The sequence below is a fragment of the Blennius ocellaris genome, assembly GCF_963422515.1.
Source record: "Blennius ocellaris genome assembly, chromosome: 2".
Taxonomy (NCBI): domain Eukaryota; kingdom Metazoa; phylum Chordata; class Actinopteri; order Blenniiformes; family Blenniidae; genus Blennius; species Blennius ocellaris.
Window position 1 is genome coordinate 2231741 of NC_137651.1, and position 136913 is coordinate 2368653.

Consider the following 136913-nt stretch of genomic DNA (forward strand, 5'->3'; position numbering starts at 1 on the left):
GTCTTTTATGGTTTGTGTTTTTATGACTATTTATGTACAGCATTTGGTGTTAGCGTGTTGATAATGTATGAGGTAAAACTTTCTAATCTCATCTAGTGTTAAGATCAACACACGTTAAAAATGCTATCAGTCTTGTAACGTTCACATTGTCTAAATTGTTTTTCTTCTCACTTAAATGCTTCATCCAATTTTCATCACATGCAATGAAACTGCACTAAAAACCAAAAAGCTGCAGTCCAAACAACTCATCTGTATATTATAACCAGACTTCAGAGCGCTGATTTTTCACATATCAGGTAAAATCTGAAAAAAAACGTTGCTTGTGCAGATGAGAGTGAAGAAAATGATTAGTCAACTGCACTGATTGCATGAAGCGTATCACAAACAAACCAAAAACCTCAAAACGCAACTCAATGGAGAAAAATGAAAGAGGAGAAAGCGGACATCCCGATGAGTTGAAAATATTACAACGATAAAATATCTAAAACACTCACTGCTTTTAGAGTAAAATGGTACAATGAGAAATACTCAGGACCATCACTACTGCTCTGAGGTGAGAGAATTATTATCCAGACAGCAGAGCGTCTTCATGACAATGAAAACCAAGTTGAATATTGACAGTTTCGCAAATAGGTTAAACTCTTTAGAGCGAATAACTTATAAACAATGGCTAAACGATAACTTCTGAAATATTTCATTCTCATAAACTGTGATTTTCATGCACAAATATTGCTTAAAATATAGGACACGGTGAGAAAGACAGTGAGAGAGTCATGCCAGACGCCAGCAGCTCCTCCACATCCAGCTGTGTGTGGACATGTTGCCTGCAGTGTATTTTCTGAAGAAGTCTTCAGTCTGGGATATTCGGTTTTTAAGCTGTATTTAAACAACAATCTTAAGATTATTTCATAAAGTCACAGATCGATTGCTGTTTGGCTGCTGGCCGAGTGCTGATAAGTGTTGTGAGCACTCACCAGGTGAAAACTTCCTTCGGGTCAAATGCTCTGATCCTCCTCAGAAGACCTCCGGTTTGATTCCCCTGACTCATGCTGCCAGACTCTGAATCTCCGGGCTGTTTGGTATCCATCGCCTCTTGTTGATGATGGAGGAGCCCGACCAGAGGTTTAACTGTGAGAAGCTTGAAGCTCCTTGACTTTCATGGTGTTTGGAGCTGAATGATTAACTGCCTCAGGGGGCAAAGGTTGGTCTTATCTGTTTCCATATAAAGGGCAGAAGACTGCTGGCAGCACGTGAAGACAAGAGGTGAGAAAGACATCTACTTTTAAATTAATCACAATACTCTCCTTTGTTTACTGATCTGATGGGATAACCTGTGTTGATGGAAGCAGACCTGCAAGTGAAATAAATACATTACCTGTAACATCGAGTATCATTAAAGTGTAATGTAATTCTATTATATTGTATTTCCACTTGTAAACCTTTACAGAGGGGCCACGTGGTAGTGTAGTCATCACTCTCTTGTGTCACAGTGAGAACAACAGGCTTTTCTGTCTGGTTTGCATGTTCTCTCTCACATTATTATTTACAAGGTTAATCTCTCAGATTAAAACCAGTGCACGTCTTCCTACAGAAACTATAACCCACCATCAATTACTGAATTTTTTTCCTTTCCTTTCATGTTATGTGTCACAATATCTTGCCATCTATATTTTTATTTATTTAGTTCCTTATTCCTTGTATGGGTATATGTACTGCAGTTTTGTGTGAATTATGGGTGGGGCTTTTGTTGCTGTGTTGTTTCCTTAATGACTGAAAAATTAATAAATTAATTTGTGTATATATATATATATATATATATATATATATATATATATATATACACACACACACACACACACAGTATAATACTGTATTATAATGAATAGATACATTATAATATATTTGATTTCATACGTTGTTTTTTTTTTTAATAATCTCAGAAAGTAAACGGAAGAAACCTAATTTACTAATCTAAAGTAGGTTTAGGAAACAGCATTAGCTTTTATTTTAAGTTATTTCATTATTGTGACGTTGTTACACTTTGAACAGTCAGCGCGCAGCCTGACCGTCACGTCACGTGACGTTACCTCGCGCCGAGCCGGCTGCAGCACCTGTCTCGCGAGACTCCGCGAGGCGATAAGTTGAAGAAATATGGCGACGTCTAATTTGTTAAAGGTAAGCAACGCCGGAATGGATCGCGTTTCACGCGTTTGTGCGCGCACTTCCACACTTCGTGCGCACAGATTTCCAGTGCTCGTGCAGATTCGCGGTGCCTGCGTGACGGCGGAGCCGCACGTGCTGTATGTCCGCTCGAAAATGTGGAAGAGCTGCGCCTGAAGTCTCACTGCTCCCCGCTGTCGCTGTAGAAGTCCGCTGTTATGTCGGAATCTGTTCCCCCGGTCATTTATCCCCCCCCCCCCCCCCCCAGTCCTCAAACAGACCTCCGACCGACCCGGCTCAGTTCGTGCGAACCGAGCAGCCCCGCCCTCTCCGAGGTCCGTAACCCGGTTAGAACCGCACCGACCGGGAGACCTGGTAGCGGAGCGGGGGGGGGGTCCACGGTTTTCGGGGGTGAGGGGGGTGGGGGTGAAACTTTAACGGGAGATATAAACGTAAGTGCGTGGCTAACGTGCTAACACCGCCTCTGTGGTTCCGCTTCCAGCCGGTAAACCGGGTCCAGTCAGGACGGACCGGTCGGTTCCACCCAAGCCCCGGTAAACATGTCAACAAGCATACGAATAACATCCTAACATCCTGAGCAACATCCCGGGGGGGGGGGGGTGTTCAATTTCTTAAGTATTTAAATGTCTTCCTTGAAAGGTTAAAGGTCAAAGGTCACCGTATTGTCAACCTCGGGAGACCGGTATGCGTGTAACAGAAAAACGAAAGACACTCGTGGAGTTTTAAGAAGAAATCCTCACCAAGTCAAACAAGTTGTACACTGCAGGACAAACATTCACACCCACAAGAGATTTAAAGCCCCCCCCCCCACCCACACACACACACACACACACAGGGTGAACATGCAAACTCCAGGCAGAAAGTCTAATAAAAACTTGTGTCAATGTGTAATTTAAAGCTTTGAAAGTGGATTTAGCAGTAGCCCTGCCATAATACCCAGTTCATAATCTTTAATATGTTTCTGCTGTCTATTATCCCCCCCCTCCAGAACAAGGGGTCCCTGCAGTTTGAGGACAAGTGGGATCTGATGCGGCCCATCGTACTCAAGCTGCTGAGACAGGAGGCCGTCACCAAGCAGCAGTGGTTCGACTTGTTCTCGTAAGAGATGCTGTTTTGCTCTGCTCCGCCCCGCTGCTGTGAGAGCAGTCGCCGTGTATATTTTGAGCGCCGTTCAGCCGGCGCGTCGGCTCACGGCCTGCCGCGCTTAGTGCTTTTCAGTTGAACACGCATGCAGGGCCCCGTCGGTACCAACAGGTGCTGTAATTCACATAATCCCAACACAATGTCACACATGTGCACAGAGGCCTGTTTTAGTGTGCATCCCACTCAGAAGCAGAGATGCGGGAGTGCGTTTCTTTTTACAGCAGACGCAGCCTGATGTACGACCACCTCTCATCACGAAAACCACACCTCTTTGAGAGTTTTGAGGAGAAAAGTATAGATGAGCAACACAAATAGTTGACAAACACCAAAATATTGAAACACCTTTAGATTCTGCTACTGTAAAGTTCCAGTGACACGAGAGGTCGGGCCGGTCCGTCTCCACAGTAACCTCCCCGTGGCCGCAGGGATCCACCCAATTCAAGACTCCTTGCTTATTTTAAGCTTTCAAAGAGTTTGCTCGAATTAACTTTGCAGATGAAGAATATCACATAATTGTATCTGTTGCCTGGCAACAGCAAGACGTACCAGCAGGACACTCTGAAGTCTAGCTGTGTGCTGTGGCAGCAAGTCTGCAGAGAGAAGGGATCCAGTGACTGCATACATGCAGTTGGACTGGATCCCTGCAGGTGGACTGGATCCATGCAGGTGGACTGGATCCCTGCAGGTGGACTGGATCCCTGCAGGTGGACTGGATCCATGCAGGTGGACAGGATCCCTGCAGGTGGACTGGATCCATGTAGGTGGACTGGACCCCGGCAGGTGGACTGGATCCCTGCAGGTGGACTGGATCCATGCAGGTGGACTGGACTCCTGCAGGTGGACTGGATCCCTGCAGGTGGACTGGATCCATGTAGGTGGACTGGATCCATGCAGGTGGACTGGATCCATGTAGGTGGACTGGATCCATGCAGGTGGACTGGACCCCGGCAGGTGGACTGGATCCATGCAGGTGGACTGGACTCCTGCAGGTGGACTGGATCCATGCAGGTGGACTGGATCCCTGCAGGTGGACTGGACTCCTGCAGGTGGACTGGATCCATGTAGGTGGACTGGACTCCTACAGATGGACTGGATCCCTGCAGGTGGACTGGATCCATGTAGGTGGACTGGACCCCGGCAGGTGGACTGGATCCATGCAGGTGGACTGGACCCCGGCAGGTGGACTGGATCCATGCAGGTGGACTGGACTCCTACAGGTGGACTGGATCCCTGCAGGTGGACTGGATCCCTGCAGGTGGACTGGATCCATGTAGGTGGACTGGACCCCGGCAGGTGGACTGGATCCATGCAGGTGGACTGGACCCCGGCAGGTGGACTGGATCCATGCAGGTGGACTGGACTCCTACAGGTGGACTGGATCCCTGCAGGTGGACTGGATCCCTGCAGGTGGACTGGATCCCTGCAGGTGGACTGGACCCCGGCAGGTGGACTGGACCCATGCAGGTGGACTGGACCCATGCAGGTGGACTGGATCCCTGCAGGTGGACTGGACTCCTGCAGGTGGACTGGATCCATGTAGGTGGACTGGACTCCTACAGATGGACTGGATCCCTGCAGGTGGACTGGATCCATGTAGGTGGACTGGACCCCGGCAGGTGGACTGGATCCATGCAGGTGGACTGGACTCCTACAGGTGGACTGGATCCCTGCAGGTGGACTGGATCCCTGCAGGTGGACTGGACCCCGGCAGGTGGACTGGACCCATGCAGGTGGACTGGACCCATGCAGGTGGACTGGACCCATGCAGGTGGACTGGATCCCTGCAGGTGGACTGGATCCCTGCAGGTGGACTGGACCCATGCAGGTGGACTGGATCCCTGCAGCTGGACTGGATCCCTGCAGACAGAAACCAGATCCATGCTCCTTCCCGTCTTTGTCACTTTATGTTGTCTGATACAGAATTCAGTGTTTATTATTTACTGTAAGCTTTATGAAGTATGAGATCTGCCTAGCCCAGGATTGTATTTTACGACACTACTACTTTCCTTTCTGCTTCCTGCTACAGCGACGTCCACGCTGTGTGTCTGTGGGATGACAAAGGGCCTGCCAAAATTCACCAAGCACTTAAAGAGGACATCCTCGACTTCATCAAACAAGCACAAGCTGTAAGTTACATTCTGGATGAGAGTTTGTTTTTTGTTGCTGTTGCTTTGTGGCGTTGCTTCAGCTTCTCCAGCTTCTTCTTACAGTCCAAAAACATGTGATTTGAGCGTGTTGGTGCCTCTAAATTGGCTGTGAGAGTGTGTTTGAGGGGGAGTTGGTCCTGTGTTGAGTCGACCACCTTCGCTGGTTGTACCCAGTGTCTCCACCTCCACCTTATTCATTCTAGGACCAATCATTTAGTGTTTGGGATGTTAACAGCTAACTGTTTTCAGATTCAGATTCACTTTATTAATCCCTTGGGATGACTCCCTCAGGGAAATTCGAGTTCCAGCAGCTTTAGCAGGACAGGAACAGCACACAGAGAGCAAAGAATAAGAAATAAATAAAATAGGATAAGTCTAATAAAATAAAATAATATAAGATAAATAATTATGTACAATATTATGTAGACTCTTCGCTAACCTTAACTAAGTAGAAATAGCAAAAGAATAAGAACTCCAAATAAAATATAAAGTGACAGGTGACATTAAAAATGACTGTGATTACAGTCAGGTTTATGAGTTGAGTAGCGTATCCCACAAAACTGTGAAAAAAATTTCCCATATAAAGAAAATGGGAGGGGAACCTCATCAAGGGGATCGTCGTCTGTTGCTATGGAGACACTCCCCGCTGAGCTCTTCACGCTGTGACGTTGTGATCTGACAGGCTAGTTAGCATCGATAGCAGCCTAAGACTGGCACTTTAATTAACCAGACCCTCCACATCAGTCGCAGGTCTACTATTTGACAGAGAGACGTAAGAAGAGACAAGAAATCCTAAGGAAAGACCGACACAAGTAACTTTTTCACGCCGTCATTCATACCGACAGGATAATTAGAGGCGTCACTTAACTTCAGGCCTGGAGAACACTCATACATCCTCAGGGAGAACAGGACATGTCAATTACCCGGACCTGGGGCATATGATGACGATCGGCTTAATAGTTTTAAATGACTTTTTTTTTTTTTTTTTCTGTGTGTGATTCAACGAGTAGCGAAATAACACAAAGCGATCGACGTGGTCAGGACCTCACAGATAAGAGGTCGACATTAACGCCACACTGACACGGAGATTAGCTTTCCTCCAGGTATCTCCTTGGACTTTGACAGACACGTTGGGCTTTTGATGCAGGAAAGAAATCAAGGCGTTTTGTCAAGTGAGGCTTTTTTTTTTTTAAATCCGCGTTATCGTCTCCTCTGTTTGCATCTCGCGCCTCTGGCAGCGGGTGCTGAGCCACCAGGACGACACGGCGCTGCTGAAAGCCTACATCGTGGAGTGGAGGAAGTTCTTCACACAGTGCGACATCCTGCCCAAACCCTTCTGCCAGCTGGAGATCACACTCATGGGCAAACAAGGCAGCAACAAGAAGACCAACGTGGAGGACAGCATCGTACGCAAGGTGAGAGGCCAATGTCCAAATCTGTTGGATCCCCCGTGAGGGCAACGTCTGTGGAGAACTGCTTTATTTTGAAAAGTCTGTCAGATGGAGACGTGGGTGAGAAGGTGACTGTTTCTTTAAAAAAAAAAAAAAAATTTTATTTTTTTTTTTACATATATAGGCTGCACTTGTCTATAAGCCACAGGAGTCCGCGTCGAATTTCATTGCGGGGATCATGTTTTTTGTTGTTGTTTTTTACAACATGGCTGCCGTGGTGGGTCGGCGGACAGGAGAGGGAGAAACACAGTTGATTAAGTATTTTATTTTATCGGTTGTTTGCTGATTGTGATTCTGTGGAGGGAGATTTTCCTCTAAGGAGCACGATTGGTCAGAGTTACGTGATTCGCCTGAACGCATCACCCAGGGCGTGGGATGTTTACACAGAAATGGCAGAACGACTGATCTGAAGAATGTCGTGAGTGCGTTTGTTTTGCTGCTAATTGAACCGGACCAATGAGAACAGTTTCATTGGTCCACTGTGGCCTGTTCTGCAATTTCATTGCTTGCTAACGTCCAAAATCCATAAATTCGCTGCGTCATTGTTTAAGCCGCAGGGTGAAAAAAAATGAGCTGTTTATAGTCTGGAAAATCCGACGGTTCTTCTCAGACTTCACAGTCACAGAGATTGGAGTGTAACTTTATGTTTGACATTTGTTGACGTGTGTTTTTTTTGTTTCTCATTTAGCTGATGTTGGACACGTGGAACGAGTCCATCTTCTCCAACATCAAGGGCCGCCTGCAGGACAGCGCCATGAAGCTGGTGCACGCCGAGCGGCTCGGGGAGGCCTTCGACTCGCAGCTCGTCATCGGCGTGCGAGAGTCGTACGGTGAGGAAGACCACAGCCTCGCTATACCACGCAGCATCATTATAACGGGCACCTGAAGAATGATTATGCATTATGCATTATCGTACATGATCTTAAATGTACATTTCATATAGGTTTGTGTCCAGGGTTTGTACTATTTGGACAAGATTACATTTTTAAATGAAAGAAATGTGAACCTTCGTCCGCGTACCTCCAGGACAGAGGGGTTCAACTTGTGACCTACAGGCCAAAACCGGCCCCGTCAGAGGCTCTGAGCCAGTCTGCAGGATGAGCCGTGGACATTGTAAAAATAACTGCTGTCTTTCGTTGGTCCTCTGGGGTGAGATTAGCAGATTTACCACAGCACGGATGAACAAAGGCTTTTTATTTAGTAAAGCTGTGTGGATCTGTCACATTCAGGTTTATATGAGGTTTTCATTTATTTTCTTTCCCTGTAGTGTTCTATAATCTATCTTAAGTGACATATGCAATATATATGACATGTATTAAGCGGGATGTGTTGTGTTCAGTGTGCTAAACTGTTGTATGACACCCCGACACCAGAGGGCGCTGGCGTGCCGCCACACTTTTGGGTGAAAAGTTGCGTTTGTCTCCCGCCAGTGAACCTTTGCTCGAACCCCGAAGACAAGCTGCAGATCTACAGGGATAACTTTGAGAAGGCCTACCTGGACTCCACCGAGAGGTTTTACAGAACACAAGCGCCGTCGTACCTGCAGCAGAACGGCGTCCAGAACTACATGAAATACGTACGTCTCCATGACACTGCTGTCTTTGATGATGTGGACGGTCTCCGGTTGGAAGCCGGGTTTGGGGGCCTTCCTCCGTGTGCGTGTGTGTGTGTGCGTGCACTCCAAATTGGTTTGATCTATCATCATGATGATGAACATGAAAAAGGCCTCCACCCAAATGTGTAGTTTTAATTTGTAGTGAGAAGCCTTGTGATTTGTGTGTATCGTCTTGTTTTTACGGTGTTTTGCCTTGTTTTTAATTCAATTCAACTCAACTTTATTTATAAAGAGCCAAATACAACAGTAGTTTCTTGTCGCTTTTAACATAGAAAAGCCCAACATATCCACATGAGCAAGCAGGTTTATTTACGACTGTGGAAAGGAAAAACTCCCCCAACAGGGAGAAACCTTTGCAGAAACCAGAGTCAGAGGTGGAGGAATTCTGCTGACCGGTTGGGGTGAAAGGATGGAGGAGAGGAGAGGAGAGGAAAGACAGAGAGATAGTCTGGGAGGGGTGGTGTGTGGAATCTTGTTTTTAGTTTGTGAAGTCTTATTTTCAGTGTGTTTAACCTTATTTTAGTGTGTCTGGCCTTGTTTTTAGTGTGTGTGTGTGATCTTATTAATGTGTGAATTCTTGTTTTCAGTGTGTCGTCTTGCTCTTTTTTTGCGTACAACCTAATTTTGGTGTGTGGTCTTGTTTTCAGTGTGTCGAGCCTTGTATTAGTGTGTGGGATCTTGTTTTTAGCTTATCCACTCTTGCTTTGAGTGTGTGTAGTCTTGATTTCAATGTGTACTCTTGTTTTTAGTGTGTCTAGCCTAATTTGACTGTGCTTTGCCTTGTTTTTAGTGCCTGTAATCTGTGTATCTATGTGTGTGTGTGTGTGTGTGTATTTTTCTGCAGGCGGATGCAAAGCTGAGAGAAGAGGAGAAGAGAGCTCTTCGATATCTAGAAACACGTCGTGAATGTAACTCCGTTCAAGCTGTAAGTCACTTGTACTAAATAAAATCATTTAATTTTTTTATGCACTTCTACTTTGTGGAATGAAAGTATATAAAATATAGTGTGAAAGCAGCATGGATAGAACCGACTTTGATGATCTTTTGAGATTTATATTGATATTTTGCACCTTGATTATGTTTTATAACAACACAAACCTTGGAGAGTTCCTTTGTGACGTTTGTTTCTAATCTGAAACGCAAAGAAAACCCCCAATTTTTTTCCCCCCCGTTTGATAGAAGGTTCCTCCTGAAACGTGTCTGACTGTGTTTCCGTCTCCCTCACAGCTGATGGAGTGCTGCGTCAACGCCCTGGTGACCTCCTTCAAAGAGACCATCATCGCTGAATGTCCCGGAATGATCAAACGCAACGAGACAGACAGTCAGCACCTCTTTCTTTCTTCTCCTCTTCCTCTGCTTCAGCTTTTCTCGCCTCTTTGGCCAATTCAGCCTCATCAAACAAGACTGTTATCCAACAGTGATGATTGTCTGGAGCGGAGTAAAGTAAAAAAAAACATTTCCTGGGATCGCGTCTGTGAATTGCCGCCCCTTGAGACACTCGTTTTTGCAAACGTTGCACTCTGCTGTTTTAACGTTTCTCTTCTCCTTCGGCGTAAAATGATTCCATGCGGCAGACATGACTACAGCTCTGCAGGCTTCTGCTCACGTGACAGAAACACAGGCGCATGGTAACCTTGGCGACAGCTCGTCCGTGTTACAGCATGTCGCGCAAAGTGATGTTGAGGATGTATGAGATAGTTTGGGGCTTATGGATCGGATCAGATGGGTTGTAATAACAAAATCCGACACCCGATCCAGTTGTTTTGGCCTGGATCAGACCAGACCACCCCGAGTTTGGCTTCACGTTTCTTCTGGCCGTAGAGTCTGTAAACAATCTTCTGTTTCCCTGTTTGAATGGCCGTTCTGAGTCATTGTCCTTCTGGAGCAGGGCTGCACCTCATGTTCTCGTTGATGGACAAAGTTCCCAGCGGGATCGAGCCCATGCTGAAAAACCTGGAGGAACACATCGTCAGTGGAGGACTGGCCGACATGGTGGCTGCTGCAGAGACCATCACTACTGTACGTACACACACACACACACACACACACACAAGCGCGCTCTTTTTGAACCCATAAGAACGAGAAGAAAATTCAGCAGTGACGTCAGCCAGCTGCTGCAATAAAGGCTTTTTCTGCAGGACTGTTCATACCCCTCACAGCAGGCCACGCCCCCTCACAGCAGGCCACGCCCCCTCACAGCAGCCACAATCTCTGTGAAGTGGCTTTTTAACTTTTCAACTGCACAGTTTATTTCTGTCCTCCTGTGGCTGTCAGAGATTAATTTCTCTGAACCGTTTCAGTAATCAAAGAGAGAGATTTTGTCGGAGCCGCCATGTTGGTCTGGTTTTAACTGCAGGAGCTGACCGCATTGAGTGATGCCTTCAGGTGCAACACGACAAGACATTAACGAGCTCCGGCGCTCTTGTAGTAATGATATTAGAAGCTAAATATGATTAAAATATGACTGATAGTGATTAGCGAGCTGGAACACGTATGTGCAGCACACGTCAGTGCGGAGGTTTGGGCTTGGTCGGCACTGACCAAACTAATTGGTTCGGCCAGAAAAAGCTCGCCGAAGGAAATGGTGTCATTTTGTCTGGCAGCACTCGGCACTGCCAAACTTCCTTCCTGTCCTTGTGGAGTATGAATTGGCCTTAACTGTGTCTCTGATCCACCAGGATTCTGAGAAGTACGTGGAGCAGCTGTTGACTCTGTTTAACCGCTTCAGTAAGCTGGCGAAGGAGGCCTTCCAGGACGACCCTCGCTTCCTCACAGCCAGAGATAAGGTCTGTGTTCTACCACTTGTTTTACAGAGAAGTAGAAGTGCCGATGTCGGCGCCTTCGACACACCGACTTCCACATTAACCGTGCGCTCTGGTACAGTGGAGGAATTTCTCCAGGGTCCAGATCATTTCGCTCGCAGATGTTTTGGATCAGATGTATTAGCTTCTGTTTTATGTGAGTTCAGAAGCAGAAAATGACGACTCATCCAGGCTTCTGTGTCTTTAAGACGAGCTTCGAGTTCAACAAGGTGGTCAATATCGTCTGGTTTCATACATATAAAGATTTGTGTCATCTGCATAGCAATGGAAGTTAATAGAGTGTTTCCTGACAATATCCCCTACAGGTAGTGTGTATAAAGTATAGGTTTTAATACAGAACCCTGTGGAATCCTGTGTTTAACTTTAGTCTGAGGTGAGGAGCCATTAACATGAACAAAGTGGAACCTGTCTGATAAATATGATCGAAACCAGTTTATTGCTGTACCTTTAATCGTGAGTAAATGTTCCTGTCTCTGTAATAAGAAGCTATGATCAATAGTATCAATGCATCACTGAGATCGAACAGGACAGAACAGTGACCAGCTCATTAGTAACTTCCACCAGGGTGTCTCTGTGCAATGATGTGCTCTTAAACCTTACTTGAAATTAGTCAAATAGGTCATTTTTATACAAATGTTCTCTTGCGATAACTTTCTAAGACATATATATCTTGTAGTGTGTTTCTCTTCCTTTAAAAAGTTGATATAACCATCAATACTGAACATAACGGTTTCAAGTATTTCAATTGGTGTCAAATGACACAAATATGTTAAAGCTTCATCTGCAGGTATTTATTTATCCTTCCTAAATGTTACTTTAATTTGTGTAATCTATTACAATTCCCTCATCACTTCCAAAAGTGTCAGATTCATCAGCCCGTTCATAAGAACGTCTGATTTCCCTCCACAGGCCTACAAAGCTGTTGTCAATGATGCTACGATCTTCAAACTGGAGCTTCCATTGAAGCAGAAAGGGTGAGTGAGCAGTCTGTAAGGGGGCTTTTCCACTGGAAAGAACCAGGGGCGAGTTCTGGTCCAGGGCCAGACTTAGCACTAGTTCTTTGTCTTTCCTCTGCCAGAGCTCCGGCCTATCAGGGGTTAAACTGGTGCTAAGAGCTCCTGAGCTGTCCTGTCAGCTGCATTGGATATATAATTTAGATCATCTAGAAGCAGTTTTCCATTGTTGTTTTTCTTAACACTTTTCATCGTATCATCATTGTAACTAACTTCACTTCCAGGTCTTGTTTCGCGTTATGACCGCAGGCTGAGCCTGCGTGAGGCTGTGCTGTGTTGTGTTGAAACGTCCCATTATTATTTTCTAACCCACAGAACTTTATACTTTCCATTATAAACGGCTGTAGAGCTGCCTTGTATCATTCTACACCTCCATTCCTCCTGATGTTGAAGCATTTGATTCAGCCCCGTCCAGAAATAAAGTGAAAGGAGCAGAAATTCACTATGTAATGCTCACATGTTGAAAAATAAGCCCCAAGCTCATTATTATTATTATTATTATTATTATTATTATTATTATTATTACGCTTTTCAACAAGACGGACGTGAAAAAAGTCCAATAGAGCGACGAGGAGACTCAATGTTTTCTGTCTCTTTGGTCTGAATGTGAGGTTCAGGACAGACTAGATGGACCAAACTGATGAATACAGTCCGTCTCCTTGTAGCTGTATGAGCGCTGCATTGGGGAAATCAGTGACGCATCACTTTTTGGAGTGACGCAGCGACGTGGCCCTCACTTGGCTCCGTTAACGGTGGAAAAAGAACCGGTTCTTTGCCGGAGCTCATTTAAGAACCTGGTTCTTTCTGGTGGAAAAGCCCTACGTGTGAGGAAGGCGCCACGGTGTGGTTGTGTCTACATTGAATGTCTTGTGTTTTCATCTCCATCCAGCGTGGGCATGAAGACTCAGCCGGAGTCCAAGTGTCCCGAGCTGCTGGCGAACTACTGCGACATGTTGCTGAGGAAAACTCCGCTGAGCAAGAAACTCACGTCGGAGGAAATCGAGCTGAAACTCAAAGAAGTGGTGAGCGTGTCGGGGAGTTTCCCCTCTTCGGTTCCCCCGTCCTCCCGTCCTCCTCTCACCCCCGTGTCCCCCCCCCCCCCCCCTCCCACAGCTCCTGGTGTTAAAGTACGTCCAGAACAAAGACGTGTTCATGCGGTACCACAAAGCTCACCTCACCAGGCGTCTGATTCTGGACATCTCAGCCGACAGCGAGATCGAGGAGAACATGGTGGAGTGGCTCAGAGTGAGTGACGTCTGTCCCCGTCACATCCTGAGACACGGCACCACAACAAAACAACTGGGAAATGTAACATCGTCTGTGTGTGATTGTGTAGGAAGTAGGAATGCCTGCTGATTACGTCAACAAGCTGGCCAGGATGTTCCAGGACATCAAGGTGTCGGAGGACCTCAATCAGGTCTTCAAGGAGATGCACAAACACAACAAGCTGGCACTGCCAGGTACAGCACACGCAAAAATATGCAAACACACACAGAAAAAAACTATATACGTACAAAACACACAGAATAACACAATCACACACAACTCCATTGTACACAGAAAAACACTAGTACACTAAAAATAAAGCCTGAAGAAACCGCGTGAAAGCATGCTATTTGCCTTTAATTTTTCATATTTCATTTTTATAATGTCATTATTATTGAACAACATCCCGGAAAATAAGAAGAAGTAGTAAAACGATGTGAAAAACAAGTTTAAGGATTGAATATTTTAAACTAAATCTGTGTTCATCTTCTTAAAAATTGGGGGTGGTGTTGGTTGAAGTATTGACTCGTGAATGAAGCACAGCATCTGAAACGCAGCAGCTTCTCACACATTCATTCGCAGGCCATTTGATCGCGCACCCCCCCCCCCCCCCCTCGTTCTCTCGCCCCGCAGCGGACAGTGTCAACATTAAGATCCTGAACGCCGGCGCCTGGTCGCGGAGCAGTGAGAAGGTGTTTGTCTCTCTGCCCACGGAGCTGGAGGACCTGATCCCCGAGGTGGAGGACTTCTACAAGAGGAACCACAGCGGACGCAAACTCCACTGGCATCACCTCATGTCCAACGGCATCGTGAGTCGGCGGCGGCGGCGGGGGGGGCGGGGTCAAAGGCCGTCGGGAGCGACGGTTCCTCGCCTGACGTCCACTAACAACCCACATGGAAAGAACCTATATGAGGATATATGCACATATATGAAACCTATATGCACATATATGCTGCATATATGCACATATATGACTATATATGCAGCATATAGGCACATATGTGCTGCATCTATGCATATATATGCCACATCTAGGCAAAATTGAGGTGCATATATGTGAATATACAGGCCATATAGGCCCACATGGAAATGGAAATTGGCCGTTTTCCTATATGTTATGTACATATATGTGCATATATGTACATATACGTACATATATGTATGTGCATATATGTACATAAAATATAGGAAACTGGCCAATTTTATATATGTCACATATATTCAAAACCTATATTACAACATATATGTTTATATAGGTTCTTTCCATGTGGGAACCGTCAAGACTTTTCTGAAACGAAAAAGGCGTTTTCACTTGAAACGTCGCGGTGTGAACGGGGCCCGGCATGCCAGTACTTCCTGTTGGTCTCATCTCCTCCCTCGCTCCTCCCTCGCTCCTCCCTCGCTCCTCCCTCGCTCCTCCCTCAGATCACGTTCAAGAACGAGGTGGGGCAGTTCGACCTGGAGGTGACCACGTTCCAGCTGGCCGTGCTGTTCGCCTGGAACCAGAGACCCAGAGAGCGGATCAGCTTCGAGAACCTCAAGCTGGCCACAGAGCTTCCTGACGCCGAGCTGCGCCGGACTCTCTGGGTCAGACCACACACACACACATTCACGTACACACACACACACACACACACACACACACACACACACACACACACACACACACACACACACACACACACACTATCTGGACTCACCCTGCCCCCCCCCCCCCAGTCTCTAGTGGCTTTCCCCAAGCTGAAGAGGCAGGTGTTGTCCTACGACCCCCACGTCAGCACGCCCAAAGACTTCACCGACAGCACGCTGTTCTACGTCAACCAGGAGTTCTCACTCATGTAGGTTACGTCTTTTTTTTCTTTTTCTTTTTTTTTTTTCTTTTTTTTTTTTTTTTAGGAAATCCAACATGTTCTTTTGTTTGATTCACAAGATTCATCCTGGCCAGGATTCTGATTGGCCGCTGGATCAAGTGTGACGGCCGACAGACTTAGAAAACTGAGATGTGTCTGCGTGTTGATTCTCCTCCCAGCAAAAACTCCAAAGTCCAGAAGCGTGGGAAGATCAATCTGATTGGTCGGCTGCAGCTGACCACCGAGCGAATGAGAGAGGAGGAGAACGAGGGAATCGTCCAGCTCAGAATACTCAGGACTCAGGTACCAAAACTCTGGCTTGGTCTTTCAAAGTGTCCGATAACAGATCAAAGTCACTGCGATCTGAAGACGCGAGCAGCGCTCAGTGAAAAGCTCGTATCAGGAAAACCAGCAGGGGCTTTCTGTCCGGCTCGCAGATTCTGTTGAGCCGTGAAGGAAAGTCTCCACCGCGTTGATGCTTCTCGCCTCCTCTGAACACTTTTGTAAACATAACTGAAGATAAAAATACCAAAGAAATCAGCTCAACTGAGGTATATTTGCTGCTGGTGTAATCCCATGTATGCAGCAAAGTGGAAAGACACAGAAAAAACCATAAATAATATTCCAATACAAACTCTGATTGGAGATAGAGAACAATACAATAAGCTGAAAAATGAAATGGACCCGATAACAAGCTTCACACTGGATATATGGTACAAAGTTATTAAAAAATTCAAACTACAAAAAGGTATTAATACTTTTAAATGGATCGCATATGACACCAGTTTCAAACCTGCTCAACGGGAGCTGGGATTTAAACAATGGCTATCAAAAGGAATCACAACATGGAAAGTTTTAGAAAAGGAGGGGAAATTTAAGAGTTTTGAAGAGATGAAGGATGAATTTTGCCTTGACAGATGTGACAATATTTACAAGCGCGAGAATACTACAGTAAAGAAATCAGGGGAGCTCCTTCCATGGATGAGAGCACAATGATCAAAATGATAAACGTAGCATATAAAGGAAAGTTGATGAGACTCATATCCAAATTCTACCATTCACTTCTAGAGAATACTAAGAACTCAACAGAACACATAAAAACTAAATGGGAAACAGAATTGACTACTGAAATATCAAGTAATGACTGGCAGCATATGTGGAAGAACCACCAAACAACCACCTGTTCTCAGAAATGGAGGGAGTTCTCATGGAAAAACCTGATCCCTTTTTTTATTACCCCTAGGGTTAAAAGTAAATATCTAAAGCAGCCTCTTCCATGTTGGAGAAACTGCGGATCAGTAAATGTTAATCATAGCCATATATTCTGGAAGTGTTCAAAAATAAGTGAGTATTGGAAAATAATAAACACAGAAATAATAAACATTTTGGGCTATAAGATACCGTTGGATGTCAATATACTGTACCTGTGCAATTTTTCAGTTGAGTCTGTACACTGTAAAGATAAGTACCTGTTGAACATTTTAACAGTGGCTTGTAAAAAAACTATAGCAAGGAAGTGGTACCATGGATCCAGACTGTAGAGCAGATCCAGTTAATGGAAAATTTGACTCATGCTGAGATTACAAAGATCCCAGTTTGAGGAGAAATGGGAGAAATGGACAATATATAAGAACAGCGACAATGTAAATGCAACTGAGTGAGAAGAGACATGTTGACAAAGACACTTGTGACCCTGTGAGTTTTGAAATCTTTTCCCCTGTAATTTAATTTAATTATATATATATATTTTTTTTTTTTTAATTTCTTGTTGTATTTGCTTTGATATGTTTGTTCTTGTGTTCTGCAATTGTTCAAAAATTAAATAAAAAGAAAGTAAAAAAAAAAAAAAAAAAAATACCAAAGAAAGTAGAGAGCCTCTTCAGCTCTCTACTTTCTTACATTCTCTACGTAGAATGTGCAATAAAAAGCTGACTCTGTTTCTCTCCTGTGGAAGTAAAACTGTGCCATCAGATTCTGAATTCGAATTTGTAACTCTGAATTTTTTTTACCATCGAAATCAGACTTTGAATTTTAAAAGCTGTCCAATTTCAAGTACGTATCTTTTTTTGCTTCTGATTTTTTTTCCAACCTCTAAAAATATTCAGTGTGTAAAAATTCAATGTGTCTAAAAATTCAGCTGCAAAAAAAATTCAACCGCAAAAAAAATTCAGCTGCAAAACAGCCAGAATTTTTCGCAGCTGAATTTGTTTTTGCGGCTGAATTTTTTTTTGCAGCTGAATTTTTTTTGCGGTCGAATTTTTTTTACAGCTGAATTTTTACACACTGAATATTTTTAGATGTTGGAAAAAAAATCAGAGTTACAACTGCGAATTCAGAATCGGATGCCACAGTTTTACTGCCACACTCTCCCTTCAGACTTGGGATCGCGGTGTAAGATTGGTGTAATTCCACTCTTGTGCACTAGTGACTTCTTGTCTCTGAGCTTCAGAGTTTCTCTGAAGGCCCGTCGCTCCTTTTGGCTGCAGCGTCTTCCGAGCAACTCACCGCAGTTCTTTTATCCCAACGCATTTGAAGGCTTAATAATCGTTACACACACTGTTTCTTCGTCTTCGTCCAGGAGGCGATAATCCAAATCATGAAGATGAGGAAGCGAATCAGCAACGCCCAGCTGCAGACGGAGCTGGTGGAGATCCTAAAGAACATGTTCCTGCCTCAGAAGAAGATGATCAAGGAGCAAATCGAGTGGCTCATCGAGCACAAGTACATCAAGAGGGACGACGCGGACATCAACACCTTCATCTACATGGCCTAGGCCACGAGGAAGGAGCGAGGTTCATGAGGAATTTTTGTACAAGAGGCCTGCAACCGGCGCTTTAAATACCTGCGGGAGGAGACGCACATGGAGGGACTGTCTGCGCTAACAGAGACACAGACGAAGAGCAATGGAGGCGGCCGGAGGAAACGGCGTGGGTTTTATTTGTGTTTGTGAAACGCAGGTGTGTGTTCTGGGGTCGGTGTCAGGCTGTCTTGTGTGTGTGAGTGTGTGTGTGTGTGTGTGTGTGTGTGTGTGTGTGTGTGTGTGTGTGTGTGTGTGTGCGTGCGCTGCCCTCTACTGTCCGACGGGAGGAAACGCACCGCAGGACGCACCAACGGCTCAGAAGAAGCGAAACAACACAAAACATTGAGACATAATTCAAGTAGATACTTCCTGCCTTACTTTGCTCAGCAATGGGCCGCAGACGAGGCGGCGGAGGGTCAGGAGCTGACATCAAGTCCTTCGCTTTCACCCGACGCCACGGCTCCCCTCCTGTCCTGCGTCGGGCCTTTCTTCATGCTTCGAACAAGGAATGCAAAAAAAAAAAAAAAAGAAAGAGGAGTGTAAAGCTGCCATGGAGGAGGAGTGGACACGGGGAGAGACCAGTTCAAACTACCGAGGAGTATTTTGCCAAATGTGTGTGTGTGTGTACGTGCGTGTGTGAGCGGTGGCGTGTAGCCGAGCGTTTGAAAAAAGTGTGTGTGTGTGTGCACTTTTAAACAGCATGCTGCTCTATGATAATTTTTTTTAAACATCACACTAAGTGATTGTGTGTGAATCAGTGCGGGAGGCGGTGCGTTCGATTCCCCTCGTCCACGCGTGTGTATGTGTGTGATGATCTGTTGCCACACTGTAAACTATTTATTTTTCCGAGTAAAAAAAAAAAAACACACCGTTCAGACTTTGTGTGACATTAAAGAGACACGTGACGCAGAAGGCTGTGACTTGGTATCGAAGCTTTTCCCCGCTCAGCCCAGATCACGTGTGTTTGGAGAGCTTCGGCCTTCCCGGCTCGTCGCTTTTAAACACAGTCAGTTAAAAACGAAACGGCGTTCGATTCGTTTTAAAGCACCGGCTCGCCGCCAGCGCGTGACCCCACGTTCACCTCGGGTCGGAGGAACGACTTGCCCTCTCGTCCCGGTCGGCGGTTTGACCTTTGACCTCTGAAGGTTGCGCCGTCAAGACGCCAGCGGCCCACGTCTGGTTTTAGGGGAATCTAAAGTATTCACGCGCACGCCGGAGCCAAACATCTCTTGCGGGAAAATACTTGGCGACGATAAACGACCTGCACGCGTTCCTCCCTCACGGTGTTTTCCACGCTGCACCTGCAGACGCCTTTGGCTTTGCTGGATGTCTTTTGTTTCCGCAGCTCGGCTGCAGCCATCGTTTCATCCACGAACCATAACGATATGCAGGGAAACGGATCCACTGGAGCAGTCGACGTGTCGGAGCCTCTTCTTAGTGGTTCAGATTTGGCTTCGACACAATCCTTCCTGTTGAAAAGCTCTTCTTTTTTTTTTAACTCTGTTTTTCAAGTTATCCTCCTCAGTTATTGGATTTTTTTTAAACTGAATGTGCTAAAGACAAAGAGCCCGAAGAAAAGAAAACAACACGATTGACTCTTCACTCGGTCCTCAGCATTAAAGTCTTCGCACTCTGCAGTTTTCTCGCCAGTCGTCATGGACGTGTCACCGTTTTCTAACATGCCACATGAAGCGCACGTCGCCTTAAACACGTTTGATCGACACTGAGGCTTTTCCCGCTTTGAGGCTGTCTTAATTAGAATTCCACATTGAAAATAAAAACAGAATAAGTCTTGATATCGGCTCCGGGAGGCAGATCCATGCTTTGTGCGGCTTCACTGTAATGGTTTGGCGTCTCTGTGTGAGATCTTCATTAGACGTGCCTCGTCTTAAAAACCATGAAACCACAGAGTTACCTGACCGCTGACATGAAATCACAATAAAAAAAATGAATAAATCAAGAGTCAAAATACTAATTAGATTATTAAAACCCAATTTTATGCTGGTGTCGGTGTAGTGGAGGTGGAAATGGATCAAATAAATGTAACAGCAGCTGCAAAATAGATTTAATAGTCCGACAGATTTTAAAGAAAAAAGCCATTAACTGGGAAATGTATTCTATTTATAGCCTATGGATCTGGATCTGAACACCCATCTACATTAGATTACTCTAACTTTTAATGTCCTTCAACCTTTGTCTGTTTTTCACACGACGCAGTGATAATCTGTAAACTATTCCAACACTATCATGTTTGTTTGTTGTTGTTTTTTTAACTCATGTTTCTTGGTTCTTTTTGAGGATTTCAAGCTATTTCAAACAGATTGGATGTTTTATTCTGTTAAAAAAAAAAAAAAAAAAAGCATAGAGAATCTTGGATCGTTTGCTGCAGGTGCACAGATTGTCCTCATCAACCACAGCAACAAATACTAAGAAAACTCAACTTTCAGTATTAAATAGATGTTACGGATTGTTTGGTGAATTCTGAATGACTGTAAAACTTCACTTTGTTGCTGCTGCTGAGAAGTTTGTATTTAATCGCGAGTCCTGCTTGTTGAGAAGAAGACGCTGCTGAGTCCAAAGCTGATCATGAAGTGTCGCTACAGACCATCATGTGAGCCATGAGGGGAGAAATCAGACATCAGTGAATGTGTGGGCTTGGATTTAGTTTTTATATTTATTCTGTATTTATGAAAATCTTGTCTTTTTTTTTTTGGTCCCATTTTTTGGGAAACATGTTTTCTTGCTGTGTTTTCACAGCTACATCTAATCCCGTGGACTGTGTATTTTAATCTGAAGGCAAGAATGAATTCACTCATCACGTTCAACCTGCATTTTTTGTTTGTGACCATTGTTTTTTTTTGTTTTTGTATTTTGTGTCACTACCTGACCAGAATATTAAGAAGAATCTGATTTCTTTGCAAACAAAGAAAACCAAGTTTTGTTGTGGCGGTCAGCTCTGAATGCAGGGAGGCTTTTGTTCTGACGTACCTGAGATGAGACCGACTCCCCGGGCCGGTCGCATTATGCAGTTTTCTTCTCTATGCACAGGCCTGATTCAGTATTTTGCAGATGACTCCTGGTTGTTTTTGGGGGTTTTTTGTTTGGGTTTTTTTTGGTGGAGGATGATGACGAGTTCCAGTAAATTCAGACATTTTGAATGTCAGTACTTTGTTCTTTCTTTGTGTGATCAACGGCTTATTTAACAGCTTTAATTTGGTGAGCCACACTCCTTTGGTGTTCACCAATGAAATAAAGTTAATGCTGAATAACGACTTGATGTTAGGCTCTTATTTGTGTGTTTCTGTTTAGTTTTTTGCAGAGAACTCTACACTCTTATCTATTCAGACTTACAAATTGACTGTAATTTATGCTTTTTCGGCTGTGGAAGGAAACCAGAGGAAGAACAAGGAACCCAAACCTGCACTCGAACCAGGGATAATTTCACAATGGGACATAAGTGCTAACCACTACTCCACTCTCATTACTCGCCTGAAAAATGTAACAACTGTATTGACTTTGTGCTTTATTAACTTCATATATCCCCAATATATATATATATATATATATATATATATATATATATATATATATATATATATATATATATATATATATATAAATCCTGTCTCCAGTCACCACAGATGGATCAGCATGTTTTGAGCTGGGAGTTGAAGGCTTTGCTCACAGGGACCCTCGTTGGTGACGTGTGGCCATGGGAATCAACCTGGTGAACATTTGGCTTGCCTCTGTGACTTTTAGGCCACCACTGCACTAACTGTTGTATCATGCTGTTTAAAAAAAAAAAAAAAAAATCAAAAACATAAGTATACATCCTTGTACTGTATCCTTACCTGCTCAGAGAGAACATGCAAACTCAGCTCAGGAAATCATCTAAGCCTGAAATTCGATTGAGGATGTTCCCAAGCTTGCAAATTGAACTTGACTTGTGGGGTTTGTATACATATTTAAAATGTGACTATATCAGGTGATACAATGATAATTTTGGTCTAAAATAGTTATTAATAAGAGTATCTTGTTCAAGTAGACAATTGTAGTACTCGTGCCTAAAAACAGATAAATAAGGACTTGAGTTCGTAATTGTTCCGTTTTTTCTAAATTATTTTCCAGTGTTTTCTTCTTGTGGTTGAACGTCATTGAAATCAACATGCGAGTTACAAAACAAACCAATGTTTCTTTAACAGAGATTCCACGTTCCCTATTCTTCTATTTGAGAGGGGGGGTACGATTATTATCTTTTTAATTACATTTCTTTACATTCCAAAATAAATATGTACGACATTTACGTTCAATGCTGTATAATTTCAGAGGGCCGGGTTGTTAAAGCCTGTCGATTAAAACATTTTACCGACACGCACACACCTTTATAAAATAATCCACCCCTCCACTCGCTGTGATGGTACCGTCCACTCTCACAGAAACACCGGTATCAAAGCTGCTTCAGTCTGCCACTGACAACCGTAAGTGTTTTGGTAACGATAAATGGCTTTAATAATTCATTTTTCACTCATAGTTGAAAGCGACAAGCTGTAAATAAGTACTTTGATGGCACCTAAGTTTATTCAAAGTGTTGGCGTGATCCGCGCGTGCACCAATTACCGACTGCGAGCCTGTTAGCCGTCCCGCTAACCCGCGAGCTAGCATGCAAAGTATTTGATTTTGTTGTTCTAAAAGAACAAACGTAACCACGAAAAGATTCAAATCTTTAATATCTGTGTTTTATACTGTATTGCAAGTTGGGGATGGAGGTTAAACGCGAGACGAAGGGCCGATACGTGATTTCTGTCATCCCGGGGCCGTTATAACCGCTTAGCGTAGCTAACACCAGCGAGAGAGTCGCGTCACGTTTATAATGTGTTCTTCAAAGTGAGCTCGTTTTAGTGTCGTTAATCACCACGTTTGAGCAAAAGGTGTGTTCCTCGAGTGAGCGGCGAAGGAATCGCTCGAATAACATAACATCCACCTGATCACCGTGTTTACTCGTCAATCGGAGAAGTCAACGCCAGGAAAGCGGTTCTGTACGTCACGTGTAACTTCTCCACCAGCAGGGACGTGTGGGACCAGGGTTCTCTGGAAGCAGGGGGTCTGTGGAACCAGGTTTCTCTAAGACCAAGGGGTCTGTGGAACCAGGGATGTCTGGGACCAGGGGACTGTGAAACAGGGTTCTGGGACTCGGGGGGGTCCTCGGGGACTAAGGGGTGTCTGAACGCAGGAGTTTCTTAAATATTGGCCTCGGGACGCAATAGTTTTTGGGTGCAGGGGTTCTCTAGGACCAGGACCTCTGGGCACAGGGGTATCTGAATCCAGAGTGTCCGGGATCAGGATGAAAACACACACACACACACACACACACACGTCACTCTGTGCTCGGCTCCTCGGTGTTGGCTGGCAGGTCCCAGCTGTGCCTCCTCCAACATGGCCGCTCGTTTGATGTGTGAAGCATCTGCAGGGGAAAACGCTGACATTGGAGGGAATTCTGAGTCATTATGAATTTTCAGTGTTACGCCACAGCTCTCTGGCGCAGAAGCTTTCAAACTTTCCCCAAGAGCTCTGTGTCTCATTCTCCTTCTGGATTATTCTTTTCTTTGTGTGCATTTTGGTAAATTTGTCTCTTATACCTCTTGTGTCTTTAGTTGGAATTAGAATAATCTAATTTGGGATGGCTGTTGTGACGTTCCTCAGGATTATGATCGACCCATGTGTTTGTAGAAGTTTTGTATTATTGTCCTGGTTTGTGTGTTTACAGGAGCAACCTGTGTGGTCTGTTACACATAAACACTGTCACCGACACACTGGACAAGCTTGTAAGTACATGAGGGATAGATAATTCTAACGATTGGTAAATGATGGGCGATGATATTGACTTGTGACTTTGTTCCAGCACCGCCTAGATTTGAATGGACCGGGCAGCCGAAAGAATCCAGGTATGAGCCTCCACATGTTGGCTGGTCTGATTATGAAGATGGAAATCATGAATCTGTGCTGACTGATTCTCCTGTGTGTGTAGCCCAGCTAATGAAGGGGAGTAAACCTGCAGCAATGCCACAGAAGAAGAAGAGGAAGCAAACCGAAGCAGGCGATCATGAGCACAGCTGTAAAATTCCAAAGTAAGCCCAGCAGACGTTTAATAAACGGGGAAAACGGGGGCGGGGTTTCCATAATGAGCAGCATTCAGTCCAGATTCTTCTGCTGATCGACTGAAGTTCCAGCGTCTCTCTGTGGGGGGTGGGGGGGGGCATGGGCCACAGATTCCAGCTTCTCACTTTCCTCTTCAGCCAGTGTGTTGAGGAAATGTCTGGAGGCGCACATGGGTGTTAAGGTTGCAGTTGAGTTGCGATTTAAGCAGGTTAAGCACATGTTGGACCAGGCAGACCGTTTCTCTGTGTGGATGTCAATGTCGCAGTATAATCCCATATTGCAGGACTGTGATCACTGTGACTGTTTGTGGTGTCACATGAAGTGAAGCTGTGTTGACTTTAGTTTCTTCGCCCATAAAAAACAAGTGCTTCTATATAGAGCAGGGGTGTCAAACATGCGGCCCGGGGGCCAGAACCGGCCCACCAGACGATCTAATCCGGCCCGCCATGTGATTTTTGAAGTGTGGAGCATAAATATGAAAAGTGACAGAGGCTGATCTAAAAACACTTAGATTGGCAAAAATGACATTCAAAACCGCCCTTGGTCAGAACTTGACCCCCGACATTAATGCGTCTGTGGAGGTCACATAACGCAACGCCTTTCACAATAAAACGAGTCCAATTTATGTGAAGTGATACTTTAGACACGGAAACTCAAAACAATTTCCAGATGATGACAAATTGTTTTAACCCTGAATAAAAATATGATATCCAGATTCAGGTGACTGAGGGTTTTTTGGTGGGTTTTTTGCAAATATAATATCTGATTTCCTTTAATATGTATATTTCAGAATAGACTGGCAAATTCTTGCAGTTACAAAAGAAGGAAAGACTTTGCATTTGTCCATATCTGCAGTTTAACATGTTCTGTTTGACTTGTTGGGCCTCCAGAGGTCAGATCAGGTTGATGTGGCCCCTCAACTAAAATCAGTTTGACACCCCTGATATAGAGGCACTAATGGAGCTGATGTTTATCAATCAATGTTTGAATCCCGGCAGATCAACGATCAATTCCCTCAACGCAGAACAAAATCCAAGAATACTCTCCCATATTTTAGTTCTACTGAGTGGGCCGAACCAGTGAGATGGAGCCAAAATAACATTTAAATTTCAACTCTGAAGCTTTTCCTTGTTGTGGTGCAGAGTGTCATGGAAATATCCACGTAGTTTCACAGAAGCAAATGACTATGACAGAAAATGACTCCGGTCTCAACATAAAGCCAATTTTTAATGAAACCTTCAGTGCAAAATAAAGTAAAATGTCCAAGAAACGTCTCCTAGAGCTGTTGCATTATGGGTGTTCTCACCAACTCACCCTGACAGAAAGGCTTCAAAGCTAATGCTAGCCGGCTAGCTTTCATGGCAGCGCCTCCTCTCTGTCTGCTACTCTTGAGAAATTTCTTTTAAAATAAAAAAAAAAAAAAAAAAATCAATGTTTTCTTTAAGATTTGTCCAATTTTCTTGGTTTGTTGGCCGGATGCAGCCTCTTATGTACCCACAGGCTTTAACTTTCACCCCTGATCTGGACTAAACTTATAACTCTGGTAAGTGGGAGCAGATTTCTTTATTGAGATGAGCGTCTCTGTGTGGTTTTAGAGGGGTTTTTTAATATGAAGCCCGAGTGTCTGTTCTTCTAAAGAAGCAGCTAAATATCCAAAAGTCTGCCTTGGCTGTGGTTGCTCATTGCTCCAGTGGATATTTCTAACATGCAACCTTGTTTTCATGTTTGAGATAAATGTGCTAAGAGCCTGTTATCTCAGGGGGGGTGAGATTAAAAAATGCTAATATCCTTTTTCTATGGATACACTTTAGAGTTCTCTATGTCTTCTGTTTCCCCTCCACTGCTTCATAGCTGTACTCCCTCTGGCTCTTTGTTCTGTGCTGCAGCCTCACTCGACCTCAGGTCCGCGGCGGAAAGCCGGTGGTCCTCGCCAAGCCGTTCTCGGTGAAGAAGTGCCTGGCCTGGTTCCAGCAGTATGCCGACTCTGACAACATGGTGGGACCCGAGGCCATGGAGAAGTTGTGTGAAGACATCGGAGTGGAGCCGGAGAACGTGAGTCGTCGCCCGTCCCCCTCCCACATTCACTGATGTCTGCTGATTGAAATGTCCACCTCTGAACCTCCGCCTCAGATCATCATGCTGGTTTTAGCCTGGCACCTGGAAGCAGCCAACATGGGATTCTTCACAAAGGACGAGTGGCTCAGGGGAATGACGGCACTTCAGTAAGCAAACGTCTCCCCGTACGCCTTTGTGCCAGAGTTGAAGCTCCTGTCGGGAATAACCTCTGTCCCTCGTCGTCCTTGCAGGTGTGACTGCATGGAGAGGTTAAAGAGCAAACTAGATTTCCTGCACGGCGAGCTCAGCGACTCTGCAGCCTTCAAAAACATCTACAGATACGCTTTCGATTTTGCCAGAGTGAGTTTCCTACCGTCTCTTTAACAAGATCTGATAGTTTGGGTGTATTCATTAAAAATGTGTCTGTGCATCCCACAAATGCAATTTCTTTACTAACGTGGCTTCATGTAGAAACGCAGCGAACAGACTTGCTCTGAAAACTCGAATAGCTTCGTGACAAATCTGGTAGCCTTTGGATTGAGCTCCGGTCACTTCCTGTTCGCAGGATAAACACCAGAGGAGTTTAGACATGGACACCGCCAAGTCCATGTTATCTCTGCTGCTGGCGAGGTCATGGCCCCTGTTCCCCGTCTTCCACCAGTTCCTGGAGGTAAATCTACGTCGACTGTCAGGAGGAACTCCTGAGCATGGCGGTTTAATTTGACCCGGTCATCAGAACACTGCTCCTCATCCCCTCCTGCTGTCTCCTCCCTCTCGCCCCGCAGCAGTCCAAGTACAAAGGCCTGAATAAGGACCAGTGGTACAACGTCCTGGAGTTCAGCCGGACCATAAACGCAGACCTTAGTAACTACGATGAAGACGGAGCTTGTGAGTGAATCTCTTTGGTTTTGCAGCAGCATCAGACGACAACAGTTCTCTTTGATTCTGAAAAAGCACATTTTGAAAACTCCTTCCAAAGTGAAACTTTGTGAAAAGTCTCTGACTCAATGTAGACAGCAGGAAGACTGCTACTGTGCACACAAACCACGGCCATAGTAACGAGTATCGTCTTTTCCGGACTATTGAGCGCACCGGAATATAAGCTGCACCTGCAAAATTTAAAAAGAAAAAAAAAAAAAGTACACATATAAGCTGCACTTGAGTATAAGCTGCAGGTGTCAACTTAGTCGCAGGGCAGGAATTTCACTGTGGGAGTACGGGAAGAAGATTCCTCAGCCATGGAGTCCAGCAGGGAGGCTTTACGTGATGCACCTGAACGCATCACTCTCGGCCGTCAGCTGCTGGAGTTCCAGACCACAGAAAGCAGCACCAGGCGAGCTCGCCAAGAGCAGAAATATCACTTTTAGGGCAGATTTAGGAGAAGCAGAGGCACTCAAAACAGCATGTGGAAGTAGGATCCGGCTGCATGAAGCCCGTTTACCTTTAAAAATCCATAAATTAGCCGCGTCATTGTATAAGCCTCAGGGTTCAAAGCTTGTGTATACAGTAGTGGCTTCTCACGGGAGCCGTGCACTTGCTCAGTCGGAGAAGAATCAGGACAATGTTTCCTCTGCGGTGCCATGAATTTCAATCCAGATTCTCCTGGGACTTGGTAGTTTTATTTTGGCAGTCATCGTAATAACAATCCAACTTGGTGGTATGTCAGCATACTCCCATTGCTTTTTATTTAGTTTCTTTATTGAAGAGCACATATTTTACAGCTTTTCACCATTTACATTTTGGTCTTGATGCAAAGTAAAAATGTGTGAGGGCTAGTATATGCCTGTTTTTGTTCAGTCTTTTGGTAAGGTCACCCGTTTTAAAGCAAATCATCTCTGAACCATCTTTCAACTCCTCCCTTATCTTTTCTGGTGTCAAGAAAAACACTGTCTGACAGCCACAGATAAATAGTTGGGACCTTCTTTAGAGATGGGGGGACTGGTCAAATATTGCAATAATAACCTTTACATTTACACTTCAAAGTTTTTATTTGTTCTGGTCACAGTGTCTGGAATGAAACTGTCTATATTTTTACAAGATCAAACATTTATTACTGAAAATGATTACAATCTCAACATAGTCGATTTTAATGAAACATTCTGGTACAAAATACAATGAAATCTAAAAAAAACTCAAACTAGTATAAATCCTCTATAAGCTCCTTTCTTGATTGGTTTAGGTTCACGGACCTGATGTTCTCTGCTGTGAAGGCAAAGTGAAACTAACGGAGAGGAGCTTCACAGAGCGGCACTGCGCTGCAGGAGGCGGCGATAATTCACATCTCAAAACTAATGTCCTGACACCACAACGTCTGAATAGTCCAATAGTCGGTATTTTGGCCGTTTTAGTGTCGCTCAGCTTGAAATTTTCCTTGAAAACCAGTCCGTTGTCCTCGTCAGGCAGGTTGTCCTCACTAAGGTGTGTTAACAGTTAACTATGTGTCCGTTGTCCTTTTTTTTTTTAACTTTCAATCAGAAAACCTTTGACAAAGGGCCAAAGGTGAAGTAAACAGTTCTGCGACATGGCGAGCAGCGCATAAATCACGCGACACTAACGAACCAATAATGAAATTAGTTGACACTTTTAACAATCACATTTTATCCATTCGTTGTTGCAGCCCTATACGTTACGCGAGCTACGCAATGTGCATGACGACGACATTGGCCGGCGCAGCCAGCAGGACACGTGCGCCCGAGTGGCACAAACACCGGAAAGTCTGACTACGTTTCAGGAGACGGGACGACGACAATCGATAGGGTTGCGCCAAATATTGTTGTGAAAGGACCGTTTCTAGTATTGACGTTGTTAATGTTTATGGTCTATAGTTCTCTGTGTTTATGCTTCACGACAAAAACAAACGGTGACCTCCGGTGGCCCGGGATGAAAACAACATAATTTTGAGCATTTCTGCCGTTGCCGTGGAAATGCCAAACTTTTCTGAGACAAACACAAAAAGGTGTTTTCACTTGAAACACCGTGAAAACGGGACGATGCGACTAATCAACCTTGCGTTCCAGCTCTTTGTTGTTAGCCAGACATTTGGCTCCAAGAAGAGAAAATAATGGCGCTTTTCCACTCGCTCCTACTCTGCCTTACTCCACTGGACTCTACTCAGCCCTGCACATTTTTCCATTACAATGTAGTATGACGGCGGCGTTGGCGGAGTCGTCTGACGTTCCACCCGTCTTGTGCAAGTAATCTCCCCCAATGTGAGGAGTGAACGTGCGCTGGAAAGATCGTACTTCACTGTCCGGTGTTTCGGCTGCACTGGTGCCCCTGTTAACTGGTTCTTCTGCCACCAGCCGCTAGCAGCAGCCGACGTTAAAATAAGACAAACAAACGGTATGAAACTTGAATGGAAATGCGGTTAAACAGCGTTCACCAGGACGGCTACGGGTTTTGGTCTGGTTTTTTTTACCACCTGTTGTGACGAGGGGACACTGGAGGTCACCAGTTAACAGGGACACCAGTTAATCCACAACACTGTGGCTCAGAGACACCCCCCCCCCCCCCACCCAATCTGACTCATCTGTGTCGTGATGCGTGACCTCTTCTCTCACTCTGCTTTCAGGGCCGGTGCTGCTAGACGAGTTTGTGGAATGGCAGAAAAGGTGGTCGTCATAGCAACCGAGCGGAAAGACCCACAGGAAAGAAAAGTCTGTCATTTCAGGGGTAGAGGGAGAACATGCACTTCCAGATTTCACAAACGCACAAACACGGACTCAAGCTCCCCCGCAAGGGACCCTGGTCCCCCGCCGAGGTCGTCCTGCACCTCCGCAGGCGAGACTCGCCCTGGTTCACTGGGGGACAAAGTGTCGGCGAGAAGAGCTGTGGAATCTCCCTTCTTGAGAATTGTTTTTTTTTCCCATTTTGTGTCTTGTTTATAGATGTTTTCTCAATAAATATAAGTAAACACCTCAATCAAGTTTGGCTCGTCTCGATTCTTCAAGCTTCATACGTGAAATGGCCGCTCACTCCACGAATCAACGTCCCTTTTCCAAATGTGGCACCATTTTTAAAGTGAACTAAACCCGGTTTTAATCGGTAACGCGGAAGCTTTTTGACGCCATGGAGAAATAAACCTCTGCTCGCCACAGTGCGGCTTGTCAGATGTCCATGCGGAAGCGAGGCGTCTCCTCGCCGTCGCCCCTGGCGTCCAGGGGAGACGCCGTGGCCGCGGCCATGATGGCGTTGAGGCGCGTGAGCGAGACGGAGCGCAGCGTGAGCCTGGGGGTGGGGCCAGGGGCCTCGGCGGGGGGGTCCGGGAGGTGTCCGTACCGCCGCCCGTCCTCGTCGTACTGGTAGAGGCGGATGACGCGGCGGCGGGCCGGGCCGGGCGCAGGCGGCGAGGTGTCTTCGTCTCCTTCAGACGACTGATCGCACTCTCTGCCGCCGTGCGCTCCTCTTTCTTCATCACCCTCCTCATCCTCACTGGTTTCCTCCTCTCTTTCCTTTGCTTCATCTACTGCGTGACTGAACCTGCTCGTCTCGTCTTCATCACTTTCCTCCCTGCTCCCTCCATCTTCCTCCTCCCTGCTCCCTCCATCTTCCTCCTCCCTGCTCCCTCCATCTTCCTCCTCCCTGCTCCCTCCATCTTCCTCCTCCCTGTGCTCCTCCGTTTCACTTTGACTCCCTCCATCCTCTCCCAATAAATGGAAACTGCTTGCCTCACTCTCCTCCTCACCCTCCTCACTCGCTTCCTCTTTCCTCCCCTCCTCACTTCCTCCCTTCTCTCTCTCCTCCGTCCTGACCTGGTCGCACCCCTCCAGGTAGGCGGCGGTCTCTCTCCCCCCGTCCCGTCTGTAGCAGAAGCTCCTCTGCGGTTTGGCGGGAGGCGACGTGGAGTCGCCCGGTCCCACCTGCTCCATCTCGAAGGCCTGGCCCTTGTCCGTGGATGGCGCCGTTACCGAGGTGACCTCGGATCCGTGGCCTGCGGCGTCGGGTTGGCGCCCCCGTTGCTGTGGCGACCGCAGCCACTTGGCGACGGCCGCTAAACACCTGAGAGGAAACGGCAGAGTTGGTCACGGAACACTGGAGGTGCTGAGGATTGCTGAAGGGGTCAGATGAACGGAGTCAATGCAGCCTGGATTTCCCGACTCTGCCTCTCTGTCCTGTGACAGAGCGCTGACCTGTCCAGGATCAAAGACCTGTCCAGGATCAAAGACCTGTCCAGGATCAAAGACCTGCCTTCACCCGCAGTCGGAGGGCTCTGTGCATCAGGTACCTTAAGTTGGGTGAAGTGATTCAGAAAGGATGGTTGAGGAAGTACCTGAGGACAAGAGTCCTGGCCAGAGCTCCGGCACTGACGCCCACCACGAATGCCAGCAGCACCGACGCCGACATAGCGGCAGCAAACTGCCCGTCTGATACTCCCGCCGTCCCTCCGTCTCCAGACTGGACCTCTGGCCCGTCGTCGGGCTCCTCCTGAGGAGGCCCGTCCTGGGACTCATCCTCAGGCCCGACCTGAGGAGGCCTGGCCTTGGGCCTTTCCTCAGGCGGGACCTCTGACCTGAGCTCAGTCCAACCCTGAGTCCCGTCTTCAGGTTCCTCCTCGGTGAGCCCGACCTTGGGCCCGTCCTCTGGAGACCTGACCTCCCGTCTGACCCTGAAGGCTGCGACGTGGAGCTGGTACTGCCACAGTGTAGTTCCCTCTGGGCGCCACAGGAGGCAGTAGTACAGGCCGCTGTGGAGGGCGCTGGTGTTGGAGATCACCAGACTCCCGTCACGGCCCAAGGAGACGGGGTCCAGGCTGCTGTGGGGGTCCCTCAGGTGGTGGTAGCCAAACGGGCTGTGCCAGAACAGAACCATGCCTGATGGAGAGGGGAACAGCACCTCAGCAGGTGAACTGCTGATTGCTTTCATTGTGTTTCCAATTTCTTTTTTTTATTGGTATATAATATATTGGAAGATTAATGTAGTTGATCCACCTTCCCCATCTTTTCAAAAACACATCTTGTTGCAGTTTTATGGCAATTGTAATTCTTCCCATATTAAAAAAAACATCATATATTATATCAATCCACTTGTCCATGTTGGTTTTTCTGGTTTCAACCACTTTCTTGTAAAGACCTTCCTGCTTGCTGCACTAAGTATATGAAATGGAGAAATAAACTCAAATGGAAAGTCTGTCATAGATATGCTGTGAATAATTTTGTAAACCTCCAGACATAAAGGCCAAAATACTGTACAGGACCACAGTATGTGGAAATGATTTGCCTCTTGGCCTCTGCACTGCCTCCAGCATGCAGATGAGGTGGTGTAATGTCTTTATTTGCTTTATTTGTGTTATAATAAAAATTTCATGAGGCTTTTCCAGCAAAACTCTCTCCACAGTCTTGAATTTGACATTTTCAGTTGAATTCTACATAATTGTTCCCAGTCCTCTGCAGTCAGCACCAACTTTTCTTCCCACTCCCATTTCTGTTTAACATTCAATGAGCTCCATTTCTTTTGTTTGAGGCCCCGATAAAGTTTTGAGATGTTCTTTTTTTTTTTTTTTAGTTTAGGCCCAAAGTATAAGCTTCTATAAACACTTTTAGTACAATATTGTCCCGTTGGTGTTGCGTAACTTTCTTTTTAATTTGCTCAATATAATGACCAGCCTGTAGAAATCTAAAGAAATCCTCTTTATTTAAATTGTATTCTCTCTCTGAGCACTCTTCTGGGTGCAGGCGGGACGTCCCTCACCTGCCCTCTGTCTGTCTCCACACCGTAAAGTCAGCTGCTCCTGAAGATGACCCCTGACCCTGCCGGCCGGCTTCACCGTCAGACCTGCGACCGCCGGCGTCGCCGAGGCAACCAGCAGAGCTGTGAACGTTAACCAGCCCGGTAACATTTTAAACCTGCCGGAGGAAACGACCGTCAGTAAAGTTTTTTATGGGGGACATGCTGGTAGCAGTAAACGCCTGCAGTCGGGTGACGGTTGAGTGTTGGAAGTAAAATCATTTTATCATGTTTTCGTATGAAATGTTGTATTCCAGCTCATATTTAAAAGAAAAAAACAAAAAACGAAGGAGAGGTATCTCGCTCTCTAAAAATATATGCTGCTCCTCTCTTGGTGGATCTTTAAAAGTTTGTGATTTTATTTTAAAAAAGCATGGCGGGACGTGTGTTGTTCTTGTTCTTCACCGTCGCCTGCACTTCCACCCTGGCAGCAGTGGAAGAGTCACGTCGTCGTTTCACCTCCACCACATGACATGAAGCTCCACCACCAAGGACTTGTCACAAAACTCACTACGCTGTCAATCTATTCATATTCCAATAGAAGAAATGTTCTGCGATTCAGAATACGACGTCAGCTGGAGTCACTGGGGAAGAGAATCTGAGTTCTGCTGGATGTGAGGTAAAGACACCGGACTGACGGAGATAAAGAGGATCGATCATGATTATTTTACCTTGGTGTGGTGGAGGCAGTGGCGCTCTCCTCTCCTCTCCTCTCCTCCGTCAGCTCCTCCGGCAGAGAGTAAAGTGCAGCTCCTCACATGACTCTGGAGGTCTTCTCATCTCGTGGCGTTAAAGATTAATAACCGCCACAGTTGTTTGGCTCTGCTTTATTTTTGTACTCGGGTTAGAGACGTGACACATTAATCCTCATAATCTTTCCTTTCTTTTTCTTTCTTTCTCTTCTGCCTTTCTCCTCTCCTTTCTTTCCCTCCATTGTTTTCCCCCCCATCTTTCCCTTCATTCGTTCATTTTGTTGTCAACATTCTTTCTCTCCTTTCTTTTCCTTCGTTCCTTCTTTCCCACACCTGAACATATATCCTAACCCTCCATAAAAATTCATGCTATTGCCACAACCTTTACGCCCCTCGTGTTTTAACTGTGAGGATCAGAATTCTATATATTTTTTAACTCTGCAGTGGCTCTGATCCAGGAGGGATGAACTGACCAAACAGTGAAACTTCTGCACCTGAGCCACATACGAAACATCATAAAAAATTATTTAATCTCACATTTTCGTGATTATTATAGAAATCATCTGTATCCTCAATTGTTTACCTTTTTACACTTTATATGTTTATATTATGTTTATCTATCCATCAATGTTTTGTAGTGTTATAAGATTATAATTTGCAGGTGTTCATGACGTCATTTATTCCTGTAATTACCAGCAATATCCACCAGAGGGCAGTGCTCTTCAACCTGCATGAGAGCTAAACTTCACCTCTTGTTAGAAAAAAACACTTTCCAAGAATCAGCATATTTATAAAAGGACCCTATTGAAACTGTAAATATTATTATTATTATTGTTGTTGTTGTTATATTTTCTTAACCATGATAAAATCGTTTTTTAAGGGCCTAAACATACATAACTTTTTGCGACATTTTGCATGCTCATCATCGGGCACGGCGAAAAATGTGATCATTTGGAAAAATCACATATTGTGATTGGGAAAATGGCTCAAAAGTGTCACCTGGAAAATGTAGAAAATTCCGCCCGACTGGCCCTCTGACCATCAGCCAGAGCGCCACCTGCTGGAAACAGGAAGTGGAGTGTCCACGCTCAGCTCAGGCTCAAACTTGACATGTTGCTCGAGGGCCCATGTGCTCTGCTCTGTGTGGGTCACTGTGGAGGGTGGAGGAGACCCCCCACTGCCACGCTGCAGACGTTGGGACTGTGGGCAGTGGGCTGGGAACCTGAAGGGCACCCGGAGGGGACAGTGGGTTGAGTTCCGGGTGCGGACCCCCGGCGTGGAGCCAGACGTGCCATACTCACCCGGGCGGGTGCCCCGGCAACCAGGCCCGCCCCTCCCTACACGCAGACACGCGCTGTGTGTAGGGCCCCGCGATCCATGGGGGGCCCCCATTTTGCGCAAGTGAATTGAATTTCCCTCGGGATCAATAAAGTATCATCATAATCTGCAAATGCGCAAAGGATGCGCGTGCATTTTGCCGAGAGGCGCGTAGAACACCGCCACCAAGTCAGCCTGAGGCAGGAGAGAGAGAGGAAAAAAGAGACGAAAGCGCGAAGCGTCACCATCTGACCAATCAGCAGTCAGATGGGCTGGCAGGCAGTTGTTTCCAGGTAGAGAGAAGAGAGAGAGAGAGAGAGAGAGAGAGAGAGAGAGAGAGAGAGATAGAGAGATGGCTTCCAAACGTCAATACAATAATAATAGTAATAATAATATTATTATTATGTTATTGGAAGGGGGCCCCCAAAATTGGGGGCCCCCCACTTGGCCAGGGGCGGCCCTGCCGTCAACCACTGGGACAACCCGTGGCGGGGGAGAATTTTATTTTAAATTTCTCACTTGGCTCTGTTGACAATGGAAAAACAACGGGTGCTTTGGCGGTGCTCAGTTAACTAGCGCCTGGTTCTTTTGAGCCCCGTTTCCACCGCACAAAAAGTACAGGAATGAACTAGGATAGTCCTTCAAGGTTCGGATTTCCACAGCAAGAATTTGGTATTTTCCGGTTAACCCTTCTGTTGGGGTCATCAGGACCATAGAACGGCTCTGGTTCTGCTGGTTGGTCAGTGATTTACTACACACCCTCAACATTTCAATATGTGGGCTGAATGAATGAATCCTCTGTTGTTAACATGCACCAGTTGTTTTTTTTTCCTTTTTTATTTGCTGTGCAACTTTCACATTGGTCCCCAAAGAGCAGACGTGAGGCAGGGACGGAGACCGAGGGTACGTCCGAACTGTCCCTCCTCACTCTTTATCTATGGACTTTCCCTAACCCCGGAAGTGTTTTGTGTAGCGGCCATGATAAGAACCACTGATGCTTCCTTTAGAGCCTCCTTTAGCATAGGAGACACTGATGCTTCCTTTAGAGCCTCCTTTAGCATAGGAGACACTGATGCTTCCTTTAGAGCCTCCTTTAGCATAGGAGACACTGATGCTTCCTTTAGAGCCTCCTTTAGCCTAGGAAAGACTGATGCTTCCTTTATCAAAGGAGGTGAGCTCATGCAGCCCCACAACATTTAAAGGGACCCGCTGTCGCGGCCCGATTCATTAATGGAACATTTAATTAATTATTTTATGGTGTATTCATTTAATTTTGGCACATTTAGGCAAAGAAATTATTTAGTGAAATAATCATATAAGTCTTTTACATAAAATTAATTGGTATTTTAAATAATTAATGATATTTAATTACGCATTTATATATTTAATTCCAATTCTAATTAATTAATGACACATTTAATTATTTTTAATGATTTAATGACATATTTTATATATTTAATTCCAATGCTGCCTTCAAGGACTGTAGGAAAATACCTATGCTCAGTAGAAACGTAAATCCTTAGAGAGCCTCATCATGAAAAGTATTGACATGCAAAAGGTTTGCTCGATGTTCTCAGGATACGGACATGCACTAGAACGGGCTCTCTGTGGAGCGGATCCCCTCGCCAATGCCACATTTGTTTGCGGGAAAGAGTTATAAAGCGGGGGCACGACGATAAACCAATACCGGAGTCAATCTGCGCTCACGCAGGCGTTTTCTAGATACTAAACCTAAATATTATCCACGAGCTCTGGATGATCACAGACGCTGATCTCCTTTTTTTCTGGGTATCAGCTATGGTGAAGGTAAAAATTCAGGAATAGGGTAAGATGTAGTTAGTTAAAAGAGTGAAATGTTAATGTAAATGTAATCACGGATTGTCCGAGCAGATATTGAACGCCTCATCTGATCTGCCCCAGGAGGGTTAAACACGGGCAGTTTCTTCTTCACTCTCTTCAGGGTTGGAGCCCCTCCCTGATGCCCCTGCCTCCTCCTGCCTCCTCCAGTCTGCCTCCCTGCCTTCGTTCGGGGTCGTAAAGTAGCTGAATAGATCTTAAAAGCCCCAAACACCGAGCAGCAGCAGCGGGGAACCCGGAGAAATCCTCCCGGGAGAAGAGCGCTTCTCGCGGCGTGGAGCATCAGGGAGCGGCCCGTTAACCGGTGCAGGTAAATGAGTTAATATCTGCTTGAAACTGGGGAAAAAAACAACGAAATAAAACGGCTTCTGGGCGTGTTTCTGTTAAGGACTGATTAAACACCATCATTTTTTTCTGACTTTCAGCTCATGTGTTTGATCACAGAAACGTGTTTGGCGAGAAAACGCAACGTGAGCAAACCAAAACGGAAAAGTTCAATACCACGAAACTGTATTTGATCTCGTCTGAGGTTTTATCTCAAGATTAAAAAAAAAAACTAAACGAAAACTGAAACTTTCGTCTTTTAAAGTCACGCTTACGTTTTGTTTACACAAATCCACTTCCGGTAGCTGCTTTCAAAATAAAACACCCCCGCGAGTATCCAAGGATCGTCATTTCTATCCATTCAAATTATTTTTAATCTTAACAAGGCGTTTAATTATGTGATCTGTATTTATTTTACACCCGTTTTGTTCCGACAGTAACTTGAATTATTATTCCACAGAGCAGTAAATGATATTCACGTTTCAAATCGATTTGCTTTATTAACGCTGCCAATTTATCTGTAGGATTTTCCTCTTTTTGGATTAAGAAAGGTAAATATATTCTGGTAGCTGAGGCTGGAAGGTGTTTGTTATTTAGTGCAGTGATTCCCGGCCATGGAGGGTCACGAATCCATCTTGATATAAAAAGCTATATCATTTTTTATGTTTTAAAAGGAGGCGAGAAAGCATTAAATTCATTTATGTCATTAAACTGTTAAGATTAAGCTTTTCAAGGTTTCAGTTTGGCCTCAGCTTGTTCTGCTTCCACACAAACTGAATAATTCTCAGAGCGGCCTGGTGTACCTTCAGCCACGTGTCTTCAAGAATTGGAATAATTTACATTTTATTGGCTAAAGAACAAAAATAAAACATCTTTCAACTTCCGAGTTGCAAGATATTCCTGTTCAAAATGCGAATGCAACTCAAGTCCATTGGGCAGGTTATTGGACGTGGAGCTGGAAGTGGTCTGTGTTGAGATGTAAAAATGCACTAAAGAGATCGTTGGTTCTTTGGTTCATTGTCCCATTACTGTAATTCAAAGTCGAGAGTTTGACAGCGTTGTAATTAATTCACGTTTCTTCTCTCAATCGGACTTAAATGTGCCATTATGTGCACGAATGTAGGGCGTGCCGAATTGGAAAAGTTGTCAGATCGTCTGGTTGAAAGCAGTGACTTCCTGTTTTCTGGTGTCATTGTTTGTGACTTCACACATTTTGCAAAGAAACGTAGAGTCGAGTAGAGAGCTTTATTCCTCCCAGGGGGGAAACAGACTTACAACAGCTCAAGGTAAAAGGTGCAGAACTGATAAAACTATGGAATTGAAATATGTAAACATATGTAGGAGCAAAAAAGAGCACAAAAAATAGAATATATAAAAACAATCCAGTAAAAGAAAAATCCTCTAAAAATAGAGTACATTGCCAGGCTTGGTATACACACAGTGTAGTTGGGTAAAGGGCAGTACTCAGTGCAGGTGTAACGGTGCATGTAGGACATTTACAGTGAAACGTGGGAGCTGTCGAAGAAATTCTTCTGAGCCAAAAAGTGAGGCGGGAGGAGCGTTGGAAACAGATCCGTACCAACGTGTCCACAAACGCATTCAGGGCGTGTTATTGCGACATCTGTTTGTCAGCCTGTCACATGTGTGTGTGTGTGTGTGTGTGTGTGTGGTTCCCAACATGAAACCACACCCATGTTTGGTTGGTGTTTCAGCCTCAGGACTAATGGAGCGGCAGGAGATCTGAGGGAGCGTCTGCAGACTGATCAGCTCCTGACTGATGCAAACAGGTCTGCAGACGGCTCTCATGACCTCGGCTGCTCCTTCAGTTAAATAAGAAAGCTATATTTATCTGATCACGTTCTCCAGGAAGTGCCAGTCGTCTCCACAGTTCCCTCACTTGATTCATTACTGATCACTGATCACATGGTTCCATTTTGCAGCGGAATTGAATAACTCTTGTCTGTTGTTATCAGGGAAATGTAACTCCATCTGTACTTTGTTTGACGCGGGGATGTCTCGCATAAGGCCCACACGATGCTTTCATTTGGCCAAACCACCAAATAAATGGTAATAAATTAGATGAAAACGTTAATTAAAATTTTTTTTTTTTAAACAAGTTTCTTTGTTTCTTTGGGAATTTGTAAAAACACCCATAATGCAACACCTTGTAACCCAAGAAGGTTTCATTTAAAATTGGCTTCATGTTGGGATTGTCATTTTCTATAACAACTTTCAGTTGTTTTTTTTTTTTTTAGCAAAAATGCAGAGCTTGTCGTCACGTAGCTTCTGCAACACAACACAACAAAAACCTGACAGTTTAACTTTGAAGGTTATTACGGCTTTTATTTTCCGGTCCAACCCACTGAGGATGCAGGTGAGCTGCATGTCGCCCCTGAACAATAAAGTATGACAGCCCTGATTTAACCAAACGCATGATTGTGTGTGCTGACACACAAACTTATGAACCACCCCCCCCTCCCCCCCCCCCCCCCCCCCCAACCACAATGAGTCATTTCCTAGTCATGCTGGTTGTTGCAACTCCGTCTACTCACTCAGAAACTGCAGCAGGAACAGCTCTTAATGTGAAATGTTGTTGAACACATCCCACAATGTTGTCCTCTCAGATTAAAGTGCGCTGATGTCATTTCCCCGCTCTGCGGCTTCATCTCTGCTCGCCGTCTTTAAGTGACACTGATGTTGTTAATGTGGAGCGTCTCCATGGCAACCCGGGTCTGGAGCGCTGGACTCGGTGTTGATCGGGTCTGGTCTGCGGTTCTCTCACCTCAGCTTCGTCAGACACGACGTAGAAAACCATCGCTAGTGATGTTTGTCCAGTCGCCTCTCCTGTGCTGCGAAACGTAGAATGAGGTTTCGGTGTAGATGAATATATTGTTGCTGCAGCAGCAGTAAATACACATTACATAACTGACCCAGTCACTGTAACTTGAACCCCAATCCATGAAAGTGAGCAAGCTTTTTCCTGACCCACATTCACCATTTCAGGAAAGAACTGAGTCTATAAAATGAACCTAAACAGCATTTCAACAAACACACCACCTCTACCACTGGACCCACTTACTGATGTTGCATATTCAGGATGAAGAAGGATGTTCTTCAGAAAGTTTGTGAACTTTATCCGATCGGGGAAATTGACAAATATTCTTTTTTTATATAGTCTTTATTAATTTTTCAGATTTAGAACAGTGGGGAGAAAAAGCAACAACAATAACAAAAACCACCCCGAACATGACGGAACACTGCAGCACACATACATATACAAGTACTACAAAAGGAATAAGGAACTGGATAAGCTGATCTAAAATTAAAGACGACGGTTGGTAATTATAGGTGAGGTATAGTTTCTAAAAGGATTCCATATCCTCCAGCATTTATCTGGTTTATGGTTTAAGTCATGAGTGAGTTTTTCAAGTTGAGAAGTCTGTGATAACCACATGTCGACTGCAGGGACCTGGGGAGTCGACCACATTATTCTAGCTCAAAACAGAAGGATTGTTAAACATTTAGTGTCGTCATCCAAGAGATTATGGTTGAAAAGACAGAAAGAGGGAGAGGACAATCTCCTGAAGCTCTTTCAAAGAAGTCTGGATGTGATCACATGACCAAAACAAGTGAATCCAAGTACCTTCGTGTATTCTACATCTATACCAGAGACTGGAGGTGCCAGGGAACGTTCTATGGAAGCAGACAAGTGTGTATTGAATGCAGAGAAACTCCAGATCCTGCTCCCAGAGTCACAGCCGGAGGAATCGGAGTAGATTAGAGAAACATAGATCTTGGAAAGCAATTCTCTGAGAGGTGACATTAACTAGTTTAAGCCTGTAAATGAATAAAGTTATTTTTGGAATTTTCGTTTGAGAAGAATACTCTTTTATTTGAACTCAAAATGAACGTGTCGGCGTGAACCTCCGGTCTGTGTGTTCAGGAGCGATGGCGGTTCCCTACGAGGGCCAGTCTTTCTCCGCCCTGAGGCGGCAGTGCCGGATGGACGGCCGTCTCTTTGAGGACCCCCTGTTCCCCCCGACCGACCAGTCTCTCTTCTACCAGAGCAATCGGATCGGCCGGGTCACCTGGAAAAGACCCAAGGTGAGACCAAAAGAAAGGCTTCAAAGTCTTATTGATTATGTTTTATACCAGGGTTTTTTTTTTTTTTTTACTTGTATTTTAGTTTGGGGACTGGATTATTTTAAAAGTCTATAGAAGTGGAGTCCTGCTTGGGGCATTGTGTGTTGACATCTGTATGATGTGATTTGACCACCACTGTCCTCAAAGGGTCAAGACACTATGTATCACTACAGTTAATGGAGGAGGAGGAGGAGGAGGAGGAGGAGGAGGAGGAGGAGGAGGAGGAGGAGGAGATGAAGCTTCAAGTAACCTTAAGTAATGTTTAGGAACTTTAAGTAACTTTAAAGTAGCTTCAAGTAACCTTAAGTAACTTTAACTAACCTTAAGTAACCTTAAGTAACTTTAAAGTAGCTTCAAGTAACCTTAAGTAACTTTAACTAACCTTAAGTAACCTTAAGTAACTTTAAAGTAGCTTCAAGTAACCTTAAGTAACTTTAACTAACCTTAAGTAACCTTAAGTAACTTTAAAGTAGCTTCAAGTAACCTTAAGTAACTTTAACTAACCTTAAGTAACCTTAAGTAACTTTAAAGTAGCTTCAAGTAACCTTAAGTAATCTTAAGTAATGTTTAGTAACTTTAAGAAACCTTAAGTAACTTTAAAGTAGCCTCAAGTAACCTTAAGTAATGTTTAGTAACCTTAAGTAACCTCACATAACTTTAAAGTTGCAGCGTGTTTACAAACAAGATCATGGAGGAGGAGGAGGAGGAGGAGGAGATGAAGCTTCAAGTAACCTTAAGTAATGTTTAGGAACCTTAAGTAACTTTAAAGTAGCTTCAAGTAACCTTAAGTATTTTTAAGTAATGTTTAGTAACTTTAAGCAACCTTAAGTAACTTTAAAGTAGCTTCAAGTAACCTTAAGTAATGTTTAGTAACTTTAAGTAACCTTAAGTAATTGTATCTTAGCAGAGAAAGAGACGAGATGTTTCAGAGCCTGGAAAGAGGACTTTCAGCTGCAGGGAGCAGCTCTTTGTGTTTCCCATGTGGTTAGCGAGGAGGACGTTCAGTGTGGTTGTTTGCTGTGGAGTGTGTACTAATCACGGAGGCTCCTGGATGTTAAAGCCCCGAATGCATAATGTCAAATCAAGTCGATCCATCAGTCGTCTGGCTGATATGATCTCCATTGAAGCCGGTGTGTCGAGTTCAATCAGTCATGAAGTGATCCCTGGACCTTGTGTGCATAAAGATGGGCGGGGCAGTGAAAGATTATCAGCCCTCTTGCTCAAGCAGTCCGGGGCAGTAAATCATCATCTAATATCAAATAACTTCACTAGATCTTGTTCTCGCGACCATCGTCCGCCAACAGAACCGGAACAATAAACTGAAGTAAGAAACGAAAGTCGACGCCCCTCAATGGCCGCACAGGCCCCAAATGACAAGGTACAGATCCTGGAGCGCACGGCTGCACATGTAGAACCAAAATATACAGTCTGTACGTCTGTCTGACCACGAAAAAACCCCGTGTGGTTCTCCTTTCTGATCCTCTGGGTCTTTAAATACTCTCACATACATCAGCAGCCCTGAAACCTGGATTATTACAGGCCTGCAGGCTGGATGCTGGGCCAGCCGTCATACTGCCTTTAATTAGTGTGTGTGTGTGTGTGTGTGTGTGTGTTCACTTTATCACACACTGACTGACAGCTCAAGTATCTGCATGTCAACGTCTTAACAGGCTTCATGTGTTTCTACCGTTTCACCCGAATCGCCTCGTTGAACGAACACCGACACGACGACAGGAAATCAATACTCGTTCACAAACCGCCGACACAAGAAAGGTGAAGTTGGAGGGTCTCGTCAAACAGTTTCCTCGTGACTGGATGCTCCGTTTTGAAGTAATTGTCGGTTTGTTTTCCATCACGAGGGGTTAAATGTCTCCGTGTTCGTTGCGAGGAGCAGCGTAAACATTTCACCGCCACCCAGTCCATGATATCGATCCACCAGAGAGCTTCCAGCTTCCTGTTTAATCATTTAACCTCTCAGACTGTCAACGACTGACAGTGAAGGGATGTTATAATCCTGAGTCCAGGTTTTAAGCCGGCCCTCATGCAAATGACTGTGAAATCTCAGCTTTGTTTGGAGGAAACAATCTGTGGATTTTAATGAAACATTTGGCCACATGGAGCTGAAGCTCAAGGTAGAGTTCATGGACTTCATGGAAAATGTCTTCCTGTGGGCTCGACGGGACTCCCTGGCCGGCCTTGTGCTCTAAATGATGTTTCAAATAGATGACTCACAGCAGTCAATAACAATAATCAATGAGTATTGTTGTTTTCCCGTCCATCGCTCAGTTGCTTCCATTTCACTTGAACGTCATGATCCTGTTTGTAAACATGCTGCAATGAAGGTAAACATCAAGCACGTCCATGTTTACTGTCATTTGAGTCACGCCGTCGTCACCAAGTCTCCTTCCTGCAGTGTGTGTGTGTGTGTGTGTGTGTGTGTGTGTGTGTGTGTGTGTGTGTGTGTGTGTGTGTGTGTGTGTGTGTGTGAGAAAGAAGAATAGTAAAGTTACTTAAGGTACTCAAAGATACTAAAAGTTACTTCAATGTTACTTGAAGCTACTTTAAAGTTATGTGAGGTTACTTAAGGTTACTAAACATTACTTAAAATTACTTAAGGTTCAAATTAATTAAGTTTACTTGAAGCTACTTTAAAGTTATTTAAAATTACTAAACATTACTTAAAATTACTTAAGGTTACTTGAAGCTACTTTAAAGTTACTTAAAGTTACTAAACATTACTTAAAATGACTTAAGGTTACTTGAAGCTACTTTAAAGTTACTTAAAGTTCCTAAACATTACTTAAAGTTACTTGAAGCTACTTTAAAGTTACTTAAGGTTACTTAAAGTTACTAAACATTACTTAAGGTTACTTGAAGATACTTTAAAGTTATTTAAGGTTACTTAAAGTTACTAAACATTACTTAAAATTACTTAAGGTTACTTGAAGATACATTAAAGTTTCTTAAGGTTACTTAAAGTTACTAAACATTACTTAAGATTACTTCAGGTTACTTGAAGCTCCTTCTCCTCCTCCTCCTCCTCCTCCTCCTCCTCCTCCTCCTCCTCCTCCTCCTCCTCCTCCTCCTCCTCAGTAAACTCACCTCCATAAAGGAATGGAGGCAGTTCACTAGGTCTGTTTAGATTCTATAGAATGCCCCCTGCCCCCTCCAATCTGTGTTTTGTTCTTAAAATAAAGACCTTTATTTGTTGTTTCCAACAAATCCAAACAAACAAAGATAAACCATTGTTTCTGAAGGCCACTTCACTCATTCTGGCTTTTGTATTATTGTTTGAAAGTCTTCTAATCCCATGTCGTCGTCCCCCCCCCACACCCCCCCCCACCCACAGACAGTCTTTGATCTCTTGATTGCGAAGTGTTTTGTGAGATTTTCTGAAAACAAAATGGTGAGAGGACGAGGTCGGGAGCACGGTGACTGTGATGCGCTCGTCCTTGCAGGAGTTGAGCAGTAACCCTCGCCTGTTCGTGGACGGCCTCAGTGCCCACGACCTTCACCAGGGCCAGGTGGGGAACTGCTGGTTCGTGGCCGCCTGCTCCAGCCTGGCGTCCCGGGAAGCTCTGTGGCAGAAGGTGAGTCCAAACCAGTTCTCCACACCAGTGTTTTTCAACCACTGTGCCGCGGCACACTGGTGTTTCCGTGAGATCTGGTCAGGTGTGCCGTGGGAAATGATCCAATTTCACATTTTTTATAAAAAAACATTTGTGTGCAGAGTAATCATGTATAAATACTGTGGCGAGCGCCGTGGAAGAATTGCTCTGAGTCGAGATTCTTTTCAGCCAGCTGATCACCAGAGGCTTTTATTTTGACATAAACACACCAAACCTTCATAACAGGATGACACTCCACACAACACACGTCTGGTTGCACACCAACATCCAACAAACCAAACTAGACGAAATAATGAACTATCTGAACCGAGGAACAAAAACACAACACAAGCACAAATCAACACACAACAACCCCAACAATAACCCTCAATAACCTCCGGCAACACATAACCTGAACTCCCATCATGCCCTGCAGCAACCAACTCCGTGATGCTACAATACTCTTCACCACTAGAGGGCAGCACAGAACTTTGCCGTTGAAATAGAAACTGACAGACGTCAGTCTGGTTAATCTCCACCTCCTGCTACCATCTTGTATCAAAGTACTGTGTCAGTGACAGTGAGGGAGAAGTTTTTGAAAAGGAAGAATGTGAACCAGGATCTCAGCTCTTCATCCATCAGGTCCAGGTTTCACACTGAGGGAGTCACTATTAAAAAAAGAAATTGGGAAATACTTTTTTTCTGTATTTATTTGATTCCTGTTGATAAAACTTTGATAAGAAAGACTTTATATTGTTAATAGAGGCTGCAGTTTCACATTTTAACATTTTCGGGTGGTGGTGTGCCTCCACATTTTTCCAAACAAAAAAGTGTGCCTTGGCTCAAAAAGGTTGAAAAACACTGATCTACATGACAAGGAACAACAATTAATGTGAGTGAACGGCATAGGATATCTGAAAGAAAACCACACACACACCTCCAGAGTATGAGAGGGAACGCGAAGGGAGAACATTGAACTGAAGGTCCAAATAGGATCAATCCAGGGAATTCTGCTTGTGCAAACCACTTTTTCACACCATATTGACACTTTACATAAAAAAAAAAAAAAAAAAAAAAAAATCGATTTATTCATTATTTCACAGACTTAATGATGTACGGATGAACTGATAATGACAATAATTCTGCCTCTGGGGATGGTCATTCTCCGTGGATTTCTATTTTAATTTGATCATTTTTGTGAAACGTCTCAATCCGTTGAAAACCCTCGAGACCGAGTGAGGTACCGGCATTTTATTGCTCTCGTCGGGGATAAAGTTAGAGTAGCGTGGAATCGTTTGGAACCTAAATGTTCAGTTATGTGCTTTTAAATAAGTACCAACTGGTCTCACAATTTATCACATGTCACAATGTAGTATTTAATAGTCCGCAGTGCATTAGAATTCACCAGTCAAGGTCCTTTTTTTCCCCTAAATGTTTCAAGCGGAGGCCCTCTGATAGTGAGGTGGCTTCTTTCTTCACATGCTACGCATCTTTGGAAAAGGGGGGTGCTCTTCTATTGAGAACTATACGGTATTATAGGAGTATGGACTCTTCATCAATTAGACTCGTACTGTTGAGAAACAGCTGTGAACTCACCAGCTGTTTATGGTGTGAAGAAGTTTGGCCTCAATGAGGAAAGATGGTGGCTTATTTCAACCCTTCATGACGGGACTGTCCAGCAGTTCATCTGATATGGAAGATGTATTCCAGGTCTTATGTTGTCCTTGTACAAAGTATCGCTAAAATAGGTTCAGACCTGCTTAAAAACCTTCAGCTTCAATGTTTGTTGACTGGACCCGTGATGAAGTCACATCTTTTATCCACAAGAGAGCGCCGTTCGCCTTATATATGTTGTTTTTCTTTAACGCGTTTGGCCTGAAGTCTGCCGGGATCAGCTCCAGACTCTCACGACTCCGAGAGGAAGAGGAGGTGTGAGTGTGTGTGTGTGTGTGTGTGTGTGTTCCCTTGAGCTCCATGCTCTTCCTCCAGCGCAGCCTCGTCCTTCCCGTCGGGTCTCGGCGGTGCCCTGCGGCTCACTTTTCCACCGGCTGGAGGGAAACTGGAGTCTGTTTCGGGAGCCGGAGCCTCTGTGGAGCAGCCAGTTGTCCTGACGCTCTTCCAAGGTCACAAAAAAAAACAAAAAACACCAAAAAGGCAGCCTTGAAAGCACCTTTTAAATCCACGGCCGAGACAAACCACAGCTCCACGGCCACGGCGGTGACTCCTGGCAGTGGAGAGCTGCTGGGTTGAATAGTCACTATATAGACATGTAGACAAAATAATAAAAGAAGTGTCACTTCGCTCTCAACTGGGAAAGTGACTATTAACTCATCTGAGCTGCATCTTATTCTGACAAGCCGCCTTTTCACCTGGTTGAGGCATTTACATCCCTCAATACATGAATGAAAAATTCAAGCAGATCCTTAATGAGAAATGTCCAATTTAAAAGACGTACAAGCAAGAAGTGTTTGAAACTAAAGTGTGGTTGTTGTCAGTAAACTGCTTTTTCCAAGTATTTTATCATGATGAAATGACCCATAGGGGAGTTTTTATGTTGACGTTTCGATCTGTTTCTAGGCTTCTCAGATTTTGGTCTTTTATAAGCGGCGGATTCTTCCAGCAGTTGGCGCTCTTGCCAAGCAGTGGGAAGGTTGTGGGTTCAAATACCGACGGCTCCTTTCTATGGCGAGTTTGCATGTTCCCCCCGTGGGTTTTCCTTCATGAACTCCCGTTTCCTGCCACAGTCCAAAAACATGCATGTGAGGTTGATCTCTGATGGTAAGTTCCCTCTGGATACGACTGTGTGTTTCTCGGGTGATGGACAAACACACACAGTATTCATATGATAACGCCGATACGACTCGTCAGCAGTGAGACCACGGGCGGCTTTAATGGACGTCATTGATCGCCGTTTGCTGTCAGGTCAGCAGTCATGCAAATGTCAATGTCTCATCCTCTACTCACCGTGAGCGTTTTCCTCTCGCCGTCACTCCCAAAAGCAACACAACCGCACGTAAAGAAACCCGACAGTCAGCGACAGTAACAACTCAAGAGCAACAAGCCAAGAATCATTGGAGACATTTTCACGACACTCAGCTGATCAGACGACATCACTTTTATTTACAAGAGGAATCGTTTCATGGCCTTCATTTAGTTATTTACTTATTTTTATTTATTTGTTTATTTCCGCAGTACACATTCTGCTCAAAAGGAGTGGGCTGAAGCAAGGAGCTTTTGAGCGCCTACCCCCAAATTCAGTGCAATAAAAAGTACATTTTACACTGATATAAAAGGAACAAAACATCAACAAAAGAGAACTTGCTACATTTCAAATGACTATATCAACACGGACCAAATTTACAACACATACACATACACATGCACATATAAGTTGATCCTACTTCTCATACTAGTTCCTCTTAAAAACTATAAAAAGAAAAATCATAATTTAAAGGGGTCATATTATCCAGTTCTTCAACACTTTCACATGAGTCTCATTGGTCCAAAAACATTCTATTTAAAGTTTATTATCCCAAATCCAGCTTTTCCTTGATTTTCCTCCATTAGAATATTGGATCATAGGAGCTACATTCAGAATCTGCTGTGTCCGTGTGAGCTGGACTGGCTCCGCCCACACATGACCATCTATGGGAAGAGGAGGAAGTACTTCCTCTCGTGGCGCCATGTGCCAGAGCAGAGCTGCCAAATTGTGGGAGGAGTCAAAGGGGAGGAGCCTACCTTGATTGTGATTGGCTAAACCCCCGATGACACTATAGAGGGTTTGATTTCTGATTGGCTGCTTTTTAAAAAACACTTTTTAAAACCTGGAACAAGAAATGACACACTTTCTTCTCTTCTGTGGCGTCGTTCCAGGTATGGGGACGACTAGTACTGTTGGAAAACCTTTAGAAAGTGAATTTTGCATAATATGAGCCCTTTAAGTCATTGACAATCGTTCAATGTTATTATGTAAGAGAGAAACTTTGAGCTGAGCAATATTTTTGCAATAGCAAGACTTTTCTGAAGCTGATTTTCAGTGTGTATGGGAGCGAGTTGAGTTGCGTACGGAGAGTTTCAGGTGTTGGAGGTCAATCGCTTTAAGCCGATGTTCTTCGTTTAAAAGGACCTGCAGGGTTTTTTTCTGCTCTAGCGTGCTTTTTTTTTTTTTTTTTGGGAGGTCAAAGAGATGCGAGGGCGTTCTAACGGGACTCTACTGGTGGAATAAACAACAGGTCATTTCCCCGGCGTGAACTCCACCGAGCAGCTGAGGTTCGCCGCCTCCGCTCCGTCTTTACAGGCCAGCAGGAAGTACATGACCTTCCGCACTTTGGCCAGCTCCGCAATCCTCTCCCCGAACTCCTGCATGTCCGCCTCCAGGAACTTCAGCGGCAGCTCGTCCGGGTCGTCGGCGTTCCGCCAGAAGGTGCCGATGGGCTCCAGCAGCTGGCGGGTCATCAGGTGGGTGAGGTCGGGCGTCCACAGCTGGCAGATGCCGGTGACGGTGACGCGGCCGCGGCCGGACAGGGAGAAGTGCCAGCGGGAGAAGCCCAGCTCCTGGGTGGGGAAGTCCAGCCGGTACACGGCCTCGTAGGGGAGGAGGAGGCGCTCGCCGTCCTGGCGCTTCTGGCCCGACTTCTGCAGAGACGACACCCGGAGACGCATCATCTGCGGAACACGGGACGAGACGTGGGATCAGAAATGTCCTGAAACAAATGGACTTTTAAGGGAAATCCCTAAAATGTCGACCGAGAGATCACATTGTTTTATCAAATGACGAGAACCGTGTGGAAACTGCTTCTTCTTCTTCTTCTTCTTCTTCAGTCATTTCAAGATGTGTTGTTGGAAGCTGAGGAGCTCTGGTGGAAGACAAGTCCGTTTCACCCTCCTCTTCAACACTCACATTGATCAGCTCATATGTTTCTCAAACCATCGGCAAAAAGAAACTCAAGAGCCTGACGGATCCAAACCAACGCAACAGTTTTTATTTTAACGACCCACTCGATGGCAAACTGACTGAAAAGGTTCTAGACTCGTGTCTCTGCGCTGCACACTGCTTCAAACTCTTCATCATTTAACACTCAGATGCGATCTGTCTTTCATTTGAACAAAAATATCTCTTTTGTTTTGTAATTATTTGCATTTTAATTGCATCTGAGTGTTTTTTTGAGCCAAGAAGCGCCTTTTTCGTCTATTTCAATAAACAGATTGAACAGATTTTGGTGGACGAACCAACAAATAGATGTTTCCATATTTAGCATCTTGCTGCCGCTACTGGTTTTGCATTGAGCTGATCCCAAACACTTGAATTAAGTCGGTGATTTGTACATTCTTTGTTTCACATTTTGCACAGAATTAGAATTATTAGAATGAACAAAAAGCTCTCGGATTTCAGACACGGCATCTGTCCGTCTTCCATCCTCCAGACCAGAGGTCTGCAACCTGCAGCTTCTCCGTGAAGCTTTCAGAATACGTCATGGAAATAAAAACTGTGGGTTCATCTTTGTTCGGTTTGCATTCCACCCCGTTTCTCGTCTCCAGGATAAAAACAGCTATAAATAGGGTCAGACAACCAGAATAGCTGGATTTCTTAAAAATGGAAGGGAAATAGATAAAAAAAAAATAGTCTGTCAAAATAGAAATATTATAATTGCTTGTACAGCTCTTTATTTTTCTTCAGGAAAATAAAAAAGAAACAAAAAGGAGAAAAGAAAAAAAAACAAATTGAAAAAATTATGAGAATAAGAAAACTCCAACAATCGGAGGCAGGCAGCAGCTGTAAACAGATAAATGATTAAGGCGGGAAAAGCTAAAAATCTATTAAAAATGTTTTTTTGTTGGTTTTTTTTGTCTTAATTCTAGATAATTTCCCTCTTTTGTGGCACCAGACAAATTTTATTTGGTGTAAAACCCCGAAAAACTACTCCTACTGTTGAATCCATTCTGGAGGTGGTGGATCTGAGCCCCATCATTGGCAGAGCCGACCCATTGATGCAAACTGACGATCACTCAAATCAACACACGTCCAGAAAAGTTTGTCCACGAAAGCCAATAAGAGCCACGCATCTAGAGGATTCCACTGAGCACTCATTTAAAGTGTTTTGACGGAGAAAAACATCAGTTTATCAGTCATTAACTGCTTTTTCCTACCATATATTTCAGTACGATGTGCACAAACCCCCCCCCAGGTTGTATGTTTGTTCATCCAGCTGCCTTTTCTCTCTGTGGGCGAGTCGCTGTCATTTGAGAAGCCTCACCTCAGTCAGCGCCACGTCTTCTTTAAACTCCAGCCGCAGAGTGTCGGAGGGAGATTTGTCCATGTCTGCCAGAGCCGGTCGGAGCGGAGAGGCTGGAGGCTGCTGTGAGGACGGATGCTGGAAGAGGTGGAGATCTCTCTCTCTCTGCCTCCCTCTCTCCTCCATCCATCCATCCCCCCCCCTCCTCACTGTTTCCATCACAGTGTACCAGCCCCGGCCCACGGGGCGGTTTGTTGAGGACACATTGATTTGGCAGAGTGAACGAGGGGGGGGGGGATCAATACAAACCGCTAATTATTCCCAGACTTTCATTCACATTTGTTGGTCGTTGTCTCTCGGGCTTCGTGTCGCCGACATCACGTCTCCCGTGACATTTCTCACACAATCTCTGCGTTCGTTCAGGCTCCCCCGGAGGGGAAAACAGCTCGTTGCTCGCGGAGAGAATTAACGTTCCCGTTCCTCTGGAGGTGTGAACGGCGTCTCTCTCTGCCCGCCGTCTTAGCTTGTGGGAGTGGAAAAAAAAACAAAAAACCAAGAAAAAGGTTTGAGATGGCTGAATATTAAATTGGGACTCGTTGGAGGATGTTTGAACGGCGTTGAGCAGGCGGGTGATGTGTGAGGGCGCTAGGCAACAGAAGGCACCGATGACGTGGGAGCGGGAACTCTGGGAGTTTCCCGAGGGCTTCTGGGAGCCGGGCTCGTCTCACCTCACTGGATCACTCACTTATTTTTTTTCTTTTTTTTTTGCCGGCCGCCTCAGCGAGGCCTGTGTTTGTGTTACGTCAGTGCCAGTGCGTTCGTCTGCTGGGAGCCTGACACAGGATGTGGACACATGACATTCCCCTGTCGAAAACTTTGTAAAGCCTCCGTTGCTTCTGTTAATTATAGACGGTGAAGGTTAATTAAGGGGAAACAAGTGGAGATGATGGCATCTTGAGCAGGACTGGTACAATAGTGCCATAATAACGTTTAAATTTGAACTACAAAGTTTTTCCTTTGTTGTGGTGCAGAGTAAACATGACGGAAATGACAACAATCTCAACATAAAGCCAATTTTAATGAAAACTTCTGGTGCAAAATACAGTGAAAGGTCCAGGAAATGTCTCCCATTGGTGTTGCATTATGGGTGTTTTTACAACCCCCCCCCCGACAGAAAGTTATTCGACACTAGTTTGACAGTAACGGGATTCTAATCTTTCATGGCAGCATCACTGACATCTCAGCTCGGGTCTCGGCGTCCAGAACTGAAGACATTTGGGAAATAATTAATGTTGCCTTTGACATTTTTACAGTTTGCAATCAGATACACAAACACTACACTCATTTACAGAACACACTCACTGGGCATGAGATCAGGTCGTACATATTCCTCATTAGATAATATACATGCATCCTGTGAGTACACACACACACACACACACACACACACTGCGACAGGAGCTCTTCACACTGTTGATTTAGATAGATCGAAAGATAGATAGATAGATAATTACTTTATTCATCCCCGAAGGGAAATTGTCTTGTTGCAGCAATCTGGTACATACGAATATTATAAAATACAATAGAATAGTAATAAAAGTAAAAAATAAAAATATCTGGGTATAAGACAAAGCAAAGCACAGAACGGAACATGCAGACATTAAAGGACCTGAGTCTCCTCAGGAAGTGAAGCCGGCTCAGGCCCTTCTTGTAGAACCTGTGTTGGTGGACCAGTCCAGTTTATGGTCCAGTGTGACACCCAGGTACTTCTAAGAGTCCACCAAGTCCACGTCCTTCCCACTGATGCTGACGATTGATGATTTCCTCTTGCAGGTGAGTAAAGGCTTGTCAAACTGCTCAATTCAAATCCAGGTCTCCTGACTTTGTCGCCTCCCTCGACATTTGGGTCAGGCTGGAGGTCAGAGGTCACGTCTGTAGCCCTACAACTGCCCCACATGTCAACGTAGGGTTTTTACCTCCAGCTCACCTCAGTAAAAGGACATCAGTGAACATTGATCAGACTTTAATAAAGTGGAAGCAGCACTTCTAAAGTCTGCTGTTCAAAGATGTTTCATCCTGTGACCTCCGTCCTGGACCAGGTGATTCCCGACTGGAAGGACCAGGAGTGGGCTGAAGAGAAGCCCGAGGCTTACGCCGGGATCTTCCACTTCGCCTTCTGGCGGTTCGGCGAGTGGGTGGACGTGGTGATCGACGACCGGCTGCCCACCGTGAACGGAGAGCTGGTGTACTGCCACTCCAACGACAGCAACGAGTTCTGGAGCGCGCTGGTGGAGAAGGCCTACGCCAAGTGAGCCCGCCCAACACCCACCCGGGTGTAGCGTCGTGTCGCGCTGCAGACGGTCGACGTGTACCGAGACGCTTCGGGGCAGTTTGAGGTGAAGCCGGCGGTGTTTTTTTTTTTTTTTTTGCCCAGGATGTGCGGCTGCTACGAAGCTCTGGACGGGGGTAACACGGCCGACGCCCTGGTGGACTTCACCGGCGGCGTGTCCGAGCCCATGGATCTGCTGGAGAGTGGATACAAGGACGACGAGGACAAACGCAACGAGCTGTTCGACAGGGTCCTGAAGGTCCACGACAGAGGGGGCCTCATCAGCTGCTCCATCCGGGTGAGTAGAGCGCCGACACAAACGCCATCGGCTCCCGCAGGACGGGGAGGGGGGGGGAAAACTCTCGTCACGCCTCCTTTTCCAGGCGGCCACCGCAGCAGACATGGAGGCCCGGCTGGCCTGCGGACTGGTGAAGGGACACGCCTACGCAGTGACCGACGTCCGCCGGGTGAGGCTGGGCCACGGCCTCCTGGCCTACTTCAGGTCGGACAAACTGACCATGATCCGCATGAGGAACCCCTGGGGACAGAGAGAGTGGACCGGGCCCTGGAGCGACAGGTGAGGCCGCAGATCTCTCTGTCAGGCCGTAGAAACATCTTAATCCATTTCTGCTGCTTTATCTGTTGTTGAACTTTTGCCTGCCGAGCATCACTGGAACTACATGTTTGTGTTCCCATGCGGTTTACAACAGGAGTCTGCAAAATGACAAAGAGCCATTTTGATTTCCCACCAAATTAATCTGAAATTCGGAAAGAAAATAAGAATATTTATAGATACAAAAACTGTGGTTGCATTCATGAAGTGTCATAGGTACAATTTAAATGTATTTCATTACATGTTTAGCTTCTTTTCACTGTGTGCTTCCTATCTATCTCTTTTCTTTTTTTTACTTTTCTTTTTCCTTTCTTACTTTTAAAAAAATCATTTTTCAGTTTTCATTCCCCCTTTTTCATTTTCATTTTTTTTCTTTTCCGGAAAAAAAAAAACCTACTAGAATAACTTTAGCTTTACTTTTCTTCATGGATATTTTTTTTTTGGGAGGAATGGTTTTACCTCAGTTTTCATTTCCATTCTCAGCAAATCCATCTATTCTGGCTGTTGTAGCTGTTTTACTTTTTTTAGCCGCTTTCATCCTGAAGATCAGGTCGGTTTGGAAAATGCGTAAAAACCAGAAGTCTGGCCTGTTTGTCTCGCCAGCCGTCGTCCATAAAGTCAGATTGGTTTTGCCTTCCGTGACGCAGAATGTAACTATTGGCCTTTAAAGTTGTTTGGATGTGACGTCACGTTTGTGTTTTCCAGCTCTGAAGAGTGGAAGAAGGTCAGTAGCGGCGAGAGGGAGAAGATGGGCGTCACGGTGCAGGACGATGGAGAGTTCTGGTGAGTCTGGGCCCCAACGCTGCCCCCTGTTGGCCAACCCGCTGTACTGTCCACGGGCGGCTCCCATCAGCCCCGCGTCTCCGTCCCGCAGGATGACGTTCGACGACTTCGTCGATAACTTCACCGACCTCATCCTGTGTCGGCTCATCAACACGTCCTACCTGAGTCTGCACAAGACCTGGGAGGAGGCCGTGATGTGCAGCTCCTGGCGTCGCCATGACGACCCGCGACTCAACCGGGCCGGAGGCTGCACCAACAACAAGCACTCCTTCCTCCAGAACCCACAGGTCTCATCTCTCCATCCACCCACCCACCCATTCATATTGCTTTAACTAATTCATCCAGAATTTGGTTTGGTTGGAGGGTAAACTGAGTCCTGACTCTGTGTGTGTGTGTGTGCGTGCGTGTGTGTGTGTGTGTGTGTGTGTGTGTGTGTGTGTGTGTGTGTGTGTGTGTGTGTGTGTGTGTGTGTGTGTGTGTGTGTGTGTGTGTGTGTGTGTGTGTGTGTGTGTGACTCTGTGTGTGTGTGTGTGTGTGTGTGTGTGTGTGTGTGTGTGTGTGTGTGTGTGTGTGTGTGTGTGTGTGTGTGTGTGTGTGTGTGTGTGTGTGTGGTAAGTAAGTAAATTTTATTTATACAGCGCCTTTCACAGACCAAGGTCACAAAGCGCTTCACAGTTTCAGTAAAAACATAAACAGGAATAAAATGCAAATACAGATTTAAAAGGCCAAGACAACACATTGATAGACATAACATCCCTAAAAGAAGTAAGCGAAAGCCTGAACAAATAAATAGGTCTTTAGTTGACCCTTGAAGGAATCAACAGACTCAATAGAATGCAGAGAGAGCGGGAGGTCGTTCCAAAGCTTGGGAGCAACAGCCTGGAAGGACCTGTCTCCTCTGGTCTTGAACCGAGTACGTGGAACCATCAGGAGGTTCTGATCCACAGACCTCAGAGCCCTGGCTGGGGCGTAAGGCTGGATCAGGTCTCTGATATAAGATGGAGCCTGACCGTGCAAAGCTCTGAAGGTTAAAACCAGAATTTTGAAATTGGTCCTGTAGGACACCGGCAGCCAATGGAGAGCTTTAAGGACAGGGGTGATGTGCGTCCTCCTGTTTGTGCGGGTCAGGATTCTCGCTGCAGAGTTCTGCACTAACTGCAGGCGAGACAACTCCTTCTTGTTTAGACATGAAAACAAACTGTTACAATAGTCCAAACGCAAAGACACAAAAGCATGAATAATCACCTCCAAATCATTTTGTGAGACCATTTTCCTGACTTTGGAGATTCTCCTCAGCTGGAAAAAGCAGTTCCTAGTCAGCTGTTTACAGTGTTGAAAACCAGCGACGTGTCTTTGTCAAGAAAAACACCCAGGTTTCTTAGGCTCAGTTTAACAGACTGGCCTAAGTCACCTAAGTACTGGGTTATCCCTGGAATTAAATCGTCAGGGGCTATAACCAATGTTTCTGTTTTGTCTGTATTTAGCTGCAGAGGGTTTTCACTCAGCCATTGCTTGATTCCAGCTCAGCAATAGACCAAGGAATCAAGCCTGTGGAGCTCAGTTGGCTTAAAAGTGCAGTAGAGCTGGATATCATCGGCAAAGATGTGGTAGGATACATCACAAAAACTCTGGATGATTTCCCCTAGCGGTAGCAAATACAACAAAAACAATACAGGACCTAAAACAGAACCTTGAGGGACTCCACATAACACGTCTGCTGATTCAGACCTTATCTGGTTTGCTGTCACACTAAAGCTGCGACCAGAAAGGTAAGAAGTGAACTACTGAAGAACTGATCCTGACAGTCCTACTTCGTCCCTCAGTCTTCTCAGCAGGATCTGGTGGTCGACAGTGTCAAAGGCTGAGGACAGATCCAGGAGAACAAGAACAGTGCACTTTCCGGAGTCAGCGGACATCATGATGTCGCTGGACACTTTCAGTAGGGCCGTCTCCGTAGAGTGATGTTTACGAAAGCCAGACTGAAATGTCTCGTGCATGTTGTTTAGATCCAGGAATACTGACAGCTGTTCCGAGACCACCTTCTCAAGGATCTTGGACAAAAAAGGGAGCTTGGAAATAGGCCTGAAATTACTGAGCTCAGTTGGGTTTAAACCTGCCTTCTTAAGTAATGGCTCTACTATGGCGTGTTTAAAAGGATTGGGAAACACGCCTGAAGAAAGCGAGAGGTTCACCATTTTGGTGACCCAGGGGCCAATTACCTCAAAAAGTCTGGATGGGAGGACGTCAGATGAGCAAGAGGATGGTTTCATTTTTGTCGCCAACGTCAAAATGTCAGCAAGAGACACAGACTTAAAGGAAGACCACAAGCTAGGGGCCGGCTCAGTGACAGCAGGGGGACCCCTCAAAACGGGAGGGATTTTCTCCTTGATCAACTTAATTTTCTCAGTGAAAAATCTCAAGAAGGAATTACTGTCTGCTTCACAAAATACAGGGGTAATAGGAGCATCCGGACAAACGAGAATTTATAGTGTCAAACAACACTTTGGGATTCTTCTTATTTAGTGAAACCAGTTTTCGGATATAGTCCGATCTGACATTCTCCATCATTTCATTGAGTGAGGCCACAAGATCTTTCAGATGAAGTCCGTGCACCTCAAGGTTTGTCGATTTCCACAGACGCTCAGTCTTTCGACAAAGTCTCTTCAGACCCAAGATGGCCTCATTCGTCCAAGGGCACACTGTCTTCTGTATTGACAGGTTGAATTTAACAGGAGCCACCTGATCTAAAATTTCAATACAGTGAGTATTAGAACAGTGCATGAAATTGTTCACATCGAGGCAGTCCGTGAACACAAGAGGGTTAAACATAGTAGAAAAAGAGTCTGCTGTATTTGGTGAGATAATACGCCTCTGAGACCTAACTTCTGCAGGCTTAGGGTCAGGACTGAAGCTCAGATCAAATAAAACGAGGCAATGGTCACTTAAAAGGACATCATTTACAGACACATTTGAGATGTCTAGGCCAAGTGTAAAAACTAAATCTAAAATGTGTCCTTTTTGATGTGTGGGCTTGGAAACATGCTGCTCAAAATTAAAAGTGTGTGTGTGTGTGTGTGTGTGTGTGTGTGTGTGTGTGTGTGTGTGTTCTCTGCAGTACATGCTTGACGTGAAGAAGCCAGAGGATGAAGCCCTGATCTGCCTGCAGCAGAGAGACCGCCGAGCGACGCTGAGGGAGGGCCGCGGCGAGAACCTGGCTATTGGTTTTGAGATACACCGAGTATGACGGGCGTCGATGGACGATCACGGACAGACGGACGGGTGAACAGACGGAACCGAGTGAGTGACGCTGTCTGCGCTGTGCCCAGGTGGAGCTGAACAGAACTTACCGGATGCACGTCAAGCAGCAGAAGGTGGGCGGCAGCGTCTACATCAACTCCAGGTCGGTGTTCCTGCGCATCGACCTGAAGGAGGGCCGCTACGTCATCGTACCCACGACCTTTGATCCCGACCTGGAGGGGGACTTCCTGCTACGCATCTTCACCGACCTGCCGTCCGACTGCAAGTAGGTTGTAGTACGTTTTTTTCCCTGAAAGTGTCCGAAGCGTAGCTCCGGGGCAAACCCCACAACCCTCTGACATATTCATATGGTCCCAGCAGGTACCAGCCGTTGTTTACCAACAGTTGATTATCGATGGTAGTTTAAAGTCCTAGTGAAATGTAAAACACTACTTTGCAAAAAACGACAATTGGGGTTCTACTTCTAAGGTTCCTCCGACTCTGCCCCACCACTGTTGTCGCATAACAAAGTTATTTGAATTTTGAATCTCCAGCCGAGGAAGTCGGGGGAATCCTTCTTCGTGAGCGTGACGTCAAGAGATGTGCAGATCTCCATCTGTTGTGTTTACATTGACTTGTTTCCCTCTTAAATATCCACGTTTTAACAGTGTTTTGAAGTTATAGTCGGCATTTTATGAGCCTTGACGAAAGATTGAGCCTGGAAGAGACCGAGAGAGGAGAGAAGGAGCACAGGCGGCGGGAGCGGCTAGCCGTTAGCTCGCGCGGCTAGCGGCTTGCGGCTAGCGGGAGCCGCTAACTCGGGCTAACTAGTAGACGATCAAGTAATACCTGGACTCATGTTCGGTGATTCCGCAGTGGGAAAAGCGCTTCGACATGATCCAGGAAGTCGGTCGTTCTGCCAAAAGTCAGGAGCCTCAAAGCCTCAAAGGTGAAAACTGGCGGCTGCTGAGGCGAGGAGACGAGGACGAATGGAGGACGAAGCGTCTTCTGCTTCCTCAAACATGTTCCAGACGGGGTCACCGATGGCAGAACGACTCATTCTGTGTCTTCTTCATCAATCACTGGGTTTGAAGTGATGATGATGATGAAATATGGTTAAATTCAGCCTCTTCGTGGTCAAAACTCTGATCCTCCATAATGTAAACACAACTTGGGCGTGTGCACAACCAGTGACATCACTCTATTATTGTCAGAAGCTCCGCCCAGCAGCGGCTAATCGGCTATTTTCTCGCAGATTGCCGTGTTTTAACATTTTACCCTTCAGCCAGTTAGCATAAAAAGGATCCTTGAAGCGACAGCCAGAGCGTTTTGGAGGTCGAATTTTCATTTCACGAGGACTTTAAACACAGTGGAGCTGGAGACCTGTCTTCCCCCTCTGTGCTGCAGGGAGCTGACTCAGGACGAGCCTCCTCAGACCTGCTGGTCCGGGCTGTGTGGTTACCCCTCCCTGGTCACTCAGGTCCACGTCCTGCAGGCCGACGGACTCGCGGCTCAAGACTCGGATGGAGGTAAAACATGAATATTTAGGCGCATGTGGATGTAAGGCCGTCACAAAGGCTGAGAGACGGACAGCGTTCAACATTTGCATCATGAGCATCTCAGTATAAAAGCACGACGGACCAGGGGAACTCCCAGCATCAACACTGGGGACAGAAACGCGCCATGGTCAGGATGTGGTGGCTGATTGCTGTGCTGCGTGTGTGTGGCCGCGTCGCGACAACTGACCGTGTGTGTTTCCAGCATCGGATCCTTACCTGATCATCAGCAGCGAGGGAGAGAAAGTTCGCTCTCCGGTCCATAAAAACACCCGCAGCCCCGCCTTCGACACCAAGGGGCTCTTCTACAGGAAGAAAGCCAACCAGCCAATCCGCATCAAGGTGTGTGTGTGCGTGTGTGTGTGTGCGCGTGTTGTGGTCACAGTCAATCAACCTGAGTGTTTGTGTGTCTCAGCTCTATAACCACAACGTCCTGAAGGACTCCTTCTTGGGTCAGCTGACGTTACCCACCGAGCAGGGCGAGATCCACAAGACGCTGCACCTGAAGGACAAGGCCGATCGCCGCGACAACGACCTCCCGGGTACCATCACCGTTTCCATAGTGACCAGCACCGTGCTCACCAGCATCTGAGACGGACGCCACGGGTTTTTTTTTACCAGAGTAAACAGGAAGTGTGTCCTGAAAATGGCTTTTTGCTCGTGGCATGGTTCGGTCATACAGCTGGGAACTGGTAAAAGTTACCAGTTGGAAATGTCCCACTTTGGACCCGGAAACTCCACAACCCAGCGGTCGCCCTGCACAAGACGGCTCAGACTACGTCTGTGAGGTCGATGCCTCCGAAAACTAGTCCAGTTATTTCACACGGACGGAGGATTATTAAAACCTTCTCTTCTCTGTTTGAAACTTTTCACTCCTCCAGGAGGGAAAATTCCCAGTTTGCCTGATGAAGTTGTAACTTTCCCAGTTCCCAGTCGCTTATGAACGTTTACCATCAGATCTCATGTTTGTCGCAGCTCTTCATTGAAGTTTTTACTTGAACTTATCTTTTTTGTCTTTCAAGTTTGCACTTTTCTTAAATATTATTTTTTTGTTTTTCTTTTTATTCTGGTCAGCGTTTGTTATTCTTCACTTTTACAATGTTCTAGGTTTCATATCGGAGCTTTTTTTAGCCTTCTAAACTATCTTACAATCCTTTTTTTTAAAACCATGGACTTGCAGAGGCAAAGGTTTCTTATTGTTGTCAGATAATCTGATTTATATTTTTTGTGAATCAACATTTATTTTGCTCCGGTGGCATTTTAACACATCTGCTTTTAAATGCCAAATCCCTATGGAGGTGTTATTGGTGAAAAAGGTTTGAGCACTTCTAAAAGTCACTTTTGTTTGTCATCCTGTTTCCTTCCCCTATAAATCACACATGGCGGCTCTCAGCTGAGACGTCTGGTGAAAAACGACCTCAGTGGAGAAAAAGACGACGCCTCTCTGTGATTGCCTGGTTTCGCAGCCAATCGGAGAACAGTTTCTCCTGCAGCCAATCAGGAGAGAGCATTTTGCCCGCGTTGAGGCGTGAGAAGAGTTCAACCGGCTTCGACCAACACATTCATTGAATCAGCAGCACGGCAGAGAATTCAGCAACGTTCACCATATGTTGTCTTTTCAGCCACATTAATGAATTAACTCCGAGGCGAAGCTGTGAAATGTAGCATCCCGTCACTGATTTACTCCGTTTCTGCTGAGCTGAGAGACATGTGTGACTTGTAGTTGAAGAAAAACAGAATCTGTGATTAATTCAGGAGAAACAAAATGTATTTTTACCAAATTTACTGCAGCAATTGTCGGGAAAATGTGTCCGTTTTTTTTTATCTGTGACTGGTAAAAAAGAAAAAAAGGATTTTGTGGTCCTGGAATTAAGAATTTGTCAATGTGGAAGTGTGGTGTTGTATTTGTGGACAGAGAAAAGAATAATACAGGTACACAATGCCCAGTACACAACTACAAATTCCACTTTTACAAGTGCTCAAACCTTTTTCACCAATCGCACCTTAAATTCCACGCATGTCTGCTGTTATCGCACGTGTCTTAACTTTCAGATGACAAAATAATCAAGAACACAGGAGGATTGAGGTATAGTTGTTCCATATCAGTGAGCAGTTTACTATTCTCTCTCCCGGTGATCCGGTCCAGTTCCAGCTCGGTAATGTTCAAAACCTCAGAATGAAAACTCTGATCCAGTTTACAGAAAGAAAACGGGGGCGTGTGTTTCTGAGCGTCTCCATTCACTCTCACCTCTTAACCTTTCCATGTCCTCACCACTGAACCGATGCACTAATGTCACGCTGAATGTGGCGTTACAACCTGGGGCCGCTCCGCCACTGCCAAAGGAAATGTGTTGGTTTAACTGATGGATAACTCTGAAATGTTCCACGCAAACAAACCACTTTTGCTCCCAGAAGCCAAAAACCTGCACTTTTTCTGCTCCTGCGCTCACACAGAGCGACTCAGTGTGGTGGTTCGGCATGTGTATTATTCTAAAACATACTTACACCTCTTTCTGTGTAGCAATGTAACTTCAAGTTTACACATGAATAAAGTTTACTTCCATTGCAAACACAAGGTGTGTGTCTTGTAGTGCTGTTCAGCTCAGACTGTTTTTGGCATATATTGCTTGTGTCTTTCATCTGTAGTTTATATTTTTGACATTTGTGTCTGTCGAGCCCAGTGGGCAGTCCCAGCTCGCCGTCTATAATATAGACATTTTAGTCATCATATAGACTCTATATCAGGGGTGTCAAACTCATTTTAGTTGAGGGGCCACATCACCCTGATCTGACCTCTGGAGGCCCAACAAGTCTAACGTAACATATTAAACTGCAGATATGGACTAATGTCAAAATCTTTCCTTCTTTTGATCCTTTTGTAACTGCAAGAATTTGCCAGTCTATTCTGAAATATACATATTAAAGTTAATCAGATCATTTCATTTCATTTCATTTTCATTTCATTTTATTTATTCTTTTTTCAAGGTAATGCAACCTAAAATAAAGCAACAATCCAACAAAAAACAAACAAACAATACATTCCATGAAAAGAAGATCATCATCATTATCATATTTGCAAAAAAAAAAAAAAAAAACCTCAGTCACCTGTATCTGGATATCCTATTTTTATTCAGGATTAAAACAATTTGTCATTATCTGGAAAAATTTTTTAGTTTACATGTCTAAAGTATCACTTCACATAAATTGGACACCTTTATTGTGAAAGGCGTATAAAGCCTTTGACATCCACAGGTCAGCCTGTGGTCAGCCTTTGACCTCATGTGACCTCCACAGATGCATTAATAAATTCTGACCAAGGGCGGTTTTAAATGTCATTTTTGACAATCTCAGTGTTTTTAGATCAGCCTCTGTCACTTTTCAGATTAAAAAAAAAAAAAAAAATCCCATGGCGGCCGGATTAGATCCTCTGGTGGGCCGGTTCTGGCCCCCAGGCCGCATGTTTGACACCCCTGCTCTACATGATGAATAAAATGTCTAATTATTAGAGGCTTCACCTGTCATCATAGAAAGAATCAAATATACAATAAAAAAAATGATATATCTATCCATACATTGAATTTCCATTTAACTTTTAAAAAAAACAAAAACAAAAACAAACCAAGAGGCAGTTCTTCTGCCTCTTGTTAGGGGGCGCTGGAGAGTCCAGACACTGCATGACACCGCTGCTGCAGAAGAAGAAACGGTGCGCCAGCCCCCCTGCTCTCAAGATGGAGGCTTTTAAATTCAAACTTATCGCATAAATTAGAGTTTCAATCGAAGCAGGAGGTACAAATTAAAGGAAATTTCTCTCCAGAAGGATCATGAACTTAATTGTCAAGTGAAGGAAAGACAGCAATATTTTATTTTTAATCAAATGTGCATCACATTGGCGACAGTTAGATCTTTTTTACTACCTTTAAACTTCTTTCCATCACTTTCTGTCGCTTTCTTCTTTGTTGTGTATCCCACGACGACCCTTCAAGTCAAAGCGTATCCATTTTTTTTGTGTGTGTTTTAGTTTCAGAAAGGTTTCACGTTTATGCGGCAACACTTTGAAAATGATGCAGTGAGCATGCTGGACCACGAGTCGCCGCGGTGGGATGCTTGTGTAATGAAACCACGCAGAGAACAATATGCTATATACAATAACAGCGAGTACACGGATGAAGGATTTGATGCTTTTAGGAGTGACTGTCAACAAATAAAACTACCAATATGGACGAGAAGAGCAGAATATGGAGCCATATAAAAAAATGACTTTTATATTAAATTATTAAAGTATTATTATTATAGTATTAAATTGCCTGCTGCAGCCGGCGTAGCTCTCAGAGTTTGGATGCAAGAAGGTGTTGAACAAAAATATGCTGCAGTAGTGTTGCAGCAAAACACATTTACATCACCGTTTAAAACTTTCGACACTAGAAAAATAAAGAATGTTTGAAACGACACACGTCAACATCTCCTGTCGGTTCAACAACAACAACTAAGAAGCCGGAGAAACCGACTTGTTGTCTTCAAGATAGTCCAAACCACAGATAACGTCGGCGGTAACCTGCCACATCGCGGAGCGTCTCAGTTATTGTGGTTGAAAAGTCCAGATTCAGAAAACACACTGGACCCCAAGATGGAATCTGCCTGGTCGCAGAGAAATCTCTGCCTGCGTTGTTTTATTCAAGTGCGAGAAGAAAAGGAAACGCGACAATTTCATGACTGTGCCATTTAATAAATACAGTTTTGTGTTTATTAAAACATCCAAGTTAAACATTAGCATATATTAATGTCGTATACGAACAAGAATGTTTTAGTGTAGACATACAGTCATTATACTAGTGTGATTGGTGCGTCAAAATGGCTCATTTTAGGCTGAGGCTGAATATTGAGATGGTGATATGGCCTAAGAATATCGACATATTGATAAAAGGTCATACCGCCCAGCCTGGACCGGGAGTCTTCCAGGTCAGGACTGTGCAGGCAGGTCCAACCAGATCATCCAGGTCTTTATGAGCTTTGTGTTGGAACAGGAAGAGACCATTTCACAACTGTTCCCACAAAGCTGGGACCAGGAAATACATGCCCCTGGGCGCATATGGACGGCACGCCGGTCAGCTGTTTGCCAGATGTGACTCACCGTTTCCAGCCCAAACAAGGTAAAACCCACACGCCTCAATAACAAGCAGCTCAAACCTCAGCCCGTCTGGGAATCATCTTCAAACGCACAACCTGGAATTAATTACATACTTATATTATATCATATATTTCATATTGCATGTACATATACATATATTTATACATGTGCAAGTACACTATTAGTATTGGTATTATTATTATTATAAGTATACTATTACCATTACTATTGATATTATTATTATTACTAATATATATATATATATATATATATATATATATAGTTATTGTTATTTTATTGCTACCATATTGTTATTGTTATATTATTGCTACCATAATTAGTAGTACTATACACAAGTATTATACACTATTTCACACTGTTATTATCTGTATTATTGTTATTATTATTATATAATGCCTACTTCTAATGGCTCTGCCACTGCACCTTACTATTTATTAATTTATTTATCTTGCTTTTATCTCGTGCTTATTTCTAAGTGCCCATGTTCCGTTCTGTGCTTTACTTTATGTCTTATACCCAGATATTTTTATATTTTTATTTCTTACTTTAATTACTATTCTATTGTATTTTATAATATTCGTATGTACCAGATTGCTGCAACAAGACAATTTCCCTTGGGGATAAATAAAGTAATTATCTATCTATCTATCTATTTATCTAACTGTTATAGGTGTAATAAAGAGCACGGCAAACACAAAAGCACCAAATAAAGTAAAAAAAGGTAAGAGAATTTGGGAGAGCAGTTCTGATCCGGCGCTTATCCGTTACGTCGGTCACGTCAGGCCCGTCCCTCCCTACACGCAGAACACACGCTGTGCGTAGGGCCCCGCGATCCATGGGGGGGCCCCATTTTGCGCAAGTGAATTGAATTTCCCTCGGGATCAATAAAGTATCATCATTCTCTGCAAATGCGCAAAGGATGCGCGTGCATTTTGCCGAGAGGCGCGTAGAACACCGCCACCAAGTCAGGAGAGGCAGGAGAATGACGCGCGAAGCATCACCATCTGACCAATCAGCGGTCAGATGGGCCGGCAGGCAGTTGTTTCCAGGTAGAGAGAGAGAGAGAGAGAGAGAGAGAGAGAGAGAGAGAGAGAGAGAGAGAGAGAGAGAGAGAGAGAGAGAGAGAGAGAGAGAGAGAGAGAGAGAGAGAGAGAGAGAGAGAGAGACGGCTTCCAAAATTCAATACGATTCGGGAGCTAGCAAAAGAAAGAAAAAGTCCAAACAAGAAGAGGCTCGTGCTTCACTTGAAGGTGGGGATGTTGTTGAAATAAAAATGAAAAAACTTTGTGGCATAAACATAAACTGCTAGCATGTCTGCTCCTGCTCATCGTGAGACAGAAGAGATGATAATTGTGTCTAGATGTGGACTGGAGATATTGTTCCACTGTTGATCTGTAAAGTTCTTGTTCCACTGTTGATCTATAAAGTTCTAGTTCCACCTTTGATCTATAAAGTTCTTGTTCCACCTTTGATCTATAAAGTTCTTGTTCCACTGTTGATCTATAAAGTTCTAGTTCCACCTTTGATCTATATAGTTCTTGTTCCACCTTTGATCTATAAAGTTCTAGTTCCACCTTTGATCTATAAAGTTCTTGTTCCACTGTTGATCTATAAAGTTCTAGTTCCACCTTTGATCTATAAAGTTCTAGTTCCACCTTTGATCTATAAAGTTCTTGTTCCACCTTTGATCTATAAAGTTCTTGTTCCACTGTTGATCTATAAAGTTCTAGTTCCACCTTTGATCTATATAGTTCTTGTTCCACCTTTGATCTATAAAGTTCTAGTTCCACCTTTGATCTATAAAGTTCTTGTTCCACTGTTGATCTATAAAGTTCTAGTTCCACCTTTGATCTATAAAGTTCTAGTTCCACCTTTGATCTATAAAGTTCTTGTTCCACCTTTGATCTATAAAGTTCTTGTTCCACTGTTGATCTATAAAGTTCTAGTTCCACCTTTGATCTATAAAGTTCTAGTTCCACCTTTGATCTATAAAGTTCTTGTTCCACTGTTGATCTATAAAGTTCTAGTTCCACCTTTGATCTATAAAGTTCTTGTTCCACTGTTGATCTATAAAGTTCTTGTTCCACCTTTGATCTATAAAGTTCTTGTTCCACTGTTGATAGAGGCTGTTCATTTGATTCGTTAGTAATTGTAATGTATTATTATTGGAAGGGGGGGCCCCAAAATAAATCCTGCTTAGGGCCCCCACTTGGCCAGGGCCCTGGGTCACGTCAATGACGAAGCAGTCACACGTAGAAAAAATATTCAAATTGGCTGCAGTGTGAACGATCTATTGTCTGTAGGAAGGGTGTGCACACCGAGCTGCTCGCTTTTATACACGTGTGACCAGGAAGGGACTGGAACACGTCAACTCAACGATTTGCAGCCGAACAAATACTTTTGTCGACAGAGTGCGTAGCAGCGTCTGATCATGGTTCCATAAAATGAGCTCCAGCTCTGATCCCCGTCTGTTCTATTCATCTATTCTTCAGTTGGGTTTGTTTGTCCCGAGTGAGAAAAAAAAAAAAAAGAGGCGCAGACGTGGAGTTTTTGAGGAGATGCCTGGGATGTTGCTTTTAATAACTTAGAAAACATTTATGTTACAGCAGTACTACAGTAACAATACAACAGAGATGGAAAGAGCCGCCTTCTCAGCCTGTCAACATCTGAACACACACACACACGCACACGGCACGTCGGCTTCGGTGGAATGATTCTGGACTGGTGGCATGAACACACACGCACGCGCACACGCACACGCACACACACACACGCACACGCACACAGAGCAGCCTTCACCTGGTTTTAAAGAGTCGACGAAGCCTTGCATCAACTCTGAAGTCCAAAAACGACGTTAAAAACGTGCAGAAAATCGTCTGAATCGACTCCAGGAGGCGTCGGCTCCTTCAAGCGAGGGTCAGAGGGGCAAGTGAGCGTTTCATCGTTCCATTACTTTAGGTTTAGTCATCGATCCCACCCGTCTGCCTCACACGGTTTTCTTTTTTTTTGTTTGTTGTTTTTTTTATCACTTTCAAAAAAATAATTTTTCCATCAATTATAAAAAGGGTAAAAATAAACTTTTAGCCGATGATCCAATGGTTTACTTATTTGAATGCACTTTCTGCTTCGTTCCTTTCCCCGACACGTAACATTAAATATCAAATGGGACATTATGTGAATTGCCCAACACTGGGAGAACGGCAATGATGATTTTAATGCATTTCTAGCATCTCTGTCTGAATCAGTGACGACTGCTGCGGAGTTGGGATGCATCTTTTGGCTCGTGGTTGTTGAACGGTTTGTGTTTAAAACACTTTAGGAAACTTTTCAGATCAAAGTTGGGAGTTCTGATTGTAGCTAAAGGTGAAAAAATATCATTCAACACAATAAGAATAATAATCCTATAATATATCTTAGAATTTGTTGTTTTTTCTCTAAACATTTATGCGTATTATCTGAAATTTAACTTCGTAATCCCATGATTTATTTACACTGAGCTGATCTTTATCAGCATAACGAATGAAGAAATGACGCCGACTTTGTCATAAGATTCCAGTTTGTACTTTCTGGGGGTGGTTCTTCCAGGTTTGATCAATTCCTGCTTTTAAAAAGCAACTTTTGAACTTAAAAAAAAAAAAATAAAAAATCTAACCAAATTGAAGCTTTACAAGCTTGCTGGAAATGTCAGAGTTTAAAATGAGCGGTTACATTTTTTTTTTTTTTTTTAAAACACTTCAGCTCCTCTGAATTGATTTTTAAAACGTCTCCATTTCATCATCACAAGGTTTTAAGAGCCATTTAAAGCTGAACTGTGGAGGTTAAAACAGGCGCCAGTCTCCACGGTGAAGCTCGGGGGGGGGGGGGGGGGGGGGAGTGGCGTTAACTGTGCGTTTTCACAAAAAATATAAAGCTTTGTTCCTTTTTGTAGCTCGGTGGGTGTTTTCATTTTTTTTCCGCCACTCGAAGACACGAAATGTAGAAAGCTTTGCGAAACACGCGGCTGGTCTCTCAGGTTGTTCGGGTCCTGCGGCTCCCCCACGAAAACAAGACGGCGGTAGAATCTGAATGGACACGAGCTCCCCGGCGCTGGCGGCGGCGGCATCTCTCCTTCATATAGAAAATATAACACTATATTTTACAAGAGGACTAAGAGAACAGAACATCTATTATCTTACAAGGGAACAGCGGACAGGCAGATTTATGTACAGCGAACACGTGGACCCCGCCGGGGGCCTCCTTCCTTCAGGTCCAGGTGGAAACGCCGGAGGAGCGGGAGACGCCGCGTCGCGGCTGGCTTGGATTTGAAAACGAAAATATTTCCACAGACGCGAATCTGCTTTTCCTGAATTAGCTGGGAAACGCCAACTGAATCCTCTTTTCGGGCCGTCATAAGAAATGTGGCCTCCGGATTGAGTTTACGTGGTGACGATTTCCTCCAATTGAAATGAGAAAAGCTTTGATTCTGTTTTTTTTTTTTTTTTGGGGGTGGGTGGGTGGAGGGGGGTGACGTGGACCCCCGGTGTTCCTGGGCAGGCTTTTAAGTGCTACGAGGAGGAATGAAGGGATTTCCAGTGACGTTCACCACAAACAAACTGCTGCGTCCCGCCGGAGGACGACGTGATGGACGAGTGACCCTGCAGGGTGTGATGGTGGGGCTGCACTCTACCACATTACAACAGCGAGGATAAAGAGCAAGACTGGAGGGGGGGGGGGGGGGGGGGGGGGGGGGGTGGAAGGCTCCATATCGCAAAGAAACAAGTGAAACAAAGAAGCGAGTGTTTTTCAGGCTGACAGCCATCATGACTGCACGCCGTGCTGGACCGAGTTCAAAGAGTGTGTCTGACCCTCCTCCTCCTCCTCCTCCTCCTCCTCTTCCTCCTCCTCCTCCCCCTCCTCCCCTGGATGTAGGGGGCCGTTGTGCCGGTCCTGCCTGCTGGCCGCTGCACTGTCTCTGGCCCCGGGCGTCACGGGGCCCCCGGAGGTCTGGTGTCCGTGTGAAGGAGACGAGCCGAGGCCCGCCCCCTTTTCCTGAGCGTCGCTGTCGGTCCTGCCCTCTGCCCGCCACCCCGCCGCCGAAGACTTCTTGGCCGCCGGCTCCTCCCCGTCCTCCTCCTCCTCCTCGTCCTCCTCCTCCTCCTCGTCCTCGTCGGAGTCGATGCGGTTCAGTCTTTTGCGGATCGGCCGGTCCTCCTCCGAGGACGACTCCGAGTCGTCCGTCTCGTCCTCGTCCTCGTCGGTGGACGGCCGCCGCTTCTTCAACATCTGGGCGAGGCGGCGGCGGCGCTGCTCGGACAGCAGCTCCCTGCGCCGCCCCCGGCCCATCTTCTCCGGGACGTCCTCCTCTCTGTCCGTCTTCTTCTTCATCCTCCTCCGCCGGTCTCGGTCCTCGTCCTTCTCCACCGGCCTCCTCTTCAGACGCCTGCCTCTCTTGCCCTCGTCGTCTTCGTGCCGCCTCCGCTTGTCTCCCGCCCTCCTCCTCCTCCTCCTCCGGAGGAGGTCTTCCGCCTCTCTTCTTCTCCTGTTCACTCTCCGCCGTCTCCCGTCTTCCTCATCATCATCTTCATAATCTTCCTCCTCCTCGGTGTCCCTGGAGGACGGCGATGCTGCAGAGACAAGAAAAAAATATACCCTTCATCATTTTAAAGTGTCACACAGGATTCAGAAAGTGACAGAGGTCCTGTTGCACTGAAATCATGAAGTCAATCTGTTTTTTTCTCTCTGTTAAAACTTTTCATTGACTAGATCGCTCAACTTTTTTAAAATTTTTCCTGGAAACAAGAGTGAGGGCTGAGAAGCTACAGCGCCTGAAAGCTTCAGTGGAACGAGTCGTCACCTGGTACCGTCATGTGACTAGTCTCCCATAAATCCTCTTTTGCTCAATTCTGGACGTTTATTCGGAAAATAAAATCAAACATGGAGCTCATTCTGTTCTGACCCTTTTTCATAAAGCAACTTGCTCTCTCCAGAGGACATGCAAACTTTTGACTGGAACGGATGTTAAGCGTGCATTAACTGGCCACAGGACCTGCCAATCAAGGCAATAGCAATAGCATAGCAATAGCAATAACATAGCAAAGCAATAGCATAGCAACAGCAATAGCATTAGCAATAGCAATAACATAGCAAAGCAATAGCAATAGCATAGCAATAGCAATAGCAATAGCAATAGCAATAGCAATAGCAATAGCAATAGCATAGGAATAGCATCCTTTGCTCAAACGAAAAATAAAAACAAAAACAATCATGGAGCCGTCTACAAACATCCACGCTGCAGAGCAACACATCTCGGAGATTTAAATTGAAATACAGCGTGAAGAGGCTCAACGTTTATACGGAGTCCCGTTAGCGGCTGCTCGCGGCTAAATTTAACAGACGTGTGCGTGTGATCTTATCCTCCAGTGGTGACGACAATCAAAATGTCCCGGTTTAGGCCGTGCCCCCAATGTGGAAGATTGTGGTTTGAACAAAGACCCCAAATGAAAAAAAAGAAATACATTTCAGGCAAGTTTCCACCGAGGTCCGGTACCAACATAGCGAACAGTTCCCAACAGACGCGCAGTGCGTGAGTACAAGTGCATCTACTGGGAGCACGTGAACACAGGTTCAAACATTCTGTAAAATACGGTAATTTACATGTGCCTTAGTTGAGATGGATGTAGTTCTGCCAACATGGGAGCTTGCACATTTCCATATTCGCTGTGGCAGCCGTTGAAGACGATGTTAAGAATCAAATAACCGGCGCACGTCACCCCACGAGAAAACTATACGGTACATATTTTAACAAGGAAACGTGAGATGTCCTGCTGACGAGCCCTTAAAGAAGCCACTGTTGAGCGTTAAAGTGCTGAAAGTGTTTGGAGGGCAGTGAGGGTGACAACTTAAAGAGAAACCAGTGAGACCTGTGAGGAACAGAACAAGCTAGACATAAAACCAGTAAAACTACCCAGAAGTTCAGTTTTCAGTTTCGAGGATTTAAAAAATGGCAACAACAGCTTATTCACTTTTGTGCGTTTTTATTTTGGAAAAGAAAAAAAAAATTCACGTCTTCGTTAAACCAAATTCTCGTTTGGAAACGTGTCGCTCTGCGGACTGACCGTCGCTGAAGTCGCTGGACAGATGCTCTTTGCGGGGTCGTCCTCGGGGGCGGGGCTTCTCCTTGACCGCCGGCGAGCGAGAGTTGTCCGACGACTCGGACGTCTCTCTGTAGTTGACCTGCTGGCTCTGGCCCCGCCTCAGGCCCCGCCTCTTTTTGTCCGAGTCGCTGTCGGTCATGTCGCTGAACTGATCGGAACCTTTTGGAGACACGGGGAGAACGAAATTAAGCTTTAATTTGCAGAAAAAAAACATTAGATCAGTGAAAATTATGCTGAATAGTGGTCGGATCCACTCACGCATATCTTCGTCGGTCTCCTCCTCTTCGTCAGAGGAGCCCCGCCGCTGCCGCTTCAGCCTCTTCCTCCCGCGGCGGGGGGTCCGGGTGGGTCTGTGCTTAGGCGCCCCTTTCTGCGGCCGCCGGGGGCGGGCCTTGCCGTCCCAGCTGTCCCCCGCCTCGCTTCCCGCGTCTTCGTCTTCACCGTCATCGTCGGCTCCTGACACTCCAAAGTCCTCTTCCTCCGAGCTGTGAGAGGGCGAGGAGGAGGAGGAGGAGGAGGAGGAGGAGGAGGATGAAGAGGACGGTTGGAGTGTCGCCACGACGAGGTGGAGAGACGAGACAGACACCGTTACCTGTTGCTGAGCATGAACTCGTCTTCGCTCTCTGCCGCCGTGCTGTCGCTCTCCAAGTCGTTCAGGCGCCGCTTCTTCCTGTTCCGGGCGGCGACGGTCTGGCTCCTGATTGGCCGCTGAGGCTCCTTGCCGTCGTCGGACAGGATGGCGGTAATGGCCCTGCCCCGCCCCGCCCCTGGAGGATCGAGACAGTTCACTCTTAAGCGTCTCCTGCAAAAACGCCAGTGTTTAAACAATCCCGCAGCCCACCGACGGGATGTGGAAGACTCACCGCCACACAGGTCCCTGATGTCCTCCTCGATCGCCTCATCGATGGCGTCGTCAAAGTCGTCAAACCTGCAGAGCAGACCACAGAAAACCTTCAGGTTCCTTCCTGATCCGAGTGAAACTACTCTGGTTCTACCGACGTTCTCCACTGCAGAACGAAGCCATCCAGAGCACTTCCTACAATATAAATCACTTTTCCTCGATCCGTTTCTCCTCCAGCTGCAGCTTCAGCGTGTCAAAGATTCCTGAAACATTTCATTGTCGTCATCTGCAGTTCTTTTTTTATGAACAGGGGTGTCAAACATGCGGCCCGGGGGCCAGAACCGGCCCGCCAGAGGATCTAATCCGGCCGCCATGTGATTTTTTTTTTTTTTTTAAGTATAAATATAAAAAGTGACAGAGGCTGATCAAAAAACACTAGATTGGCAAAAATGACATTCAAAACCGCCCTTGGTCAGAATTTGACTCCCAACATTAATCTGTGGAGGTCACATGACACAACACCTTTCACAATAAAACAACGAGTCCAACTTATGTGAAGTGATACTTTAGACATGTAAACTCAAAGAAATTTCCAGATGATGACAAATTGTTTTAATCCTGAATAAAAATATAATATCAGATAGATTTTTTTTTTGTGTGTGTTTTTTGTTGTTGTTGCAAATATAATAATATCTGATTAAATCTAATATGTATATTTCAGAATAGACTGGCAAATTCTTGCAGGTACAAAAGAATCAAAAGAAGGAAAGACTTTGCATTTGTCCATATCAACAGTTTAACATGTTCTGTTTGACTTGTTGGGCCTCCAGAGGTCAGATCAGGTTGATGTGGCCCCTCAACTAAAATCAGTTTGACGCCCCTGATATAGAGGCACTAATGGAGCTGATGTTTATCAATCAATGTTTGAATCCCGGCAGATCAACGATCAATTCCCTCAACGCAGAACAAAATCCAAGAATACTCTCCCATATTTTAGTTCTACTGAGTGGGCCGAACCAGTGAGATGGAGCCAAAATAACATTTAAATTTCAACTCTGAAGCTTTTCCTTGTTGTGGTGCAGAGTGTCATGGAAATATCCACGTAGTTTCACAGAACCAAATGACTATGACAGAAAATGACTCCGGTCTCAACATAAAGCCAATTTTTAATGAAACCTTCAGTGCAAAATAAAGTGGCCCCCCCAACTGAAATCAGTTTGACGCCGCTGTTTTATGAACAACGAGACCCCCTAGTGGACAAATCAGGAACAGCAGTTAATGAAAACAACATTGGGGCATTTCTCAACAGGCTCTGCAAACAGAAACTATTGATACCCTGAAATCGAGGCTCATCAACCTTAAGCCCCGTCTCCACCGCACAAAAAGCCTAGACCTACCAGCCTAGACCGGTCTAAACCGCTCCGGCTCGTGTGTCACGACATGGAATGCAGTCTAAACCGCTCTAGACCGCTCCAAAGGCGACCGCTTTTCCGCTCCCCTTCCGTTGGGGTACCAGGACCATGGAACGGGTCTGAGGTTGAGCTGCTGTCTGCTGATTGGTCAGTGATTTACTACACGCCCTCAATATTTTAATGTGCCGGCTGGATGAAGCCTCTGCTGTCAGTGTGGTCAGCTGTGCTCTGGTTGTTTTTATTTTCATTTTCTTTTCTTTGCTGCTCAACTTTAGTGTTTGTTGTGAAAGAGCGACTTGAGGCAGGGGGAGACCGGGGGGAGGGACTTTGCATCGCGTTGGAGTTTTCCGTTTGCAGCATAGCGCTGGCCGTGGCGCTGATGTGCGTCCGGGACACCGGAGTCTGGAGCTTTCGTCCCCGGCGCTGACCGCGCTCCGGCAGCTCCGCTTTCCAGAGGCGGTCAGCGTTCTGTTCAGCCGCGGTCAGTGGCGCTTTATCGCGGGGACGGACCGCGGAAGCGATGAAAAGGAGCTCGGAGCTCGGAGCTCGGCACCTCCGTGTTCCGGCGCTGAGCTGCCGGGCCGCGATCAGCGCCGGAGTGGAGAACCTCCTGCGTTTGAGCAGAAAGCTCAGACTCCCGTGTCTGTGCCTCAGCCAACCGGGGGGAACGCTCCGGCCACTTGCCCCACACCCGAGCGCGGGGAACGTTGCCTCAAGTTGCTGGCAAGTGGCCGAGCGACTCGCTCTCTCACAACAAACACGGAAGTTGCGGCTGCAGCTCTGCGCTGCAAAAAATGACTGCTGCAAAAAGTAACTTTTTTTTTTTCCACTGCAAAAAATAACAGTGCAAAGTGGAGAATTTAAACAACAACAGAGGATTCATAAGATCTACATCTGACGACGTTCTTTTCTGTTATAATGTCACATTTCTGCGGAGCTCATAAGCCCCGCCCACTTTTCATGCTCCTCTCTGCAGTGGGGACACGACCCAAAATTTCGGTTGGGGTCTCTATTCCGTACCGCTCCGCTCCGTCCCGGCACTTGTGTGCGGTGGAACCGGGGCTTTAGTGAACCGGATATCTTCAGACTTCAAAGATACCGAAGAACATGCAGGTTTTCAAACCTCCAGTAGAATCACAGCTACACAGAAAAAAAGATGCTTCACCTGTAGCTGATGTGTTTCCTGGTTCTGGTCGATCTTCTTCCCAGATTTTTGCTCTTTTTGGGATCTTTCTTCTTGGTGGACTTTTCCTCTTCTCCCTCCTCATCTCCCTCCTAAAGCACACAACAGATGTGCGCTTGTTTTTTTTAAAGAAATCATCCATAATCTATCGTTCTGGTCCAGCGGTTCAGCATCAGCCTGAACTTTCTTCTCAACAGACGGAACAAATGAGCCCAGAATATATTCTTTAGGTCATAAATGTTGGTTATTAAACCTCACAAATAGCGAAATCCGCTTGTTTGAATCTGAACATCCGAACCCAGAAGGTTTCAAAGCTTTTCCATCGCGTTTCAGTCAATAACACTTGCAGATATTTAGTTCTGTAAAATAGGTTTCGGATTTCAAGAAGTAAATATAAATTCACTCACAGGAATGATGTTCTCCACACTGATTCCCACGTACACCAGCCGCTCCCGCCTGCACCGACGAGGACGAAGGAAAATGGGTTTTCTGCTTCTTCAAATGTAATTATTTCTGTGTGTGTGTGTGTGTGTGTGTGTGTTCACCTCCTTTCCGCTCTCTCCTTTTTCTTCAGCGCGCTGTCCAGATTCTGCAGCTGCTCCTCCAGTTTCTCACACAGAAGTTTCTGCGGGAAATAAACCAGTCAGATCTAAAAAAAAAAACTAGACAGTTTTTCACTGTAATAATAATAAATAATAACAACAATAATACATTTAATTTGGAGGCGCCTTTCAGGTCACCTTACAGAGAATAGGAGCAAAAAAAAGCCTCATTAAATAAACCAAAATAACTGGTAAAGTTAAGCACGCAGTGTCCAATTAAAGTGAATCAGCGAGTTTAAACAGGTGGGGTTATGGAGAGCCTATGGAGAGCCTTGGAGGTGAGGGGAAGGTCTTTATACTGGATGCTGTAATGAACAAGGAGCCAGTGGAGTTGGAGGAGAACAGGGGCGATGTGCTCCAATGATTTGGTGCAGGAAAGACGACACAAATACTACTGGAAATGACTTCTGTCTCAACATAAATCCAATTTTAATTCTCAAGCTGTGCTGGTACCAAGCTCCCTCTCTTTGCATGTAGAGGAAAGTCAAATATATATATATATATATACATAAGACAGGGGTCTGCAACCCGCGGCTCTTTGGTCCCTCCACTGCGGCTCCTGGAGCCTCGGTCCCACTGCAGTTCATCCTGGAGGGACGTAAGGAGGCAAAGCCACCCAGAGCTCAGTCCCGCTACAAAGAGTGGAGTAAAATGTAGGGTCGTGAACCACGCAGTGATGTGACGTCATTACAACAATAATGGCATGAAGAACGTAGAATTGTGGCTCAACTGGTGTCTGAAACTGGGAGCTTCCTGTGCCTTTCACAGTAAAACTGCTGCCGACAATTCCAGGAGGTTCATTGCAGACTTGTTGAGAGTGACGGAACATTCTAGTGAATTACACAACAACTACAGGACATTAAAGACACACCATCACACTCATGGTTCTAACAATCCACATCTCCCACATTTATCTTCCATTTTAATCATGTGTAGCAATAAAGGAGCTGAGAGCTGCAATGCATTATGGGAGCTTCTGTTTATCGTGTTTTAAATGTAATTATTGGGGGTTGTGTTAGGTTTGTAGTGTTGGTAATGATTGTGTTGTGTTTTTGTTGCTTAGTTCATGTAGTTTCGTTTATTAGTTGTAAGTTGTCAACCAGCAGTGAAGAAGGTTTTGTGTGTCGTGTCCTCCTGGCATGGTCTGCCGGTGGGACTGTCAAAATAAAATGTGTGCGGCTCTCTGGGTGTTGTGTTCAGTGGGAAACGGGACCAAATGGCTCTGTGAGCAGTAAAGGTTGCCGACCCCTGACATAAGATGTTGATGATGTCTAGAGTGTGGCTGGAAACAAACACACAGAATTACGTATAACAGAAGTGCTCATGTGAGGAGTCGAGAAGCAGCCCGGCTCTGCTCGGCCATTAGAGGAAGTTTGAGGTCGTTTCACTTTATGGTCTCATCTCCTTCTTACGTGTTGGCAGGGCGGACAGAACCACTCTCCGTCGGGGATCAGCATGAGCGGCGGCCGCAGGCAGGCAGTGTGGTATCCACTGTCACAGGAGTCACACAGCAGGATCTGAACACACACACAGAAAATCACAGTCAGGGAACATCCCACTGCACTCCCAACTTTCTTTACACTTCAGCTGAATGTACGATTGCTTGGTGCTAATTCTGAACGTGTGTTCTCTCTTTTCTTTAAATGCCTGACATAGTGAACATCCAGCATCCACACAACTTGAGGGTTCACAGCAACAACAACAAAAAAAGAAAAGAAGGAATAAATCAACATGTGGAGTTTTTACAGAGATTCAAGAACCGTTTTTATTAACTTAAAGCCATGTAATTATTTTGATGTAAAATATGACAATAACTTAGTAAACATGGAACAAAACTGACTTCAATTAAAACAGAATTATTATCCCACATCTGCTTTATGGTTTAACTCCCTCCAACTTCGATTTGGGACTTTCCTAAAAAGACCATTCTTAACATTTGTCATTCAACTGCAGAGTGTCAACATGGAGTGTGTTGTTTCCCGTCTACTGACCAGTTCGGGGTGGTTGGGCAGGCCACAGTGAGTGCAGGCGTCCTCGCTGGGAATCTCCTCTGATTTACACGACTCCTCCTCAGAGTCGCTGCCTCCTTTGCTCTCCTCCTCCTCTCCTCCTCCTCCTCCTCCTCTCCGGACCCTGTCCTCCATCTCCTCCCCCTCGTTCAGTTTGCGTCTCTTGGTTCGAATGTTGGACCACCGAGGGTGTCGGTGCCGTCGCTTTCCCTGAAGACACAGAAAAGCGTTTTCAGTTTGCAAACAAGAACTGGGCTCTTTTTTTTTGTGGGTCCGTCGAAACGTTTAGGAAAAAAAGTCTCTACCCTTCGTTTTCTGACTGGTCCGATCAGTTCAGCTTTTGTGATTTTCTTGGCGGCCGAGCTGCGGTCCTCTTCGTCGTCCTCCTCCTCTTCCTCCTCCTCCTCTTCTCCCCTTGATTTGGTGGAAAGTGCCTGTTTCTTTGGAGGTTTCTTTCTGGGGCTGTCAGCCGCCTTAGAGCTTGGCCTGCAGGTTGGCAAAGCAGAGGATCTTCAAGAAGAAAGGTGCAGACGCGGTGAACGGACAGTCAGAATCACACCAGCTGAAGCCGAGGCTACAAATCGGACAAATGTGAACGTTGACAGCGTAACACATACCTGCAGATCCTCGCAGACCTCCTCAGAGGCCTCCCCCCCCCCTCCTCCTCTTCCTCCTCCTCCTCCTCCTCCCCTTCCTCCTCCTCCTCCTCCTCCTCCTGCACCTCCGGCTCTCGCTCCTTCTCCTGCCCTTTGCCTCCTTTGCCCCGTAACTTGTTTCTCCGGTGTGGAGGAATCTTGATCTTTAGCCGGATTCCCTCCTTCTGGAGCTCGGAGGAGGCTTCCTCTCGGGGGATCTTCCTGCCCTCTGATCCCAGCCCGGCCTCCTTCCCCTGGGCCGCCGGCCCCCCGTTGACCCCCTCCCCCTGGAGGGTCTTTTTGTCCTGGTGGTCCACCTTCAGGAGGGAAACCGTGCAGCTGCGTGTATCTTTTTCCCGGTCAACTCTATTGAACCGTTCCGCCGCCCGGTCGCTCGTCTCCTTCCGCCCGTCGACCTGCTCGCCGTCTTTCTGCCGAAGACTCCCGTCCAGAGGCGTCCACCCCTCGCCCTTCTGCTCCTCTCCTGTCGTTTTCCCCCCCGCGGGTTCCTCTGTGGACTGAGCCTGGGGGGCGGCCTCCTCCACTTTCCCCTGACCCCTCTCCACGGCGTCGGGGTTCTGCTCCGGCTTGGAGGGTGAAAGCTCGGGTTTCGGAGCCTCCGTCGCCGTGTGAGGAGGCGGAGGAGGAGCGGCGGCGGCGGCGGCTGCCGGGAGGAGTTCCGCTCCGGCAGGTCCTTTCCTCACCAGCACCGACTGTCGGCCCGCCTCCCTCTCTTCGTCCACGCCCCTGCTCGCCCGCGGGCCGTTTTGCTCCTGCTTCTCGGCGGCGGGCCCTCGCGGACGCTCGGACGGACTCCGGATGACCCCCACGTGGCCCACAACCCCAACCTGACCTATGACCCCGATGACGCCGTTCTGCCCCTCTTTGTGGGGCAGCAGCAGGGACGCTCTGCCGTTGGTCAGCTCTTGCCTCGTTGCCGTGGTGGGCGGCAGCAGCGGCTGTTGCGGGGCGGCCAGAACAGCGGGGGGGGCGGCGACAGAGTTGGACACCTTCCCGTCCCGGGCTTGACCGTCGTTGGTCTGAATCACCGAGGGGTTGCACACGATGATGCTGCTGCTGCTGCTGCTGCTGTTGAGGTGGTTGCTGTGGAAGCTCTCGGCCAGCTTCAGCTCCCTCTTCTTCAGGGGGATCTTGGCCTGCTGGTTGCTCCTGACGACTGCCCGCTCGGCCTCCTCTTCCCTGTTCACCTCCGCTTTCGGCACGGTCTTGCTGGGCGCCATGACAACCGACACAGCGTTCGCGGGGCCGTCGGCGACGTCCCTGGACTCCGATTTGACGACGGTGGTGATGGTGCTCACGCGGTTGTCAATGACGGACGGCTTGTGGTCCGGCTTCTCCTCCTTCACCTCGGCTTCAGTGTTTTCCTGCTTGACGGGCTGCGACTCCTCCTGCTTCACTACTGAGACACACAGATGACATCAGCAGCAGCAGGACCTTCAACATCACACACCTCACGTGGTACCAATTCATAGGTTGCCCCACTTTTGTGAGTCTGTCTAATCTTTTTTGTAACATCACGCGATCGACGTCTAACTTACAGGAGTTGTAAAATAAAAATCTAATTGTAATATTTCATTTGAACATAATCATTAAACCTTCCCAGTGCTAATAAAAAAAGTAAACAAACCAGTGAAGTTCGAGGTTCAACCAGTTATTCAATAAAATTCACAATCATTTCCACTGTGAAGGTTAACTGACATATTGAATTAAAGACATGACATAATTATATCTGTGTGGTATCAAGCTCAAAACCTTGTCCTTGTGCTGGAAGGTTGAAGGCTACATCACATGTTGTGTCCCAGTTTTCTTGTATTAAATGGATCTGTGGACATTATTGAGGGAGTGATACTGAGAGAGTAATACTGAGGGAGTGATACTGAGGGAGTGATACTGAGGGAGTGATACTGAGGGAGTGATACTGAGGGAGTGATACTGAGGGAGTGATGTTGAGGGAGTGATACTGAGGGAGTGATACTGAGGGAGTGATACTGAGGGAGTGATGTTGAGGGAGTGATGTTGAGGGAGTGATACTGAGGGAGTGATACTGAGGGAGTGATACTGAGGGAGTGATGTTGAGGGAGTGATGTTGAGGAAGTGATAATGAGGAAGTGATACTGAGGGAGTGATACTGAGGGAGTGATACTGAGGGAGTGATACTGAGGGAGTGATACTGAGGGAGTGATGTTGAGGAAGTGATGTTGAGGAAGTGATAATGAGGAAGTGATAATGAGGGAGTGATGTTGAGGGAGTGATACTGAGGGAGTGATACTGAGGGAGTGATGTTGAGGGAGTGATACTGAGGGAGTGATACTGAGGGAGTGATACTGAGGGAGTGATACTGAGGGAGTGATAATGAGGAAGTGATGTTGAGGGAGTGATGTTGAGGGAGTGATACTGAGGGAGTGATACTGAGGGAGTGATGTTGAGGGAGTGATACTGAGGGAGTGATACTGAGGGAGTGATACTGAGAGAGTGATACTGAGGGAGTGATATTGAGGGAGCGATATTGAGGGAGTGATATTGAGAGAGCGATATTGAGAGAGCGATATTGAGGGAGCGATACTGAGGGAGCGATACTGAGGGAGAGATAATGAGGGAGTGATAATGAGGGAGTGATATTGAGAGAGTGATACTGAGAGAGTGATACGGAGGGAGTGATACTGAGGGAGTGATACTGAGGGAGTGATACTGAGGGAGTGATACTGAGGGAGTGATAATGAGGGAGTGATGATGAGGGAGTGATATTGAGGGAGTGATACTGAGGGAGTGATACTGAGGGAGTGATACTTAGGGAGTGATGATGAGGGAGTGATGATGAGGGAGTGATACTGAGGGAGTGATACTGAGGGAGTGATACTGAGGGAGTGAGCTCTCCTCTCCAGCAGCTCTGTGTTTACTCATACATACCTTGTGCTGAAGGCACCTCCTCCTTGACGGGGACGACCTCCTGACTGTCGGTGGGCTTGTCGGTGGTGACGGAGGACTCGCGCTCCACAGACTCCTCACCTACATTAGTGTAAACAAAACAAAAGAACACGTGTGAAACAGCTTGGCTGGTTCCAAATACACATTAATATGTGAGCTCATGGAAACGCAAAGATGACAGTCGTGGTATATATTCAGTATAAACATAAACATTTCATCGGATACAAAACTTAATACAGTGGGCAATAAGAACATGAAATGAAATTCATCCTCCACCAAACATCAGTCCCAAACAGGACATAGCCTGTTCTCTTCAGAGGCCCATGTCAACGCCAGACAGTCAAAGCTGGGATTTGAACCTGGGCCTTCCTGCTACGCGGTGAGCTGAACACTGTGCTACCCAGTATTATATATCAATATGTAATAATTGTACATTTATTCTGTTATTTTGGGCCAATCCCAATTCTATCCCTTCACCCTACCCCTTTGAAATGCGCGTTCACGAGAGTCTGAGGGGTGTCCAATTTCATTACTGTGCAGAGGCGGAGGGGTGTGGGGAAGGGCTATTCACCCCTCGAAATGGAGCATTTCCAGATGCACACTTTAAACAGAGGGGTAGGAGGACACGGCGCCGAAGGACTCGCATTTCACATATAGACGCTTCTAAAGTTATATAAACCTGTTGTGTTTTATACTAGTAAGAACGGCAGTAGCGCTGCCGTATGGAGCTTCTGTGTGTATTTGTTTGGTAGAGACGGTGTTTATAACATTTTATTATTACACTGTAGAGTTCCAAAGTCTTCTAATATGGGTGTTTTGAAAACAGGGACCCCCGAGCAAACAAGGAAGCTCCTCCGCTTTCACATGGTGAATGAGGAAATATTTCTGAAGTCCAAATACGGCGCAAAAACTGAAGTAATCCATGTCTCCATCTATTTCTTCACCTTGATGCGGGAAAGGCGGAAAACGAAACAAAGCAGCCAAGCTGCTGCAACACGTTGAATTTGGGACGGCAGGACGACGCTCCTGCTGGAAAATCAACAAACATCCGTGGCTCAGCTCTGCTGATATAATGGCGCCGTATTATGACGTCATAACTATGAGATGGAGCGAGAGGGGGGAGGGTGGGTGGGTGAGCAGAGGGAGAGGGGGGTCCCAAATCTAAGGGCTGAACCTTTTACCCCTTTGCTTTTGCCCTCGTTTTGGAGGGGAAGGCGGAGGGCTAAGGGGTAAGGGGAGGGGTACAAAATTGAATTGGGATTGGGCCAAAGGCTCTGAGACACACAGATTTCTTCATACTTCTGTATCCTTATAATTTATTTTTTTTTTTTTTTACATGACTGGGTTCTGAAAGTTAAGATAGATATTCATATAATCTCTCAATCTTCTGATTTGTTCATATGAACTTGGCAGCCCAAAAGAAAAACAGCTTTTTTGTTGTTGTTTTTTGACACACAGCATACCTGCAGCTCTCCCTGCAGGGCTGCTGCTCCGGGAGGCCTGGTTCTGCTCCTGGTTCTGGTTCTGGTTCTGGTTTTGCTCCTGGTTCTGGTTCTGCTCCTGGTTCTGGTTCTGCTCCCGGTTCTGGTTCATATCCACCTGAGCCTTCAGCAGCTCCAGGGCCTCGGCCAGGTCGTTCCGGTTCCTGAGACGGCGGAAGGTCACGAGGCAGAACGTGGTGAATTGGAGCAACACTTTCAAGAGAGACGAATGGGGAAACAAGCGGGAAGGACACGAGCATCACCTGACGATGCACGTCCAGGTGGATCCGTCCAGGTCGTCCTGCTCCTCCGTGTACAGCCGGATGTTCTGCTCCTGGTCCAGCTGAAGCCAGTACGTCAGGCCCTGCCGGTCCCGGCCGATCGGCAGCAGACGCATCTTCTCCGGATCCTCTTCATTCACCACGGTCTTGAACTTCAGGTTGTCATCGAACTGACACTCGCAGAGATACTGAGAGGGGGGATGCAAACAGATGAGGAAGGTGAAAGCGGCCGGTGACCCGACTGCAGGTGTGACGTTCACTACCTACTTTCAGGATGCTGGATTTGCACTCCATGGACATTTCCTGGTAACCCTTCTGCTCCAGCTCCCACGCCCACGTGCTGTTGAGCTCCTGGCAAACCTACAGAAGACACCCAATCACGGTCATTGCAAACCCGCTGGCTCTGTCTCTCGCCTTGTGCTCACTTCATTTCAGCCCCGTGTGGGAAAAACCTGAGCGACGTACGAGTCGCCGGAAATCCAGAGAACGTGGAGACGGAAGCACAAAGCTCTCACCTTCGCCAGGTATTTCTCCCAGCGGTCCGTCGTCACAGACCTCCCCAGTTTTCTGAGCAGCTTCACGTGGAGCTCCACGAGCGGCTTCGGAACTGAAACACACACAGACATTATGATGAAAACATCATTCGTTTTTAACGATCTGCTCCAAGTTCATCATCACATCATCTCATCGAAGCACCTTTAAGCCGTGGAAGATTGCTTGGTGAATATTTATTTGGTTGAGGACCGGAGACGTATAAAATCACTCAGTTTTACTTTTTCATGGATCAAACTACTTCGTAGAAATCTTTGCACTCAAAGCATTCACCTGCCTGGACTGAATTCAGGTGTTTAATTGTGAGATTTATGCTATCAAGCGCATACCAAAGACATTTTGGACAACGTTACGCTCTGAACTTTGTGGCAACAGCTTGGGGAAGCACCGTTTCTATTCCTAACATGAGTGTGTTCCCGGAGATGAAGCGAGGTCCATAAAGGCTCTGATGGCTTGGATGAGCTGGAAAAGACTCAGGCCTTCACAAACACTCCACAGGATGAATGAACACATTCCAACGGGAATCTTGTTGAAATACATCCAAGAAGAGTGGACCCTGTTGTCAACTCTGTATTAAAGTGTACGTCAATGGAGAGTCTCTGTTGGTTGATGCGATTCTCCATATAATGTCTGTTTTTGTATCAGTTCCAAATGGAATAACAGTGGTGCTTGTGATTCCACCTGTGAGCGTGTGGTTTAACCTGGTCTCACGCAACACCAGTGTGAATTCAGCATCTTCACATCCAGCAGCTTAAGTGGGAGTTTACTCGTTGATATGCAGCAGAACTATATTTTAAGACGCCACAGCAGGGCTCCCCTGCCTGACAGATTTAATTCCACTAAAATCTCTCCTCAGAAAATATTAAACTGAAATATTTACACTGCTCAGCCAACAATTTAACAGTCAACAGCTACTTAAAAAAAAAGAATCTCACATTTTAATGTTTGCTGTGCAAGAAATAATTCAATACCTACATAACGTTAACCAGGCTCTCTCTGCCTTGAAATGCCTCTGGTCTTTTGTTGATTGTATTTCTCTTCGTTTGATTCCATTTTTCCAGACTTTTTATGGACGCTGCTCATCCCATTTGGTCACTTTGAGACTTTTTTTAAACAAATAAATGTATATAAAATAAAGAAAATAAAAGTAGTTAAGATTTTAGGTTAAAATAAGTACAATATGTAATCAAATTCATTCAGTAAACGGAAAACATCAATACAAGTGAGCTTAATTCAATATTTATTTTTGTGCTGATTCTTCATGTGTGGTCTGTGATGCTGTCACGGAACTCTTCGTTTACAGGAAATTACAGATGTTGTTTTTTTTCCTGGAAACTCAAATTCAGGTCGATTTAGCATCGAGAACTCATAATAATGTAAAATATATGGATAGTCCATTACGATAGTCCATTACGATGGAAACAATAAAGTCACGGGAACAATATATATGGGACTACATTGTTTATAGGAAGTAAATATGTGCGCGAATTAAGCCCAACAGATCTTACCAGAAATGCAGCTAGTTTTTAAAGAAATAAACCCGCACGAATGTGACACACCCGTTCCTGACAAACTATAATGTTGTAAACGACCTGCGGGAGTGAAGAGTATAAATAAAAGTTGACGGAGTCTTCGAAGCTAAGCAGTGAGCCACCGGCTAACATCCACAATGCGCATGCGCACATCTGACAGCCCCCCAAAAAATAACATCCAGTGTTTGAAGCTAACATCACCCGCTTCGTTTCAAACTGCGGCCCCAAAACAGGCCAAAGTGTCTGTAAAAAAACCCCGCAAACACGCGTTAAGTCCGCAAAAAAACCCCAACAAGAACAACAACAACAAAAAAAACCCCACCGCACGCCGGGGTCAATCCAGCCCGGCTGCGTATGAGGCGAGGCCGGTGAAAAATTCCACCTGACAGCGCTCCGGAGCTAGCTGGCTGGCTGGTCGGTCCGCGCTGCATCATGGCTCCCTCATCAAGTTTAACGGATCGATGGCTGCGACCACCCGCCGCCTCGTACCGCCTCAAACCCCGCGGGACCGCGGGACGGCGGGCCGCATGCCCCCCCCCCCCCCCCCCCCCCCCCGCCCGGCCCCGGTCCCCCCAACTTCAACACGAACACAAAGTGGTGCGGAGGGCAGAGAGCGGTTAGCTCGGGGGCTAGCCCGCCGCCTCGGTGCTCCGCCGCTCTTGGATGTTTCCCCCCACAAACTTGAGCTGCAGCTGCCCTTCTCTGTCCGGGGAGGGGGGGGGGCTCTGACCCCCCCACCCCCCGGCCACGAGCCGCCGGGGCAGCCCGCTGCCCAGACCCCCGACGTGCCGCCGCTCCGCCGGGCCACGCTCGCAGCACATTCCCCGCCATCCTCCTCATCCTCACGGTGATGATGGTGGTGGTGCGGGTCGTGCTGGCCCCCGTTTTTCCTTCGGTTTCCAGTGTCGCAGCTTCTCCACTTCTCCTTCGCCCCGCAAAAAAACCGCGGACCCCCTTTTCCGCCGACCGACCGGCCGCTTACCTGTCGTCGTGTCCCGCAGATAGCGCTCCATCTGCGGGAAAGTCATCTCGGGCAGGTCGAGCGCCGGTCCGTACCGATCCAGGAACGAGCAGACCTCCGCGAAGCTCGGGCAGAGCGGCGGGCCGGAGCTCCTCACCACCGCCGGAGCAGCCATCTTTCCAGGCGGAGAGAAACGGGAGGGGAGGGCTCGCTGCTGGGATGCGGCTCCGCGAATGAAATGAATGGAGGGAGTGAAGCGAAGCGTCCGCCGGCGTCAAGGTGCGCAGCGCCGGGCCGGGCGCTCCCCGGCTCCCATCCGGGAAAGTAAAACCAAGACCGAAAGAACCACGAATCACCGGACCGCCATCAATAACAAGAACCAAAAGCACCGTTAAAGTCAAAAACAACCAGGATCCGTGTTAATATATAATAAGACGCTCAGATACTCTTTGTTTGGACTATTGTTATTACTTTTATTTATTTACTTTCAGTTTGTTTTCACCCGTTTTAGTTTTTTATGCTTTCTTGCTTTCTTTCATCGTTATGTATGCTTTCATTTTCTCCCTGATGTTTTTTGCAAAATGAATAAATAAAAATAAATAAATAAATGGTCAGAAAAGAACTGAATTAAAATCGGAGCAAAAGCAATAAAGGTTCAAAATTTAACATTTAAGTTGTAGAGAATCAAATCACAACTCGATTAAAACTGAAAGGTGTATAATAACGTCCAAAGTTGAGATAAGTCAAATCCCCCCCCCCAAAAAAACTTAAATATCAAGATTTAATTGTATGAAATTCAAATGTTAAAATATCAACATAAGCTCTTATTAAAAAAAAATATCAGTTCATCGCGAGATTTTAGCACATCAATTGTGCTCTTCTTGTCAATGTCCAGACGGCTCTATCTATAAAAATCAACATGTTGGGAATGAAATGTAAAGAAAAGAAGAAAGACCATCGAAAATCATTTAAAATTGAAAGAATTCCCCCTCTGGGATAAAGTAGATAGATAGATAGATCGATAGATAAATACTTTAATGATCTCCAAGAGAAATTCACACGTTTCCAGATTCACACACAAATATTTCTATTCTATTGTAAAAAAAAAATCAAGACAATATCTGGAGAAATAGTGTGAACAATTTAATATTTTACTACCTTATCATTGATCCAATATCCATTCTGTGCTTAAAATGTAATCAGATTTTTGCTGACCTTACAAATACTTTGTGTCTGAAATATGAGGAAAGTGTTCAGTTTTCTTCCAGTTTCCGGGTTTTATTTTCTCCATGCGCTTCCGGTGTGTGTGTCCTGTGAGTTGTGACTTGACGGCTGAGAGAGAAGTTTGGGAGGATCACTGAGATCTGAGGGATAAAACCCAGAATCCAACAACACTTCAAAATGAGGGTATGTGGGGTTTTTCCCCCGTCTGAAGTGTTCAGAACAAACAATCTGACCACCCGCACCACAAATACAAAACAAAACAAAGCGTGGATCCAGGGACTTATTGTCCACCGCCACATCTATTATTCATATTTATTACGTTCGCATACATTTACATTTACCAGAGCCGAATTTATTGCCAACGTTTGTAACAGCAACAGAAGAAACATATTTTATTTGCGCGCGCGCGCGCGCGCGCGCGTGTGTGTGTGTGTGTGTGTGTGTGTGTGTGTGTGTGTGTGTGTGTGTGTGTGAACAGCACAATACTGTAAAACAATTGTACAATATATTTTATGGGAAGAGAGTTTCAACATTTCTATGCCAGCTTGTTAATAGTCATCAGAAAAGAGCTTCCTGTAAAAATACGACAGACATTTGAATCTATATTCCTCAACGAAATTGCAAACATTGATTCAATGGAATTATAGGGATTTTTTTTTTTTTTTTTGCAAGAGTCTATTTATAACTCAATAACAACAAAATCCAATACATGACTGCTGGTGACTGATTTTCCACAGACAAGGTGGGCACTCTTCATTGATGGGGTTAACTTTATTTGTCCCATCGCCCTGGGGTCCATTTTAGGCCCGTCACTACTTTCTTTGTACATGCTCACCCCGGGGTCCATTTTTTTAAGAAACATAACATTTCCTTTCACTGTTTTTGCATATGATGTCCAGATATCCTGACCAATTACACCCTCAAAACCGCAGGTTCGTCGCAGCCGCGACTCAACTGTCCCCGAGGATTCTAAAATCAATGTTGGATGTAACGTTCAACAATTTTCGAGCTGTCCCTGAACGCACCCACAAGAGGAGGAAAAGTCGGAGCGGTCCCTGAACGCCTCATTTAGCGTAAGAATGGCGGAAGAAGTTTGAGTGTGACAAGAAGAAGATCCATTAAACACTTGTTTATTGCCGCTCGTGTCGAGTCCGCGCGACGCTTGTTCATTGTCTCATCTGTGGATCTTGCGTGAACCTCGTTTTTCCAGCAGCTGCAGACCGGAGATCCCTTCATTTCTCCAGCAGATCGACGTATTTGATCCGATAGACGTATTGATCCTCCACCATGACTCCTTAAAGCGTCCAGGTGAGTTTATTCTCACCCTTTAGCGCAGTGATCGCGAACGCTATCGTCATTAATTAACCAACAGATCCCTTTTTTAACAACTCTGAACGTTACACACGCGATTAAACAATCTTACACGGCGCTGCTTCTTCATTAATGGACTATATCGATCATTAATAATTCATATATTAGATCTAAACTGAATTTTAACCTGGAAAAATATAACATGGCGTTAAAAAAACAAAAAAAACAACCATCACGTGAATATAAAAATAGCTGTGGTTAAACAAAAGGAGTGTGATGTTGTGGGAAGGACAGTCACGAGTTGTTTTCTTTCCCGGTTTTTTTTATTTTTTATAAATCAGGTTAAATGTTTGGCCACTTTAACCGAAGCAGTCAGGGTAACTGATGGTTCACTGTGACTTTTCTGCTTCTGTTTGTTGTAAACGTCTCCGTGTCTGCAGAATGCAGCTGCTGGGCTCAGTCTGCTTCTGCAGGCATTTCAGTCTGCAACAAGTCCAGTCCTGCATATTTATTTAAAGATCAGACTCAAGCAGCTCTACCCACAGAGCACACTTAATCAAAAACACATTTCAAACATGCGTGGGGTCTGACAGAGGCAAAGACATCAAATAATAATAAGAATAATAAGAATTGGTGATCTGTCCGCTGTTGGAATCAATCCAGAAGATTTCTCTGGGATTGATAAAGTGTTTCTGCTCTTAACCTGCAAGCTTTCCGTTCCAAGTCCGTTTCTCGAGCCTCTGAGCCACTGCCCCGGAACTGTAAGGTGCTCAGTCCATCCAAGTGGGAGGTTTGAGGTTGAGAGTCTTGCTCATGGACACTTTGACACGTGGACGTTGAACCTGCAACCTTCCCATTGAAAGAGGACCACTCCGCCACGTACAGTCGCCAATTAAAGTCCTCGTGAAATGAAAATTTGACCTCCAAAACACTCTGGCTGTCGCTTCTAGGGACATTTTTTATGCTAACCGGCCTCAAGGGTAAAATGTTAAAACATGGCAATCTGCGAGAAAATAGCCGATAAACAACGGGATTTCCTCTGCTGGGCGGAGCTTCTGACAATAATAGAGACTATAACTTCAAAACACTGTAAAAACTTAGATATCTAAGAGGGAAAGTCAATGTAAACACAACAGATGGAGATCTGCACAACTCTTGACGTCACGCTCACGAAGAAGGATTCCCCCGACTTCCTCGGCTGGAGATTCAAAATTCAAATAACTTTGTTATGCGACAACAGTGGTGGGGCAGAGTCGGAGGAACCTTAGAAGTAGAACCCCAACTATCGTTTTTTGCAAAGTAGTGTTTTACATTTCACGAGGCCTTTAACATCCGAGTTGCACAGGGAGAGCATGACAACTACACACAAGAACGGCCCAAACGGATTGAAACCTGGGGCGACGGTGCTAAACACTACACCACTGTGCCACCGGGGAAATGAGTCAAACTCAGACGAGAGTCTCCTTTTTTTGACCACATCTCACAGACGTGTCTGCCGAACTCGCCATCGTCTCGCATGAAAAAACGGTTGCAGGTGTGACGAGCAGAGTCACAAGTTCTCCAGCTGTGCGGCACGAAAGCAAAAAAGTCGCTGCGCACGTGACCCGAGTTACGGCATGAATAACGTGTTCTATGTTAAAGTGGCTGGTGAGTTAATGAATTTAGTTGGGACGACGTGTGAAGTCACTAATGTGACCTTTGGTAAACTAACAAAAAGACAGACTGTACAAATTCAAGTGATTTCAGGTCAACGTGACGCTATGAGATGAAACAGTGTGAGTTCAGGACGGATCCTTTTGTTCGGTTCAGACACGTTTTGTTAGAATAGGATATCTTTACTACATCTGCTAAGCATTGTCATATATTTTATCTGCATGTCTGTTCGCAAGGTTATGTCAAAAACCACTGCACGGATTTTTTGGCGAATTTTCCATCACAGATAGACGATCAAAATCCAGATTTTGGGCCCAGATAGGGTCTGGGTCAACATGCAGACACACGACCAGGATGCACTTTTTTGCTAATTCCACAACGCTGTTAAACAACACTGTTATGCTGTGTCATGGTTGACGTATGGGTCGCGCCATTCTTCAACCTTTAAGCGGACGTCAGAAATCCGATTTGTTCTTGTTACTGTAACAATAAATTACATTTACAGCGTCATCTAATTTGTACATCAAACAAAGTAGGAAAAAACTTGGTGTCATTGTGTCACTGCACTGATCCCTTATATTACACATGTTGCACGTGAAATATGTATTTCTGTGTTGAATGATTGCTTGTTGAATCTGGTTGTCCTCACTTTTAATGCTCCACACGCCGGCAGGTCAGACGGAGTGTGTCCAGGCTGGGAATTGTCCTTAACGATGTCGGAGGAGAGTAGCAACAATTAAAATGATGGTCCTGCCTAAAATTAACTACATCTTTTCAATGATCCCAACAAAACCACCAAAAACATGGTTTAATAAATTGGATTCCCATATCTCAAAATTCTTATGGAAAAATAAACCATCACGTATAAGTTTAAAAACACTGCAGAACACCAAGGTGGCTTAGAACTTCCAAACTTCTATAATTATTATCTTGCCAATAAATTACTTTACGTTATAAAATGGATTAATCAGAAACTTAGATGAAGGCTGGCTGCACATTGAAAAAACCTTCTGTGAAGATCTCCACATCAGAGACCTTCCTTTCTTCAGTCCTGTCATCAAAAAATACAACTGCTTTAAAAGCATCAATATAAACACATCGCTCACAGCTTGGTGGAATTTCTTCAAATGAATGGATCATCACTCATTCCCTGCAAACTCACACCTTCTGGAACAATCCTGACATCCTGCAAAAAAAGAAACCAATAAACTTCACAAAATGGAAAAACAAGGGAATAAGAAACTTGGAACACCTTCTCTTCAATAACTCTTTTATTCCATTTAAAGATCTAATAGAAACGTATGGTATCAGTCAAAATAACTATCTGGAACATCTCCAGCTTAAGTCAATAATACAAACAAAGTTCAAACTAGAAGAGATGAACCTAAACTGACCTCAGACAAACCTCCTGAAGATCTCAGCTCCAAAACCACTTTCTAAAATCCTTTAATCCTGTCATGTTCCAATACCACAATATCCCTTCAAGCTCCAAATGGGAAGAAGATCTAAACATTAACATAGAACCAACGCTTTGGTCACAAATCTGTAGAAATACATTCACAATGAGCAAAAACACCAATATACAGCTTATACAATACAAGGTCCTACACATTAGTTCATTACAGGACAAAGGATGTTCAAGATGGTCTCACTTCATCTAACATATGTTCAAACTGCACAGCTAATCTCCCTGATACCTACCTACACTGTGATCTCCCTGATACCTACCTACACTGTGATCTCCCTGATACCTACCTGCACTGTGATCTCCCTGATACCTACCTGCACTGTGATCTCCCTGATACCTACCTGCACTGTGATCTCCCTGATACCTACCTGCACTGTGATCTCCCTGATACCTCCCTACACTGTGATCTCCCTGATACCTACCTGCACTGTGCTCTCCCTGATACCTACCTACATGCACTCTGGCAGTGTACACCAGTCCAAACATTCTGGCAAAAAATCTGTGAAGATTTATCATTATGCCTGGACTTCCCCATTCCAGTCTCACCTGCACTTTGCCTGTTAGATGATCTTACAGAAATTAAAAGAGAGAAAAATGAATCCTTCACACTCCTGGTCTCCTGAAGCGTCACAAAGAAGGCAATCCTCATGAACTGGAAATCAAACATAATCTTAATATAAGTTATTTAAAAACTTACTCCTAGACCACATCACATTAGAGAGAATTTCTGCTTGTAGGAAAAATCATTTGGCTCAATTTGAGTTGACATGGTCCCCAATAATTGAATACACCATGTAGCCCTGTGGGGGGGTGGTAGTTCCGTCTCGGGCTCTTGGGGCCATCTGTGGCTGGGGCGTTGTGGCTTGGGTGGTTGGCGGCCCTGCGATCTGGGGGGGTGCTGGCATCTATCCTGGGGAGTGGCGGCCTGGCTGGGGGGTGCTGGGGGTGGGTGTGGGGGGGTGGGGTCAGCTCTGGGTAGGGGGTGGTTCTGCTGGGGTGGGGTGGGGGTGCTGGGCGTCGGGCCCCGGCCGGGCTGCCTGGCCGGGGCGGGGCGGGTGTGGGGCTTCGGGGCCTTGGGGCTGGGTGCCCTCCCGGTCCTGGTGGGGGTGCCCGCTGCGGCGCCGGGGTGGGTCCTCCTCCGCCTCCCTCCCCTCGCTGGGGCGGGGGTGGCCCCTGCTGCCGGGCTCCGGGTCCCGCTCACCCCTGGATCGGGGGAGACGGAGGGCAGTAGGGGCTCGGGTTTGGATGGACAGCTGACTGGAGATGACCCCCGGGGGGGGGGGTTTATGGGACAGGGGCGGGGATGTGTGTGTGTGTGTGTGGGGGGGGGGGATACGAGTGTGGATTGGTCTGTATGGGTAGGTGTGTGTAAGTGTCTACGTGTGTTTGTGTGTGGGGGGGGACGGTGAATGTGAGCGTAGTGTATGTGCGTGTGGGGGTGTTCTAATATATATATAAGTATGGGTGTGTGTATGTGAGGGTGCGGGGGGGGGGGGGGTCTACGCTCCCTAGCCGCTGGCCTCCAGCCGGGCTCGTACTGGGCCATGCGGGTCTTAGACTCTGCTCTTCGGCCGTCGGGTGGGGTGGGGGGGGGCTTCCTGTCCCCCCAGCACCTCCCGCTGTGGTCCCCGCCGTGTTCCGGGGTGAGTGCGGCTGGAGTACGGGGGGCACGCTAGCTCGGGCGTGGCACCTCCGGGGGGGCTGGGTAGTGGTTCTCCCTCCCTATTCACAGTTGGACTGGTGGAGGACGAGATCCCGTAGTGGCCTGGTGGGGGCCTGGCTGGCGGCCTGGGGAGTGGGGGGCACCCCCCCTCCCAACCAAATAAATGTATGTACGTATGTCTGTATATATGTAGATATGTATGTCTGTGTGTGTATGTGTATGCTTGGTGTGTGTGTCTGTGTGGGTGTGTATGTATGTCTGGGTGTGTGTATGCGTATGCTTGGGTGTGAGTGTGTGGGTGGGCTGGGATTAGGTGATGGGGTGGGGGGGGGGGGGGGGGGGGGGGGGGTGGCTGTCCTCCGCCGGCCTGGCTGGGCCTTCGCTCTTCCTGTCTGGGGGGGGGGGCTGGTCTGGGGCTGGTCTGGGGCTTGGCGGCTGGGGCCTTCTCTGTCCCGCCGGGGCTGGGGGGGGGTGGTGGGGGGATGGCCCCCGGGGGTGCGGCGGGCGCCACTGTCGGGGCCGGGGGGGCTCCCTGCCCGCGTGGCCTGGGAGCGCTGCACTGGCCGGTCCCGGCTTGGCGGCTCTGTCGGGGCCCGGGGCTCTGCACCCTTTATCCTTCTCTTGTGGGCCCCTCTGGCCTGGGGGGGGTCCCGCTCTGCGCGCTCCGTCTGGTGCCTTCCGGGTTGGGGCGTGGCTCTCCGGGGGGGTTTGTCGGGGCCTCCCTGGATCCGGTGGGTCGCTGGGGTGCCGGAGTGGCGACGTCCGGCCCTGGTGGCCTTGGGCTCCGGGGTGGTGCTGCGGGCCCCCCACAACAGTTCCATCACATCCAGAGGACAAACCACACACACACACACACACACACACACACACACACACACACACACACACACACACACACACACACACACACACACCACACACACACACACACACACACACACACACACACACACACACACACACACTTCCACTCCTCACTGATGAAATTGTTCTGTTAATTATTAAAACCAAGTTGTTGTTTGTTGTTGTTGTGTTTGTTTGCTTGTTTATTTATTTTTGTTTTATGTCCTTTTGTTTTGCTTTGTTATAATTGTTGTCATTATTTAGGTATTTTGCTCTGTTGTTGCTCAGGCTGGTCTTAATCTCATGGCAGTTGGAAAATATTTAGATCACTGTGGTTAATGTATTATCAAAAAGAAAAAAAATGTATGTAGCACTAACAAGGGTATTGTATGTATTTTTTATTTTTTATTTTTTTATTTTGTCCACCAAGTCTTTCTCTGTCTCTCCTCTCCTCTCCTCTCCTTTCCTCTCCTCTCCTTTCCTCTCCTCTCCTCTCCTCTATCCTCTCACCCCAACCGGTCCGCAGAATGCCGCCACCTCTGACTCTGGTTTCTACAAAGGTTTCTCCCTGTTGGGGGAGTTTTTCCTTTCCACAGTTGCAAACACACCTGCTTGCTCATGTGGATATGTTGGGCTTTTCTATTTTCTCTATTAAAAAAAAAAAACGATGTCGGAGGCCGCAGGAACTGTGTCGTTCTCCGGCCGGCAAGCAAGATGATGTGAAAAGACGCCCGCTTTGCATTTCAAATGAAATCTCCCCGACAGGAAGTGAAGAAGAAGAGGAAGAAGAAGCCGTGCTGCTCTGCCTGCAGGTGAAGAACAGAGATGGCCATCGCCCACGTGGCAACGGAGTACGTCTTCAGCGACTTCCTGCTGAAGGATCCCAACCAGGCCCGGTACCGCAGCGTGAGGACGGAGCTGGCCGTGGACAAGATGGTGACGTGCGTGGCGGTGGGCCTGCCGCTCCTCTTCATCTCGCTGGCCTTCGCTCAGGAGGTCTCCGTCGGTGAGTGTGGCGCCGGAGCTCCCAGAGGGGAGGGGAGGGGAGGGGAGGGGAGGGGACGGGGGTGTCGCTGCAACTGAGGGAGGTCTGTGCTGCTCCGTCTCACAGGAAGTCAGATCAGCTGCTTCGCTCCCGCAAACTTCTCGTGGAAGCAAGCGGCGTATGTGGACTCCTTCTGCTGGGCGGCCGTGCACACACACACTCTGCCTCTGTGGCTGCACAAGGTACACACACACACTCTGTGGCTGCACAAGGTACACACACACACACTGTGGCTGCACATGGTACACACACGTACAGATACAGTTAATGAAAGTGAGTTTGCACATGTAAACCCAGTTTTGTCACACTTCTCTATGACTACAAGGAGTGAAAGTGTCCAAAAGGGTTAAATTGTGATGGATGAATGAAAGTATAAAAGTAACAGGTTGAAGCTCAGTTCTAGTTTTGTCTCATGGTTCCTGGGTGTGGTTTGGAGTCTTCCTGCTCAGGTACCTCAGGCTAATTTTAAACTTTGGGTGTGTGTGCGTGTGTTTGTTGTTTAACACCACAGTGACACTAGCATCACAAATAACCATATAAAAAAAAGAGACGGCGACAAGCAAATACAAATAAGCAGTCCAACTTTGTCAGTGGATGTTGGAGCTTTAAGGTGGTAGAATATGGTGTTGATCGTTTCCTCTCTGTGTCTGTTTGTGATTTATGGAGTGTTTGTCCCCTGCAGTTCTTCGTCCCCTGCAGTTCTTCCCCTACATCCTGCTCCTGGTGGCCGTGCTCATGTACACTCCGGCCCTGTTCTGGAGGTTCCTGGCGGCGCCTCTCCTGCACTCGGACCTGGCCTTCATCATGGAGGAGCTGGACCGGTCCTACAACCGGGCCGTCACTCTGGCCAAGCGCATGGCCACGGCGGGTCTGCTGACCCCCGACAGGTAGAGGACCGGCTCAGTTATGCCACTGCACCGAGGTCCAGGAAGTCAGTGTGTGCGCTTGAAAAGCTGCACAAGTGATCAAAGTGACTGTAACTAAATGTAATGAGATTACCAGTGGACAGCTTTACAAAGCTCTCATCATCTCGCCCTGTCCTGCTTTTTTACATCTCTTATGAGTAGCGTCAGTAGCGAGATATCATGCGTCAGTCTCATTTTACTGTATTTCTCACCAGAAGACTTCACTAAAATTGGCTTTATGTTGAGATTAGATTCATTTTAAGTAGTAATTGTTTCGCTTTGTGAAAATCGAGACGCTTTCATCACGTATACCCTGTGCCACAACAAATCCACTTTATTTATATAGCACATTTTAACAACAAAGCGTTTCCAAAGTGCTGCACATGAGACTGCACATAAAAACAATAAAACTAAAACAAATGCAAATTAGCTCCAACACTAAAAATAAGTATAAAACCATAAAATAAAAATAAAAACAGATTAAAAACTACAAACACATAAAAAAAAAACTACAAATAAGAATAAAACAATTTAAAAGAATAAATAGAAATATAAAAATGCTTTAAAAAGCAATAAAATAAATAAGAACAATAAAATAAATAAAAGACACAGGGGACCACACGACTCACGCGGTGTTAAAAGCCTGAGAATAAAAGTGGGTTTTAAGACGCGATTTAAAACAGTCCACAGTGGGGGGGCTGTTCGCACAAACAACAACATTTTAAATCAATTCTAAAATTAACAGGGAGCCAGTGCAAAGATGGAAGGATTTGGGTAATGTGTTCACGTTTTTTGGTCCCTGTTAAAAGTCGTGCCAAACAAAGACAAAGTTTAAAGTTAAAGTTTGTTTATGGCACACTCCAGATGTATGTGGCCCCCTGGACAAAAACGTGTTCCGACACCCCATAATGTTCTCGTAATGTTCCGATGTTGTCGAGAGACGACGTCGGAATGAGCCGCCGAAATGGAACAAATCCAAAGGCTTCCCGTAGTTTTACTGCAAATACAGTTGTGACTGCAAACTGAAAGTTGAGCAGCTGTAATGGGTATTGTATTCGTCCCTCCTCGGTATTCTCACATGTGTGGGTTTGTCACGTCAACGCCGTCTCTTCGCCTTCCCTGCGCTTCCCAGCGACCCCACCGAGGGCTGCTTCAACTACCCGCTGGTGGAGAAGTTCCTGACCACCAAGCGCTTCTCGCGGACGCTGCTGGTGTACTACCTGCTGTGCCGCGGCCTGACGCTGGTCACGCTGCTGTGTGCCTGCCTCTACCTGGGCTACTACCTCAACATGGCCTCCGTGCACGACCAGTTCGCCTGCTTCCTGCGCGTCGACCTGCTGGAGTCGGACCCCGCCGTCCCCGAGAAGGTGCAGTGCAAGCTCATCGCCGTGGGAGTCTTCTCTCTGCTCAGGTAGGAGCCCTCCAGCTGGATACGCTCAAACGGTCCCATGACTGCCAGTGGGTGAACGTGAAGACTAATTTTTATTTATTAATTTTTTTTATCAAAACGCTGTCCTGTAAACGGCCTCAGTCAAAAATGGAATAATAGGATAGGGTGACCCAGTGAATGGGACTCGCACCGTTTAACCTGTGTCGCCTCCTCTCTGTACACATATAGAACACACATAGACCCTATCATTAAACTCCAGAAAAGAATTATAAGAATAATAAATAAAGCTTCTTATAGAGAAAATACTAATAAACTATTTATAGCCTCTTGCACATTAGGATTTAAAGATATAGTATATTTAAAAACATTAGAAATACTATTTCGAATAAAGAATAAAAGTCTTCCCACAGCTATTCAAAAACATTTTTAAATTAAGAGAAAACAACTACAACTTAAAGGTATACAGGAGGATTTTCAGGAATTTTAGGAAAGAACCGCCCTCTCCACCGTTTGAAAAAAATGCGCATGCGCAACGCTGTACCTGCTCCCGAGACGGAACGCCTACTAAAACGCGTGCGAGAGACGTGCACGAGCCCAGTTCTCCTCGTGCACGCTCTGTTTACAAGTCACAAGTCGGCATCGCTCACATAAGCTCACTTTACAAGAAGATTTGCACCAGAGGGGGTGAAACTGTGTAAAAATGTCCGAGAATAATGCGTCGGGTCGGCCACCGGCATGATGACGAGCGCAGGGACGAGCACGTACGACGGGGCTTACGTCATATATCACCAGAATGATTGACAATTGGGAGGACCAGTTATTTTGATGATCCACCCGGAAGAAGAAAATCCTCGACTATACCTTTAAGAGGACTGTGTATATTTGAAAAAGGTGGCGCGAGAACCAACGTTAAATACAGATGTTTCTATTCTGGGAGCAGGTTTATGGAATGTCTCAGTGACAACTTCAAACTGTGCAAATCACTGTTCTGCTTCAAATAATCAGTAAAAAGAAAAAATGAATGGTTACAATGAACAATAATTTCTGTTACTTCTTTTTGTTTGGTTGGGTTTTTCTCATGTATTACTTCTGTTATGTTCCATATTCATTTTTTCTCCCGTATTACGACTGCTATGTTTATTATTATTATTATTATTATTATATATTTTTTTTCTTTCTCCAGTTGCTTTTTTTAAAATTTGAATATATTTTCTGTATCACTGGTGTCTGGGGTAACCGCACGGGTTTTTAAGGGATAGGCTAAAATAAGCCTTGGCTTCAGCCAATACCCATTTTGCTTGCAAGTATATTGTGGAAACAGTGTGGGGGGGGGGGGGGGGGATCACAGGTGTGTGAACTTGTACCATGAACTGAATGCACAAAAATTCATCAACTGCACTTATACTGAAACTGTAACCAAAATAAACCATTCATTCATTCATACATCAAACTCTTCACAGCCTCGTCAACCTCGTCTTCTTCGTTGGCCTGATTCCCGTGGTGATCTTCGCCAGCCTCCGCCCGCTCCTCTCCCTCGGCCACGCCCGCTTCCTGGAGACCTACCAGTCCCTGCCCACGGTGAGCGTCCTGCCACCCCCGGGGGGCGCTGCGACGACCTCTCCCTGTATCTGCTCTTCCTGGAGGAAAACATCAGCGACCTCAAGTCCTACAAATACATCAAGGTATAGTATTACTGTAAAAATATTGTGGAATATATTTTGTTTTTGTTTTAATTTGTTGGTAGAGGTGTGTGTGTGTGTGTAGGGATTTACTACCTCATATGGATCACTATTTATGTTTTGGTTGGCTATCGATAATGATGAATAATTATCAAAGATAGTTATTAATAATGTTAATGAAATTTAATCTGATGTGTATCAGAACCTCGGAGCTCCACCTGTCTTAACAGGAAATGATAGCCAATTCAGTTCTATCAGTCTCATAAGATATACTAAACAGTTAATCAGGAATGTGAATTAATAGTTAAATTAATTACAATTACCAGAATTAACAGTAAAGCTTGAAGGATTTTGGAGTTCTTAACACAGAAGAGGTCGACATTTCATTCACCTTTGTGCTCATTAATAAAACAGCAAGTATGATTCCAAACATTATATTTATTAACAATGAAAACGAATAAACACAGATTGTAACTACCTATATACAGCTGGGTGTGTGTAGGTGCATTTGTGTGTGTTGAGAGAGAGAGAGAGAGAGATAGAGAGTTGGAGGGAGTGTGTGTGTGTGAGACGTGTGATGGAACTACAAAACAAGATGGTGGATCACAAGAAACTACATTCCAAATGGAGGTTGTCAGAGAACAGGAAGTCTGTCCTGGGTCTCCACCATGTGCTGGAGAACAATGGAACATGGAAGCTAGTCTTTAGCGTCTGCTTCCTGTGTGTCTCTGCTAAAGGACCATTTCTAGAATGACTTGATGTGAATGAGACTTGTTTTGTAAAACATCAGGAGTCGTCAGATGGTGTTCAGTTACTGTGTGATGTTGTCTTTGATGTGATATGTGTAGGATTGTGAGTTAACAAGTTAGTAAAGCAAAGATTAGCATGCAGACCCTGTGTCTGTGGCAGAGCTAACGTTGGTTTACAGGTTGATAACTGCTCCTAATATCATTATCATCAGAACGCGATCACTGTAGCAGAATCAACACATCTTCATAAAGTTAAACAGTTCTATCATAGCATCAAGTTTAACTAATCTCAGGTAAAGCCCAGTTGTTCCCACTTCCTTGAAGGAGTTCAGTTGTTGTCCTGCTGGAGGGAAGCTGGTGTCTTCTCCTGTAGTTAGCACCTCCTGCTAACTGTGGTTGCTGGTTCTGCAGGCTGAGGAGAAGAAGATGGAGTTGATGTTTCAGGAGTCCTTCTTTGTAGCCGAAGCAAAAGGTTGTTCTTTTGTCCAGACTGAGGATCTGGTCGCTCAGGTCTGTGATGGTTTTCCTGCTTGTTCAGGAAAAACACAAAGAAGTTCTGTGAGGCGTCGTTTCCCTGGTCCGTCCTGGAGGAACCGGTTGGTTTTCCTTGGTTGATGGGAGATCAGACTCTGGGTGCTGGTCTCTGGACCAGGGGAAGGTCTGACCCTCGTGGTCGGGTCAGCAGAAGAGTTGAGGAGTGAAGCCCTCTGGTTGCCGGCCTCTCGTGTTAGCTGTATGCTAACGCTGGGTGAGTTGAGCTGCTGGGAGCAGCTCTCCAGCAACCCACCTACTCAGGGTCCAGTCTTGCCAGAGAGATGGAGGCTGGTTGAAAGCCTTTTGTCCACGTGTGACTTCAGAGGTGTCGAAGCCTGAGAGCTTCAACCAATCAGTGACTGGCTGATTGCATGGGGGGAGAGTCTTGTGAGCAGAAAGGGGGGGGGGTCCTGCAGAAGGTCCCCCCCCTCACTCCGTGTGAAAGACAATCACATTCCTGGGTCAGACTTCATATGTCATGACTGCGTCTCATGACAAATGAATATTGTCTCTCCCCAGAAATGAACAAACTTTCTGTGGTCCTGTTGAGATCCCAACAGTGTGTGTGTGTGTGTGTGTGTGTGTGTGTGTGTGTGTGTGTGTGTGTGTGTGTGTGTGTGTGTGTGTGTGTGTGTGTGTGTGTGTGTGTGTGTGTGTGTGTGTGTGTGTGTGTGTGTGTGTGTGTGTGTGTGTGTGTGTGTGTGTGTGTGTGTGTGTGTGTGTGTGTGTGTGTACCCTCTTCAAAAGCTGTGCTGCACTAGAAGTGATGTTTAGGGTTATGGGTTAAATAGCTTTACATCTAAACTGATTTCACGGCAATAAAAAAAAATAGAATTACAGAAATAAATCAACTTTTAGGTAAAGACTGCAGGGACTCGAATGTATTGTAATATTTAAAAGAAATCCAAAACACCTCTTCAGTCTTAAATAATTCAAAGGTTTATTAATTTAAACTATTCATTTGTTTGACGTTTTCTTCATACCGTCGTTTTTCTGCTACTTATCTTTTTTCTGTTAACTATGGATATGTATATTTAAAATCTGGCTTTTAGCGGATTACATTTTAAAATGTCAGAACCTTTTTTAATGTATTCTATCCAGTTTGTTGCAGTTTTACTTTGTTTTTGATTTCCGTGTGTGTGTGTGTGTGTGTGTGTGTGTGTGTGTGTGTGTGTGTGTGTGTGTGTGTGTGTGTGTGTGTGTGTGTGTGTGTGTGTGTGTGTGTGTGTGTGTGTGTGTGTGTGTGTGTGTGTGTGTGTGTGTGTGTGTGTGTGTGTGTGTGTCTCACCTCTCCTGCCGCCCTGTTCGGGTGCGACGCCCTCAGCATCAAAGTGAAAACACTTTTGTTTCAGAAAAGTTTCACGTTTACACGACAACATTTTAAAAAACAACGTATGGTTTCCTGGAAATTGCCAAAACGGTGTAGTTTCCCTGTTGGGTCACTAGTCGGTGCCGGTGGTTGTTTTTGTGACAAAGCCACACACACATGCAGCAGAGAACAGAGAACAGTCCTCTCAACATTGACAATGGGAGAACACAGACATTAGTGGAGCGATGACAGTTGGCCCTTCCTGGTTGGTGAGAGATCAGACGATAGGGAGGGGGGGGGGCTGGTCTCTGGATCCAGTTGATCTCTGACCCTCGTCGTCGGGTCAGAGGAGGAGTTGATGCCTCTGGTGTTCGCTGTTAGCAGCTCCTCTCTCCCCGGTGTACAATCAGTGACTGGCTGAGCACATGGGGGGAGTCAATGTCCCTGCAGTGGAATGAGCAGTCGCATTCCTCAAGCCTCGTTTACACGACAATGAATATGAGTGCATCCGCTAAACTTGCTTCACTGTTGGGAGGGGGTCCGTTTACACGAGATTGGTGTTCGGATTCACTATATCCTTAAGTTTTTATCCCGACTCCCAAGGTGGAAAGATTCTCTCATGGCTGCTAATCCCTCCTGCAGAGTCTGCTGGAGGCTACAGAGCCTGTTACTGTGCATGTGTACGTCTCTCCCCCTCACTTCAATCTACTTGTAAACAAACATGGCGACCAGCAGTGGTAGTAGTCGTGGCCCGTGTTCCAATTTTATCCTCCATAGCAGTAGTTTAATAGTTGAGACTCACCCCTGATAGCATCGGATGCGTCATCAGTCCATATGGATGTCAGGTGCTTTCCATATTCTTCATGTTTATAGCGTATCGTGTAGTTTCTTTACAAAATCAAGCAACAGCGCCCTCCTGAGGCCCGGCATATTAACTACCTCTTCTCTGTAAACACTGCTTTTTTGAACAGATTAGGTGTTGTCATGTGAAATGTTGTCGTGTAACAGGGCATGAGAGTCGGACTCCACATCATGAAGTTGTATCATGACAAATGAAGATTGTCTTTCTTCACAAATGAACCAACTGTCTGTGGTCTTGTGAGATCTTATCACAGATGCTCACAGAGCCATTTGGTCCCGTTTCCCACCGAACACAACACCCAGAGAGCCGCACACATTTTATTTTGACAGTCCCACAGGAAGACCATGCCAGGAGGACACGACACACAAAACCTTCTTCACTGCTGGTTGACAACTTACAACTAATAAACTAAACTAGCAACAAAAACACAACACAATTATTACCAACACTACAAACCTAGCACAACCCCCAATAATTACATTTAAAACACGACAAACAGAAACTCCCACAATGCATTGCAGCTCTCAGCTCCTTTATTGCTACACATGATTAAAATGGAAGATAAATGTGGGAGATCTGGGATTGTTAGAACCATGAGTGTGATGGTGTGTCTTTAATGTCCTGTAGTTGTTGTGTAATTCACTAGAATGTTCCGTCAGTCTCAACAGGTTTGTAATGAACCTCCTGGAATTGTCGGCACTCCGCAGCGCAGCAGTTTTACTGTGAAAGGTACAGGAAGCTCCCAGCTTCAGACACCAGTTGAGCCGCAATTCTACGTTCTTCATGCCATTATTGTTACGTAATGATGTTCCATCGCTACATTTTACCCCGCGTGTTGCCAACCCTGTTCGGACAGGTCCTAACAGGTCAAAAGCAGCAAATGTAGGCTGAGGCTGGAAGACGGCTTTAAGATGAAGGAGGTACAGAAGAAGAGAAATACCTTGAGCCCGTCACATTTAGGAATAACGGTGACATCTGGTGGTGGACTGAAGGTGAAGCACGATAAAAGCTCCTTGTTTTATTCAAGTTTTTATGTTGCAGTGACCGTAAAGTCTGGAGGTGAGGGTGTTCTTCCAGAAAGCCGGCTCCTCCGGGTCTTTCCTGTCAAGAGGTGGCTTGTCCCCACGGTGTCCGTCAGATTGTGGGGATTTTCTCTGTGTAACGGCGTGGAGCAGTAAGGCGTCGCGACTCAGACGCGGAGTGTCTTCCAGGTGCTGGAGCTGCTGAAGAGACGGGGCGAGTGTGCCGGGGAAGACTTCGACGCCATGGGTCTGCTGCAGACGCTCTGCCTGGTGAAGATGGACACGCTGGACGGGGCCAAGGCCACGGCGGCGGCGGCGGCGGGGAAATGGGACGACATGAAAATTGGCGCCGAAGACACAGCCGGCGCCTTCGAGACGGCGAACAACGGCCACAAGCGTCCAAACTCGAGCCGGGAGAGCGACGGCACGGTGCAGACGGAAATGAAAGGTGAGAGGCGGACGATTGAGAAAAACACGAGCAGGAGGCTGGCAAGGAGCCATGGACACTGACACACTTTCTCTTCCTCTTTAAAGGAGACATAAAAAGGAGTAGGAATAATGTGACACTTCTATTAAGATAAAGGTGATGAACTAAGTGATCTCTAAAAGAAGTGTGTGTGAGCAGGAAGTTTGAGCCACAGGTGAAGAGCGTAGAAACTCGTCTTAATGCTCAATTCAGATTCTTTGCTGAGATCAGATTTTTTTTTTTTTTTGCCTGATGATTCACATTAGTGTTTAATTACAACCTTTGTCGCTCTGCCGTGTGACCATGATCAGACCAGACTGTTTCAGGCCCCACACACACACACACACACACACACACACACACACACACCTGATTAAAAACCAGCCCAAATATCATCCCGTGTAGGAATCATGTTAAAACCGCAAAACTATTATTATATGTGTAATAAACAACATGGCATAAATGCATGAAATTATCAAAGTTAAAAGGCGAGAGAATTTGGCTCGCCAGTTGGGGGATGCCAGTATATCTGGCAACACTGGTCAGTGTAGGTCCATTTTCAAGTGGTTGTGAAATACGAGTTGACCAATTCTGACAAGAGGAACATCTATTCCGTTGGGTTTTTCCTCTTTTCTCTGTTAAAAGCACCTGGAGATGACTGTGTTGTATTTGGTGCTATATAAATAAAGTTGAATTGAAGTGAATGTGACAGGGGAATGGAGAGCACAGCTTTCAACGTCTTGGCGGAGCCGCTTCCTCCGGCGCCTTTCCGCAGCGTCAGTCACACATTAAGGACGAAGAAGTTGCATGTAGGAAAAAAAAAAATCCAAATTGGATCAAAATTCCTTTAACTCTTGTGATATTCTTCACGGTCAATGAGCCGGTTCTGTTATTATCTAAAGCAGTGTTTTTCAACCGCTGTGCCGCGGCACACTGGTGTTTCCGCGAGATCTAGTCAGGTGTGTGTTACGGGTCCCAGAGCTTGTGACCACAATAACAATGAGATTGTTTTGAGTTCGACGTCTGGAAAACACATGCAAAGGTTTTAGAGGATGGACGACGCGAACCGTTCATTTCCTTCTCCAAAGTACTTCTCTTTTATTCAACAAAACCATAAAATCCTTAAACATCCAACAAGACTCTTGTTCAAAACATATATCTGTGTTTCAGTATCCCTGCTTTACATTCAAAGTATTTAGTCCACATAAAGTGCAATAGTATGGCTTCAATAATCGTTCAATTCCTCCACAGGCATTAACCTGACCAAACATATAAATGTTATAAGTGTTTTCCAGTTTCTACTGACAACAAATAGTGCAATACAGGCAAGTCCATATATAAAGTGCATTTCAGTGGTCTAAATCTCATTTTAGCATAAAACAACAAACACAGGGCACAGGAAACACCGATAAACTTAACATATTCATTACATACAAAATACAAAATCCTTATATTAATCCCTAAACTCTTTACACTAAAGATGACTCATGAACTATCACATTTATTACCAAAAATACACATTTATAAACATTCAGGATTTCAGAGTGTCAGACACTGCTGATTTAATATATAAATTCATGTCAATATGTACAGGAGACTACACAAATATACACGGAAAACTCAGGGTGCGGGATCTCTGCCACGTTGTAAGGTGAAGCAGCATGCGCACTCACGCTGCACTGCGGGCTGAACTCCGCTCCTTAACTTCCCAATTAACACAGAAACACACCCTCAACACCCGTTTCACTCGCAATACAAAACACAGAGCTTTCTATCATGGTTTTCTGTACATTTCAAAGGGTATGACCTGGAAAACACATGTAAATGTTTTAGAGGATGGACGACGCGAACCGTTCATTTCCTTCTCCAAAGTACTTCTGAGGAAGTGGGCGGAAACCCACACCTAGGAGGACCCTGAGCAACGAAGCCTGAGAACATTGGTTCCGCTCTCCCTCTCCCTACTAACTGATCATTTCAGTACAAAATAAAGTATTTACCAATACCAGTATTCATTTTTAACATAAATGGCTTACACATTTTGAGTGTATCACATGTGCCGTGGGAAATTATCCAATTTCACATTTTTTTCAAAAAAACATTTGCTCTCACAGCCGCTGTCAGCTGTGAGAGCAGTGTGTTGCAGAGTAATCATGTATAAATACTCTTCACCACTAGAGGGCAGCACAGAACTTTGCCGGTGAAATAGAAACTGACAGACGTCAGTGTGGTTCATCTCCACCTCCTGCTACCATCTTGTGTCAAAGTACTGTGTCAGTGACAGTGATGGAGAAGTTTTTGAAAAGGAAGAATGTGAACCAGGATCTCAGCTCTTCATCCATCAGGTCCAGGTTTCACACTGAGAAAAAATTAAAAAAAGAAATTGGGAAATACTTTTTTTTCTGTATTTATTTGATTCCTGTTGATAAAACTTTGATGAGAAAGACTTTATATTGTTAATAGAGGCTACAGAGTTTAACATTTTAACATTTTCGGGTGGTGGTGTGCCTCCAGATTTTTCCGAACAAAAAAGTGTGCCTTGACTCTAAAAGGTTGAAAAACACTGATCTAATGTGCTTGTTGGAAGTTACTCGCTCCAGGTGAACACGGGGCGTCATTGACTTTGACGCGTGCGGTGACTTGCCGTACGATCCTGTCTTTTCAGAGCTGGCGCCCCTGTTGTCGGGGAGCCGCGACGTGACGGGAAGCGGCGTGGCGGAGGACGGCGGGGTCCTCTGGCCGAGGGCCATGTGATGCGCCGACTCCTGCACCTCCGGTCCGACACGGTCAACCACCCGGTATCTCATCTCGGTTCAATGTTGATCGTGGCAAATGACGACAAGCGGGAGGCAACGGTGGACACAAGACGACGTCGGAGACGACTCATCAAAACTAAAAGAAAACCCAACTCTTGACCTATTAGGATCTTTTAAGCTCAATCTGCTCTGACTTAATTTATACGAAACCTTTATAAATAAATAAATAAATGGGAGGATTTTCTTTCACGTGACTGAAGATCCAGAGGAGAAGTTAAGTCTGGTTTCAGTTGGTTGAGCTGCAGTTGGATTTATTCCTTTGATCTCTGATACAAACTGTGTTTCTCTCCGCCGCCGAAGGAATTTTGCTCCACATTGATGTGATTCACTGTCACTGCCTCGTGCAACGTGACGGGAAAGTTCCACTTGGTGTTGTTTAAGCAGCACGTTGGGCGACGCCAAGACCCTGAAGAACAGACGGATTCACAAAGCCTTTGTTTAAATTCAAAGTCAATCATGAGAAATACAATTGTGGAGGGGAAAAAAAGGTTAAAATGTCAACTTTCTTAACGTTTTGTTATCTCGGTAACTCCGCATGTTGTCGACGGGATCAAACTACAAACTACTCGTTTACAACTTTAGGCACGTTTACAACTTCAGGCACAACTTGAACTCAATGCTGTGGCGAGTGTTTTTTCACTCGTCTTTATGGGGGATTGAAGCGTTTGTCAATCGCATTTCATGACACTAACAGGGCTGCTGGAAACGTAATACGTTTAACTGACTGAGACCTGGATTTTCCCTCGTTTGTGTTCTTCTTGGTACGATGATGTAAAACTTTCTATTCATGTGTTGTTGTTTTTTCTAGAAAATGTTAACAAAATGCCAAAATGTGTCAAAAAACAATGTTTTGCTTTATGTTCGCGTCTCAGGGATGAAACCGTCTCGCTGTCTGTGTTACTTTGTGTGTTTTTGAATGTGTCGCGCTGCCATTTAGATAAGATTGTATTTTTTTATTAACTGCTCTGCTGTTGTTCATTTGATAGCTCAAGTCTTTTGATAATCCCGTTTGCCTGCAGACAAACTTGTAACATGTGTTTTGTTTGTTTTTGGGATGTGTCTGCACAAAAATAAATAGATGTGCTTGACGTTGTTTAAAAACGTGTGTGAGGTCTGTCCATGTGGAGCGGGTTCATTTTTAGCAGTCGGCCTGCAGGCTGAAGAGAATTAACACTGAAATATATGTATTTTTCATGTTGGGCCGCCAGTGGGTGCTGTTGTTTTGTAATTAAACCACATGCATTCAGGTGAGAACAGGCTGTGAACATGAACAATGGGCAAAACCAAGTTGGACTGTTATTACAGTGACTGTCAAAATAAAACTACCAAGCATATTTCCACAACATAACCTATTTGATTATGTATGTGCACTTGGATCCCAGGCTAGAAAATCCACAAAAACATTCGTAGCTCGTCCACGTATCAACATAAAACTTTCCTCATTTTAAAGCTCCCCTCCCAATAATTTGTCCATGAAGCTGTAAATGAAAATTACCAAAGCAGATTTTTGTCACCGAATCCTTCGAGGGGCCGTTTGCAGCTGAATTTGGTTTTTTTTCACCCTGTGAATGTTGGTCTGAAGTCCCAAAGTCAGGTTGATGCCTGAGGCAGAATTCAGCCCTTTGTGGCCTCAGAAGATGTGTGAATGTTGGCAAATAAAATCATTTAAATGAAGAATGAAGAGTCCATCTCTCTCGCTTGCTCAGGAGGACAAAATGCTTGTAGAAGAGAAGGACTACTTAAAATTCGTTTTTTTATTGGAAGTGTTTCACCCCAACAGCAACAACCCTGTGAGGACAAATCCTTCACAAACCAATAAATCCACCAGAAGGGGGGGGGGGGGGGGGGGTAATTTTTCTGGTATTTACGAACCATGCAGAGCTTCCCACGTTGGATTTGACAGGAATATGTTCTCTACTGCTTTCATTCCAGCTGGGGCACACAATCATTAACATGGTGGAAACACTTAAAAATATGAGAAAAAAAATCAAGTAAAACTCCTGAGAAAAGAAATAAAATGTTTAAAATGTCCTTCCTGTGGCAGTAAAGTCCTATAACTCCTCCCTGTAAATACTGTTTACTGTGTTTGGTTAATTTCATCCTTCTTGTGTTTTTTTCCATAAAGCCTTGAATATGTTCATATACAAAATCTCTTATTGAATTCTTTTATCCTGTCTTACTTGATATTTATTTTTATTTTATTTATTCTGTGTGGAGAAATGCTTACTTTATATTCTATTTTGTTCCATCCTATATTGCAATTGAGTCTTTATAAATGCCAAATAAGAGTTTTGGTTTTAAAACTACTGAATATACGAAATCCTACAAGGTGTTTGAGCCTCATTTTAAAAGTTAAACGTGCGGCTTTTGCGGCTACAGGTATGTTTGATTCGGTGGGAAATCTCAAAAACACGGCCCTAAAGGTGGCAGAGCCCTGCTCCAGCGTCAGAAAGGGAAATATACTGTGATACCTTCAGCGTTGCTTGATGCTATGGCGCCCCCTTGTGATGTCACATGAATCCACATCTGAATAAATGCTACTTGTGAGGACCCGTGGAAGTAACCACATAAAAAAACACTCACATTACTGCAACACTACGTATATTCAATAATACTTCATTATGCACAGTAATGGGAAGTCACTGCTCCATACAGATTCTTGTGATCAGTGTTTTTCTAACCATTTCATTTCAGTACTGGAGTCCAAAACTACTAATACTGGGATTGTGTTTACACAGTAAATCAGTGTTTTTCAACCTTTTTGAGCCAAGGCACACTTTTTTTGTTTGGAAAAATGTGGAGGCACACCACCACCCGGAAATGTTAAAATGTGAAACTCTGTAGCCTCTATTAACAATATAAAGTCACAGAGAGTGGAGCCGCACGCTTTTTTGACCTCTCTCTCCCTCTCTCTCTCTCTCTCTCTCTCTCTCTCTCTCCCTCTCTCTCTCTCTCTCTCTCTCTCCCTCTCTCTCTCTCTCTCTCTCTCTCTCCTTTTCTTTTGGTCTCTTTTTCCTTGGATGAGTGATACTGATCGGATTTAGCGGACAACTTATGTAACTTGGAACAACCTTGGACATTTTTGTCTGTACCACCCTTTTGTTTGTTTTCTTTGAAGAAGTAAACTGTTTAACTTTACGAGGTGTCCTGTGGATTTTGTTCGATGTGGACAAAGAAGAGGAGAGTGGATAGAGCGTCAAGCTGAGGCTTCATTCGGTGGAAACTACAGATGTTATTTTAAGGTTAACAGCTCCAAAGGTCCTCCTGACTGGTGAAGGAATATACAAGTTAAACATTTGATTTCTGTGGGACAACTGAACACATTGTATTCACTCATCTTCCTACACAGCTGGGATTCCTCCCACTGCTAAAGTTGGGAATAACAAAGCTATACATTTATGTTCAGGGACATTCCTAGTTGGTTGGCATGTCTCCTCAGCGCTCCATGTTGCAAAAACATGGTTGAAGGTAAGGTTGGAACAGATAAGAGGTCAGAGGTCACTTTGGCCTCACGGAACATCAAGCTCTGAGTAGAACCAGTTTTAAGCAGTTTTGGAGACAAAGGAATAGCAACTTCGCCATAGCAACGCATACATCACGAGGAACTGACCAATGTGAGGGTGAGGTGTCGTATGCAAAATGTATAAATATGAACCACGCGTTACAGCGGGGCCCTTCTTCACTGTAGATCCAGCCTACCGGTATATATTTGGGTCTGCAGGGAAGAACGGTCCGAGCTCGTATAATGTAAACTCTGATATATGGAATTTTGTAGCATTGTATAATCTGATATGCATTTTTGTAATCTCTTGTTTGTGTGATTAGTAAATACATTATTGAAGAAATTAACTCGGTTTCTGCCTCTCCCGGATCAAACGAACACGCAGGAATTCAGGAGAACACGGGTACGAATTCCAACACTGGACTGAAGGATCTGCTCCATCTGCTGCAGTGAGAAAATTACAGACGAGAGTCGGTGGCTGACATTTAGTTCAAGAAGCCAGGTGGCAGCTGAATCATTTCCCTGCTGTTGTCGTTTCAATTATTTCACAAGTGTGACATTTCAGTATAACCCCCCCCCCCCCCCCCCCCTAAAAAAAAAAAAAAAAACTGAGGAAGTTACACAGTAAAATCAGCAGTGTTGTTCTAACACTTTAAGAGTCCATTTTAACACTAATTCAGAGAACATATGGTCCTAACCTACAGAGAGCAAAAGTTACACTTAACTTGGTGTTGAATTTCCAGAGTCAATTTAACTCTTGTACTAGTTCATATTTTACACTATTTGACACACTACACTGAAAAGTGTTGATCAAGTTAAACACTATAAGGAAAATAACACCCGCAGTGTTACTTACAGATGACACTAAAGATTTTTTAGTGTTAATCAGAATTGACTATTTTCAAACTGTTAAACTTATGTCACACTGTAGAAAAATTACTCTCTCCAGTGTTCCGTTTTTAATTACTCTTGCAAGTGTTAAACATTAACCTGTACATTTCTTTCTTTCAAGTGTTACATTTATTCAACGGTTTTCTGACTTTCAATGAACTACTTTTCACCAGAATATACATCTACTGTATATATAATTGCACAAGCATTTTGTGCAATTATATATACGCCCAGGCAGCATTTACAACAACTTCAAAAGCGAGAAAAACACAAACAATTATATTTAGTCCTTAATGACAATTTATTAAAATTAAAAAGATAAAACCCCAAGGTTTCACTATGCAATAACAGAACATGTTAAATTTATACTTTTGACACGTGAAAGCTTCTTTTCACATATAGTTGTAGTCATAGTTCCAGAAAACTACACAAAATAAAATAAAAAATAAAAACTCAGCAGGTGATGGACCTTACAAGGTCTATCACCTGCTGAGTTATTTTACATTTCACACTGAAAACAGTCCATGTGTCTTCGGGGTTGTTTTCTTGTTTGACGAGTCCAAAGTGACATAAATGCAAAGGGAGGTGAAGCGTGTGTGGAAACACGTGGTGATGTTTACAGGAGGGAACAGCTGATCGCTCTGAGGAGAAACGTATCTCTCAACAGTTTCTGCTGACGGATGACGACGTTGACGTCACAGAGTCGCTGCGTACTCGCGGACATTGGTAGCGTGAAGGTCGCCGGAGTAGGAAACTGTAACATCTCATGACGCGTACCAGGGTAAGGACATGTGTATTGACTGGAAATTACGTTGGGTTCCGCAGTGAGTCGGGAGTCGGTCGGACTTCAACCTGCATCTTTTACCACCGTGTCATTGTCTGGCCTTCCAAACTGTATCATCCAGTGTCGGTCTGTCAGTGTATCCCACATGGAAAGAACCTATATGAGGATTTATGCACATATATGAAACCTATATGCAGCATATATGCACATATATGCACATATATGACAATATATATGCTGCATATATGCTGCATATATGCACATATATGACAATATATAGGTTCTGATATAGGTTTTGAATATATGTGACATATATAAAATTGGCCGTTTTCCTATATTTTCCGTACATATATGTACATATATGTGTATATATGCGCATATAGGTACATATATGTACTTATAGGCACATATATGTACCTATATGTACATAAAATGTAGGAAAATGGCCAATTTTATATATGTCACATATATTCAAAACCTATATCAAAACCTACGGTATATTAAAACATATATGTTTATATAGGTTCTTTCCATGTGGGATCTCTGAGCTGCTTGGTCCTTGCCAGTGGTAGAAGTACAAACTTGTACAAATGTACAAACTTATATACATAGTAACGGGGTTGGGGTAAACAGGGTACGACATCTGTGTTCATATTAATATTGCCTTGCACATCTTAATATTTTCTCATTTGATGTTTTATTCTTATTTATGTAATGTTTTTTTTTTATAGTCTATTCCGGTGTTTTTCAACCTTTTTTGAGCCAAGGCACACTTTTTTGTCCGGAAAAATGTGTAGGCACACCACCACCCGGAAATGTTAAAATGTGAAACTTTGTAGCCTCTATTAACAATATAAAGTCATTCTCATCAAAGTTTTATCAACAGGAATCAAATAAATACAGAAAAAAGTATTTCCCAATTTCTTTTAAATTTTTAAAATTTTTACTCCCTCAGTGTGAAACCTGGACCTGATGGATGAAGAGCTGAGATCCTGGTTCACATTCTTCCTTTTCAAAAACTTCTCCATCACTGTCACTGACACAGTACTTTGATACAAGATGGTAGCAGGAGGTGGAGATTAACCACACTGACGTCTGTCACTTTCTATTTCACCGGCAAAGTTCTGTGCTGCCATCTATTGGTGAAGAGTATTTATACATGATTACTCTTCAACACACTGCTCTCACAATTGACAGCGGCTGTGAGAGCAAATGATTTTTAGAAAAAAATGTGAAATTGGATAATTTCCCACGGCACACCTGACTACATCTCGCAGAAACACCAGTGTGCCGCGGCACAGTGGTTGAAAAACACTGCTCTATTCTGTGTGGACCAACTGTGAAGGATTCCCCTCTTGGATGAATAAAATATTTTCTGTCTGAACCTGTTAATGGCTCCCGATCGGTCGGTGAAGGACCTCTTGGGTTCGTCTGATTGAATCTGAGCGTCACTGCTGCAGGTTTTCATTCAGCAAAACGCAGCTGGCTGCTGCACCGCTGCACTGGGACGTGTGAAGAGCTGCAGCTGCTTGAGCCTGCAGCGGAGTGGCTACTGCAGTCCGGACAGGACGGCCAGCGGCCGCTCTGGTGAGTCATGACCATCGACTTCAGGTTGCCGCCGCCGCCGCAGCCCGAGAGGAAGGAAGAGTGACGGCCTGACGGCCTCAGGCGCTCTGACGGACTGGTGGAGGTGCAGCCGCTCCGGCTCGCTGTTTTGTGATGATTTATAACAGATGACGTCCAGAATCGACCCCCGACAGGCTCTGTGGGTTTTAAAAACAAACCTTCGTTTCATAAGATAACAATATTGGCAGTAATCCAAACATGGAACGCGAACAGGCCTGACATCCAGTCAGTCAACATTCCGCTTTCTAATGTAACTTTTACCAAACCTATTCTGGCTGACGGATGTTTTATAACGTCCCTGGTTCTCCACTGCTGCTGTTTGTCTGTTTATCATGTCCAATTGCTGATCTGACTGACCCTGACCAAAGGTTGTTATTCTCATTAGTCTCACCTTGGTAATGGCAGAAATTGATTGTCACAGAATGAAGGTTTCTTGTCAACTGTTTTTTTGATGAAGGTTTTATTCGAAGCTTTGAGACACAAGTCACATGGAGAACAGAATTGTCTGCATGAGAGTGCACAGAACTGTGCAGATACACAATATTTGTACCTACCCTGGATCAGCGTAGGTGACAAAGGTCAGACATTGAGATTAAGTGGGGGGGTCAGTAGGTAAAATCCCCCTTTTGCAGTAGATTTGCACACTTGCATCTTTATTTAATTTTGCTGACATAGGGGAAACAGGATATATACACTAGTACTTCTTGGAACACAGACCTACGCAGTAGGTGTTAGTGTCAGAAGTTCTATGTTGGTCAGGACCAACAACTTGCTTACTAGACCCAATACCCCCTAAACTGTTTAAAGATACATTCCCTGTGATTAGTACATCAATTTTAGATCAGATCAACTCATCTCTAATAACAGGTTTATGTAGCACAAGCCTTTAAGGTTGCTGTCATTAAACCTCTTCTTAAAAAACACACCTTTACCCAGGAGTCTTAGCAAGTTACAGGCCAATATCCAACCTTCCCTTTATTTCTAAAATCTTAGAAAAAGTGGTCGCAAGTCAGCCTCGTGAGCATTTAAGCAAAAATGACTTATTTGAGTCTTTCCAGTCAGGTTTTAGAGTTCGTCATGGCACAGATCAACGTTACTAATGATCTTCTCATGGCTTCAGACAAAGAACTGGTCTCTGTTCTGGTCCTGTTAGATCTCAGCGCTGCTTAAAACACCTGAGAGAGAAATAGTCACTCTGGATGGTATTAATTTGACCTCCTGTACCACTGTGAGGAACCTGGAATTTATTTTTCACCAGGATTTATCCTTTAACTCACACATTAAACAAATCTGCAGGACTGTCTTATTTCACCGACACAATATTTCCACAATTAGAAACATGCTGACTCAGAGTGATGATGCAAAACTAATCCACACATTTATTACTTGGAGAGTAGACTATTGTAACTCCCTATAATCAGGGTGTCCAAATAACTGCTTACAAAGTCTTCAAAATGCTGCAGAGAGTCCTGACAAGGACCAGCATCGGAGATCACATCACTCCAATACTAACCTCTCTTCATTGGCTCCCTGTTAAATCTAGAATAGAATTTAAAATCCTTCTTCTAACATATAAATCTCTTGTTGGGCCACTCAATCCCATGGAAGGTGGGAGGGGGTCCACGTTTTGAGAACAAAGAGACCACATGCTCAGAACTGGAAAAGTTCGCCATTGGTCATGTGACCCTCCCCCGGGTCCTCCCCCTTTCAAGGTGCAACACTGGAGGCCAACGGCAGGGGAGCCCGAGAGCTCCCTCACCAGCCGGAAACTCCAGGGCGGGCCCTCCCTCAGGATTGGTCCACATGGCCCAGAGCCCAGCGGGAACCCGGAACCAAAACAAGAGGTATAAAAACACCCGCGAAGGTAACTTCTGCCTCTTCCAAGTCGAAAGTGCGTCGAGAAGGACGCATCTCTTCGCATGGAGAAAAGTACCGCATGTGTTAACACTCTGACCGGGCCCCGGAGCTTCTTCACCTCGCTGGACGAGCCGAGAACCACCGTGGAATTACTTTTGTTTTCCTTTTTCCCTTTTTCCTTCTTCACCGGATCCTGATCCACTGCATGCTGAGCTGAACTCGCTTCTTCTTCCCCCTCCTCAAAAGAAGCGCTTGATCACCCCTGGAATCATCCTGTGGACTTTTCCCTGTCCACAGACCAGTTCAGCTTGTTTCCCGGGGACGCCAGAGAAAACCAGCCCGCAGCCGGGAAATCAACGGACTTTCCCCGGCCACCACGTTCACCCTCGTCCAACTGAGTAAGGCCTAGAGTCTGGGCAGGCAATTAGAATAACGTGACTTTAATATTGCTGTGTGTTTTATTATTGTGTTTGAACTCAGGGACGCCTATTATGTTTCAATTAGGAGGACCACGACTGTGTGCCTTCGAACAACGGCTTTATTTAACCGAACTACTTTTCCCAGCCTTCATCAGGAGCGCGGGCTTTTTACAAACAGCAATGACAGGTCTACGTCACTGTTGTGACACACCCACATAAACACTGGTCACTGTGGTATGTAACATTTACTCCCCCCCATTTAAACATCAGAACAATGGTCGCAAACCAAGACCCCAAATATACAAAAATAACATTCAGGCCCGAACGGCCAGCTTAACTAAGTAAACCGGGTAGACTGCCGATTTACTGGTATAGCCCTGTGGGTTATTCTGCCACATGACAGGCTATACACTGTGATAATGTCTCAAAAGTCAATAACGTAGTCATTGAGGTACAAGGGCCTCTGGCGGGCCCGAAGTGGGCGGGGCCTGTTCTGCAGGGCATGTGCAGCCTGCACATGTGGTTGAAGGGGTTGTCTCGCCGGAGTCTCCACCGGTGGTGCAGACCAGAAAGAGAGCAGCTTGTGAGAACGAGTGGGACGCCGGACTCGGACCCAGTCCGATACAGTGAGGGCAGGTGGTTTCACACGATGTTTCCTGTCAAACCGCTGCTTCATGGTACGTTGTTGTTGTGCCACTCGGTCGCCTGGTGAGGGCGCTGCTACTGGAGTGTCTCTCACCGGAGGGCGTAGGCGGTCCAAAGGAAGTTGTAATTCCCGCCCTAGCATCAGTAGGGCTGGAGAGCTGCGAGTGGTAGTGTGGGGTGTGGCTCTGTAGTGCAGTAAGGTGCTCTGCAGTGATGTGGAGAATGACAGGCCGTCTGCCATGTGAGCGCTGAGCCCATTCTTCAGGGTCTGATTGAACCTTTCCACACCCCCATTGGCCTGAGGGTGGTAAAGGGCAGTTTTGATGTGCTTAATCCCCCTCTCTTCTGCAAAAGCTGCAAAGTCGGCTGAGATGAACTGGGGCCCATTATCTGTGGTAATGGCGTCAGGGACACCCCAGCGGGCGAACAAGGAGGAGAGAAAGTTAATGATCACCGCCGTGGTGACAGACCCGGCAGGAAGCACCTCTGGCCATTTAGAGTGAAGGTCGTAGGCCACCAGGAGGAAGCGCTGATGCTGTGGAGTGCCATGAAGTTCGCCACATATGTCCACCTGTATGTGGGTCCATGGTGCCTGAGGCCATGGCACGGGCTGTAAGGGTGGAGGCGGGGGAGGGCCGGTTTTACCACTGGTGAGACAGGCTGCACAGTCTTTGACCAGATCTTCAATGTCTCTGTCGATACCTGGCCACCAGACCAGTCCCCTGCAGCATTGTTTGACTTTTACAATGCCAAGATGGCCGTCATGGACCATGGTCAGGACTCGTTCTCTCAGAGCGCTTGGGACCACCGTACACAGCCCTCTCGCCACGCAGACGTCATTCCAGCAGGAGAGGTCACTTCTGACCCGGTGAAAGGGTGCTAGATCTTCAGGAACCCTGGCAGGCCAGCCGTTACGGATGAAAGTGCAGAGCTGGGTGAGAACAGGGTCTTGTGCAGAAGCTGCCTGAAGTTCTTTCAGGGAAACAGCTGCCTCGAGGGGTGCGTGCAGCAAGAGGATCAGTTCTGGTTCTGAGGAGTCCTGGTTGGTGTCAGGTGCAGAAGTGGATGTGGCTCTGGAGAGGAGGTCTGCTACAACATTCTCCCTGCCTGGGGTAAACTGTGTGGAGAAGTTGTATGCTTGTAGCCTCTCAGACCATCGATAGAGGCGCAGCGGTTTGTGGCCAGATCCGCTTGTGACCAGGAGGGCTGTGAGGGCCTGGTGATCGGTCCGTAAGGTGAAATGTCGCCCGTACAGGTACATGTGCCACCGCTCACATGCCCAGACGCAGGCCAGTGCCTCTCTTTCCCCTACAGAGTACTTCTGCTCAGTTGGAGTAAGCGCCCTTGAAGCGAACGCCACTGGACGCTCAGTCCCTTTGTGGATTTGAGACAGGACTGCGCCGACTGCAGTGTTGGAGGCATCGCAGGTCACAAATGTCGGGCTCTCGAGATCAAAGTGAGCAAGTACAGGTGGGGAGGTGAGTTGGGATTTGAGCCGGCTGACTGCGGCAGAGCATGCAGTAGACCAGGCCCAGGGTGCATCCTGCTTCAGAAGGGCGTGTAGCGGTGCAGTGGTGTCAGAGTACTGGGGAAGGAAGCGCAAGTAATATGCAGTCATCCCAAGAAACGATGATAGCTGCGCCGGGCAGGATGGTTCGGGCAGGCGCAGGATGGCGTCGACGTTTGAATACAGCGGGCTCAGGCCTTCAGTGGTCAGATGAAACCCCACAAACTCAATAACAGGAGCTGCTAAGATGCACTTCTCCCTATTCAGTGTGAGGTTGTGACCGGCGAGCACATCCAACACCCTGGAGAGGCGGTCGTCATGCAGGGCTGATGTTGCTCCGTGTACCACAATGTCGTCCAGGTACACAACCACCCCGGGAATGCCTGCAAAGATGGTGGCCATGATCTTCTGAAAACAGCTGGGAGCGGAGCTGAGTCCAAAGGGCATCCGGGTGTACTGAAAGACCCCCATATGGGTCACAAAGGCAGTGAGGTTGCGGCTGTCAGGGTGTAGGGGAACCTGCAGGTAGCCCTGGCGAAGGTCGAGTTTTGAGAAAACTGTCGAGCCATAAAACTGCGCAGAGAGCTCCTCTACTGTGGGTAGTGGGTATCTGTCTGGGACCACCGCTTTGTTAACCTGTCTGAGGTCGACACAGGGGCGGAGGCTGCCTGTCTTCTTCTTTGCTATGACCAGATTGGAGATCCAGGGCGAGGCGTCTACTCTTTCGATGATGCCAGCCTCCATTAATTTCTGCAACTCAGCAGTGACATCATCGCGCAGGGTGAGGGGTAGCCTACGCAGAGGTTGGATGACTGTTTTCACAGTTGGGTCGATGAGCGGCTGGTGGTTGGAGGCAGTGAGGCAGCCCAGCCCAGTGAAAAGCAATGGCCAACGCTGCTGCCACGGCGTGGTCACTGTCAGGATGGTAGCACCGAGGTTATCAGAGATGGAGAAACCCAGGGCGCAGAACAAGTCGAATCCCAGGAGGTTGGCGCCATGCTGTGACACCTGGAACGTGAACGCTGGGAGGACTCTGGAGCCATAACGGACAGAAAAGGTAGCCGTGCCGATCATTCTCATTTTAGTGTGTCCATAGCCGTACAGCTCTTCTGCTCCTGTTTTGATAGTCTGTCTGGGAAAGAGCTGCCGGACTGTGGACTCACTGAGAAGGGACCTGGAGGCAGCAGTGTCCAGTAGTAGTGGTAAACATCATCCAGTTCCACCGTGCACCAGGTGAAATGCTTGTTGTTGGCACCCACAGAGTGAATGGTGGTTGGGCTTGATGGGCGGAATGAGTGGCGCTGGGTTCTTGTAGTAGAAGGTGCAGAGCGGCACACTTTAGCAAAGTGATTGAGTTTACCGCAGCGCTGACATCTCTGTCCCGTGGCTGGACAGACCTGTGCTCGTGTGGCGTGGGAAAACGAGCCACAGTTTCCACATGGCTGGCGTGGTGAGGTATCCTGGTGTCCCGCGACGTTAACCTCGAACTCGTTGTGAGGATAAGTGGGGCCGGGATCCTGAGCTGCCGGGGCCACTGTCTGTGCCAGCGGAGCAGAATAGGAAGGGGCGTTTGTAGCCGCTAGCCGCGATGTCAGCTGAGCAGCCGACTCGAGCTGAAAAGCCATGTCCACTGTCGTATCATCCGGTGCCATAAGCAGTCTCTCACGTAGTTTGTGATCCGCTGTGTGTTCGGCTAACTGATCCCGAATAAACTCGTCTTCCAAGGCTCCAAATTTGCAGACACTGGCCAAACAGTGGAGGTCCATGACGTATTGGTGTACGGGCTCACCGGGTCGCTGTCGGCGCTGTCTGAAGAAGATCCGGCGGACGATGACGCTCTGTGGAGCAGCAAAATGTCCTGCCAGTAAGGCGACACAGTCCTGATACTTGACCGCGGGTCCAAGCGTGCGGAAAATACGCTGTCCCTCGTTTCCCAGGTTGTGAATGAGCAGAGCCGTTAGCCTAGCATCGCTAGCATCAGCTAACCCAGCGGCAGCGATAAAAGTTTGAAAAGACTCAAACCAGCGGGGCCACGGGATCGGCGGCTCGCCCTGCCAAGCGAGGAACGCAGAAAGTGGTGAAAGTGGAAAAAACTCCATCCTCGTCGCCAATATTATGTTTCAATTAGGAGGACCACGACTGTGTGCCTTCGAACAACGGCTTTATTTAACTGAACTACTTTTCCCAGCCTTCATCAGGAGCGCGGGCTTTTTACAAACAGCAATGACAGGTCTACGTCACTGTTGTGACACACCCACATAAACACCGGTCACTGTGGTATGTAACAACGCCGATCCCGTATTTTCAACCAATCTGTGTCTGCGCGTTGGATTCACATCCACGTGAACCTCCCGCACTGTGCAGCTCTCCCTCTCTCTGTCTGTCCCTCTGCTCCTGGAGCCTAGATCTTGTCTCACTCTCATTTTTAGACTCCGTGTGCAGGCCGAGACAGTGTGCAGAGCTGGACACACAGTAGGATCTGTCCTCCTTTCTCCCCCTCCTTTCTATCTTCTCCCCTCCTCACTAAACGATCGCGCAGCTCAGCAACAGCTGTCCCCCATACGCTTGTGTGACCGTGTGTAGTTCACTGTCCCTGGGAATTCTCGGCCTCGAGACCCCAAGCGCGCTCCAAGCAGGCTCACGAGCCGTGCACGAGCACAGTGACGTCACGCCGTCCAGAAAGAGTGCGCCGAGCGCCTCTGGTGGCCGCCTGGGTGATTGCAATCTCTCGAGAGGCCACCTGGTGGACACGTCGAGTCATTGCATTCTCCCTTCGTGCGCCGCCGCGCCCCTGGTGGTCGTTACGGTCACTGCCTCGAACCAGACGCCTGCCGCCACCTGGTGTCCGTTCGAGGTCATTACATCCACTGACACTGACCCTCCAAGGTCCGCCGCCACCTGGTGGACACTCGTGGTCAATACATCCCCACTCAGGCTTCCACACACTCACTCACACACACACACACACACACACACACACACACACACACACACACACACACACACACACACACACACACACACACACACCCACGCGCGCACACACACACCCACGCGCGCGCACACACACACACCCACGCGCGCGCACACACACACACACACCCTCTTTCTTTGTACATAGTGTTTGCTATTTAATAGATTGGATCTCAGTGTTTGATGTTTATTACTTAATTGTGTTGTTTTAATAAATCATTTCTGAATTATTTTTGAATAAATACATTTTTGTTGATAAACGCATTTTAACTGAATTGATCGATTCTTGGTAATCATTGTGTATTTATTGTTGACAATTCACTGGTTTGTAACAGTCTGCGCTCGAATGTCACACCTTCCTTGTTATTTAAGATTGTTATATTTACACAGAAATATTAACTTACTTAAATAACCTTTTGACAAACGAGACTGAAATTTGGTATTAGCTATTTCCAGCTTAGCTGGTGGTGCCCCGATTCATTATTATTTGATAAATAATCAATTTATTCAAATTAATAATTTTTCACTAGTAAATTACTTTTGATAATTTATTAACTTTTGAGTAATTACTCAATTACTCTAGGAGTTGCTGATGAGTAACTAGCCGTTTACTTCATTAGTAATTCCAATTTTTCCCAAATTACTTTCAGTAATCCATTACTTACAGTAATTATTAATGCTAATTACCAACCATAAATCCCAACACTCTTAACAACCAGGCTCCATCTTATCTTAAAGAACTGTTAGTCCTGGATCTCCCAAGAAGAACACTTGGTTCTCAGAGTGCTGCTTACTGGAGGTTCCTAGGTTTTCTAAAAGTAGAAGGGAGGCAGAGCCTTCAGCTCTCCAGCTCCCGTCTTGTGGAACCAGATCCAGTTTCCGTTAGGGAGGCTGAAATATTCTCTACTTTTAAGGTCAGACTCATAACTTTTCTATTTAATAAAGCTCACAGTGAGGGCTGCTTCAAAACACCCCCTCCCTGCCTCTCTCTCTACCTCTCTCTTTCTCTCTCTCTACCCCTCTGTCTAACTCTCTCTTTCTCTCTCTCTAACTCTCTCTACACCTCGCTCTGCCTCTCTCTCTGCCTCTCGCTCTACCTCTCTCTCTCTACACCTTGCACTGCCTCTCACTCTAGCTCTCTCTCTCTCTACCTCTCTGTTTAACTCTCTCTCTACCTTTCTCTACCCCTCTCTCTACACCTCGCTCTGCCTCTCTCTCTCTACCTCTCTCTCTACACCTTGCACTGCCTCTCGCTCTACCTCTCTCTCTCTTCCTCTCTGTTTAACTCTCTCTCTACCTTTCTCTACCCCTCTCTCTACACCTCGCTCTGCCTTTCTCTCGACCTCTCTCTCTCTCTCTCTCTCTCTCTACCTCTCTGTACCTCTCTCTACACCTCGCTCTGCCTCTCTCTCTACCTCACTCTCCCTCTCTACCTCTCTGTTTAACTCTCTCTCTACCTTTCTCTACCTCTCTCTACACCTCGCTCTGCCTTTCTCTCTCTCTCTCTCTCTCTCTCTCTCTACCTCTCTGTACCTCTCTCTACACCTCGCTCTGCCTCTCTCTCTACCTCACTCTCCCTCTCTACCTCTCTGTTTAACTCTCTCTCTCCCTCTCTCTACCCAGACCAGGGTTTGTTTCTTGCCAATTACCCAAATCAAGCTTTGTATCTCCCCACCTGATCTATCACTCTGTCTTCCCTCTCCTCTCCTCTCCTCTCCTCTCCCCTCTTCTCTCTATCCTTTCACCCCAACTGGGCAGCAGAAAGCCGCCACCTCTGACTCTGCTTTCTGCAAAGGTTTCTCCCTGTTGGGGGGAGTTTTTCCTTTCACCAGTCCCTCATTCGGAAAATGTGTGTGGAATGACTAAAAGCTACTGAAAAGCTCTGCTCTGTATTTCACATTTCTCTGCAATGTTTTGTCTCATTCAGATCATTTACACACTTTATATAACAACACATTGTGGCAGTGAGAAGACCGTTGCTGTACTGCACACTTTTAAACGTTGTGTTTGTCTAATTAGCTGTAGACTTTGTGAAAACACCCCGTCAGTTTGGTCTCTGCAGTGCTGAGTGATGATGTTTCCGCCCGATGTGGCTCCAGCTGCATTTCATGGAGCTCGTGGTGCTTTTCTATTTTGAGACGATTCATTTGTGTTGCCTCCCTCCAGGGGAAGCATGTCGGCGTTCTGCAGGTACTTTATCGAGGAATCTTTCCTTCGAGATGTTCAGGGTTCTTGCTGACATTTAAACTCATGGATCCAGTCACAAGCTACTAAACAACAACAATCTACACCGATGAAGCCAACTTTGAATTTATAGAAATATTGTCTGTTTTTGTGCATTTCAGTCATAATTGGTGAAAGTTATTGCATTTAAGAGACTCGTGTTGACTTTTCCTGTTACAGAGGGAATGATTCTGTGTTTGACTGGTGTCGTGCTCCTTGAGCGGTGGCTCCACTGCAGCCATTCACTGTCTGCTCCTAAAAGTGCAGAAGCAGAGTGGAGAGGAGGGGGAAAAGCAGATGCATTCTATTTCAGCCACATTTTTCTTCTGCAGCGTTTACAACTGCGGGATGTGGCGCTGCAACGTGGCCCGTGATGAACGAATGTGCTCCTCTGCACGGTTATCACAGTGATGACCGCAGTGCACCGACACAGATATCCTACTGGATTGATTTCTTTTTTTTTTTTTTAAAGAAACTTTTTTGCAAGATTGCTCTTTGTGTCAACTACTTTTTTTTTTTTAATATGATAAAGAAAATCCAAGTAAAGTGAGACTCGAGTATGAGATGGAGAGAACATTTGATGGATTGTTCCTATTCCTCTAATACTGCAATATCTTCTGTGTTTCACACAATACTACATGAAACACTGTAAACTCAACAACATCATTTTCCGTTTTGTGGATAGATTCTAAAAGATTAGCTCACATTACTTAAATTATTAATGTTCCAATAAGTAAAAGAATTACTGTGTCTTGTCTTTTGAACAAATATATATATATATATATATATATACATATATATACATATATACATATACACACACACATATACATACACACACACCCACACACACACATGTGTATATATATATATATATATATATATATGAAGACACTAACTTGAGTTCTGATTTTTGATTTAACAGATTCTATTATGTTAAATGTATTTCTTTAAATGTATTGCATTTTAAGTTTGAGTGCTTTCCCCCCCATTTTTTTTTAATGGCTTTTCTTTTTTTTTTCTTTTCTTCTTCGGTGATGTGCGGTCTCCGGAAGATGAATGATGATCAGACGTGGACACGATGCAAAGGGTTGTTTATTCAAAGTTGCAGCAGGAGCTCCTCTCTAACACATGCATGCAGTCCACACCGAAGACAAAGCAAGAGTGCCAGGACTCCTTCAAGTCCCCATATCTACTTGTCTGTCCTCTAATCAGCACTTCCCCAAGGCCTGGTTTCTGCGTCAATAAAGCGCCGTGACAACACTGTGAAGTTGTCGTAGACAATACAGCTTCCTCTCCTTGGCGGAGAGATTTTCTCCAACAAGATATCGATTCTTTTTGACCGAATATTTAGTGATGGAGGAAGTTTTTACTTGACAGACACAAATGAAAGGTAAAAACATTCTACATTACTTAAATTAGTTGTCAAAAAGGAACAATATCACAAAGTTAGGACACCAAAACGAACATGATTCAGCTATTGAAGTTGCTCCCCGAAGCCAAGGTAGCAGGAAGCAATAAAATCCATCGTCTTCTGTATCGTTTCATCTGATTCTGGATCGAGGAGCAAATCCCAGCAGACTGTGTTACACCGGCACAGGTCCACAGGTGTAACACAGGTGTAACACAGGTGTAACACAGGCGTAACACAGGCGTAACACAGGTGCAACGCAGGCATAACACAGGCGTAACACAGGCGTAACACAGGCGTAACACAGGCGTAACACAGGTGTAACACAGGCGTAACACAGGCATAACAGCCTCACACCCTGCGGGAAGTTGAAGAGTCACCAAGTCATTTCCAGACGTGGGAACGAACTACACATATGAGGCCACGTTTACACGACCCCGGTTTTTTTTTTTTTTTATAAAAACTGATATTTCTCCCTTTACATTTACTTTTTTTTTTTTAATTGGTCATTTTCACAGACCTGCATAAACACCTGGTTCAGAGCGACTACCAAACCTGTAGGGGCAGTGTAACAAGAAGCATGTAGGCCTGATAGCCAATCAGAATCCTGGAAAAAACCACCACGTGACATCATCACCCTGATCAGTGGGGGTCAAAGGTCAAGATTCTATTCTATTTGCCAAATTTTTATAATTCTTTTGCGAGTTTTGTGGAAACGGTTTGCTGAATCATTACCAAAGATCTCAGCGATTTCCTCTTGATTTTTCCACACGATTTCAATGTGCTTTTCATGCAGCAACCCGAAATCCAGCAGAGGAACATTAATGAGAAGGAGGGGCGGGGGAATAGTTTTATATGTTCGGAATATTTACACCTCTTGAAGAGACAAACCCACAGAATTTAAGATTCATTTCATTTAAAACTCCATCATTCATGCTGAGTTAACTGCATGTCTGGTATGTGGACAGAAATTAATCAAACGTTCATGTTGAAAGAGAAACAACTGCAGTAAAATGGCATTTTTAAAAATGACACATAAAGAACTTGTATTTATTCTTTCAGCAAAAGTAAGTGGTGAAGGTTTGTCTTTTTTTTTTTTAATGAAATATACGTATTTTGTGGCTCTGAGTAAATCTTATTTGGTTTGACTGCTGCATAAATATTGATTCCTCATCATTTTGTGTAGTTTTACCTTTGAGTGGAACAGTGGCAGCTCAGCATGAGCCGACATCTCCGCGTTTTAGGAGGTCTGTTGCTTCCGACCTTGGTTTCCCGGCGTCGGTGGAGCGTGTTTGAGTTCCTCACGATGTTGGCGTTTACTCATCGGGGATAAACAGGAGAAAGGTCAGTGGATTTCAGAGGAGCAGCAAACACAAGCAGCGCGAGTCTCGTCGTTACATAATCCAGGGAGCAAACGGCGGGTTTATTGGGAAGGCGTTTGTTATTCTGAAGCAGAGATGTTTCCGATGCATAGCGGCGCCCGACTGACGTCAGCCTGGCCTTTTCCTGAGAAGTGACCCCCCCCCCACCCCCCACCCCTACACTCTTAACTCGTTTTCTTCCGAGCGTCGAGGAGAGAATGACGACAACTCACACTGGAATAAATGCATAGTTTATCATATCATGACAGCAAGTTCTCAAGGCTACATCGTCAAATAAAACAGTCAAGTAGATCGAAGGAGGGTAGCCTAAATTATGAGCAGGTGAGGCGACCAGGAAGAGGTGCAGACGGGACACCGACATCCTGTGTGTCTGACGTCGAGTCTGTGAGGCGACGCAGGGCAAAACGAGTTGCTCTAAAAACGGTGAAGTTGCTGCAACTACTGAGGGTATAGCGAGTGAAGGCCTTAATGTCACACAGCTACGAGCTACCAGAGGTCACAATTTAGGCTACTTCTGCTACAGTACATTATCGCTTTAGGTTCCTCTAAATACCTGAATGAAAACAGCTTTTCCCGCTGTGGAAAGAAAGAAGAGTCAGTCGTTCCCTTTGAGGAAAATCTTTAAATGAAACAAGTCTCCATTAGTGCAGAGCAATGATCTCAGAGGGACGTCCTGGGAGGGGCTTCACTCGGGGCACCACCGCCTCTTTAGGGTTCTTGCATCATAGTTCTTTGTGTGTGTGTGTGTGTGGGGGGGGTCCAAAGTGTCCATATGAAGAGGTCTTCAGAGTACAAACAGCTCCACTTGCTTGAATCCGGCAGCAATCATGTATTTTTTTAAAGTCACTGACAGGTGAAGGAGTCGAAGCTTGGATTTTGGAAGCTTTTTCAGATTTTTCGGACCTTTGACCAGTGACTCCTGGATCAGACCACCAGAGGATATCTTTACACACCTCAGTTAAACCCTGTCATAGACTTATAAGTAACAATCATCCAAATTGTTGTAAAATATAATGTAATAAGACCAGGAATGTAAACAATAATGTTACAAATGTGCCATGTCCAAAATGTAATTGTAAAAAAAAAATGTAATGAAATGCAAAATTCAATACCTGGTCATGGCTGTAAAAAGAATTAACAAGAATTTAATCCCAATGTGTTTAATGATTAGAATTTATTTTATATGGATGATTGGAGAAATAGATCATAGAGAAGAAAAGACTATAAATGACTTGGGCAACATTAAATAATTACCATAAACTGTAAATAATAAATATATGTATAAACAAATAGCCTTTAAGAACTCATTGTTTCAGTGTGATTCAAATAGAAGCAGTTCAAGTTGACCCACTTGATGAAGTCATAAAATTATTACAATATTAGGGGGAAAACCTTTTGTCTGCCCTGTAATATAATATTAAAAGTTTTAAGTATATATATATATTTAAAAAAAAGATTTTAGAACATTTTGGGTCGTTGTTACACATTAGACTCAAGCAAGACCTTATTAAAATCCCTTCTTTTTAAGTTTCCAGGATGGGGGGGGGGTCTGCAGGGAACACGTTCCCTGACCTCCAGGCAGGCTGTGGGGCTGCACTGTGGGAACTGTAGGAACAGAAGTGGAAAAAAAAAAGTGTGAAATAAATAGGAGATGAAAACTGCTGCGTCATGTTTGACTAATTCATAAAATGTTCAGTGGCGCTGCAGAAAGAATAAACGGAAGTTTGTTTTAAACTAATCAACCTGATCACGTGATCACAACATTCAGTCACTGACTGATAGATTTAGCTGCAGAACCACGTTCAGTGTGTGTGTGTGTGTGTGTGTGATCAGAAAATCTGAGAACGATTGCTCATGCAACATGGCTTCAATTAGTGTCTCTCTCTCTCTCTCACACACACACACACACACACACACACACACACACACACACACACACACACACACACACACACACACACACACACACACACACACACACACACACACACACACACACACACACAAAGTGCAACTAGGAGGAGGATGTGCTGCGGTTCAGATCCCTGGAGTGATTTAGAGCTTTAGAGCTCCGCATTTTGAAAGTTATCCAATGTTTGACCCAGAAAAGTGTCAGAAAGTGTGTGTTTTTTTTGTTTTAAGTGTTTTCAGAAATCCATTAGTTTGTCAATCTCAATATGTTTGCACTTCCCAAACAGTTGTTAAGTGGAGGATTTAAATTGTGTAATATTAGAGGTAAGCCCCGGACACTCACATTGATCCGCAACAGTCCTGGATCGGATTCTTTGTGGGGGGGGGGGGGGGGGTTGTCCCAACAAGAAGAGAAAAGAGTCCCGAAGAGGAAAGATGCTGGGGGCTAAAGCTCTTCCACCACCACCCCTCCCTCCCCCCGTATCCTCAAACTCTGGATGCTGCGTCCTCCTCCATCCCTCCATCCGTCAGTCCGTCCAGCGCCGCCGCGTCAGGTGCGTGCAGTCAACCAATGCAATGTGCGCGTGCGTGCGTGCGTGCGCGCGGCGCGGTGCTGTTCACCCGAACCGGGGCGCGCACTCGGTGCGGTTCGGCGCCGCGGTGCTGGTCGCGTTGCCGCCGTGCGCGTCCGGCGTCCAGAAGAAGACGTAGTAGATGACGAGGAAGAAGGCGGTCACGGACACGCAGAGGAAGTAGGCGATGGCCATGGCCACTTTCACCCAGATCTTCGTGGACATGTTGGCGTGTTTCGCCCGCAGCTCTCCCGGGTAGCTGGGCCTGCGGTCCGGATCCCCGTTCAGCTTGTCCCCCGCCATGCCGCCCTGCCTCCCGGACGCCTTCATCCCGGGATCGGCGCCAACACCTTCCTCGGTGGGTCTTCCTCCGCGGACCGTTGTGTGTTCATCTGAGTCCGGACAGCAGAGACTGGTCCTGGTCCTGGTCCTGGTCCTGGTCCCGGTCCCGGTGCAGGATGCTGCAGAAGCGTCCCGGTCCCAGAGTCCTCCGAGTTCTGGTCCTCCGAGCGCAGCTCACCGGGGAAACTGAACTCAAGGAGGCTCCACTGCCATCAGCTGGACGGGACTGTTGTGAAGTTAACCACAGTCCCGGAACTTGCTTCTGCAGGACCCTTCACAATAAAACCTGCTCCTGCAGGACCCTTCACATTAAAACATGCTCCTGCGGGACCCTTCACATTAAAACCTGCTCCTGCGGGACCCTTCACATTAAAACCTGCTCCTGCGGGACCCTTCACAATATAACCTGCTCCTGCAGGACCCTTCACAATAAAACCTGCTCCTGCAGGACCCTTCACAATAAAACCTGCTCCTGCAGGACCCTTCACAATAAAATCTGCTCCTGCAGGACCCTTCACATTAAAACCTGCTGTTGCGTGACATCTCACATTGAAATAGAAGGTAAATGGTCAGTTTAACATTTGTGCGCCAAAATCATCTTTTAATAGTAGAAATGTAACATGTTTCAGGCTGATGGTTTATTTAATTCATTATCTTATTAATCACCTTTATGGAGGGAGACCTGACCAAGGTGGCAGCACCAAGTTACAAATACATTCAACTAACATTTACAATGTACGAGTTGGAGATGATCAGTTCCTCACTATTCTAAACCTTCAGCAGTGGAACGAAGAAAATGGTTCATTATGTCAGTTTGGGTTTGTTTTTTTTTACAATTCAATAAGCTTGTCTGGTATTTGTAACCTTGTTTTAATTGCGGGTTCTGGATACAGGAAGTAGGCTGTGGAGAGATCACAAATGTGCAAGATTCCAAAAGTGAGATCAACATTCGAAGAGAAATCCTGGTCGAGAACGTTTATGTCCGTTGATCAAGGTCGGACTGGTAAAAACTAGCTGGTGAGCTGTTTGCCCGGCGAGGTTTTAGTTTCTGTTCTCAATAGGCGACAGAAGATGGCGGCAATATGTACACAGAGAGTGAGGCGTCTGTCAAGGGGAGAGGGGACTGAAGCCCCGCCTCCAAAGTCCTGACGCCAAAATCAGTGTGGCGCCTTCTGCGTATTGGAGGCTTGGAATTGATTGAAGGATCAAATTTACCTCTGCTTGTCTTGCATGAAGCCTGAAATGTGGTTTACTGCCACATTTACTGGCTGCAGCAGAGAGTCTGGTGGATGCTGCAGTAGCGCAGTGGACTGCTGGCTGCAGCAGAGTGTCGGGTGCATGCTGCAGTGGTGCAGTGGATGGCTGGTTGTGTCCGGTGGTGAGTAATCAGTGTCTCCATGAATAAAACTCAACTGCTGGGGTAGACTGCTGGTTGCAGCAGACTGTCTGGTGCATGCTGCAGTGGACTGCGGGTTGCAGCAGCATGTCTGGTGCATGCTGCAGTTGACAGCTGGTTGCAGCAGAGTGTCTAGTGCACCCTGCAGTTGACTGCTGGTTGCAGCAGCATGGTGCATGCTGCAGTTGACAGCTGGTTGCAGCAGAGTGTCTAATGCACCCTGCAGTTGACTGCTGGTTGCAGCAGAGTGTCTGGTGCATGCTGCAGTGGACAGCTGGTTGCATGTCTGGTGCATGCTGCAGTTGACAGCTGGTTGCAGCAGAGTGTCTAGTGCACCCTGCAGTTGACTGCTGGTTGCAGCAGAGTGTCTGGTGCATGCTGCAGTGGACGGCTGGTTGCAGCAGAGTGTCTGGTGCATGCTGCAGTGGACGGCTGGTTGCAGCAGAGTGTCTGGTGCATGCTGCAGTGGACGGCTGGTTGCAGCAGAGTGTCTGGTGCATGCTGCAGTGGACGGCTGGTTGCAGCAGAGTGTCTGGTGCATGCTGCAGTGGACGGCTGGTTGCAGCAGAGTGTCTGGTGCATGCTGCAGTGGACGGCTGGTTGCAGCAGCATGTCTGGTGCATGCTGCAGTGGACGGCTGGTTGCAGCAGCATGTCTGGTGCATGCTGCAGTTGACTGCTGGTTGCCGCAAAGTGTCTGATGCATGCTGCAGTGGACGGCTGGTTGCAGCAGCATGGTGCATGCTGCAGTGGACGGCTGGTTGCAGCAGCATGGTGCATGCTGCAGTGGACGGCTGGTTGCAGCAGCATTGTGCATGCTGCAGTGGACGGCTGGTTGCAGCAGCATGGTGCATGCTGCAGTGGACGGCTGGTTGTGTCCATCAGTGAGTAAAGTACCCACGTCAGTGTCTCCATTAATAAAACCCTGCTTCATTCCCTCAATTGGACGTTATTGATTTAAAGTCAAACCCTTATTGTGAAGGGGAGCTGATCCAGCTTCCTGTCCTTTTCCTTCTCTCTCTCGCTTGACGCAGCTTCGCACTAGGAGGAGCTGAAAGTACGCAACACCCGACGATTGGGTCATAGTTTGAGAAAAACGTCCCGCAGCAGAAGATGGGAGAGATGCAGAGCGATCTTCATCCTCCTCATCCTCATCACCTCCTCTCATTTCCTGCTGCTGCAACAATCATCCCGTTCATGCACACAGAGAGGAGGAAGAGGAGAGATGAGGAGCGGCAGTAAGTGGAGGAGGAGGAGGATCTCCTCACTCATCACCAGGAGTTAGGAGGACGCGCGAGCCATTCTTTTTCCTGTCCTGCAGTGAGCAAGGTCACAGTGTGTGTGTGTGTGTGTGTGTGTGTGTGTGTGTGTGTGTGTGTGTGTGTGTGTGTGTGTGTCAGAGAGGTAAAATGGAAAATAAATAAATATAAAGGAACTCAACCAGCAGCTTCACTTCGCATTTAGGAAGAGAGTCTTCATCACTGATCTGCGACTTTTAATCCATAGTGGGGCGGCTACTCTCAGGGTCAGACAGAGGTCAGTCAGCTGGAAAACTACCGAGTTGGGGTGGATTGGCGGCGGTGGGGGTTGCAGTCAGAAGCCGAAACTCCCGATGGAGGGAAACAAAGAAAGGTCATACACCAACCTGAAGCCTGTTTGAAGCCTCGGCCTCAGAAGAGCCCCAAAATAGGTTTCCTTCAACGATTACGTTTTATTTTCAGGTTGATTTTGTGTATGCATTCATTGGTTTGTATGTATAGAACTGAAAATTCGATTAACCCAAATTCTTTTTTTTCATCATCCAAGGACCAATCGATTCGATTTTGGGACGGTAAACGGTTAGCCAGCTCTGAATAGATCCAAAAAACTATGAAAGAAATGTCCCATATGAAGCGGATGGGAGAGGCACCTCATGGAGATCAGTGTCTGTTGCCATGGAGATGCTCCCTGCTCAGTGTCTCACACAGTGACGTTGCTACCCAACAGGCTCGTTAGCATCAATATGAGCTAACATGCTAGAGACGCTAACTCGGTTCGCTCTAACCAGGTGACGTTCCAGTTTAAAAAGTTTTCACATTGATGTAGTATTAAGGAAAAGAATAACCTTTCTAAATATAATACATACAAAAAATGTAATCTGCTTGTGTTTAATTTGCTGATTTTTGGGGGGGGAACTTGCCTAAAATATATATTTTTTTTTTCTCATCCCCACCATCTGCTCATGAAGCTTGAAGGAGTTAAAAGATCCAATATTATAGGTTTTCAATCATTTGATATTAGATCTCTGGATACAATGCTGTTGGACCTCTTAAATGCATTTCCTCAAATCCAGCCAGTTGTTTCCCCCTCATGACATCATGAAGGGAAAAATCTCTGAATCGCCAGTTTGAGCACACAGTGACTAAAAAGCGGTTCAAGTGAGGGAGATGACAGACTTTCTTCACTTCCGATAAAGGAGTCGTCATCCTTTCTTGTAAATCGGAATCTTTTTATACCCCGATATGATTAAAGCCACGATGATCCACACAGTGAGCGTGGTGGCGCTACGTTAGCAGAGCATTTTGAATTGATCTCTCTCCATTACTTTTTCTTCTAAATTTGGAGTTTCAATCAAAATTAATCACGAAATATTAAATGAACAACACAAATCTTAAAATGTCAGGCAAAAAAAAAAAAAAAGAAAGACAGTTCACCAGCTTGAATTTGGAAAAAAAAACGGTTGTATATTGCAACTCCATTGAAAAAAAAAAATTAAAACAAATGTACATTATTTCATTCCTTACAATTCGGCTGCTTCGCTTTAATTCCTCAGATTTACAACAGAAAGGAAGGTCCTGAAAGCTGCAGGTCACATGATTCAAACAGAACAAACCACACCGACGCCCCGCAGAGTCTGCTGAGGTACGAGAGGAGAACAAAAAACCCTCTTTAAAAGGAGATTTTCACAGAAATGTGTGTTTCACAAAACATGAGCAGCTGAATCTTCCGGGTCATCGAGTGGTTATTAAGTTCATCGCACGCACACACGCACACACACACACACACACACACACACACACACACACACACACACACACACACACACACACACACACACACACACACACACACACACACACACACACACACACACACACACACACACACACACACACACACACACACACACACACACACACACACACACACACACACACACACAGAGCTTTGGAAACGTCAGAATGTCTGTTCATGCAGGATTAACATTTCCACACACAGTCCGAAATCTTTAACTTTGCCCCTGATCTTGGGAGTCGCTAAAAAGAAAATAAACATTTTTAATGACAACACAGGAAGCAACAAGGTGCAAGTCAAAGATTTTAAAAAGCGAAAGTTAAGATGAGCTTTCATACGCTCAGAAACTAAAGAGTTTGAGACTTTCACACGCTCGCTGCTCCGACGTCATTTCCACCCGATTCCGACCTGGAAGGGATCAATTAATACGATTCATTTTTTGTCACCACGTCTCGCCTCACAAACGTTAAACAAGCTGCTAGCTGCCGGCCGGTCGGAGGAGGAAACGTGCCGGAAGTTTCTCCATCCGGCGACTCGGCAACGCGATTGTTGCCGGAATCCGGTTAAAATATTCCAGCGAAGCCAAACGCTGATGTATAAAAAGCGTGAGGTAGCTTCCCAGCGTGGTTCAGACCGACTCACTGCTGCCACCCAGTGGACGGCCGGCTGCTCGTTCTCGTCCGGAAGAAGGACCTTTAACGTTGCCTGATTTTAGTCAATAATGTAAAAAAAAAAAAAAAAAGCTCACGTGGAACAAGCGCCTCCTTTCAACCATATGAAAGATTTTTCCGAGAAATGTACACAACTTTGACCTTTCGGTAACGCGCTGCTGCCCGCCGTGCTCAAAGGTACCCCGTCACGATAATTCATGGCGGAGGAATGACGGTGCTGCTGCAGCCATCCAACATGAAGTCCTCCTCCCAGACGAGGCGGCTGCAAACTTAACTCGGCAAAAGAAACGTGAAAAAAAACTAAAATTAATAATTTTCTCTGATATTCGCACAATACTAAACGTATTCAAACTCCCGTGAAACCACGACACCTGCAGGACTTCCTGTCCAGTAAACTGGATGGAGTCCCCCACCCCGATACACTAAATCACTGCCCCCCCCCCCCCCCCCCTTTTTTTTTTTTAAAGAAAGGTCACTCTGCTGATGCAGGCTGTGGATGCTCTTCATCCTCCTCCTCCTCGCAAGTGGGCCTGTTTCTTCCCGTCAGCTTCAGCCTGTTAAGATAAAATGGGGGGGGGGGGTTGGTATGTACACACACACACACACACACACACACACACACACACACACACACTGCTTTCTCGTCATGATTAATGCTTTCATCCAGAGCACTTCACTGAACCACTGAGCCGGCAGGCGGGGGAGGGAAGCTTAAGGCTTCAATTAATTAATTGAATGATTTGAGGGTTGTTGTTGTTTTGTTGTTTTTTTTTTGCACCTTTTCTTTTTAAATTAAAATCCTGTGACTTTGCCTTCGCAGAGCGTCAACTGGAAACGCGGTTCATCACAGCTCACTCATTTACGACACGTGAGCCGACGCAGCCATAAATGAGTGCGGCTCCATCGGCCGCTGGATTTTATTGGCTTTTTTCCTCCCCATTTAATACACAATAAAAGAGAATTTGGTTCAAATAAATCTTGCACTTAATTAACTCCACTCTGTGATTTGCCGTTTCTCACAGGACAGAGAAACACCCAACCTGGATTGAGAGTTCCCTCTTCAAGACTGGATGGTTTTTTGCTTTACTTTATCATACGAGGAAAACAAATCTAGGAAACTGTGCTTTTGCAGTCAAATTGTTGCGATTGTCCAAATGAGACGTGTTCAAACAGCAGCTATGCTCTGAAACCACCTAAAAATATCCCCCCCCCACCCCCACCCCAAAAACAAAACAAGCGAGCAACTATAAAATAAAGATTGACTTTTGAAACTCTACTTTGTAAGTTGATTCATCAGCAGACGAGTCCTGATTCAAATTGTATATTTTCTTTAAATGTGCATAATGACACCAAAGTGTTCAGAAAATTGCAAAGCTTTTTTAAGAACTGACCTGCAGTTATGTACTGCACATATTTAATATTTCTATAGATTTTGAAACGAGAAGTGGCTCAGGAGTGTGTGCTTACCTTTACTGTCAATTCTAGCTACTTAGCCTGATGATTTTTCTTCCCTACCTTTTTTGTTTTATATGCTGCTGGACACTTTAGTTTCCCTCTGGATTAATACAGCATTGATCTATAAACGTGAGGCGAGTGAATAAGGCCAGACCAGTCCCACTTTATTCCCCCCTGAAGCACAAACCACAGGAAACATGAAGTGTAAAATCTCAACCAATCACCTCTTGACGGCCGTACGGGAGAGTCCCAAGATGAAAAGGTGGGGAGATACTAGTGTGGGTCTGCTCAGCGGCGTCCACACAGGATGGAAGAAGAACGAAACAAAAGACCTGCTGGCTCTTGGTCTCCGTCGACTGCAGAGCCTCGGAAAACATCACACGATTTAATTCAATCAGCCATCAAACGCTGTGCCTGCTATCTGTCCCGTCATCTGTCCGGCAGGCTGCAGGCTCATTTCCTCTCGAAAGCCTTTTTAAAGAGCTTAATTGTGCCTCTAATTTCCCTGGTTTCCTGATCTCCACCCCGACACGATAAACACGGCGGCGCAAGAGCGCACATGAGCTCATCCGAGTCCCGTTAATCTGCACTGAGTCACCAGGAGTGTGACTGCAGTCAGCCTGGCCTTTCACGCCCCAGAAACACGAAGCAGCCGTCAGCAAGCTCGTCTCCAGATCTGGACCGTTGCACAAACAACATCCACAAGAAGCCAACACAATCTTGATTTC

At 45.7% G+C, this 136913-nt stretch overlaps 7 protein-coding genes across 8 annotated transcripts in view; 4 read left to right on the top strand and 3 right to left on the bottom strand.

Moving 5' to 3' along the window:
- LOC308136886 (solute carrier family 35 member F2-like) overlaps nucleotides 1–1087 on the bottom strand; it is a gene marked incomplete at both ends in the record, with an annotated part of 10230 nt that extends 9143 nt beyond the window's left edge. Inside the window, one exon of the mRNA XM_080505420.1 lies at nucleotides 975–1087. Within this exon, the coding sequence (XP_080361546.1) occupies nucleotides 975–1087 (113 nt within the window). The remainder of the gene's footprint in view (nucleotides 1–974) is intronic.
- A 1048-nt stretch (nucleotides 1088–2135) lies between these two features.
- On the top strand, nucleotides 2136–21468 carry LOC308135504 (cullin-5). The gene is made up of 19 exons (XM_080503532.1): nucleotides 2136–2175; nucleotides 3170–3279; nucleotides 5351–5450; nucleotides 6710–6886; nucleotides 7611–7752; nucleotides 8353–8498; nucleotides 9382–9462; nucleotides 9765–9858; nucleotides 10426–10556; nucleotides 11216–11323; nucleotides 12269–12333; nucleotides 13262–13394; nucleotides 13486–13617; nucleotides 13709–13832; nucleotides 14272–14447; nucleotides 15065–15226; nucleotides 15359–15477; nucleotides 15669–15792; nucleotides 18068–21468. Exons 1-19 carry the CDS (start codon nucleotides 2152–2154, stop codon nucleotides 18260–18262), a joined length of 2343 nt encoding a protein of 780 aa, XP_080359658.1. The 5' UTR covers nucleotides 2136–2151; the 3' UTR covers nucleotides 18263–21468.
- Nucleotides 21469–22722: 1254 nt separating this feature from the next.
- LOC308135624 (DCN1-like protein 5) lies at nucleotides 22723–30421 on the top strand. 2 transcript variants are annotated; one of them, XM_080503702.1, is made up of 10 exons: nucleotides 22723–22767; nucleotides 24054–24111; nucleotides 24189–24231; nucleotides 24315–24414; nucleotides 26332–26497; nucleotides 26576–26667; nucleotides 26752–26860; nucleotides 27066–27170; nucleotides 27286–27388; nucleotides 30072–30421. In XM_080503702.1, exons 4-10 carry the CDS (start codon nucleotides 24323–24325, stop codon nucleotides 30122–30124), a joined length of 720 nt encoding a protein of 239 aa, XP_080359828.1. In that variant the 5' UTR covers nucleotides 22723–22767; nucleotides 24054–24111; nucleotides 24189–24231; nucleotides 24315–24322; the 3' UTR covers nucleotides 30125–30421. The 2 variants fall into 2 exon arrangements, with proteins under 2 accessions (XP_080359828.1, XP_080359827.1); XM_080503701.1 differs by lacking the exon at nucleotides 22723–22767 and adding an exon at nucleotides 23643–23906.
- A 6758-nt stretch (nucleotides 30422–37179) lies between these two features.
- On the top strand, nucleotides 37180–62490 carry LOC308137862 (calpain-5-like). Its single transcript, XM_080506739.1, has 13 exons — nucleotides 37180–37399; nucleotides 41357–41517; nucleotides 45015–45146; nucleotides 53497–53705; nucleotides 53832–54024; nucleotides 54110–54303; nucleotides 55045–55122; nucleotides 55214–55409; nucleotides 58238–58360; nucleotides 58449–58645; nucleotides 59767–59888; nucleotides 60121–60257; nucleotides 60331–62490. Exons 2-13 carry the CDS (start codon nucleotides 41362–41364, stop codon nucleotides 60505–60507), a joined length of 1914 nt encoding a protein of 637 aa, XP_080362865.1. The 5' UTR covers nucleotides 37180–37399; nucleotides 41357–41361; the 3' UTR covers nucleotides 60508–62490.
- Nucleotides 49350–51481, bottom strand: LOC308137874 (olfactory marker protein-like; the record flags this gene model as incomplete). Its single annotated transcript, XM_080506755.1, has 2 exons — nucleotides 49350–49829; nucleotides 51419–51481. 2 exons carry the CDS (start codon nucleotides 51479–51481, stop codon nucleotides 49398–49400), a joined length of 495 nt encoding a protein of 164 aa, XP_080362881.1. The 3' UTR covers nucleotides 49350–49397.
- Nucleotides 62491–69858: 7368 nt separating the features above from the next.
- Nucleotides 69859–86804, bottom strand: rsf1a (remodeling and spacing factor 1a; the record flags this gene model as incomplete). The annotated part of the gene is made up of 18 exons (XM_080510099.1): nucleotides 69859–70664; nucleotides 72156–72353; nucleotides 72453–72679; nucleotides 72787–72961; nucleotides 73058–73122; nucleotides 75613–75722; nucleotides 76038–76086; nucleotides 76176–76255; nucleotides 77645–77749; nucleotides 78224–78451; nucleotides 78547–78751; nucleotides 78859–80296; nucleotides 81805–81903; nucleotides 83286–83467; nucleotides 83567–83772; nucleotides 83852–83944; nucleotides 84100–84191; nucleotides 86651–86804. The coding sequence occupies 18 exons, from the start codon at nucleotides 86802–86804 to the stop codon at nucleotides 69859–69861; spliced, it is 4512 nt and encodes a 1503-aa protein (XP_080366225.1).
- A 2260-nt stretch (nucleotides 86805–89064) lies between these two features.
- On the top strand, nucleotides 89065–108766 carry LOC308141404 (pannexin-1-like). Its single transcript, XM_080511561.1, is given in 9 exon segments — nucleotides 89065–89161; nucleotides 95557–95797; nucleotides 95903–96018; nucleotides 96536–96723; nucleotides 97874–98152; nucleotides 99592–99722; nucleotides 99725–99813; nucleotides 104476–104734; nucleotides 107415–108766. Coding segments are annotated over 8 exon segments (1332 nt in total). The 5' UTR covers nucleotides 89065–89161; nucleotides 95557–95616; the 3' UTR covers nucleotides 107504–108766.
- The last annotated feature ends 28147 nt before the right edge of the window (nucleotides 108767–136913 follow it).

Coding starts and splice junctions, on each gene's coding strand:
- LOC308135504 (XM_080503532.1), top strand. CDS start 2,152: ATGGCGACGTCTAATTTGTTAAAG. Junction 9,859..10,425: donor CAAACGCAACGAGACAGACA/GTCAGCACCTCT, acceptor CTTCTGGAGCAG/GGCTGCACCTCATGTTCTCG. Junction 15,227..15,358: donor AGCTGCGCCGGACTCTCTGG/GTCAGACCACAC, acceptor CCCCCCCCCCAG/TCTCTAGTGGCTTTCCCCAA.
- LOC308135624 (XM_080503701.1), top strand. CDS start 23,794: ATGAATTTTCAGTGTTACGCCACAGCTCTCTGGCGCAGAAGCTTTCAA. Junction 24,112..24,188: donor CCGACACACTGGACAAGCTT/GTAAGTACATGA, acceptor ACTTTGTTCCAG/CACCGCCTAGATTTGAATGG. Junction 26,861..27,065: donor ACGCTTTCGATTTTGCCAGA/GTGAGTTTCCTA, acceptor TCCTGTTCGCAG/GATAAACACCAGAGGAGTTT.
- LOC308137862 (XM_080506739.1), top strand. CDS start 41,362: ATGGCGGTTCCCTACGAGGGCCAGTCTTTCTCCGCCCTGAGGCGGCAG. Junction 58,361..58,448: donor TTGGTTTTGAGATACACCGA/GTATGACGGGCG, acceptor CGCTGTGCCCAG/GTGGAGCTGAACAGAACTTA. Junction 58,646..59,766: donor GACCTGCCGTCCGACTGCAA/GTAGGTTGTAGT, acceptor TCTGTGCTGCAG/GGAGCTGACTCAGGACGAGC.